The sequence below is a fragment of the Oryza glaberrima genome, chromosome 7 (genome assembly GCF_000147395.1).
Source record: "Oryza glaberrima chromosome 7, OglaRS2, whole genome shotgun sequence".
NCBI lineage: Eukaryota > Viridiplantae > Streptophyta > Magnoliopsida > Poales > Poaceae > Oryza > Oryza glaberrima.
Genome location: NC_068332.1, coordinates 13,410,976 through 13,554,388, shown reverse-complemented (window position 1 = coordinate 13,554,388; position 143,413 = coordinate 13,410,976). Strand labels below are relative to the sequence as shown.

Sequence of the window (143,413 nt, the reverse complement as noted above, 5' to 3'; positions counted from 1 at the left end):
CACACTCCCGGATCGAATCTTGTGCAACCCTGGTTGAAAATGAGACCGTTCTGCTACCTTGTGCTCCGGCCATGTTCCATAGTCCTGGCTTCGACACCAACACGTGCACACTGCCATATTTCGTGACCTCCGAGCTTCCGCACACTCCTACGGACCTCCCGCTCAACCTCCTTGACACCTCAACCAATTCCACCAATGGGAACGCCACTGCTAGAATAAATGCGTCATGATGTGCACTGTCAAAGATATGCCGCCTTAGTAGCAATCCATCGCGCACCACCTTGTCCGCACCTAGGATCCACCATGGCTTGCGCCACCATTGCTGCTCCACCTCGAGCCCGCCACCCACTCAAGGTCTTGTTAGGTTGCTTCACTTCTAGAGAACTGATCTTTGTCCGGATGACAAAAATCACATTTGTACTGGTTCAAATAGGAACCGGGACTAAAGAAGCCTCGGTTCAAAAGCACAACGACACTTTATGATCTTTAGTCCCAGTTGGTAACATGTTATTCGGGACTAAAGATCATTCTTAGCAACGGTTCAATTATTGCCAGCCGTGTGAAGCGGCCAATAATCTTTAGTCCCCATTGGTCAACACTTTAGTCCCAGTTGTTTATACTAATTGGGACTAAAGATTGAAAAAAAGCGCACGGAGAGGGAGAGAGCCACGTCGCACAGGGCGTACATCCTTTATCTTCTTTCTGACTAACTCTCTTTCTCTCCCTCGTCCTTATCTTCTTCTCTCCTCCCCCGCTGCTTCGCCCTCCTCCTCCCCCTCCCCTCTCCTCCCCCTCTCCGTCGGCAAAGACAACGGCGACGGCGGGCGAAGCAGCGGGCATCGGCGGCGGCATGCGGGGCATCGGCGGGGGGCGGGGGGCAGCTGGCAGGGGGTGTCGTCGGCAGGCAGCGGCGCACGAGGGGGGAAAGTAGTGGTGGTGGGGAGGTGGCAAGCAGTAGCGGTGGGGGAGCTCACCCGGGCTTGCCGTCTGCCGCCGGCGAGGAGGATGAGAAGCCTAGCGCCCGAGAAGAAGCAAAGAGAGAAGATAATAAAGAAAAGAATTTGTGTACGATTTTGTTGTATATTTTTTTAATATGTTCTTGTGAATTTGCGAATGATTTTATTGTTGAGTATTCATTCGATCTGTGACGGGGATTTGGGGATTTCAATTTGATGTGGGGCATGGCGCGCTGACTCAAAATCAATATGCGAGCAAAAAAAAGAAAAAAGGAAGTCCTTTAGTTCCGGTTGGTAAGGTGCTATCATCTTTAGTCCCGTTGGTAGTGTTACCAACCGGGACGCTTTAGGCATCCCAATTTGCAACCAGAGACTAAATAGGTTGCAAACCAGGATTAAAGATGAGTTCCCAGTATTGCTTGCATATGGTTAATATCATAATTTATTTCTAAAATAAGTTAAACTCACATGTTCTTATTTTTTTTTCAGATAATGAACTCACATGTTCTTATATATTCCACACCTCCAACCTCTCATCTTCTCCTCACATATCCAGGCTTGAGCTCTCCCTTATGAAGAGGGGACAGTAACCGTTTTTGCAAGGTCATGTTGTTGCAACAACACAATACATCGACAACCACAAAATAGCTGGCGGATTCGATTGGAACGAGCGGCGTCAGGAAAACATGCGTCAACCTGTCCGCCAATCTTAGCTAGGGACCGCGGTTGTTATGGAATTGGCGCAGCATGAGAGCACCCAATGGAAAAGCCTGCAAGGCAGCGAGGCCCAGCGATGGACGTAGAGGAGGAAATAGACAAAAAAAATATGATTTGTGGCTTTACTAAGATATCAAATTTTGCTCACACCCCATGTATTCATTTATATATCCACCTTCGTACGCAGCTCGTTCAATCCATTTTTGTGTATGTCCACTAACAATATACTCCCTCCAGATTAAAAATAAAGTATCATTTTGACAAGTGCACGGTCTGAAAAAATATTTGTCACTATTTTCTATTACAATATATATATATATATATATTAACTAATATATGTTTTTATTGATGCTTATTTGATGATTAATCTTTCAGAACTTATTTATAGCCAAAGTGTTTAAATTTGATATCAATACTTAGCTCATCTAATTGTCAACATCATCGTATATATCACTTGTGCATGCATGAGCTAGCTGCATCCTTTCATCACATATATAGATATATTATATATATCTCCTGGATTTAATCGGTGAGAGTAACAAAGACATTAATAGGTACATACACATGATCTCGATCACGTACTCAGGCGTCCAACGCGAGTAATTTAGTTAATCACAAGTGAACGTTTCTTTTTCCCAGTATACTGAGAGCTAGCTCGATTGACCGCAGCCGGCCGGCCAGTACTGAGCAACGGAGAACTCCATGACAAACTGCCGGTGTTTGTTGCCCACCAAAGCATGGGTTGTCTCTGGCGCAGCTTGACAAATTGATCGAACCATTGTACTTCACAGCTTGGACAAATTGCTAGCTCGGTTCGGATCATGCCATGACATCCATCTTAATTTGCATGCCATGATCCGAACGAATTCAGCAAGGGAACACACAGCAATGTTATGGTAAGATGTATATATCAAATGACAAAATTAAAGCAAGGGCAGTGTGATATCCATGGCTCTTTTGCTATTTCAGGTACTAGGATGACTCTCTTTCGGCTTTTGTAGGAAGAGGAAAATAATTGAAAATATTTTTTTCCCACCGGTTTTATGTAACATACACGTTTGGATTATACAGGTAAAATAAGCTGACGAAAGTTGTCTAAACCGTTAAGGCTGTGTTCGATAGTGAGGGTGGCACGCAAAACGAAGCAGCGTTTAGCGCATAATTAATTAAGTACTAGCTAAAATAAATTTGAAAAATGGATTAATATGGTTTTTTAAAATAGCTTTCAAATAGTTTTTTTTTTGCAAAAACCTAACCGTTTAACAATTTGAAAAGCGTGCGTACGAAAATCGAGAGAGGTGAGTTGGGAAAGTAAAGATAAGAACTCAGCCTAATATAGCTTCCCATTGCATGATATATATATTTTTAATGTGACGATGTGGTATGTTTTTTTCCCGTGGCAAGCCCTGATATATACTCTAATGCTCCCAAAAAAGCGGCAGCCCATCCATTGGCTCACAATTTTACCCCGAATCTCTTCTTCCATGCCAAATTAATAGTATTGAGTATTGAATGTAGTTACTGATCATATCTTCCCTACTTTTACTGTGTGCTCAGCCTTTGTGTATAAAGTGAGATATCTCGTCTGTATTAATATCACAGTTCAGAATTAAACATTCATTCACCTAGAAAAATCAGAGCAAATCAATCTACCAATTTCTCTGCATGCACACCACATGTGATTCATCGTATTTGTCGATCAACCATTATTTGTCAGAAACAATGTTCAAAATAGACGGCTAAGGCTTTTAGCGGCTGGTATCTAGGAGGCTAAGAAAGGCTATAGCGGGTTATAGACCAGCTAACCCCATTTAGCGGTTTTGTAATTGCCATACAGAAATCAATCAACAAATTATGCATATGAACATGGAATCAAGAAAAAATCACGGACTGAAACAAATCAAGGGCTTTCATGCCTTCATTACAGTCTAGACAACACAGATTGCTGGCTTGCTCTTCAATCTCCCCTTTGGGCCACTGGCGAAGGCCCAAGGCCTGCTCTGATTTTGGCCCAGGAGCTAAACTACAAAGTGAGTGGCGCTAAATGAAGTGCAGTTTAGCGGATTAGCCGGTTAATTGCCGCTATTAGCGGAAAAAATCATTTAGCGTAAAAGACTAACTATCTTAGCTCCAACCCTACCCAAACGCTAGCCGGCTATTTTGAACATTGGTCAGAAAAGATTTTTCTGCATGAGGCCCCTAATAGGTTGCAAGCATCCCATACACGCAACTGCAAAAACCGGTCACTGGGGCCCGGTTGTACTGATTTTGTTGCAGAAATACTGCTGTTATCGTCCTGTCCAAGTAAACTTGGTTTGGGTATTTATGGAACAAAAACACTGTTGGTAAGGAAAAACGACTCTGCTTGTCCCCTGCTGCCACCAGTGTCGTCAGAATGCAGAGGGTTTTGGGAAGGCCTGGTTAGTTCCCAACTTTTTCTTCAAGCTTCCAACTTTTCCATCACATCAAAATTTTTCTACACACATAAATTTTCAACGTTTCCGTCGCATCGTTCCAATTTCAACCAAACTTTTAATTTTAGCGTGAACTAAACATACGCGAAATCGAACAAATATGTGGTGATCTCGGAAGAGTTTTCTGTCCTTAATCATGAGGACTGGAGCAGTCACAATGGTGACCAATGCGCGCTATGAATTTCATGCGACATTTTGTTTCGAGGAAGTTATATAGCCAATTACTTCAGACATTACAGGTCAATAAACTGCAAATTACATAACGACAGTTTAATTAAAAACAAGAAAACTACTTAATGTACCGACCAATGATGAAAACTGTTAATTGGTGAGACTATGTATAATCCTTGTTTTCCAACGGCTTGCAGGTTGTATATAACCCTTATATATTCCTCAAACCAAGAAACAGAATCTCCGGAAACAACAACCTATCATTACCGATCGAAACTCGCTCACATCACCATTGATGAGAATCAGAACCCAAGATAGCAAAGAGTAACTAAGAAGTACAACGATCATTCGTCTTAAATCTTGTTACCACTCTAACCATCGACGCCAAAATCGGTACCAAGAATGTCATACCAATGAAAGATCTCCAACGTGACGCCTCCAACAAAGTAGCAACATACGGGTGCAATCGTATGTAGCTACAAGCAATCTTATCGATGGATAAAGGTGGAGGTTCGGTTTCCTCGGTCTTATTAGTTCGGTTTTTTTATTCTATTATAGTCGGTTTTCACAAAATAGAAACCAAAACATGTGCCCGAAAAAAAAGGAAACCAAAAATAAAAAGACCTAAGAAAAATGGTTCAGTTTTGTCGTGCTTCAGTTTTACCGAAGAAGTTGTTGTCCACCTATCCATCGCCCATTACCCAATGCTCTCACCCAGGCATTCGTCCCCTGAACCCAGACATGGGGCGCATGCATGCTTGCATGACACACAACCAACAAAAGCTAGGTTGAGCTTCTTACTTTACTTTCACAGCTCATCTCTCCAGTTTTTCACATGCATGCTTTTTAAACTGCTAAATGATATTTTTTTCTTTAAAAAATTTCTATACGAAAATTACTTTAAAAATCATTTAATTCTTTTTTTAAAAAAAAAGTAGTTAATACTTAGTCATGTGTTCAGGCATAAATCATTGTGTGTGCCGGAAAGGAGTGGTTACCAACCCCCTCCTTCCGAACACAACCCTAGTGGACCCAAAGACCAAGCGCGGGAATACAAAGCCATCGTGCAAGCATACCAACATCATACCAACGCATGAGAATTTCGGTCTCTTCGATGAGGTCGGTTCATAACAGACAAAAACTGATCTACACACCGAACACCGATCTACATCAAAATAAAAGCCGATGCACCAGCCAAAAACCATGAACACCGATAATTCAATTCGGTTCGATGCGGTCATTTTTGGTGTTGGGTGGCCGGTTTATTTATGCCCGGGTGGACATATGGATGGATGGACATGATAGTGTAGCATCTGGTCATGTGGTTCAGTAGCTTGAATTTGTGACAACCATCAGCTTATAAACACATTCGTCTGCACAAGTTGCGTATACATATCAACATATAGATCCGCATACTGTCACGCGACTCCTCTATGAGATGAGAGGCTCTCTCTCCACACGATATGATTCACTCCAAAATCGGGATCAGGGTTTAGCTAGCCATCAGCGACAAAGGACCACCGGATGCCAAGGCGGGGGTACACGTGTGAAATCATGCAACTCTCCGCTTCTCCGAAAAGAGTTGTGCCCTCGTCGGAAATGAATGGTATCAGGAAAGCATGTTGGATAATTACGCTCTAGGCCCCCGATTCCCACGGCCCCGGCCTAGTGTAGGCCACCCTGCTACAATGCTGCCGAAGTGGATGAGGTGCAGCAGTGCTTGCGAGTTGTACGGTAGTGACCTAGCAATCGCTGTGTGCAAAATCGTCAAATCATAGTGATTAGCGCTGCCCATTAATCAATGAATAAAAAGCAAGCCGTTTAGAGATCATCAATTGATAAACTATACAATCATACAAACTATATGATATGTTTATAGAAATAATGGATCATACACAATAATTGGTTAAATGTGTGGTTTAAAACTATTGGATCGTAATCTCTAGGGTCATGTGTCACGTGTCAAAAAACCAACTGGTTTTATACAACTTGGAGCACAATATATATGGTTTTTTAAAATTTATTCTTTCCTTTTTCTATTATCAGTCTATTCTCTTGATATCATGTCATCGAGAACTTGAGTATATATGGACCAGCCATAATAGAGAGAAAAAGAAACAAATAGATCATATTATTTAGATGTTTATATATTAAGGGCCTCTATTGTTACTTTGTCTCTCACCGCGGCGATAATGACTCTTCTATGTACCACAAACCTAGGTGTACCGAAAACCTAGATGCAGCTTGATCCATACATTTATTGAAATATGTACCTCAGCTTGATCCATGTCATACACCATATATATACCACCCCCATATATTACGTGTACTCGATCGGCACCTTCCACTTCCTACCCGATCATAACATATTAACCTGTGCTACTCTATTTCGTGGGCTCCTGATCAAGTTAAATAGTTCGCTGAGAAAAAAGTCCTCGAATTTTGATTCGTCAAATTAACCTCAATCTTTTCTTGTGTGTCCAGCTGAGTTTGACACTTTGTTAGATCGAGCTGCCCAACACGTTGGCATGCATGTCGCACATATACGCCCCTCAAACCTGAGAAATCCCTTGCAAGTTAAATTCGATCGGAATTGGTGGCATCGGGAAAACACAATTTCCATTTACGAAAATTCAGGCGCCCTCCCTCATCCCGTCTAGTAGTAAATACACACATCGCCACCCTATCTAGCCGTCGCCGGCCGTCGGCTGCCAGGCACCCTACTTCCCGTTTGTTCTTCGCTCCGGCCATCGATCACCACCAGTTGGCACTGAGTCAGATACAGCGAACAATGCATGGGAAACTTACACAGTAATTACAAAATCACAAGAAGTCTCACCTTTTTTAACTCTAAAGATACATCTACTTTTCAAGAATATATCAACAAAAATATCCTTCTGCCTCGCTTCTAAACTCCTTGGTTATCACACTTTCATACTTTGCGACCTCCTCCAAACTAATGTGATTGTCAGCCATTCAGTCATCTAGTATACTAAGCTAATACGGCTGTTATGTGTACATTACTTACTTGTAACATACATGGAAATCTTAATTGCTATATTTATGCACATGATCAGGAAACTTGAAGGTTATTTTCCTATAACCAAATATACCCATATATCGATTTATAACACAACTACATTCCCCATAATCAAAACATTAAACTCCATTGTCAATCTGAAATTCATTTTTCATATATAACATCATCAAGTTATAAGCTTACTGCTTACAGTACAAATCTAAAGACATATATAGTGTGGGATACACGGTACCCGGGTATCCAAGGAGAGGCCTCTGGGCCGTATAGCATAGGGTGGGCCAAGAGCACTAGGTCCATGCGGTATGCTTGTAAATAAAGAAAGAGAGATTCCCGGAATACGATATAAATCTCAGGGATCATGCATATTTTTATAGATAGAATAGGAAGATCTAGTTGCAATCAACTAGATATTTTTCTTGTAACCCTCCCCCATCATCCTATATAAGAGAGGGAGGGGTCCCGACTCCTACCTCATCTCGAGGGCCTAAACTAGGATAAACACCTGCGTCACCATCTCTTCTTGATCTTGCACCCCATAAAATATATTGCCGATCATAGAAATCGATATATAGCATCAAATTAAATCTAGCACATATCACACCATTAAAAACATTCCTCAATTTATCTAATCGATGGCACAAATCAAATCTTTAACATAGGAACAAAATTAATTGATTAGGAAAATAGATAATCTTGCTCATGAAGAGGCCTTCCTAAAGAATTCCCTAGCCATATGCTTCATTACCTGAATTAATCCAAAGCAGACGACTGTCGGCGATTCCACAACCAATGCAGGCAAGCTGCTGGCGAGGAGGGCAGAGAGGGCAGCGACGAGACCGGGGTAGTGCAGATAGGCAGCCAGCGGGGAGGGCAGCGAGGGGAGAGCAGAGAGGCGGCCGGCGGAGAACGCACCAAGGAGAGGCCGTCGGGCTCTGCTGCCACTTGCGACAGGGTTCGTCGGCGGCGGGAGTTTGATTTGCGCGGTGCAGGGGACTAGAGGGTAGCGGCGACGGCTTATCGACGGCGGAGCTATGGCGGCACAGTGCTCTTCACTTGCGATGGCGGCATTGACGAACATATGGGGAAGGGCAGCGAGACCTTGCAGCCCATGAACACACGAATTTACAAATTTACCCTTTCACCAAAATTAGAGGAAAGGTCGAAAATGCCAAAAAAATCAACGCTAAGATATAATCTTACTATACTACTACACGTAGCAGTGGAGGCACCATAAAATATACCAATAATTTACTTATTGTACTCGAGTTGGTATGTCATTCACCAGTGCATAGATAATAACCACATTAATACAACATGTGTGCATTGCCAGTTAGATACTTGCTCTGCTCCTTTCACGTTAGTTTCCTGCTTAATAATAACGTTTGACATTCTCAATGTTTAAGTTCGTAGAGGCTATAAGGTAGGAACCATATATATTTTTTATAATAGCATATCCTACAATGCTAATGATTTTTTCTTAACCTTAATTAAGGTGGAACCCACTGAGGAAAACATATTTTTACCTTTTAACATGTAGGATTCAAAGACCAACATGTACATTACAAACATACAACAGCATTTTATTTCTTATGGTGCAGTCTCAAGCTTAAGGTTGTACTCTCTCATTTTCTCCTCTCCCAATACATAAAGTCGTAATATAAATATTACTTTTTGCATGCACATTGTGGATACCCTTAGCCCCGTCGGTTACTAGCTAGCTTGCTTTACCAGATTACTCCAGTTTGTTCGAAAAGAAAAAAAAAGAGCCCCAAATTATATGTGATTTTATAAAAATAACCTGACCTTTTTATTGTGCCCCCGAATCAAAAATTGATGACAAATTTTGCTACAGGACATCGCGACTTTGTGGAATTAGCTCCAGGACACCGCACGAAGTGAGTTTTGGGGGAAGACACTCCCAAAACATGGCTATTTGCCAGAGGACACCGCGCCCATTTGTTTAGTGTATTTGTGCTGACTAGGCTTGAGCGGGCCCACATTTTGACGCGACCGGACCAAATTACCCCTGCACATCTAAAGTCTAATTTCCCTCCCTCGCGCTACTGTACATCTTCAACCTCCAGCTCTCGTGCCCATGTGCCACACCACCGCCTCCCCCTCTAAATTCGGCCGATCCCGTTGCTCGTTTCAGACATTGATTGAGGGGATTTCTTCCCCTTATCCTCCTCTTTCTTTCCCCTCAAGAATCGGAGCAAATCTCGTTGAATATTGCGTGGATTCGAAGCGGATTTCATCTCCTATTTTTCCGGCGAACTTAACCAATCCGTGCAAATCCCGTGGAATATAGCGTGGAGCGTGCTTCTGTTGCCGGTGCTGCTTACTGCCGCTGCCGCTGCTGCTCGCTGCTGCTACTGCCGCAGCTGTTGCTGTGCCGCTTGCTGCCGACTGCTGCTGCCGCTGCCGCCGCTGTTGTTGCCGCTGCTACTGCTTCTTGCTGCCGTTGCTGCATGCTGTCGGTGAGGGGAGGGGAGGGGAGAGGGAGAAAGAGAGAAGAGAGACAAGGAGCTGACATGCGTGGGTCCAAGCATATTTTTGACATTTCATGTGATTTCTCTCTCCTTTTCAATCGAAAATTATTATTTTAATAGACACGGTGTCCGCTGGCAAATAACTATGTTTTAAGAGTGTTTTTCTTCAAAAGAAACTTTGTGCGGTGTCCTGAAGCTAAAACCACAGAGTAACGATATCATGTAGCAAAATTTGCCAAAATTGATACACATAGCTCGACCGAACTTCCACACACACATGAGCGGCAGTGAAGAAATCAGCCCATTTCACACATACGCGCCCCCTCGCTTGAGAAATCACTGGGAGTGATCGATTCGAATGGGCGGCGTCAGGAAAACTGAGAGCACCACCACCGCTCGCAGATCGAGCCAGGAAGCATCTCCATGTATATACGCTGCAAGCAGGATTTCGGTCGCTGGCGTCGTCCCAGCCCCACTGGCTGCAAGGCTCGACAAGCCTCCAGGCTGCCAGTAGTTCAGTATATCTTGGTTTTACATGCTACTCGAAAATTTGACAACGGACATTTGATTTGTAGGGAAAATATATGAAGTTGTGAGGATTTCGATATTATATAGAAAAAAAATATAGAATGGACTTTGAAACAAATGTTGAATCTTATCTCTTTCTTCGAAATTCATATGAAATGGGCCATGCTATAAAAGATCGTGGGGCTCCGTCTTTCAGGTGAACTTTTGGACCAAATGAGAGAGTCGAATGGGATGAACTTAGGTTAACCATAGAGAGAACATGCACTTCTTAAGGCCCTGATAAGCTGATCTGGGGCCTGGAGAAGAATAAGATATTCACATCTTATCCTTATACAGAGATCTGACTTCTATAGGTATTAAGGATGCTAACATGAAGCTAGTATGTGCTGCTCCTGTCCAATGAAAATTAAACATTTTATCTGCTATCTGAAAGGGATAGAATTTAATCTGCTGAATAACTTAGGAAAAAAGGCTAGGAGAGCTCTGAATTTTGCGAGCTTTTGATCCATTGGAAACTTCTAATCACATCTGTTTTAATTGTCCTATGGTAGCTTTTGTGTGGTGTATCTGTAGAGATGCTTTGAGTAAGAACAACATTATTCCTCTTTGCTTTATGGATTTTTTTCAAGCTGATAGAGACTAGGGTTGGCATCAAGTGTATTAGAGTTAAAATTGGTTTGCTTGCTGCTGTCTGTTAGAATTTGTGGCTTATCAGAAATAACATGATATTTAGTAGGAAACTAGTTTAATTACACCCCCTTGTCCACACCATATTAAAATTATCTCTCATCTGTTGCAGTGGACTTGTCACGCCCAGAAATTCGCTAACCCGAATTTCAAGTAGAATGTGTATTAAATCTCTATCCAAGACCAGCTAGAGTACACAAACGATAATTTGATACAATTCCACGTCTTACAAAAATAACAAAATAAAACTCATACGCAGTGGAAAAACAAAAGAACTAGACTTAATCTTCACGACCAAACCGAAGCTTCCTCCATAAACCACAGGCAATCCTCGATGTCCGGAACAAGCTCAATCCTAAAAGAACTCACCATCTAAACCAATCTTTTGCTTCCACGGGGGAAGGGGGGGATAAAGCAAGACTGAGTACCAATCACCGTACTCAACAAGTCATATCAACGGAAAGGTATGATGCAAGGATATTCACAAAGGAATGGAACCATAGGATAGTTTGCAGTAAAAGCAGCGTTTATAAATCATAATTTGAAATAGTAGAAACAATATATAATTAAGCTGTATTAAACCATCACTGTCCAACGCTAAATTCACGTTGCAACAAGCCAAACCAAAACCACCTGAACTACACCAATTCTATAAGTCAAATCATTATAGTGGGACTAATCACGGTGAGCTGGATGACCGCCTAATAACCGCGGGCACGGCTATTCGAATAGTTTTAACTCTGATTAGAGGTGTACAACTTTACCCACAAGACACAATTCCACACATTTTACCATGCCCCGAAGTATCACCAATATACTGTAAAGGGGGAAATCATGATAAAACCCGTTATATAACTCTCCCTAACCGAACATACCCACCTCAGGTTTCACCCCCTCCTGTGCCAAGTCGGGCAGTCCCCTCTTGTGCCTAGATAAATCCGGCTATAGCAGAGACCAAAGCTAGGTCCGAACTGCACCATCGCCTCTACCTTTGCCATGGTATGTCAGTTTGGTTAAGTTACTTTAGATTCAGTCTAGAGCCCATCTAGCCTGTGGTGAGTACAAGTATATCTTCCAGGGATTCACAAGAACCGTCTATAGTTGTCATGGGCACAACTTCCAAATCATGCATGTACCCACAACCCACCATTAAATCATATTTTAGTTTAATTAAACCATAACCATGGTGGTACATCATAATATAATGAAGGACTAAATTATAATGAATCCTATTATGAGCTAATTGATCTAAGCATGGCTAAGCATTCCTAAACCAATCATCTAGTCAAATATAACCCAAGTTATCAATGGCATAAGATAATCAATAGGCTGAGTACAATAGGCATCCATCCCACATGACATTTTAAAACCATGCAATTTAATATAAAGCAAGGGATTTTTTAAAATAGGCTCGATATGATCAATGATGTATGTATAACTGCCTTGCTCTTGAGCTGACTGAACCTCGGTAACCACTTCAAAATAATCTGGATCATCAGAATTGACGGAATCTAAACGACAAACAAAACACACAATAAATACAAAACATAATACTACTGAAACAGCAAAAGAAACCAATTTTATTCAATACATTTTAACAGATTCACTACAATTTGAATTGATTAAAACGGAGCTCGGATTATTTAGTTATCAATTTTACAAGATGAGCTGCATTATTACTAATAACTGAAAAACCTTAGTCAATTATTACATATTATTGCCCATAGACAAATAGATCAATGGAAATAAACCTCCGGTAAGCGAGCCTCACGAGAAAGTGACGCAACGAGTCAACTCATCGTGCCATGGGACCATCCAAACAGTCTACCAAACCGGCGAACGGAACCGACAGCTCAGAACGACTCAAACCAAGAGAACGACTCGAACGACCGAACGAACTATGGCTTTGGCCAAACTACCGGCGAACGACGGTTAGCGGCTTGGCGTCACGACAAGGCAGCAGAGGTGGCGACGAACGGCTAGGACGGCTTGGCTCGGCATCGGCGCGGCATAGCAGGGTAGCGGCGCGGTGGCGGCAGTGGCTGGCGACGGTGCTAGGGCGGCAAAGCAAACGGCGCGGTGGCGGCATGACGACACCACTAGGGTTTGACGACTAACACTAGGAAAACTAACACCTAAATCAGGGGATCATGATTAGGAGCCTCACCAAACCAAGACGATCAGCGAGAAGGAGACGACGACGACGATCCGGCGGCAATACGCAGAGACGACGACGACGCTAGACAACGAGGGATTAGGTTAGATTAAACCCTAGGAACAACACATGCCGACCAACCATACCGGTGAGAGAGGAGGGCTGCACACCGGCGACACAACAATGATGACGGCGATGGCGGGAGGTGGTGCACCGGCGGGCGGCTCCGGCAACATGGGGTGGCGACCAGCGGTGACTATGGCGCGAATGCAGGGAGGTGGCAGTGGCTAGGGCTAGGGCTCCAACAAAATATGAAAAACAGGAAAAAAAAACAGGGGGTATGGTGGCTTATAAAGGGGTGGAAATAAAAGAGGGAGGTGGGGCCGATGGGGAGTCGGATTAGGAGGGAGAGGGGAGGCCGACTCGGATGGGGGAGGAGAGGGCACGCGGCCGGCTAGGTGAGGGAGAGGGAAAAAAAGGAATATGAATTTCTAAAAAGGAAAATAAATGCGGTGCCGTTTTAGGGAAAGAACAGAAACGAACCTGCGAACAAAAACAGACACGGTTCGCCATGCAAAACGAAACCACAGACAGAGAGGGGAGTGAATCGGGCACAATTCATGACCAAAGGCGGGAGAGAAAAAATAATTACTTCAAATCTTGACAAATTAAATTAACAACATTAACTCAGATGCTATGAATATTGCGCTTTAAGTCCTATTAGTGATTTTAGATCAAAGAGAATTCGAAAAAAAATTCTCCCTGACAATTCCAATTATTAAACACATTGTTAATTAAAGTTTTCTTCTAGTTAACCAAGGTAATTTCTATAGACGATTTATTGGTGAATTAGAACTACGAGAAAGGGGAATACTCCGGGTGTGATAGGACTCCTTTGCTTCGTCATGAAGAGGAGGAAATGATGAAGCTAGCGACAAGGCTGAAGGATGCCATTGCTTTGCTAAGTCCGCCAAGAGCCGGAGTGCGATGACTTTAGAGGTTTTTTTCCGAAGAACTTGCACCGGACAGTGCGAAGTTCATATTGATAGAGCAGGAAAAAATTACAAGATTACAACCGTGGAAGATCGTATCCAAGAAAAAGAAGAAAATAACCACCACCCACACACTGACAGCTCCAGAACATAGACATAGGAGAAGGCTAGCACCGAATCAGTCGCCGCTAAACGTGACCGGCCGCCACTAGGGCAACAAAGGTATAGAAGTGGGATCGCCTAAATCGTAACCCTAACTCCACTCAAGCCACATCTTCAGGATTGACGAAGAGAGGGTGCGAGAGAAGAATGGAACCGCTCCCCTCCCCCCTAAGCCCTCTGACATGGCCAACTTGTATAAGCTAGGGTGCCGCCACAAGAGGGCATGAGTCTAGAGCGAGCTTGGACTAGTTTGTCTGGGAGGTTTCGGCAAGGGGGCTGCCTAGACGATGTCTCCAAGGAGAGGAGCGACGGAAGCACCGCCTCCACTGTCCATCAAGGTCTCAAAGAGAACCAAGACTAGGTTTTCACCCTACAGCCTTGCTAGAGAAGATGGCACGACAAAGTCCTCAAGATGGGAAGTGATGCCCGAAATGCCATCGTTGCCAGCCCAGCCAAAACAGGGCTAGGTTTTCACCCGTCGCCTGCCTATCGATAGTTGATACACCCTTGCTTCATCGCCATCTAAATCAATCGTCGGCGCATGGGCACTGCTGCACCGGTGCCCCCTATCAGCCAGCCTCCGCGGCTGCCACATGACCACCCTCGTCGCGCGCTCCATGTCAGCCTCCAACACGCATCCTCGTGCCACACTGACCTCCCGCTGCCAACCACGCAAACTCACGCCGCATCGGCCTCCCGCTGCCCCCAGCCACATAAACTCGTGTCGCGCTGCCTACCATCGCCGTCGGCCTCACGCCACCTCCATGCTGCACTCGCCGGCCACGAGCCTCCACCCAGCGTTGTCGACACATCCACTACCAGCTACTGGAGCCGGCCTTCCACTGCCATCGGTGCCGTCCACGCGAAGCCGTCCATGGGCTCCCACTGCGCGTTGTCACCCCCACCACACACAGCCGCCCTCGCTGGCTGCTCCCCGGCCAGATCTGCGCGGGGGCACTGGGTCTGGCCACGGGGGAACCGGATCTAGTCGGGGCGGGGTCGGATCCACCGCCTCAAGCCGGAGAATCCCCCGCCCGATGTGCACCGCTCCGCCAGCCGCCACCTCCCACCCGACACGCTCCGCTCCGCCTCCTGTGCCGAGGAGGAGCTTCGCTGGCTCAGTTTCCCCGCCGCCGCGTTCCTAGCTGACCGCGTGGTTTCCGGTGGTGGGCTCTAGCGACGGCAAGGCAGTGAGAGGAGTGAGGAGGTGGTGGCGAGCGCGGCTAAGGTTTAGCCCCCAAGCCGCCCGCGTGAGAGTGACGCAGGTGTGAGCTGGGAACCTCAAAAATGCAATGCTCGGTTTTGACTTTAGAGTTCCATGTTCTTGATGTTTTCGCTTTTTGCTGCCTGGTGTTTTCAGAGTTATCAAGTACTTGCTGGACGTTTTACAATGTCAATTCCTTAGCCGGGATGTGGCCTGTTTCTCCGCAGCAAAACTCTTTTGGTGGCTATTCGCCTATTCCTCTTTTAAAAAATTTAAAGGGTTTGTTGGAACCATGCCACCCTAATTTTGTAAAATTTGAGATATGCCACCCGTATCTCAATGACATGTAGTATCTCAAAGTACTTCACAGATTTTGCAACAAAGTTAGCAAGAGCTTTAATCTCTTCGAAAATTTTCTTTCCTTTTTCATCAGATTTCTGTATTTTCAAATTACATTCTCAAACAATCATTCTGTATTTTTCATATGTTTTATAATCGATTGTTTTAAACTTGTGTTCAAATCAAAATTTGTTCCATTTCTATGTTTTTTTTCAATTATGTGTTTTAAAGGAGCCCTAATAGAGTGGATGCACTGCTACAGAAAAACAATTAGATGTTTGTTGGAAACCCCGCATAGAACACAGATGAGAGAAATCAACCGACACCTTCGAGGTCCCAGGAAAAAAAAGTGGCTTGATTCAAGCTAATACATCGAGTAGCTTTCAGTCACCCATGAGATTTCCATCCAAGAACAAAATCAAAGTCAAGAACAAAGCAAACATCTACGAAAAAGCATCCATGAACAAAATCAATGAGAAGCCGCTACCGCCGATGCCAGATCTGCCCACGAGAGCCACCACCTTCATTGGATCTGCCCATAGCAGAAGCCGTCACTGCCGGATCCACCCGCAGGAGCCCCATTCACTATCGCTGTCGCCGTGGTCGCAGCGGCGGAACCACCCACAGCGGGGGAGAGAGGAGACGAGGGGAGGAGAGGGAGGGCCTGGAGAGGAGGTGGAGGGGAGGATAGGTAGGTGAGACAGTGGGAGCAAGTGGATAAGAACTGCTGGCTCCCTCTCCCTTTGTGCTAAAAAGGGATGACTAGAAAATCCTAGCTCGGCTCGATTATTTTGGTGCTGGATTTTCTAGAAACCAACACCTATAAAATATTATAGTTATCGGTATCAATGGATATTGGTGTCTTATTTTCTTTAGAACCAACACCTGTAGTTATTATATTTTTTTCATCCCGCTGAGTTAGGAAAACTTTAATAGTCAAACTAGCGAATGATAACCTTTTAGTTTTTTAGCAGCACCACCGTTTTTTAGCGCAAAACAGTAAAGATTAACCAAATTTTAGGGTTGCTACAGCCATGAAAACGAAATATAAAATAACAGGAAAGTAAAGAATAATAAAATAGTAAATTGATAATTGTTTATTATTCTAAAACTGATATAATACCCTAATATTTATAGGTACAACTAAACACTAGGATAATATTCGCCCCCTACGCTGATCCCATACAAATATCTTAGCCGAATGCAGTTAAATCAGAATAGATCAGTTACCAATATTTATCTCTATCTTTCCCTCACATGCGCAGACCTGCTTTTCATCGAACGCAGCCATAATTAACCAGCGATGCCACCTGCCACAGTACTCACACGCACACGCGCAGATCCTCCAGTTCGCCAACACGCCGTCCACCTACCTTCACTTCTGCCCCAGGCCCCCAGGAGCCACACGCATGACTCATGTGCCATCGATCCATTCCATTATACTGCAATATACTCCAAAAACATCGTATCAAATATACACATGTATAGGACATTAAATATGAGAAAAATAAATCAATTACACAGTTTACATGTAAATTATGAGATAAATCTTTTAAGCCTAATTACGCCATGAAGCTACAGTAAACATTTGCTAATGACAAATTAATTAGGCTTAATAAATTCGTCTCACAGTTTACAGGTGGAATCAATAATTTATTTTATTATTAGTCTACATTTAATACTTTAAATGTGTGTCCATATACTTTAAAGTGTTTACATCTAAAGAACTAAACACACCCCTAAGTTTACTTGGAAAGACTCCATCCATCAACATGTAATCTGTCCATTAAATGCCATACACATGTCCGAATGCCAGATCAAGTACCATGACCACCCAATGATTTGTGATGCACCGTAGATCCATAAGCAAAATTACGTCACAATTAGTGTGTATGTGACAGAACCACACTGACAAGTGAAACGTGATTATGTTGACAGTATGAGGTGTATATATGTATGAATACGTTAGTCGCCGGTGGTAATGGGAGCGTAAGTTAATCGACAAAGGACCAGGCCCTGATGTCGGAAATTTTGTTTTTCTGGTTTAAGAAAGACATTGTACAACCTACAAAGTGGAAAGACAAGGTACCGACAAACCCGCTTTGCCGAAACATTGGTAATATAGTTTTTTTTTTTAGCAATCACATATAGATGTTTAGAGTTGATGTTATTTCTATCTTTGTTTTAAGTAATCTTATTTTTAATCAAGCGGTTATTTGTAATTTGTAGTGATTCGACTTGCATCCTTTGTAATTATTTGGTTGTAACTGTTTTGAAGCAAAGACAGGAATGAATTCCATTGCCTAAAAAAACTAAAAGCAAGAGTGCAATTTATAATTAGGACGGAGGAAGGATAACCTTGAGGGATCATTTAGTTGAATGAAATAAGATTGATGATATTGAACTTGGTAACTTGCTCAAATGCTCCCCAAGCAGCAACCCACCCGGCCACTAGCTCATATATTTCTTTCCGTACCATTGTCTTCAATACTCTTCACTATGTCTAATTAAAGCATATTGATTACTGAATGTTCTTACAGAGAGTGCAATGCAAGGAAGTAGCTGAACCACTTGGAAAGGTAATTGATTGATACTGTTTATAGTTTGTACTACATGCTTTATTTTTGGATCATCTCCTCAGTTGTTACATCTCCTCCGTTGGTATATATGTAAGCCAATTTGTCAATTCACTACACGTATCTCGTGCTCAATTTTATCTCTTGGGTTCTATTAATTTGTTGGTTGAATGAGAATCGCAAAGCCATGAGCCCCATGAACACTAGTAGATTTCCAGTAGAACCAACATACGCAGCGCAGATCGCAGGTGTTCTTGTCTAGATCATAGATTTCTAATAGAAGACCAACCTTCGCAGCGCAGATCGCATTCTGTGCCTTCAACTTGTAGATCGAGGACTTAGCCAAGGAGGCGCCTTGATGTGTAAGAGGTGGCTCCTGAACCAGTCGAGCTTGACATAGGCTAGAAGGGAGGAGAGTGTGGATCGATCGAGGTGATGCAATCAGGGAGAGCTCTTTTTCTTTTTCCTTTTTCCCTTCACTCTAGTAGCGCATTGCCCATTATTAAGTCCAACAGCGATATGACCACTCCAATAGTGATCATTGTTTCTGTGCTTGTGACACATAAACTCCTTATGGGCACTGGGGTGCCATATATATATAAACAAAACTAGTTAATACTCCGCGCTTTGCTGCAGGATATGTGGACAAATACATATTATACATTATAGAAATGGTAGATGTATATGTTTAAATAATATGAAAATGATGTGGAGATAATTATTTGACATTGATTGCATAGTGAGTTCTAAAAATAAATAAAATTGTAATGATACGTCATGCTTGTATGATATTTAAAATATTTTAGATAAAAATTGCTAGTGGGTGATGATGTGGCACAATTACATGTGATTTAAAATATATAAATAATAATTGCTAGTGGGTAATGGTGTGGCTTGTGGCACACTTACATGTTGAGCTTTAAGGGTTAGTGGGCATCATCTTTGTAGATAGGATTGGCACGTTAACCCCAATTTAATCACTTCTCTTTTGAGACTAGGAACGCCAAGCAATTTGATGAACTTCCTAGTTATAAGTTTTTATAAGTTTTTAGAGATCACACGGTGAAAGAGGATAAGAAATTTAGAAGACCAAATAATATGTATATCAATGTCTGGTGGACATGCATGTTGAATGAATGGGTCAGACTGGACCACCTGGTTTGAGTATGTACAGCAATGGACATGTGATTCATCGCATAATTTACCACAATTAATGTACAAACTTAATATATCCACTTTATTTGCATCTCAGTTCCTTCACGTATATGTCTGTGTGTATACACTGATAGGATACCTCTTCTTCTTGTCAACATGGTAATCAAGTCATGCTATCACATACACAAATCTCTTGGTTTAATCAATAAGAGCAACACAACCACGAGCTATACATGATCGCAAACAGCCGCCAACCTGATTGAGCGATCATTTATTTTCCAGTACCCTAAAACTGGTGAGATGACAGCGAACTCCATGCTAAATTGTCAATGCAGCAGTAGTCATAATGTTCTAAAAAAAACAGTAGTCGGAATAGGCGGCGTCGAGGAACCATGCGTTGTTTGGTTCGGATTGCAGCACATGACTGAACACGTGGCGTGTTCGGCGAGGAGACCATACGCGGCCTCTCTAACTAGCTCCCTTGTTACAATGCTTCTTGGCCTCCTTTTGAGCTGCATTGTCACTTGGTGCATGCCTCAGTTGATCCATAAGCAAAATGAGTTGACGAAAAGTATGCTGTATAAACTGTTTATGTTGTGCCTTTCTGTTGAAAAAAAATGAGTGCAGCACAACCTCGAAAACTGAAATAATTGATATATAAAATGTTAGAGAAACGTATTAAATGATTATATAGAGAGTATGTCGAAGCATAAATAGCAAAGTAAAATAAACGGATGAAATATAACCTTAAGGGAGCATTTAGTTGCGCAAAAACGAGACCAGTGGTAATTAACATTTCCTAATGAGATCCTACTAGGAAAACAATACCTACTCTATTGCAAGAGATCAATAAAATGAGAGAATCCAATTATGAGGATCCTATGTTCATAGCTCACATTTTCATGTAATTGTGTCAAATATAAAAATTAGTCACAGTAGCTCCATGATTACAGTAAGACCAAACAACATCGCTCCATCTCCCAACGTTGCCTAAGCGCAGCAACCTATCCTCTGTTAGCTCATCACTTTCCCTAATCCCTTCTTCATCCTCCTTTGCTCACCATGTAAAGACATATATAACAGATATTGAATGAATGTGCTTACCAAGGACAATTGAAGGTAGCAGCTGAACCACTCAAAAGGTAATTTGATTATGCGGGTAAACACTCGTACAACAAGATGTTCTTCATCTTAATTGTTACGTTGCCCCCCCCCCCCCCCCCCCCCCCAAAAAAAAAAAAACACCCCAAGTAAATATATGTGAACCCACATTCCAGCTTTAGCTCGCTTCCTGCGCTTTCTTGCTCACGTTTGTCTCTTGGATTCTATTGATTTGTAGGATGAGAATAACAAAGCTATGAACAATAGACACTCGTCTAAACCTAATCGGCTATTTTATTTATTCATAATGTCGAAACAAGAATTCGGCAATAATAAAAGGGGATAGCGCACGAGACCTAAAAGTGGATGGATGCGGAGGCAAAGATTTAGACAGGTTCAGGTCCTCTCAATGAGAGGTAATACCCTACTCCTGTTTGGAGATTTGAATCCACCGGGCGTATTATAGATCTGACGATCTAATTGTGAATCATGCCCTCTAGAGAGCCTCCTGCCCACCTTATATAGAATGGGGGCAGGATTACAAGATAGAAACCTTAATCAATACGGTATCGGTTTCCTAAATTTAATTTACAATATTATCAAACCAGGACTTTAGGCCGTTCCATAATATACAAGGAAACGTAATACCCAAGTCATGATCTGTTACATATTCCATAGATATAGGTTATCCCTTATAACCAGTCGGATAACCATGCCGTGTGGGTATGGGGTACCCATAATCTCCACAGTAGCCCCTGAGACCTTCACAGTCGAAAAGATAATCTTCTCTCGAACCAGATTACTCCAAAGCCGAGTGCTTCAATCATCTTTGCTATAGTCTCCCAAGTAGTTTTACCAAATCAGAAGACTGTGGAGGGCTGAAAAATAAAGTCAGGTGCATCGATTAGATGCATCTAATAGGTGTAGCCCCCGACTATGTGGTTAATTGAACAAACTAAGCATATAGTCAAGGAAAAAATAATCCAACCAACCGAGTGGTTTCAATAATTATAATCAACCAAGCGACTTGATATTAATATGTAGCATATGCGGTGTGAATCCCTGAATAACATGATCTGAGTGATATACCGACTACTTTGTAAAATATGATGAGTGTAACCTAAAGTTGGCTACATCATTGAAAATTCACATAGCAAAACAGCTATAAAGAAGCTTGTATGTTGTGAATAAAAAAATTTCCAAAGTATTGGGCATACGCTATGCGTACACTGCTTTAACAGATGTGCTTAAGTCCCTAAAAGACACATGGTTTCACCACACCCGGAAATATACGGCATATGTGGTGTGAAATCCGAGTAAATAAACTCATAAAGGATTTACCAACCGCCTGGAAAATGACCAAGATATATAATCAGCCTAAGCCATAATATTGGTCAATAAAAATGCACACTTACGTGGCGAAAAGCAATGATATTGTATCCAATCAATTGCTTGATAAACCCAAACAGCATCATGACTATATAAAAAAGTCAGGGGAGTAGCTATATAAAGCTTTACTGTTTGACACCTTTTAAGATGAATTGTACCAACTCCTAAAAAGTTGAGTAACTGCGGTATAAAAGGATTTTAAGGTATTAGGCACTTGATCACGCACACTTTGGCCTAAGCAAAAAGTGCCTAAGTCCCTAAAAGAACGTGATAGGCCACACCTGAAAATATGGGCTGCAGATATATTAGGTCTAGGCCAAAAAATATGCCTTCAACACCCTTTAAAGGATGATGCATGTAACATGCTCCCGAGTAATAAATCTTCCGGTGATATAGACCAAGTGCAGGTCATATGAATAGCTTCTGATTTAAGTGATTGTCCCTTATGGGATACTCCAAAATAGATATAATAATTGAATCCCAACTGGCGCAAGTATTCGGTTGATAACCCTTATAGGGAATAATAAATAGTCCAGTCTTTGAGCATAGAAAATAGACCCATGATTATGAATTCATGTTGCATGTATCCGGAGCAAGTCCAAATTGAAGGTATGATACTTGTGTTTAAGCTAGTAAGCCCCTGAGCATATAGCTTGTCCTTCTGTCGTAGTCACAATTGTCCATTGATGGTAGCTGACGCAGTCAGCATGGAGATGAAATGACCAATATGAAGATGATATCACCCATCAGAGGTGACGGAAGATGTCAGTGGTAGTAAAAACAGTGACACCAATCAAAGGTGATGAAGTCGCATAATCGTAGAGGCGAAGAAACCAGTCAGCAGCAGTCAGGTCAGCTAGTAGTGAAGATGAAGGCGCCCAACAACAATGACAGAGCAGTCGGTGGTGACGAAAGTAAGCCGACGGTGAAGATGTAGACGCGCATCAACGGTGATAGCGAAATCCACCAATCATGAAGATGAAGAAAATAGTCAGCGATGGCAAACGCATCCGACAGTAATGATGATCAGCGGCAACAGATGCTTCACTTGGAGGAGAGTTGATGCTATTGTCCAACTCGTTTAAACCGAGCTGATTGGTTGATAACTCCAAACTCCCAAACATGTTGAATTTGTCAAATTTTGAGCCTTGTATTTGTGTAGCCCCCGACTCTTTGATTAGTTGGGAAACAACTGAACATAGAGTCGAGAAATGTAGCTTCTTGTCGTCGAGTAGCCATTGTAATCAAAAGTGAAGATGCATGTTGAAGATGTCCGAGAAAAAATATTAAAGATTTGAACACCACTTGTTGTAGTAAAATAATATGGCATCATATTTGGTGACGCACGCCAAGATTTCGAAGCTCTTGTAGACGTCGTGGCTGGTGAAGTAGCAAAACTTGCGAAGTAGCAGCAATAGAGTTTGCCGGTGCCGAAGATAATAAAGATGAAGTCGCTCTACCATGATGACAAAGTTGCCTTGCCGTGATAAAGTGAACACGAGTCAGTGGCAACAAAAGCAAACCGGTAGTGAAGACGCGCAGTTGTGAAGATAAAAGCACCAGTCGGCGGCGGCATAACCAGTAGGCGACGGAAGACAATGATGTCCATCAGTAGTGGTAGCGGTATAAACCAAACGTAGAGGCGAGGGCACTAGTCAACAGTAGACGAGATGACCGGCGGTGAAGAAGATAAGGCCAATCAACACTGGCAGAATCATGCAGCCATGGAAGTGAATAAACTAGTCGGCAGCAGACGTAGACAGCTTGCGTTGAAGATGATGACGCCTATTAGCGGTGACGGCGACGTAGCCGGCCGTGAAGAAGATAGCATCAGTTGGCATCATAACAGGCCAGCCGTGCAGGCGGAAACAACAGTCGGCGGCGGACGAGGCGGCCGGTTGGTGAAAACGTAGACGCCCAACAACATCGGCATAATAGGCCAGCCGTGCAGGCGGAAACACTAGTCGGCGGCGGATGAGGCGGCCGGTCGGTGAAGACGTAGACGCCCAACAACGGCGACATAATAGGCCAGCCGTGCAGGCGGAAACACCAGTCAGCGGCGGATGAGGCGGCCGGTCGGTGAAGACATAGACGCCCAACAACGGCGGCATAATAGGCCAGCCGTGCAGGCGGGAACACCAGTCAGCGGCGACGGAGGCAGGCCGGTGGTGAAGTCGTCGACACCCAACAACAGCGGCATAATAGGCCAGCCGTGTAGGCGGAGACACCAGTCGGCAGTGACGAAGGCAAGCCGGTCGGTGAAGATGTGGATGCCCATGAACGGTGGTGTGACCAACCAACCGTATAGGCGAGGACACTAGTCGGCGGCGACGGAGGCAGGCCGGCAGTGAAGTCGTAGACGCCCAACAACAGCAGCACAATAGGCCAGCCGTGCAGACGGTGACACCAGTCGGCGGCGACGGAGGCAAGCCGGCGGTGAAGTCATAGACGCCCAACGACGGCGGCATAACAGGCCAGCCGTGCAGGCGGTGACACCAGTCGGCGGCGACGGAGGCGAGCCGGCGGTGAAGTCGTAGACGCCCAACGAAGGCGGCATAACAGGCCAACCGTGTAGGCGGAGACACCAGTCGACGGCGACGGAGGCAAGCCGGCGGTGAAGTTGTTGTTGCTATCAGCAATGGCGGTGGCGAGGACAAGCCGGCGGAGTGGACTCGTGGCCGATCGACCGGAAAGCTGAGACGCCTCGAGTCCATGACCAGCATCAATCGCCTCAATAGTGCCGCGTAATTTTATATGTGAACAACAACAAAAAATAGCAAGAGATTAATCTGAGATTAAAAATCAATATGAATAATAATGATAAACTAGGTGTCCGGTGTAGACAAGTAGTTTGCATGAGCATATATAAAGAATCGCTCAATTGAAAATATATTACATAAAGAGGAAAATAAAAACACTTAGCTTGTTCTCAGCGTTATCCTCCAAAAGTGTGCTAATGTTGACCATGGGCTTGTCACAGGTGGCCAGACCATCTGTTCAGAGAGTCTGAGTTGTTGCTTGCATGCCATATTAACCGTATCCGAGTAGGATTTTGGCAAACAAAATACAGTAGCCGCTGGTTGGAAAATCCTGATAATGATTTCTGATCCAATCTCTGATTCAAGGCGATAATTGAATTTTTGATGACGGACATACGAGTAACTCGTCATGATAAGGAGCATGCATGAGTAGATAATTCCTTCTGTTGACGCTAGCTCAGAACCAATCTCAGCAAGTTGCAGCGATCTTAAGTGGCGTGATGGTGCCGGAGATCGATTTCGTCGAACTCGTCAAGGTCGATCTTGGCCTTTTCTGTTGCACGCTGATGCTTTCGGCGTGCGGCGATTCATGAAGTTGATTCCATCGCACTTATCGGCAGAAAACTCGGCGTGACCCCTACCTGACGCGCCAACTGTCGAAACAAAAATTCGGCAATAATAAAAGGGGATAGCGCACGAGACCTAAAAGTGAATGGATGGGGAGACAAGGTTCAGGCCCTCTCAATGAGAGGTAATACCCTACTCCTGTTTGGGGATTTGAATCCGTCGGGTGTATTATAGATCTGACGATCTAATTGTGAATCATGCCCTCTAGAGGGCCTCCTGCCCACCTTATATAGGATGGGGGGGGCAGGATTACAAGATAAAAACCTTAACCAATACAGTATCGGTTTACTAAATCTACTTTACAATATTATCAAACCAGGACTTTAGGCCGTTCCGTAATATACAAGGAAACGTAATACCCAAGTCATGATCTGTTACATATTCCATACATATAAGTTATCCCTTATAAACAGTCAGATAACCATGCCGTGTGGGTATGGGGTACCTATAATCTCCACACATAACTTTCAATCTCACCTTGATTGATCGGACATGGACGGTGACGAGGTTAATCTTGTATGCATATGTGCAAATGACGGGTTCTGTTAGAATGGGTGGTGTCAGGAAAATGTGTTGGTCGCGCACTCACCCTCCTCCTACTTAGTTTTTGGAGAAAAGGCAAAATCTCAGCTTTTTATCAAAGCATAACAGTTCACAGGATGCTGAGGATTCCAGCTTAAGGATATATAAAAGCAACCTGTCTATAAGACAGAAACAGGACAATTTCTGGCACAGCATAACAAGCCAGTAATAGAAAGTATCAAGCATACAAGTCCAACAGGAGAAGCCAAGTAGACAAGAAGATTGTTCAGATCGACGCCATCAGCTGCTTGCACCTTCTGTCGCGCGGATACTGGCAAGCAGTAATCCTTGTACATTCTCCAAACTCTCCCTGGCCTTAGTTTCGCGTCGGCGCTAGATTTTTCCAAAGAAATTGCAAATGACAGAGCTTAATTTGTAAGGCAAAAACACAATATATATCTGTCATAAGTTTAATATTGAACACCCAATCATTTCTGATAAGCCAAACCGCCCACACTCCTGCAGCAAAATAAAACCACGGGATCTTATTTTTAAGTCAATCTGATTCTGAATTAGGTTTACCACTAGAAAATGAGCGTGCCAATGGCACGCTAGCTAGTTTATAGCATGTGTATTTTCTTAAGAAATAATACCCTCAAAATAATTATTTAAAGGTTTTCTTAATTTTATATTTGTAAAATTAAGTTAGAGTAGTAAAATTATCTTGATTAGTGGTCTTATCATGTTGATCGGACTAGCTATTTAATTTGGATAAATGACTAAACCTGACATATATTGGTGAAAAAACGTGTTTTATTAATATTCAATGCAATTGTCATAAACCTGCAAGTGATAGAGTTTGTATAATTAGTAGGAAATACACATCTAAAATAAATGTGTCTTCGGTTACCTATTTCTTTATGCTAGTTTCATTTAGAAATAAGGGACATTGACATGGCAAAGATACTGAATGTAATTCAGCTGGTTAATTTCCGTTGTTTCAATGGTAGGCAATCTACCAATCTTCATCAATCCAAAGATATGCTTGATGACCTAGTTTTCGGAGGGGCTCATGTACATTTACGGGAGTAAGTGTACGTACAGGTGTATATGAATGTCTATATTTATTCTGTGCTTTGCACACAAAATTTATAGCAAAATTATTATTGTTAGTTACCCATGTTCCAAAATAAATGGATTCCTAGCATCTAGAAAAAGTATAATGTGAGGAGAGAAAACAGAAATGTTCCGAACTAATAGGAAAGTAGTGTTGAAATTATCGGTTAATAGGGAACACACAGAATAAACTTATATGTCCATCTAATTTCACTTTTTATTCTTTCCATTATATAGAAATTTAGATAACTATTGTAGATTGTATTTATCTGAAGACTTTTGATTGTCCTAACGCAATCCTCGCTGGTACTCTATTTTTTATTTAATTTCACTATTTTTAAAAAATTTTAGAAACACATGATGCTTACGTGATGACTTTCCCTCATTCCAACTAACCTGTAGTGGATTTGTTGTAATCCTATTGTTTTCTTTTTTTCCTTTTATAATGGCTCTGAACGTGCTACCTTCAGTCCTTCACGCTACTTTTTTTTTCCCTTTCTTTTGAGCGAACGTGCTTATCGCTGTGTGAGGAGGCCATGCGCATATACATATTGCGGAAAGGCCGTGGGACGCCTGGGCTAGGCCCAAGGTCGCACGGCCTAGCTAGATGCAGGCCCACCCCACACGCGCACGTTTATGTTTTTCTCCGATCTCTCACGATGCGGATACTTCACCCATCACTTTAACATGTGGCAGTTTCTAAGAGAATTCAAACCAAATTTGTAGGGTGCCACGTGGCCCAATAGAAAACTAGATCATAGGCCTTGAATTCGGTCTTAGAGATTTCACTTCTAGAAGCAGGGATCCTATGCCAGCCAAATGCATCTCTAAAAACACACCACATAAATTGGGCAGGTGGCCAGGTGAGCATTTTAAAATCAGATGGTCCACATCTTCCTTAGACTCACACAACTTACAAAATGGGCTACCAAGCCATTTCATTTTCTTATGTTGTTTGCCACTTGAATTCTCCCCTTGAGCATTAGCTACATAAAGATTTTTATTTTAAAAGGGATTGAGGTCTACCAGAGTTCTTGAAGTTCAACATCTTTAACCCCACCAAAGACAATTTCTTTGTACAACTTCCAGATCATCAACAACAAACTGCATTCAGGAGCAGCAGCAGTAATTCCAAGCAGCAGCAGAACACCATGTACATCTCGGCAGCCATTCAATCCAAATATTTAAATAGGTAACTAAATTTACTTTACACACCTTTAAAAAAATAAGTGCATTCTTCATAGCCAAAAAAAAAAACTATTAAAGCTGCAACCAAATTGGTGTAGACCTAAAGAAATTTGAGTGCTACTTGATGGAAAATGAAATGAATTTATGCTTAAGCCGAAGGTCGACTTAAAATACTATTGTTCACACTTTTATAGTAGGCTTGCTCCTCGATGGACATCACACTAGTATCTAGCCTCATAATCCTATCTTATTCTATCATTCTCTTCAACTCAAACTTTTCTTTCTCCAAACCAATCCATTGTTGATCAAGTGCGAATGCAACTTTGTACCTCTCCGCTTTTTGCCGCTCTTTCTCCGCATCATCCTCTTCCTTCTTAGCCCATAAATAATCCAAAGCATCAATATGTGATTGATCTAAGCATTAACGTTGTTTTTCTTTCTCTTTCTTCCTCCCTGCAGGTCTTCCCGATGGCTGCATACCATCACCTGGAATATGATTCTCTCTTGAGGGACGTAGCTCTGAGGACTGGAAGGTGAAGATGTAGCAAGAGTAGATTGGGTATGGATCTTCTGTTTCTTATTTATATTTTTTGAGCTGCCTTCTGAATGCGCTATTCAATCCACTTCGACTGGTTCTTCAAAAAATTGTAGCAATACATGAACTGAAAAGACCTATCTTCATCGTCTTCCTTCTTATACAATATCTCAGCCTACAGAAGCTGCATATATAATTGCAAAAGAAAATTAGGCTAAAAAGTACCTAAATGATTAATATAAGAATAACATATACAATAGTTTAATTATCACCTTGTCCTTAGCATTGACACCACTCTGAGATCTATTCTCGATATAACTTAACAACCAACGAACTTATTGACACACTCTTGTATAGTGGATCAATGATGCATGAGTGAATTTTGATCAGGGCACTCGCACGATCTCCACTCCGCATAACCGAACCAGATAAGTCGCACGTAACCTATCCGAATTTCTCGCAGCAAAACAAAACTACAAAAGGAGGCTGCATCTGTGCAAGGGTGAGGAACCAATTTTGGCGGACTGCGCGCCGCCATGCCAGGCAAGCGAGCGAGCGAGCGTGTGTGTTCCCTCTCTTCTCTCCATCTCACATGTTTCAAGTGGCTAGGAGGGCATCCTCCCTTTTAAGGAGGTCCCCCTCTCCTAGAATAAGCAATGTGGTACTAAACTCCCAATGCATGCCATCCCATGAGGTGGGGCTTTTGTGATTTTCCAAAGAATTAATCTTCGAGTGGACTAAGGCCCATCTATTAATTCCAACAAACGGCGCAAAGGATAAAGCCGACCCTGGAAACCTTTTTGAGCTAGCGGGCACAGGCACGATGAACCACCGAGCGGGAACATTTTCGCCTCTCACGCGGGAAGGAGAGGAGAGGCGAGGAAGAGATGGGAACTCCAAAACTTGTGCAGGGCTATTGGTGATCTATGGATTTTTTTACTACACTCAAAATCAGTTTTTGAAACGAAATAGGAGAATTTTTGGTGATGCTCTTAGGTCTTTTACAATGCAAGGTACTACTAATAGGAACATAATATGCCATATAGGATGAGGTTTTTTAAAGATCCAAGCACCACAGTGCAGGCCATCCTATTCTCACGACGCTGTTTCCCCACCATTCCACGCCCTCCTTTTCTTCCCAGCTGCTTTTTCAGCTAGATTCCACACCCTCTCTCTCTTCCTAGCCGCTTTTTCAGTTTTTTTTAGAGGAAGCACTCTCGCCCATGAAAAGCACCGAGCATCGAAGCGAAGGTCCAAGGGCCCACACCTTCCCTCCTCCATGATATCATGCGGCTTAGGTGGAGCGGCGAATCCACACGACAACGTGGAGCAATGTGAACGTCCTTAGAACTTCAAATCTGTATAGAATCCCTTAAAAAGAGTCGTTTAGGGGTGGCTTAAATTCTTGAGAGAACTCTCACCCATCTATTACAACCCCATTCCACACTATAAAATGTTATACTTTATTTAGATTCGCTGATATCTATATAAATTTAGATACATACATGGACAGATGAATTAACAAATCAATTTTAAAACCTAAATCATCTTAAGTTAAACAGATGAAGTAGTTTGGAACCTTGCCATCCCGATCGGCCAACCGTGGTAACAATTCATTAGCGACGAGTCAACAGTCTGCTGCCTCCTCGCACCTCGCTCAAGTCGCAGACCAAAAAATAGGGTGCATTGCAGGACGTTTACACGGTTTACAACCGCGTAACTTGGTCACGTAGTACGTTCTTGGCTGCATCCATCCCTTCGTCACTAAGGCAATTAATTAACAGAATACTAATAAAAATTGTTTGTAAACTTGGCCTTCAATTTCCCACCCACTCGCGAGCTAATCGCATTGAAAATCCCCCCCGCCCCAAAATCTCCAATCCCCAACTCGCCCTCCCCTTGCCTTGGAAATCTTCTACTACTCCCCCCGCGGGTTCCTGAGCCCCGCGCGCGCGCGATCAGGAACCCTCGGGGTACTCGGATTCCGCCCGCACGGGGGTCGACGAATTCCGCAACCCGTTGTTTCTTCTTTTTTTTTTTCTTTTCCTCGATTGGTTTTTCTGCGCGATTCCGATTCCGGCGGAATTTTTTTTCTTTTTGGTCTCCCTGTTCCATCTGAACTGCGCAGCTGTTCGTAGAGAAATTGTTTTTGGGGGCTTTTCCACCCAATCCTGCAGCGATTCCCCGCAGAAACCTCTCACCATCTATCAAAAATCCCCTCTTGTTTTTTTCTTCTCTCATCGGGGGAAAAAAAAAGAAGATCCCCTTTTTGGGTGGGCGATCTTGAGCCTGCATGGGGCTGCAGCAATCCAAGGAGGAGCTGGTGTATCAGCAGGTCAACTACGGCAACGCCGATGGGATTCGGGCGCTCCGGGCGCAGGGCGCAGGTCTTGAGGCAAGGATGAGATTCTCTCTCCTTTTTTTCTTCTTATGTTTCATTATTACTCTACATAGATTGATTAGTGTTACTGTTTGTTGAGGGTTGGATGCTGTTTGGTTTGCAGTGGATCGACAAGGAAGGGAAGACGCCCCTGATGGTCGCGAGCATGCGGCCTGATCTGATCAATGTGGTTCAGGTGCTGATTGAATTGGGTGCAAATGTGAACGCCTACCGTCCTGGTATTAGCACTGCCCTGATTCAACTTATATCAGCACTGTTCTTCGTCCCCTGTGTTATAGATAAAAAGATGGTTTGTCCAAATTCTGCAGATTGGAGATCCTTAGTTCGTTGTTTTTAGTTTAATTTGTTGTATTAGCTGAAATCCAGTTATTGGGCTGCTTTGAAGTGAATTAATTTGTATACTGCCTGGGTGTTGTGTAGAAATTTGCAGTATGAAGTGGCACCTTAACGTCGATTAGTACTGAACCTTCTAATTCAAATAGAGAGCGAGGGTGTTTGTGGGCAAATAGAAAATGATTTTGCTTTAGCTTGCATTTGTTATAGTTCTGGCATTTAGACGGTGGTGCACGAAACCAAATGAGTAGAGCCGCAGTATCCCAGGATTGATACACAACGTGCCATCATGAAAGAAGAGTTCGATGTGTTTCTGTTTGCTTCCATGCCAATGCTTCCCATACCAACATGCAGGGAGAGCCATTGAATGTGATTTTTCTGAGTAATTCCCTCCATTGATTAATATTGAACATAGTTTCAGAAGGTTTGTTGGTAGAGGTTTGGATGTAAATTTAAGTAGGTTTTCCTATGATATTTCCTATTTGTGTTTTCTCCCTCGGTCTCAGCTCTCATGCACATACTAACTACTCATGCTATATATTCTAAAACAGTTAGCATCTTAATCATTCTTCATGGTCAAAATACTCTATAACTTATATCAACAAAGGGCTTGGCACCTCTGTACAAATTATTTTTTTTCCAAGTTAGACACCCAAATCCGATAGTATTCTTAAATGCATGTCAATTTCCATGTGTTATTTCTTGCCCCCATTTTTTTAGCAGAATTCAGATGAACAAATATCCCCTGATTTCGACACATGTCTTTATCTGAGTATAGGAATTTATTTTCTACTAGAATTCAGTTTAAACGAGATTTAGTGTCCTTTGTTGCACTTCCATAACTCTTTGGGTTCATCCCTGAATATGTGCTTACATGAAGAGGGAAAGCCAGTAGGCCACTATGAGATATTTTTATCACATCTAATAACTTCTTTTATTCTGCAGGGTCATATTGTGGGACTGCATTGCACCATGCTGCCAAGAAAGGTCTTGAGCAGACTGTCCATTTGCTTCTATCTCATGGAGGTACAATTGTGTATATTCAACATACTATTTTTCTGCCCTGTGATAGTTCTACAACAATGACATCTTTTGCTGTATTCTTGCAGCTAATCCGTTTATAACAAATGATGATTGCCACACGGCACTTGATTTGGCTAGAGAAAAGGGTCATGTGAATGTCGTACGAGCCATAGAGGTATGTTTTTTTCCTTTTAACATTTGACTTCGCATTAGTGTAGTCATGACTCATTTCTATTATTTGCTTTATGTTCATTAATTACTTTTAGGGACGTATTTCTCTTTTTTGTGGATGGATGAGGGAGAACTATGGTCCTGGATTTTTGGAAGCATTTGCTCCACAATTCCTGACTAGGAAAATGTAACACTTTCTTCGACCTTTGCATAATTTTCTATAGTCTACAGTATTACCTTACATATGTATCAAAGTGCTCATATATGTCAGGATTATTTCTCAGCATATTTTATGAGTTCTTAACCCATGCTTAAATGTCTTCTCAGTTGGGCGGTGATTTTACCCCGTGAAGCACGAAATCAAACTCGGCCACTCAAGCTTGAGCTGACGATATACCCTGAATTGCAGGTACCAAACTGAAAGTCTGTCAATGCTCATTTGCTTAGGTCTAATGTAGTAAATTATATGTGGCATATCAATGGACTCTTGTGTCTTGTTCTTACTAAGATGAGATTATTAGTAATGGATTAGTGACTTCTCCTGCGTTTGTAGTGCGTGCTTTACTTATTTATATTCTCTAAAAGGAAAAAGTCTGCACAGGAAATGGCAAGCTCCCTGTACTTCTGAATTTTTTCTTTGGCAACTATCCACTTAATTTATTTCCTCTTTATTTAATTTACATTATTTAACTTCCCACTTGCTCTCCCTGTACTTCTGAGTTTTTTTTTTCACAACTAACCACTTAAATCATTTCCTCTTTATTTAATTCTTTAACTTACCACCTGCTGTCGGTATGGCGGTAAATGTACTTGGTATCTCAAAGATCAAAGGTACAGGGTGACCAATATTACCAATTTGTGTAGCACAGCCACAGATGTATACCTTCCGTGTCATAATTATAAACATGTCATTTCTTCTTGCTGCAGTACAAACATAGATGCAAACTTAGATTAGTTAAGGACATCATACAATTGGTTTTGTTAAAAATCTTAAATTAGAGTTTTGTTTACTGCAGTAATATAAACAGTATTTCTGTTCTCTCTGTTCTTTTAAGTATTAAAATTGAATTATTTTAGCATTTTCTATAGCTATATGGTATTAGATTGATTGTTATATGTTAACATTTCTGTTTTATGATCAATCAGGCTTCTAAACCACAAGCTGTAATTAAACTTTGGAAATGTCAACTTGAGGAACCAAAGTTTAATCAGGCCAATCCTTCTGTGACAATTTTCGACAAGGGAACAAGTATGTCTATTTCAGTTTTCAGTCATGTTTGTGCATATTCTAAATGCTTGTTTGTTTTGGCACCTAAATTCTTTATCAGCTTTTAAACATTTTATAATTTTCATGCAACTTTGATTATGCCCTTCTCAGGTGTCAGATATAATTTGATAAAAAACATCTGTTTGTGTCCTAAAACATAAAAGTTGCATGTTGTCAACTTCCTTCTCACATTTCATGAGCTCTTCACATGTGGAAAATATTGGTATGTTTAGCACATTCCAGATTTCCAGCTAGGATGTTCAAGCTTAGGTAAATGTTATTCTGTCTGAAGATCCCATGGCTGTTTATACATGTTGGCCGATAGGGCCTATAGGAAACAAATAGTAATACCACATATATAGGTTCAAGTAAAAACTGATTTTCTGTACTGTTCAATTTTCAATAGAGTACTCAGTACTTAAAAAAAAAGAAGAGAATCATGAAAGGTGAAAATGGATAAATGAGAAGGAAAGTACACATTAAGAATTCTTTCGTCAGTATTTTCCCCTCTGCACCCTATGGACAAAGCATAAATACATCGAACGCCATATATTTTGTATGAATCTGCATAAGGGGTCCTTAATTGTGATGCAAGTAGTACCAGTAGTTGAAGTTTTTTTTTCGTTGTATTGTTTCCCTTGTCTTTTTGCCACGTGTGGCCTTATGCTGATGAAAAATAGGGTAATTTGTATTATCATGCACATTTACACAAATGGTCCCAGACTTACCGTACTAAATTCAATTCATTGTGTAAGATTTTCTTTATTCCTGGAATAGCGTATCCTTTTGCTCTTTCTGCAAAATGCATACATTGTTTCTTGAGTTACATTTGTGAACTGTGATCTGTACTTCATAGTTAGATTAAACATGGGAATATTTGCTAACTTGTGGTCTGATTAAGATGTATCTATCATCTTCTAATTTTCTATGAAATATTTTGCACAGGAACTCGATACAAGCTTCTACCGGTGTGTGAAGGTGACAGACAGCAGCTTCAATGGTTTTATAGTGCATGTTGTGGCATTCCACAGGTGACAAACCTTACTTTAGGGAATATTTTCCTTACCTGTTTGGCTCTAATAGTAGTATATTCTGAATGGTCATTTGAATAGCAAACCTTTCTCCTATTGCTGAATTTAGCAGAAATCTCTACGCCCCAGAGCATGATTTGGTTATATATCAAATATCATCAGTTAATGGTTGTATCAATTATTGGTTATAGTTAAGTTGATGTCTGATTCTTTTATCAATATGAACTTAACTTTGATTAGTCAATAGTAAATCATCATTTTGTACAGAGGAAAAAATGCTGCATTTTTCTGAACCTCTTTGTTTTAGGTTGCCAGCATGGTTCCTGCTCAACCAGCGAATGCCCCACTGCCAAATCCATCATCAGCATCATCATTACCTTCAGTGATATCCACACCCAGCAAGGAGGATGCTGAGTTAGCAATGGCCATCAATGCCTCCATCCAGTCAGCTATAGCCGAGGGAGTGCCCGATGTTCAGCCAATAACAACGACTACTGCGACCAATGATTGGGGAAACCCTCCAAGCAACTCCCTCAATGGATGGGGCCCACCAGATACTTCTGCGCCTTCAAAGACAAGTGGCCAAGTACCAGTTGTTACATCAAGCAGTAGCACATACAATGGGTGGGACGTGCCTGGAACAAGCTCTGGCCAAAGTTCGTCCAAACACAACAAAAGCCAGAACAGCACTTTCGTGGTTCCGCAGGAGGCGCTTCCATCTCTTCCAGTCCCAACTGCACCTCCACTTGCTGTGGGAACCTTCTACGATGGTCCTATTCAGTATCCGTCAATAGATTCCACGCCAGTCGACGTAACCATGCCTTCTGCTGACGGTGGTACAGCGGTAAGCTCTGCAAAACCTGCAGAGAACGAAGGTGATGCAAAACCTGCAGAAAGTGATGCTAATGCAAGCAACAGCGGTAACACTCCACCGGGAACCTGTGTTATTTGTTTGGATGCTCCTGTGGAAGGTGCCTGCATTCCGTGTGGTCACATGGCTGGTTGCATGTCCTGCTTGAAGGATATAGAATCAAAGAAATGGGGATGCCCCATTTGTCGAGCCAAGATTAACCAGATTATCCGCCTCTATGCAGTTTGAGCAATTCCAACAATCAAATAGTAGACATGGGAATGAACAATGGGTGTTTGTTCTTCGTTACAAGTTCTGATGGAAAAAGAAAAGCTCCATCTGTAAAGTATGTCATGCTGTCAGCTGTGATTTTGATGTTCCAATTGTACTGAAAAAATTATACATTCTGTGTTATGTGCATTACGTGAAGCTATGAACGGTAGTACGATACATTACTATAGGGAACTTGTGTACATATATATCTATGAGAACTATATAGTATACATAAGATTAATTGTTGGCTAAATGTCTGGCAGCTGGTTGTGTTTCAACTACACTTCACTTTGTTTTGGATTTTAATTTTGTCCTTCAGCAAACTTATTGGCTAATGTGCTGTGTTGTAGATATAAGCTACTTAAATAATAAATAATGCTCGTAATCGCCTGCTTAAAATTCTATCACCGCGTTGTAACAAGTACAACAAGTAGTTTAGAATTTAGAGGAAAACTACTAAAATTTTATGGTTCTCTTAACTATAACAAGTATAACAGGTTTACCAAAACTACTACCTCTGTCAAACATGATTATTAAGAAAGATGGTATAATTAAACAAGTGAAGGTTATGATTGGATAATAAGTGAAAATATGTGAGAAAATTGAATGATGGAGAGTTGTAATTAGTTAGAAGAGAATGCTGGTGAAGATATTGTTATATTTTAGGATAAATCCTAGAGGTTAAAAGTTGATATATTTTGAGGAGGGAGTATTACAAATCTTATGGATTTTCGACGAAATTTGATATTGAAACTTGTACGCAATTGCTTTTCTCTTGCAGTTGTGAAGATCACCATACAACTACTATCAACATGCACATTGCTAAAACAGGCGGGCATTTAGTTGACGATTTTTTGGGGCTAAAGTTCTGTGCGCAGCTGTTGGGTGGAAGCAATGGATTGTCAAAAGTTTGCATCTCTAAGGGCACAAATTGGAACCCATCTTGATTTTTTTAACAAATTGGCACGATATATTGTAAAACATCCGCTAGCACATTTCTGTAGCTTCTAGCATCGAGTAAAACTCCTATTTAATCTCTTCCGTTCCAACTTCTTATCAAAATCAACCAAATATCACATATCAACTATGTGCAAAACCAATATTTTTTAGTTTGTGGTATTGGTGCTCACCCACAGTTGCGAGTGCTATCAATTGTTCAGTAGCACTTTTATTAATCACCTATTTTTTTCATCTATCAGTCCCTTTTAGACTACTAGAATTTCTTGTGATTCGTGCAAGATATATAAACCTAATGCACCGTCTTTCTCTTAATTTAACACTTATGGATTCATGCACATATAAAGGGAGCATCACACGAGTCATGACAAAAAGGGAGCATCCCGGTGCCTGTTGCTCTCCACCCCTGCTACACCCTCAGTGTATCACCATCCTCTACCGCATTGGCATCAACCTCTCCTCTTCTCCAAGTCGCTGCTATCGCCTATCTTCATCAACTCCATAACTTTCCCTCGTCCCGCCTCTCCTCTATCATGCATGTCGGACGGCTCACATCGCTAAATTGGCCGGTGCTATCCCTGCTTCATAATCATATAACCTACCTTACCCTCGCCCCACCACTGACCCTACCTACCATTGTCCTTTGTACCTTCTAGGGGCGAGTCTAATATAGATTTAAGGGAATTCGTTATTCATATGTATACCTAATTTTTTTTGAGAAAAAAGGTATATACAATATGTAATACGTATGTGTATGAAAAATAATTAAGCCGTATTCAACCTAATAAACAAATTTAACCCATTTTCCCATGCCTTGTTCTCTCCTCTCTTCTCCCTTCTCTCTTCTAATAGCCCAATTCGCATAAGTCCAATGGCCTAATTCGGCAATTCCCACTTAACAAATATTAGGCTTTTGGCTATAACTTTTTTTTATTCCTTCACATTTGGAATACATAACCTCAAAATCACGAGCCTCCTGATACCTTCACCCTTATGGCTCCGATGCTGCCATTGCTGCCTCATCATCCACCTATCTCTACCAATCCTTTGTCACCCCAGTGCCCTTCCCTCTAAACTAACACCCCAGTGCTCTCCTCTCCACCCACCTACCAACAAGCCCAAAACCTAATCTAGCGAAGCTTGCAAGGGTCCGTATATATCTCTAACTATGAGGTTGAAGATGACTCTTGGCCATTATGTCTCATTAATCTCAGTCCTTTAGAAAAATAATTTCCTCCACTTACATTATGGATGCTCTAAAAGTTGTCCTTTCATCTATCAAAACATCTTTGTGGTGTCGAATAACCGTTTCTCTGTATAGAAACAATACATAAAATTCAAGCACACTTGATACACCTTTTTTTTAGAGAAAACGGAAATTCATTAATCAGAAGATAAATCCTCTCTTGCAAGATGTGGGATGAGTTTACAAGAGTTACCACACCAAAACTCTGAGCTTTCTTCACAACGAGCATAATTTGCAAGCTCATCACTTAACCTATTTTGAGAACGATGAACCTTTTCCAGTACAAATTCCTGATTTCCAGACATATGGAACTTAGCCTCCTTGACCAAGAAAGCAAGGCCTGATCAGTCTAACTCCTTGGAAAGCAGCATGTTGATCATCCCATTGCAATATGTTTCCACAACTATAGGAAGAATCGTCCTTTGCAGGTATGAGAAATTCCTTCAAGACAAGCTATAAGTTCCGTCTCCAAACCATCACTACAAAAATTGATGAATTGACATGTTGAAAAAATTGGGAAGCCATGGCAATCTCGAAGGACCATGCCGATTCCCACCCCATCTTGTTTTGCAAAAGAGCCATCGATATTCAGCTTCATCCAAGATCCAACCATGTTTCAGCTTTAGCCAACCGAGAACCATGGTGCTAGAAGGGGTCATCGTCGGATTCTTCTTTTTACTGCCTACTATTTGATAGTAACGCACAACATGCTTCCCTTTTCCTGATTGTGCATTTGGGCAGTGCTTGATAAGGAGTAGACTATCAACATAATTTGCTAGAAACCTTCTTGATGCCATAATATCATTATGGACATATCAAATGCGCCAAAGCAACATTAGGATCATAAATTGCTCAATCTCAGAGAAGATGCATCAAATAGAGTAATAACCAATCCAGACATGTATTATGTGGTCTTATTCTTGGCATGGCCAGCCATTCCTCTTGCACAGCCCTCCACAACGCATGTGCATGGTTAAATTGACAAAGAGCATGGGAAAGTGTCTTCAACAACTGTACCACATAAGGAACAAATCCCTTGCTGCACTAGACATCTCTTCCTCTTATTCTAGTTGGTTGTCAAGTTATCAGTGGCTGTTCTGCAAGCAAATATCCAAACTTTTTGTGGCACAAGATATTTCCAAATTACGTCCCATATTGTTCGCTGGCCATCGTCTGCTGAGGTTGAAGGAGATCCACCCTCAGAAACATCTCTCAGTCTTACTGCTACCTGTAAGCACTACAAACAATAAAGGATCTATTTTCTTCGAGTGCCATGCTAGGCAGTCCTCATCCCCTCTTTAAGAAATTCTGATTTTGAAAATTCTTGATGCATCCTATTTATCTTATTGCAGGAAAATTCTATTTATCTTATTGGAATCCTAAGTTCCATTCTCCCCCAATCAGTTATGAAACTCACTTTAGACGACAACGACCTTTTACTCTAATTAGGCTCCTCGAATAATCTCTCGGAATCTAGGGATCCCTCCAAATTCTAATTGACTTGCTATTACCAACTCACCAAATTAAACCCTTTTTCAGAAGCTCAAGCCACGTGTTCGATTCCTCTCCATCCCGGTGGCGCATTACCACCTAATGTTGTATCACTCAAACACACATTTAGGTAGTATTTATCTTTTAACACTTGTGCACACAAACTGTCGGGATGGGCTAGCAATCTCCACGCCTGTTGAGCTAGCAACGGTTGATTAAACAACCGCATATCTTTGGACCCCATGCTGCCACCATACTTTGATTGTATCATCAATTCCTATGACATCCAGTGAGTCTTCCTTTTAACCCAGTCAGAACCCTAACAATACCTTGTGCATAAAGTTCCAACACTCTCTTTACTGCATCCGCTTGATCTTGTTATCCCTTAAAAAAAAGAGTAACGTGTCATCCGCAAATAAAAGATGGGATATATCAGGTGCTCATCAGCAAACCCGCACAGAAGACACTCAGGAAGTTGCCACAAACCGCATGTCGATGGCTCAAAGCAAAGGTACTCAAGAGGGATCCATTAAATTTCACAGAATATTTCACCGTGGTTATACAAAACATACATAATCCCTCTTGGTACACTTTATATATGTGAGTCAGGAACAACACAACACATGTTCAAAAAAATGTCGATCAAATAGTATTACAGTAGGGAGAGAGAGAAAAAAAAGGGAAAAAAATTGAGAGGAAAGGATCAGTTTGCATTAGGGCGTGCACACACCCCGTTTCTTCTTCGAACGTTGCCATGCATGATCGAGCAAAATCTATATACCCATCCATCTAAATCCGAGCTCGCTCGAAGCAAATCCGGAGCGTGACGTGACAAGATTTAGTTTAGTTTCATCGATTTCGTCTCCCGAAAGAAGTTCGTGTTCGTGTCTTTTTTTTTTTTTATCAGTCGTGATCTTGAGCTTCTTCGGTCGCCGGCGGCTCCGGCGCCGCCGCGTCCTCCCCGCCGGCTCCGGCGCCGTCGGCCTTGGAGGCCGCAGCGGCGCCGGTGCCCTCCGAGCCGCCCTTGTTTTTCCGGCGGTTGGACTTCTTGGGCACGGCGGGGAGGTCCTGGCAGGTGGCGCCGGAGGCGTCGTCGCCGGCGCCGGCGCCGGCGGCCGCCGACTTGTCGGACTTGTCCTTCTTGCGGTTCTTGCCGCGGGAGCTCTTCTTGGCCTTGTCCTTCTTCTCCGGGGCGGCGCCGCCGTCGGCGGCCGTGCAGTCCATGGAGGAGGTGGCGGCGGAGCCCCTGGAGCGGTGCCGCCTCGACCGGCGGGAGTCGGGCGACGGCGGGGAGTCGCCGGCGGTGATGTCCATGCTGCCGCCGGCCTCGCTTCTGGTTTCACTGAAGGATGTGTCTCCTAGGCTTCCTCCGTCTACCACGATTTCTGTCACAAATGAAATGAAACATTCTTCTTCAGTCATGCATTTTGATTGTAACAACAGAAACTAAATCAAACGGATATCAATTTGAATCTGAATTCAACACAGCACTCTATATATCCAAATCTGAATCTGAATTTGTGTGGTATTTCATTATAAGAATCAAGAAGGATTGCAACAGAATGTTCATGGGAATGTTCAGTCATTGCAGCCAATAATAACATGATTAGTAGATAGAAAACCAAAGTTTGCACTACGTTCACTATAAGAAGTAGGGCGAAAAATTCATGGCAATTGATGAAATGTGAAAATTAACCTTGAGAAGCCCATGGATTAGCTGCAGCAGAGCCCCCTCTGTCGCTCCTAAATGAGGCTGAGTCCAGTGGCGCCGAATGGTAATCCTTCATCTGTCAATGACTCAATGCAGCGAAATGAATATTTTCATTTTTCAGATAATGGAAGATGAAAGTTACATCTCCTGTCTCTGCACATAATTGCACCAAGAGTTTTGAAAGCTACAAAAGTAGTGTAATATCTATATGCTATACTACCCATCCCCACATCAAAATTGGGATGAGATTATTGAAAATGTAGACATTAACATTTGATGATCGATTCAAACATTTTTGTTATGTTAACTTCCAAAAAGAAGCTGGCTTACCCAGCTAGGTGCTCCTGCAGTATTATTGTTGTTGGGGACACTAGGCCCATCCCATCCGATGTGCGCCACGTGTTTCACATCCGTGGGGAATCCAATCTGCATGTCTTGTGCCGCCTCCTTACCATCTGGCATATGGCATAATATCACAAAGTTAATTGGTAAGACAAATTAATAGTAGCTTCATTACTTATGATGACAAAATAGCATTTCCTCTTATAGAGATCAGCATATGAACCGAACCTACGTACCCATCATGTTAGAGATGTAGCGGAATGGTCTTAGGATTCCCTTCTTCATCTTTGTGCTCATGCCCTTTCACCTGAAATTCCTTTTTGTGTGTGCACGCGCCTTCTCTTCTCAAATTCGCAAAACCGCTACCAGAGAAATACATATAACAGATTGTGCAATGAAAAACATATGATAGAACAAAGGAAAGGAAACCATGCAGCCAATAACTCTCAAACCTCAACAAGACGTATATATAAAATATGTTGTAAGCAGATGATTTTGCAAAGGAAGAAGATCCAAATTAATTCAGATGATCATCACACAAGAATATATGCTTACTCTGCCAAGGGTGAACGTCAAAATTTGCTGTTAACAAGATTGAACCTCTCTATATGGTCAATTCTTGTTAACAATTAATTGGCTCTCACCCTTCCTCAACGGGCCAATGGCATTGTGCTTATTCCTCCCTCAATGTCTTCTTTCTCAGAGGTCAGTATTGTCCGTCCCTCCGCGTTGCCAAGCCAAGCTCAGCGGAGGGCGCCTTGTGGTGGATGGAATTATTGAGGGTAAAGAAGAAGACTTCTATCTTGTGCCTAACAATTTTTTGAAGGGTCAAGAACCCTTTGAGCTGTCTCCTATTATTCTACCATGCATGGGTGCAGGAATGGGTGACCAGTCCTTTCTCTGGCTATATAAAGATGATACACAGTTTATGGCAAATTTTGTTGGAGGCTGCAGGGGACGTTGCCTAAATATAGTTACTTAAGTGAAAACATGTTACTGCTTGAAATAACCTTTGGCTACTTACACCAGGAGTTCCCTAAGCATTTATCTTTTTTTTCTCTTACATTTTTGTCTGCTTGTTTTCCGGTGATTTTTTTTAGAATAACAATTAAAATTTGTATATGGACCGTTTTCCATCAGCAAACTTGTAGTAAAGAAGTATATGATTGCTTGGAATAATTCTTTGCAAAGCCTGCAGATTGGACCGTTATAATTAAGCAGTAGTTCCTCAAGGGAGTAACCGGCCATTTCTTTAGTTTATTACTACCTCCGTTTCAGATTATAAGACTTTCTAGCATTGCCCACATTTATAAGGCATATATATATGGCTAGATTCATTAACATATATATAAATATGGGTAATGCTAGAAAGTCTTATAATATGAAAAGGAGGAAGTAGTATACTAGAATATGACTCTTGCCTTTCAGCATGTTAGTATATGGTAGAAAGCTTTGATTGTTCCAATACAAAAGGAGAAGTATTCCCTCCAAAGTGTTTTAGTTTTGTCCTAACTAAAATTTCTCTAACTATGACCAAGTCTATAGAAAAATAAACCAACATCAAATTAAGTACATTAAAATTCACTATGAAATATTTGACTTAGGTACATTGTAGTTGTTAATTATTTTTGTACAAACTTGATCAATGTTCAAGAAGTTTAACTTAGGACAAAACTAAAACACATTATTATATAGAATGGGGCGGATATTTTATTTGTTTGAGCACTGAAAACTCTATAAGTAGTGTGATGATATTTTGCTTTCAAAATAAGATGGGCCTATATGCATTTGGTATATGTATAAAAAAATCTAGAAGTTTGTGGTGCAGTTAAAGTCCAAATTCAGAAACATCACTATTTGAAGTTTGTGGTAAAACTCAAGCATCTATTATGTCACAGAAAATTTAAGTTCTTACTATAACAATTTGAGCCAAATGAGATGATGTAACACTATCTTGAAATTTACTTTTTAGTTAGCTTTATACAATTCACAAAATAATACTCCCTCCATATTTTAGTATATGACATTGTTGACTTTTAGACGTACACTTGATCATTTGTCTTATTCCAAACTTTTGTGCAAATGTGAAAAAATAAGTCATGCTTAAATTACCTTTAATGATAAAACAAGTCATAACAAAATTAATGATAATTACGTAATTCTTTTAATAAGATGAATAAAAAAATCAATAGTGTTATATATTAAAAAAACAGAGGGAATAAAAGATCATTTCATTTAACACGTACTGTGCACAAGATTATTATGGCATATCATATAAAAATGAACCCAGTAAATTTCTCATCATAAGTGACTTCACATCCTTCCATTCTAATCATTTCTGACATATGATTACAAAAAAGACAAATATGCACGTTCAAAACCATATCAACATATGAAAGAAATAGGAGACTGGCCGGGTTGACTCACTAGTACAGATCCTCTCATCTGTGACAGCTCATTACATGTCTGGGCAACGTGGACCATCAGAACGAAGTCATCTCAATCGGGCCTAAATTTTTGCCGTTGTAGATGTACTCGTCGGGGTGTATATTCCTATAGCCCGTCACCAATGACACTCATCTGTGACGGGCTCGAAGTTAGGCCCGATTGAGATGACCTCCATTATCTCAATCGGGCCCAAATACTGAGCCCGTCACAGATGAGTGTCATCGGTGACGGGCTCCAAAGAAGGCCCGATTGAGATGGCCTGAATGCCCGTCACCGATGACTCTTATCGGTGTCGGGCTTCTATTTCTGCCCGTTAGAGATTAGTGTGTGCCCGTTAGAGATGACTTTTTTTTGGCCCGATTGAGATATACTTTGCACACTATATATACTCCAGCAGTCCGTTGTTTGTAGTTATTCCACTGTTCAGTATTTTGGTGAGAGGTTGTTAACAGTGAAATTTGGTAATCGGCAAAGACGTCATTAGCTTAGAATCATTATCGGCTGCAGCATCTCGGAATCAGCCGATGGGAGTTATCAAGTCGCCAATAGTCGGATTCCTTCTATATTCGGTTAAGGAAATCAATCTACTAAAGGAAGCTTATCCCTAAGTAACCGAGTTTAAAGAGGATGCGGCATGGCAGTTTATCTATTAATTAGGAATAGTTTGTTAGTTTCCTTTATCTTTAGGAAAGTGTGTTTAGTGTCCGATAAAGACTTTATATTTTCCTTTTATCTTTAGGTTAGTTTCTTTCTTGTACGACAAGGACTTGTATCAACCTATGGGTATAAATATGTACACCCGGGGTCTATCAATCTATCGATCAATAATACTCTTGGCGCATCGCCACCCTCTTCCCTAAGGTTTTTACTTATCTTCCGGCGGAACTTGGGCACCTGATGCAGAGCTGCATCAGCTTTTGATCTCCAGCGAAGGGGTAAGTCCTACATTCTGTCGGGCCCTGGTGAATCTGTCGGCTACGTTGGTGTTGTTCAAGCCTGCATCAATTCGATCTCTTGGATCGCTCTGGTTTGGTTGATATATTTGCCTACCTGATATCTCAATTCTATCTCTAATTGCATTGTGTTTAGAGACGCATCGGTTTAGTTGGGACTATCTCAGTTAGGTCTGATCTCCTGTCTTAGCCGATATATCTCTACAATCATAATGCTGTTCTAAATAGATTTGTTATATCCATCACATTAGACATATCTATCGGCTCATCGAGTATTAGATTATCATATACAATCTCGTGCTGCATCAGTTAGGTTCGATCTACTAAATTATTGTTGATAATATAAGTCTTGTTAAGCCGATAGGTTCATGCTAATGTTTTATCGGGGTGCTAGCCGATAAGTTATCTGGACGTTGCATCGGCTTGTAGGGATTGCATAAACATATAAGTTGGATTTAGCCGATGGCAACAAAGGTTTCACTGTTTAATCTAATCTTATGGATCTTATGACATCGGACCTCCAGCCGATGTGTGCTTTATCCTTCAGATCAATATTTGTTCTACTATTTCATATTGTTAGCCGATTGGTTTCTACTGGATTATATTGTTATATTATATTATCATCAGTCGATTGCCTTTATATCATTATCTACATTAGACATATAGCCGATTGCTTAAACCCTATCGCTATCGGCTGGTATCGGCATCGGCTATCGGCTGGAACTACTCCATCGGCTTGTCAGCCGATTAGCTGTTTTGATGTACTATTTGCATATCTTGTCAGTTGCAGGATCAAACTGACTGGCACGCCCGCATCTCATCATATTTGGACCTGCACAGGAGCTAAGCAGATCTCCCAAGCCGGTGTGTTCGATTTTTTCGTTAACAGAGGTTGAAGGGGGCGAATTTTTGTAATTTTTTTGCAAACAAAAACAGGAAAATCATAAAAGTAAGTAAAAGGGTACTAATCATTTCCTATTAATTTAGTAGTACTTATGTTATGAGATGTTAACTAATATTTTGTTCATTGTTCAGCAATGGATCGAAGTTGGATGTACACGACTGGCTTGAGGCGTCAGTACAAAGAGTATAGAGATGGCGTATTAAGTTTTATGAAAGCCGCAGTGGAGGATAGGATAAGTACATGTGTTGTCCATGTAGCGATTGTAGGAATGAGATTTTGTTGGACAATGAAAAGGAAGTACACGCTCATTTGATACGCCGGGGTTTCATGAAAAGATACACATGCTGGGTGAAGCATGGAGAGCAAGATCTGGGTACTGATGGTGTAGCTGCGGACGGAAGTGGTGCAGACAATCATGAAGAAGGAGATGAAGAAGAGCATGACATGTTTGTCCCATCTCCATTGGGCGGTGAAATGGTTGATGTGGACCCTCATATGCTGCAAGACATGTTACGTGACATTGATGACCCAACTATGAACGAGAGAGATTCAATGAAGTTCAGCAGGTTGGTCAGTGACTCGGAGACTCCTCTATACGCAGGATGCAAGCCAAAGCACACCAAATTATCTACAACATTAGACCTAATGAAGTTGAAGGCTAGTAGTGGATGGTCAGACAAGAGTTTTACAAAACTTTTGGGAATACTGAAGGACATGCTTCCTCAGGAGAACACATTGCCCGAGACGTCATATGAAGCAAAACAAGTTCTGTGTCCCCTAGGGTTAGAGGTCCGGAGAATTCACGCGTGTCCAAACGATTGCATATTGTACCACAAGCAATACGCGGACTTAGATGCTTGTCCTGTCTGCAAGGCTTCTCGATACAAGCGAAAGAAGAGCGCGGGGGAGGGAAAGAAGTCAAAGCGGGGTGGTCCGGCGAAGGTTGTGTGGTATCTACCAATCATTGATCGTTTCAAGAGAATTTTTGCCAACCCCAATGAAGCAAAGTTAGTACGTTGGCATGCCACAAAGAGAAGGAATGATGGTTTGCTAAGACACCCTGCGGATTCGATTCAATGGAGGAATATCGATCGAAAGCTCAAAGACTTTGCTGCCGACCCCAGAAACATGAGGATATGTTTGTATACGGATGGCATGAATCCTTTCGGAGACATGAGCAGTTCTCACAGCACTTGGCCAGTTCTTATTGCGAACTATAACCTCCCGCCATGGTTGTGCTTCAAAAGGAAATATATTATGTTGTGCTTGTTAATCCAAGGTCCGAGACAACCCGGCAATGACATCGATGTGTTCTTGGAGCTTGTTATCTATGACCTTGAGATTCTGTGGAAAGAGGGTGTGGAAACTTGGGATTCATATGGTCAGAAGAACTTTACACTACGAGTTCTATTGTTCTGCACCATTAATGATTATCCCGCGCCGGGTAATCTTTCTGGACAAACCGTGAAAGGAAAGAAGGCATGCTCTGACTGTATGGAACATACACGCGGTAGGTGGCTGAAGAAATCAAGAAAGATGGTTTACATGGGTCACAGGAGATGGCTCCCCATACGGCACGCCTTTAGAATAAAGAAGAAAATTTTCAATGGTAAGAAAGAACTTGGGTCTACCCCTGCAGATTTGTCCGGAAATCAACTTCGAAATCATTAGAGAGGAGATAGCACAATTCATACTAGATGATATCTTGTCACCGAAAGGGATGTTTAGAGTGAAGTCCTAGTTCGCTCGTCTCGGAATGGCAGAACATTTGCAATGCATATGCGACAAACATTTGATTTTTGTAAATATTCTTTGTAATACAATTATATTCTTCAGAATAAAGTCCTAGGTAGCTCGTCTCTGTATATACTTGCATTTCTAGTTACATATAAAATTGTTCCAATTTATAACTTAGTTTTGCAGGTTTTGATGCATGTCGGCGGTTTTGGAGAGAAAAAAGGATGTGAATGACATATACTTCCTCCTTTTCACAATGTAAGACTTTCTAGCATTGCCATATTCATTTAGATGTTAATGAATCTAGACACATGTCTAGATTCATTAACATCTATATATATGTGGCCAATGCTAGAAAGCCTTAGATTGTGAAACGGAGGGAGTATATGTGATGTGAATGCATGTGTTGTGATGGAAACACATGTGAATGAGATGTGAATTGGCTGTGAATGCATGTTTTGTGATGGAATGTAAATGCTGTGATGCTGGGAATATAAATGTTGTGAATTGGCTGTGAATGCTGTGATGCTGGGAATGGGTTTGCTGGGAATGGGACTATATATATGTGCTTATGTCAATTTTTGCAGCGGGCATGGCTAGCAAAGGCCTGAGGCTAGCCAAATTATAAAATTTTATTTTTTTTTGTTCCAAACTCATCCCTGACGGGCATATTAATAATGCCCGAAAGAGATAAGTCATCCGTAACGGGCTTTTAGAATAAGCTCGATAGAGCTAAGTCATCCGTGACGGGCTTTTAGAGTAAGCCCGATAGAAATAAGTCATCTGAACCGGGACTCGTTTGACTCAACACGTGGGGTCAAACCAATCGGTGACGGGCTCTATCTAAATGCCCGATTGAGATGACTAGTCATCCGTGACGGGCTTAGTGGTGTGCCCGATTGAGATTAGTCATCTGTGACGGGCTCCTAACTACGCTGGTTTGATTGGTCATACTCATCTGTGATGGGCTTTGTTTTCGGCCCGATTGAGATAACATCCATCCGTGACGGACTTTTGCCCGATTGAGATTTTTCCTCACATCAGTGACCTTTGCCCAGTGACGGGGGGCCTTACCCGATAGTGATGATGCTTTCAGCCCGTCACAAATAAGCGATCCCGTTCTAGTGACTGTGCATCAATATTAATAGACTGTTTTTTCTTCCAAGTACGCTAGTGCATTCTTCAGTTTTTTTTAATGAAATGGATGGCAAAAGATTCGCCGGATATATTAGAAGGAATAAAAGTGAGATACAGAACCCGGGAAGGCAAATAGAAAGACCAACTACAGTGGCGACCCTAGATGCTGGCCCTACGATTGGATATGCAGTCTTTGCACATGTGCCTTTGAAGATGCAAACCACCTACCTGGCTAAGGAGTGCCCTTTCACAAACATGGTTTGGAGCCCATGTTATCTGCTTGCTGGGTTTTAATTCAACTCCTCTTCAACAATCAATCCCAAACATTGCAGACTGGTGGGAAACTCTAAGCGCCCTAACATCGATCGCTACAAGGAAGAAAATTTTAGGAGCCTTGATAACTACATGGTGGAACATCTGGTTCGAGCGAAACCGAAGAATTTTTCAACAAGTCTCATAAAATGAGCTGCAAGTCGCTTTCCTTGTAAAGGAAAATAAAAGCCAGTTGGCTATATCAAGACTCTCCTAATGGTGAGGTCTTTGCTAAGTGCTTTCTTCAATAAAAGTCAGGTACAGCTTGTGGAAGTTCTGAAGTTTTAGTTTAAACATGGTAAGTTCTCTCTATAAAGGATTAAACTTTAGCGTTTCACTGATAAGGAAATAAAGCTTTTTTTTATAAAGGATTCAATTTATAGTTTTCTTGCCGTTTCACTATTCCAAGACGGTACAAAATAGTGTGTTAGCATCGAAATCTGTAACGTGATGCTGTGCCATCCAATGTAGGATGAACATAATTTAACCACAAAAATGTGGTATTTTTTTTCGTCAAAAAAAATATGGTAGTTTTTTCCGGTTGCAAAGATAAAGGTTTCATATATATTCCAACATGTATACAGAGTAATATTACTAGTGATTTGCATACCGGCTCAGTCAGACAATACTATGATTGGTGTAGTATTCAGTAACTGTACAACACAGGCAGGTTCTTGTACAGTTATTACATTGTTGTTACAAGACTAAAACCCATGCAAAGCTTCAGTTCATCTAATCATTCATAGTAGTATGATGCAGCAGATATATGTACAAAAACTCATTTGCTTCCAGAATATGATGCGCTCCTCTGAAGGCTGAAGCAGAGCACACATATAATGCAAGAGAGATTCTTCATATTCTGTTTTGCCAGCCATACCTGTTCAATGTTATTATATATTTATTTACCGTATATCTTTAAAAGTTTTAACTATCAGTAGCCCGATTGAAGCTATATGTTAGCACAATACATTGTGCTTAATTTCAGATTTTAACTGGGAAAGTAACTGCACAAAATGAAACAAAATATATAAACTTCATCACAACAGTTCCCTTTGTCATTAATTGCTTCAAAATATCAAGGCCAGCAACTACTTGTTGTACAAACACAGAAACAAATATAAGTAGTATATAGTACAATACACATAAATAGATAATGACTGCGATTCAATTATTTCTGTGCAAACTGATTAGTCTCATCAACAGAGTGTACTGCATCAAGATGCCTTGAGATCATCCATACCGACACTTGCCTGAAAGTAGACAAATCTACTATAAACTGCCACCTTTAGAATTCAAAAGTTGGTCACAAAAGACATTAGAAATCTGGGGCAGATGAGCTCACCAGAAACCTATGGTTTTCTGCCAGCAATGGGGAGAAAGTTGCACAAAACTTCTCGATGTCTGCGTTGATATCACCTGAGCCACTAATGATCTCCATGAATTTCTTCCTGTCTGGAGCAAGCTTTATGGCAACCTGAAACTCAGGGATTGTTAGATACTCCTATATAATAATATGCTTGCAAGACCATACTAGTTACAATCTGTGGCCATGGAAAGAAGACTAATCATGTTCAACTTGAAACTCTTGGGCATGACAAACTAATCATTACTACATGAATTGAGAAACAATTATGGTACTGATATATCAAAGGAAAGGTCCTTCAATATCTCTCTCAGTCAATCTAGTACTGCAGTGCTGGTAATTAAGAGGTCCAATCTAACAGCAACAGTTGCTTATTGCAGACAGTAATAGAGCAATCTGTCAATGTTACATTGGAGAAAGTGTGCTCCCTCTAGATGCTAGTAATTGTAGGTTAATTAGGGCCTAAACATTCTTTTGGTTGTTGCAGTTGCATCATTGATGATTACTGGACAGTGAAAGTGCATCACAAGATGTAACTTAATTTTGAAGGCAAAATATTTAGGTAAAGATTGCTACCGAAAAGCTTGAACTCGCCAGCCATCCGTGCCATTTCTTAAGAGTTTTACTGTACGCATCGCTGCAAGCTTGTGACATTTGCCAATCTGGGTGCTGTACCAAATTATGGAACAATGCAACCAGGAAATCCATGGTTCTGACAATTAATATATGCAAAAATTAACAGAATTTTATATAATCTGATAAATGCCGAGCTGTGCAAATAGTGTGAGATAGTTAGTTACCTTGTCAACCACAAAAGGCCATTGGTACAACTGCTAGAACTTTTTGCTGTCTTAGAGCTGATCTCAACTTTCACCATGCTGTGCAGCTGCTCATACTTTGAAGGATCGGATGCATATTTTGTCTCCAATCTCTGCATATAGCAACAGCCACACAACAGAGCACTGTCACAATTATGCTAGACATAATAGACCACTAAAAGCATGTTGCTTTAGCTCTCCATTGACCAAAATTTATCAAAGAGCAATACATCATTACATTGAGAAGAGCTATAGCTGCATGAATCTTCTAAGAAGACATAAAAGGAGGGTTTTTCTCTTACCGTAATATTACCACCAATATCATTCTTCACGATTGACATAGCCGATCCAAACTTATCTACATAATAAAAAAAAAAGATAGGTTAAACAAAATTTCGTTGATAAAGATTATCTGTCTTGGAATGCAAAACAAACTCCTCCTTAATTACCTAGCACAGGAAGAATGTGCTTGCAAACTTCAAGAAACGGCTTCGTTAGGATCACACCGCTCTCTGACTTGACATTCTTAATGCCTTGCAGCGATGGCGTGAACACGGTCCCCTCCATGTCTGCTTGAGTTTAGGATCAGCTCTCACCTTGCAAAACCAACAGAAAACCTCATTACTTTTTTTTTTCCCTTAGAGCCCAAGAGCATGCATTCTTTGTACCCCAAATCACCAAATTGCACAAGCTTTGGCCAACTGCAGGAAAGTACGGAGTTTTCTGCACAAAACCGAGTAAACAAGAACCTAAACCAACCTAAAATTTCTAACGTAGTGAACCCCCATTGGTTTCATATTTGTGATAATGTCTAATCAAAAGCACAATGCAAGATAAACTCAACGGACAAAATCAATGCTGGTTCGGATTAGGAGGGGGAAAAACCTGGGTGCATAGGTTGCAGGAGGATACTACCTGAGAAATGGAAGAAACGGTGAGCTGGGATGCTGGAACGGGGAGAGTCGTGGAGTCCGATAAAAGAGGGGGTCGGTGGTTTATTTATAGCAGAGGAACAGCAATATAGATCCATGAGATGCAGAATGCAGTTGTGGCCTGCTTGTTTCAGCTTCTATTCCGTTAATTTACTCCTGAAATCGGTTGGCATATATAATGATGAAGCCATATGGATTATTAGAAAAAGAAATTGTGAGTCAAATTTTATATATGTTTTTAACGATTTAAAAATCAATGTTAGAAAATAAGTTACAATGCAAAGAAAACCTTAAAATTATCTCTAAAATTAAGTTTAAATTTTGGTGTAGGGTAAATGATGGGAACAATCATAGCCAGTTTTGAATTTTAGCATTAATTAAAATGTTTTTTTAAGTTAGCGGTTTATTTATATAACATGCTTGATAAGTTACGTATAAAAGAGCGGCATCAGCCGGCCATTGTAGCATTTTAGAATAAAACTCGTATGTTTGTGTCATTTATGCATTCTAAAAAATATTTTTATTTTTTCTGAAAAATGCTTTCGTATTTATCATCTTGGAATAGTATATATATTAGTTCAAAACTTCAAATTCGTAGTGTTAGAATATGCCACATTTCGTATGGTTTGTTTATTTTGAGACCCATGGAGTACATTAGGAAGCATCACCAACTAATTTAGGGGTTTTTTTTTATTGAATTAACCAAATGCCACCGGTGAGGAATTGAAGAGGAAGACATTATTTTCTAATGGACTTGATTGTAATTTTCTTAGGGTGGTGCAAAATAAGTACAAGAACAAGGCCCTCTAGGACCTACTACCTTCTTCCATAAAGAAAATGTAATGACCAATGAAAACCTTCAAAAGCAACCTAATCATCACTTATTCATAGTTCCTTTCGTACTAATCACATCCATCCATTAGATCGACACATCATTTATTCCCTTTTCTTTCTTTGAAAAAAGGAGATCAATCTTATCATTAGCATTGTTCATCATTAACGCATATATTCTATGAGGTCTAGGTAATCATACACACTATCAACAAGCATATGCATGCCCCATATGGGGACATGGGAAGCACACAGCCTCGTTGCCTCCGAACGTGATAAGCACCATCTTTTCCATGGGAGAGCAGCCATTTTGCCGAAAACAAGCCAGCCGCCGCCGATCTGGACCGACATTCTTTCCAATACTCTGACATGAAAATATGATGAATAGTGAAAAGGTATATAGTCTAGTGGTTGCAGTAACCTAAGTAGCATCCTAAGATCCTGAGTTTAAATCTCCATAGGAGCGAATTTCAAATTGAATTATTTAAAAAGGCTGCATATATGGCCGGTTGGATGTAGAGGCTAGGTAAAAATACCCTTCTCAAAAAAAATAAAAATATGAAAATATGATGAATAGTAAAAATTGTGAAAATATACTTAAAAATAGAACTTAGAAATTAAAAATATATATACTTATTTACATGGTTATGAAATAATCTGATCGTTCTACTTGGCACCTAGGGAGTTACTAGCAAATCCTACCGGTCCTGCCTAGGCCTCTTGTTAGATCTGGCTCTAACTGTAAAACACACTCCAAAATATTATCTATGTTTGAATTCAGTCATATGGTAAGAATTTTTCATATCTGATGGATATGGATTATCCGATATTTGAGTAGACTGATCCGACAATGATCTATTTGGATAATCTTATAAATAATCCGGGCGTTGGGCGTTTGGCCAACTTGGAGTATCAAAACCTTATATCAAGTCATCCCCTTTAGTACGTCCTAAACTTTGCATTGTTCGGCTTGTATTGCTTTGTATTCCATTTCATATAACCAATCAACCAACACTCCACTATGTTTCAAAATTGTCTACAAAATGTAAATATAAAATTGTTTCCTATACACTACGGCTAACATGTCAAATACATCTTATAACCAAGAAATTTTAAGTGTTTGTTCTCTTGGATAGGTGTTGATCCTACCATGGAACCACTATATAGGAATTCTTGCTTATTCCATTCCCCTATTTGTAGTTGATGGTCATGGATTCCTGGTGCCTCTAACAATCAAGTTAAGGCTCTACCCAATCAGGATTTCAAAATGCGATTAAAGCCAGTTAAAATTCATTGTTTTTGACTGATTTGAGCAGGCTCAAATTGATAAATCAATTTTTAATTTAGTACTTTTTAAGACATTCAAATATAGATTGAAAACTACGAAGGAGTATGCATTTTTTTTCTATAAACAGTATGATCACTTTATACTTTGTGGCATTAAAACTTTTCTGAAAAGTTAAATGTTAATTATGGCACTTCAAATAACAAAATAATTTGAAGGGAAAAGCTAGTCTATTATGTTTTGTTGCAATCAAATAGTTTAGTATTACCTGAAATCATGAATAAGTGATGTTTCAACCGTGACACTTAAAAGTGGTATTCAGCTTCATAGCTAAAAATACACTCTTTAGGGACAGAGGAAATACGCGTGAAAAATTTAGCAAAGTTATAAATTGTATTTGAAGACAAATTAATATAGGCATACCTAAATAAGTTGAATCAAAATGTTTAAAGATATATTGATGGCCAAAGTTTGAACGTATTAGCTATGCATAGTGAAACATCACTAATTTATGACTAGAGCATTATATTGTTGATGTCATGAACATTATAACTTTATCCTGTAATATTATACTATTTATCGACCATGATGTGACATATGTCGTTGATAGCAGGGTGCAATGGATTTTAAACTTTCTAACATCGTTACAATGTTTTCAGTTGTGTTCATATTTTACATCATCGTCGATTGTGTTGAAAAACAAATAGCCTAATATTTTTCTACTTTTTAATTTATTTTTTCTAAAATACCTCATACATTTTTTATTTTCCATGAATCCAATTAGATTTCAGATCGAACAGATCAATATGTTTTCACTCAGATCGGTCAATATTATTTCTCACAATTTTCCTATGAAATCCGGTTGGTTTTCCACGCAACAAATTGTTTTGAACCGAAACCAGTTGTTTTTTAAAAAAAATCTCAATTAGCTCGAAACAAGCAGTTGGATTATTTCACACTTCTGCTTGCAGAAATTTCTGCAGTTAAAAGAAAAAAAATCACGGTGCTCGACAAGCACAAGCACCCTTTCCTTCCTCCGATGCAAAATTCGCATGACAACAGCAGGGAATAGTGCAGTAGATTACTTTGTTGTTTTATGGCCCCCAAAAATATATCTTGTGGAGATCGGAGAGCCAAGACTCCAAGCGAGAGATAACAAAAAAAAAAAAAAAAGAGAAAAGAGAGAGAGAGAGAGAGAGAAGAAAACATGGCTCCGCTGTCAGGCGCCGTGCACGCCACGAGCGCTAAGCTCGTGATATCCCAGAGAAGCACCACTCCACCACCTCACCTCCGTTTCCATCGATCTCATTGTCCGTTTCCTGAGTAACAGTAGTTTGTTCCCTGCAACTTCATGGATTACAGCGACGAATCAGAACAAAAATTAGTGGGGTTCAAATATTTTAACGTAGGACGCTGTTTTTTATCAATGTTTGATCATTTATTTTATTAAAAATAATATTCTCATAATGTTTTTAATTTTTTTTTACGACGACGAGGTGTCCAAAAGTATATATAAACTAAATAAATATTTAATTTTGTTGAATACGTTTTTTAAATATTCTAATATATTTTAAGACTAATACATTTTGTTTTAGTTTTACTATCTTCAAACTAATATTTAAAGTTACTGGTAATCAAAGTTTTAATTATTTAATTATAATTTGTCTAAAATATAATAAGAAATTATGAAATGGAAGGGATTACTAGTGCTATTTTCTGCCCAATTATTGTGAGCGTACGTACGTTGTGCTTGGATGGATGGATCAAGCAATGCAACGCTGTCCCCACGGCCCACGCGCACACATCTCATCTCGAATTCCAGGCTTGTCTTGTGAGAATCCTAGGCGGCACTCATCTACTAGTACTCCCAACTCGTACGGCCCTATAATACTGTATTGTAGAAAAGAATACAATTAAAAAATAACTTTAACAACTATTTTTTATAATATATAAAAATATCAACAAATATATATTTTATTGATGAAATACTTTTTAGAGTAAATTTTACAAAACTACATGTGCTCTAAGTAAATTATCACAAAACTACAAATTTAAAGTAATATATCACGAAAGTACATTTCACAATAAATTTATCCCAAAACTATAAATTTAAGGTGTAGTATTGCAAAACTAAAAAATTAGTAATAAAGTTTTCACAAAACTACAGATTTTATAGTTTGAATCATATTTAAGTTATAAACGGCTAAGTTTTGTAATTAAATTGATACTAAACATGTATATTTTGTGAAAATTCTGTTACTAAATTACTCCACCACCTTAAATTTGTAGTTCTCTAAGAAATTTAGTATTAAATCCATAGTTTTGTGGCATATTACTCTATACATATGATTGTCGTTTGTGATTGATTGACGCTAAATCTGTAGTTTTGTGATAATTCTGTTACTAAATCTATAGTTTTGCAATACTCCACCTTAAATCTAATGGTTCTCTAAGAAATTTAGTGTTAAATCTTTAGTTTTGTAGTAGATCGTTGTGATAATTTGATCAAAGTTTATGTAGTTTGTGAAATTTGCTCTACTTTTTAAAACTACTGTATAAATATTTTAAAAATTATTTATAGCTAAATATTTTAAAGTTTGATTTTAAAATGACGAATATTATCTGACAGGTCCACAGGAGGGACTGAGTACTACCGTGTTGGTTTCTCTCTTTTGCACTTGCCACCTTGGCTTACCGGACATTCTCACAAATAACCCATTTATATTTTACTCCTATGTAAAGTATTCTACGACCTCTACGGTATCTGCGCGTGTGTGTGTGTATATAGCGCATCAGATGGCACAGGTACTACTGATCGATACACGATTGGTTGCATATGACTATATACTACACTATGATCTAATTAAGCAGCTGAGATAGATGGATGGATCCATCAGATCAATTAAGTGCCAGCTAGGGTGGCTCTCTATGGATATGGAGCATATATCATGCGAGTCAACCTCATGCCATTGCCTACTGGGACTTGTAAATTCGCTGCTAGTCCACTTAACAACGTGCTGTACTGCTGTGGGTAGTACGTCCTAGTCGGTCGCACTCCTGCGGTTCTGTATTTCGGTCATATATCTACTAGTACAAAATTCATTATGACAGCATTCGAAAGTGCTTCTACGATTGTCTACTTTCTCATTAATTATCATGGGTATGCTTTTTCCAAACTTCTAAATGATATTTTATTAAGGAAAAAGTACGAATTACCCCCCTCTGAAATATCGCGGTCGTCTAAATTACCCCCTTGAACCACAAAACCGGACATTCTTCACCCCGAACTATGTAAACCGGACGAATTATCCCCCTCAACCCAATCCGCGGTGGTTTTGGTCTATGTGGCGTACGCATGGCAGTCTAGTCAGCATTTTATTTATTAAAAAAATATGGGACCCACCTGTCATACTCCTATCCAACTATTCCTCTTTCTCTTCTCTCATTCTCTCTCACTCACGCGCACGGAGGCAGGCGAGCGACAGGGAGCGGCGGCGGCGGTGGAGGCGAGCGGTGGGGGATGAGGCGGCGAGCGGCGGCGGGGTGCGGCGAAGGAGGCGAGCAGCGGAAGGGTGCGGCGAAGGAGAGGAGCGGCGGCGGGGTGCGGCGGAAGAGACGAGCGGCGGCGTCGCGGGCCACGCGGAGCCGCCTCGCCTCGAAGAGCGCCGCCACGACCATGGCGAGGCAGGGCGTCGCCATGCGGGCGCCGATGCGCTGGAGCATCATGATGCCGCCACCACCTCGCCTCCTCCACCCCCGCCGCTCGCCTCTCCACCCCCTCGCCTCCTCCACGGTCGCCGCCGCCTCGCCTCGCCTCGCCGCGCTCCTGCCTCCGTCGTCGCCGTCTAAAGGAGAAGAGAGAGAGTGAGAGATAGAAGAGAGAGAAACTGACAGGTGGGGCCCACCTATTTTTTAATAAATAAATTGCTGACTGGACTGCCACGTAGACCAAAACCACGGCGGATTGGATTGAGGGGGGTAATTCGTCCGGTTTACATAGTTTGAGGTGAAGAATGTCCGGTTTTGTGGTTTAGGGAGGTAATTCAGACGACCGCGATAGTTCGGAGGGTAATTCGTACTTTTTCCTTTTATTAAAGAAAACTCATACATGAAAGTTTCTTTTAAAAACTAAATAAATCATTTTTTTTCAAAAAAATATAATACTTAACTAATAATACACTAATTATTTATCGTGTTTTGTGTGTCATAGAGTAACTCAGCCAAACAACTAATGTCATGAGATGGTTTCTCCACAGAAATGACATACGTCAAGATGTCATGGTTTTCTTTTCAGAGAATTTTAGAACAGTTTTGCTTCGAAGGCCTGATGAAGTATTGGTGCTGGGCGCTACGGCTATGCTCTTTCGTCCCATATGAACAATAGTAGTAGGATGTTGTCTATTGTTATGTTGGTTTTTGGACGGAAAGAGTAAAGCCTAAAATAAAAGTATATAGTTTGTCACGGGACACATTTAATTTAGGAAGCATATTTATACAGCTTGCAGCCGTGTATATACATATACTGATATACAGCGGCAGCGGCAGCAGCAGCATCAGCATATATAGGATTTGCAAGAACGGCACGAAACCACGTGGGACAGCTCGAGCAAACAAACTGTGTGCCATGTTGGAAAGGAGCGAGCTTGTTGATACGTGGGAAGCTCACCCGATCCGATTTGTCGGTACGAAAAAACAATGGAGGCACGCACTCATGACTCATGCATCTTTAATTAGAAGAATCAAATTAAGGCACTCCTAGTCCATAATGTGATTGAATACACACGTACATTACCATTACCTAATTTTTGTTCTTTTAACGATCAAAACAAACAACACGAAGATTCACTAATAGTGTAGGGAAAAAAGTACAAGTAAATTTTAATTAAATCTAACTTAAAAATTTTATTCTTCTTGTGTTAAATGCCTCGACACATACGTGTAGTCACTAATTCTTCTAGCTAGGGGTGAAAATGGTTGGAATTAGTAGTATCTTCTAAAAACGATCGATGCTCGGTGATCAATAAGTAATTGAATATATTTATTAATTTAATTGGTTGGTGTTGTTATTAAATACTATGTTCAAAAATTAGAAAAATCAAATTTTATATTCTGCTAAAAATAGAATAGGTACAATTTATACGAAAACAACGATCGGTCAGTCCGGAATTTTCTTAACCATTTTTGTCGTTAGCCGTTTTGAAAGGTGATTACATCAATATAATTCTTGTGAAAATAAATTGTTCATACAAGACTCATTCAGCATCTCTTTGATCTTTGAGGATCATCCTTTACACTCCAAAATTAGAGGGGTCATGCTAATTAATAGGTTTAGTTTACATCAATTTTTTGCAAAAAGTATTGGATAAAAGATCAACTTAAACATCTATTGATTAATACATCAAGTATTTTTCATGGAGTTGGGGGACCATGCATGATCCGTCCTGACCTCCATGTAGCTTCGCCACCACGTTAACATCTCGCATGAATCATGTTTTTCTTCTTATTCGGTCGCACCAAGAAGGTAGACATTCCCTGTAGGACGAAAGAGAAGTGCCATCTTCATTAGGCTTTGCACGAATGCCATTTTCCTTTTTGATTTACTGTTCTGCTTTTGTCATCTAATTGGCGTTTGCATATGCCGTTGCAATTAGAACACTTTCTCCATATATAGATTCCGTAATTACCTTGTCTGTTTGCGTACACGTATAGTTTGCTTTCAGTTTTACTTTATCTGTAATAATTCACTAATTCTCCTGGTTTTGCTCAAAGAATTTAATACTAGTGAAATTCAACCGGTAAAAGATCAATCGCTGGTTTAAGATATTATACTTCCTTTTTTTTTTGTTTGATGAATACAAGGACTACGTACAGTTTTATAAGTTAGGACAAACAACGGTTATACCTAATCTCATCAACCATAAGTATTAAAAAAGTTTTCTCATTTTTAAGTCAAGCCATAATTTTGTAATTTGCAGCTATTCGTTCTGTAAATTCTATAATAACTAGCTATAAATTCTTTAAAATAAAGATTTGAATAAATTCCATTGTCTAAAACAAAGATTACCGACTGTTTTCACGGTTCCTCATTGTTTTTAATGTTCATGCAATTTTCTGAATTTTTTTGGTCGATCAATGGGAGGCATCAAGAGGTATATGCACCTTATAATAAGTATTCAGGAGATATACATTTTTCAGTAAAATGTATTATTCTTATTAAAAAAAGTAGTCATGATACTTCACTTTTCATTACCTACAAAATTGTAGTTCATTAAAAATATTTAGAATACCTCGATTTATTGCTAGATTGCCATGATCCTGCTGTTTGATCATCCGGCAAAAAAAGCATCAATATGAGCATCAAAGCGGAATCTGTTAATCGATTAGCAACCACCTCAAAGATATTTGCAGCCGAGAATGGAGATATCGCAACAATACTTAAATCAAAGAACACAAGCACCTACCAATGACAGCGCCATGCGTGGACAAGAGGAAGAAATAGTTTTGGAAAAGCTTTGTGCTTTCCTCTAATACAGAAAAAATTAAAGGAAAAGCTTCGTGTTTGTAGCTACTAGCTCAGCGTTTGTTTTTATTCTTCTTTCCCCATTTTTTCTCTTGATCAAATGATCTATGATCATAATCCCCTTTTTCCCCTTGGCTGTCACGCTCTAATGGTGGTTGAAATGGCGCCTTCCTGGCATGCATCAAGTGCAGAATTTCTTCAACGCAATGATCAAGCAAAGAGGGGGGATTTGCCCTTTAATTACCCATTAATTATTACTAATAAAGTTGGAGGACTAGAATCGAAAAATGATCATATTTTTATTGCCGTTCTTTTGCTCACCAATAAATGCTGTGCTACTTGCACCACCTTCTTCTTCTTCTCTCTCCCTCACACACTTCACACTCCTCTCGCTGTTCTTCTCTCCTCCTCCTGTGGCTGGCTGCTTGCTCTACTGCAATTATTTATTGCCACCTCCAATTCTTAGTACTGCGAGATTAATTACTCATTCCCCCCGCAGTGCCATGTTCTTGAGTTTCTTTCGGTTTTTTTAATCATTTTGCAACACTCTCTGTCCATCAGCCAGAGCTGCATTTGCTGGAGATTTATACTAGTAGGCGGCTTCAGCTTTACTCTCTCCCCTTTCTGCTGCTGCTGCTTCTCCCTTTCCCTCTCAACTTCTCAAGTGGCAGTGGTGGGAGGGTAGCATCTGACCCAAGCAAAGCGCCGGGTTCTTGGTTCTGCTCGCTTTTTTTTCGTGGTAAATCTGTGTGCAAGATCTGGGGTACAAAAGGAGGGGACAGCAGCACAAGGGAGGAGGAGGAGGAGGAGTTCTTGCGTTGGGATTCTCTCTTCGAAAAATGAGGCCCGACGCGAGGCTGGATGCGGCCGTGTTCCAGCTCACCCCGACCCGGACCAGGTGAGTGAGCGCGAGCGAGCGAGCTAGATCTGCCTGATTCGGTGAATTTTTTATCTGTTCTTTTCATCTTTTGGGGGTTTTGGTTTCTGATGCGGTTGGCAAGAACATAGTTTTGGATATGCTTTTTTCTTGGCGTGAGAAAGTTGGTTGCTTGTGATGAACTTGGCTTTGCATTTTGGTTGGACTTAACCAGCGTTTGAGGAGTAGTTTTTTTTGGTTGGTTGATTGCAATTTGTGTGCAGCAAATGTTTGTTCTTCGTCTGTTGGAGATGGGGGTTCTTTGTGAGCTTAATTTTAGTACAGATCTGGTAAATCTGGTGTGATGGCGTATGAAACTGAGCTGATTGATGCTCAAGATACTTACTTGATCATGGTCATGGAAGCTTCTTGCTGACTGATATTGAGCACTAATGCTTGTCCAGTACGTCACCATCCCAAGATGTCTGATGGAAGTTGTCATTTCTTACCTTTTGCAGGTTCGATTTGGTGGTGATAGTGAATGGCCGGAAGGAGAAGATAGCCTCTGGCCTGCTAAACCCGTTCCTGGCACACCTGAAGGTCGCCCAGGATCAGATTGCAAAGGGAGGATACTCAATTACGCTTGAGCCGAGCTCAGGAGTCGGCGCGCCATGGTTTACAAGAGGCACCGTGGAGAGGTTGGTGCCTTTGGTTATGACAATTATCTGTGGCATTGGCATTTCCAATCGGGTTATTCACACATGTTACTTCTTTGCAGATTCGTGCGCTTCGTGAGCACTCCGGAGGTGCTTGAGCGAGTGACGACGATAGAATCCGAGATCTTGCAGCTCGAGGACGCCATCTCTATTCAGAGCAACGATAATCTTGGGCTAAGATCTGTAAGTCGACGATTGTCGGTTATGAGTTGATTCTTGTTGTTTGCAGAAAGGTGACACATTCTTGTTTGCTATCTGGAAGGTAGAAGATCATGGAGGAAAATTGACTGAAAGCAACGAAGGTATAACATTATTGTTGTTATTTATCATGATGCATTGAATGGTGCTTGCTTGTGTCCTCTGGGGAACGCATACATCTGTAACAGCTTTCCATTGGGCCACACACACACACAAAAAAAAAAGAAAGAAGAGGAAGCTGCAGTCCGATCTGACTGTTTTAGAATTTAGAATGTAGTCATTATGGAGTTTGATGTGACATCAGAACCTATTATTGAGTTAGGTACATACAACTATGTTGTAGGTATGTATGAAGAGCCAATTAATATAATCTGATTTAGGGGGCAAGGCAATTGCTTCTATTATTTTGTAGCTACAATAAAACTGTTCTCTTACTTTATACCTTTTAAATTTTGACACAAGTTTTAAAGATGGAGTTCTTAAACAATTACCATGATTTATTGATTTAGGTCTCAATCTTGAACTAGCAGACAATTATAGGAAGTATTGTGTCCTACTGTTCTGAAAGAACCTGATGACAGATTGACAGGATGACCGATTGAGTTTTCATTTTCCAATTTCAGTTACCTTGTCTTAAAGTAGCTTTTGTATCTTATTATTTATTGTATAACATAACCTGATATTATCTATGCACTAACAGGTACGCGAGCGAATCACAGCCCTGATGCAGATAAGGCTATTGTTATATACCAGGTCTGATTATATATTTGTATGTGCATCCTTGTTCCTTTCCTGTATGTATCATGAACTAGCACTGACCCCACTGGCATTTTCAATTGATGACAGCCTGGATCACAGCCTACACCAGCAGTGCATGATGAGACTACAACACATGAAGAGAATTCAAAGTACTGGCACCACCAAGAATATTTTTGTTTTGTATTTTTTTTAAACTTTACATTTCTGGAAACAAAAATATATATATTTATATCCCTGAAATATAAATAAGATCGCATTCAGTTTCTTTTGATACTTACCTGTCCTACATGGGGAAGCTGTTAACAGATACATTCTCTTATGAACAACTTACAGAGTCCAACTGCTGAGAGTGCTTGAAACCCGAAAAAATGTCTTAAGGAAAGAGCAAGCTATGGCTTTTGCCCGTGCTGTGGCAGCTGGGTTTGACATTGACAATCTGGGTTACTTGATTGCGTTTGCAGAGCGCTTCGGTGCTTCACGTTTGATGTAAGTGGTCTTCGTTATTACTTGTTTTTTTTTATAAGCTGGATATCTTAATGCCTTGGCCCTTTTGTGCTTCAAACATATCCTTATTGATGCTGGTTTTCTGTTCAAAATGACATCTTTATTTTTGTCTATTCAATAGTGTGTTGTAAAGTCAGAACAATGTTGATGCTTTATATGTGAATGGCACACACAGTAGCACATAATCTAGAACATTACTCTTTTCCATATGCAGAATATTGTTGCTACTGTTCCCTTCATTTGTCTTGCTCGTAAACGTTAAACCTGCACTGGTAATTTGTGATAGATGTAGTAATCTTACCATTACTTATAGAAAATAGAGAAAGGGAGAGGCCCCAAAAAAGAGAGAGAAAGGGGAGAGCCGGAGAGGGAAACAGATGATGACAGACCAAGAGGGATATAGCCTGTTGTCTCTGTTGCTGTTGTTATTTGTTATCTGTGCTGCTAACATCGGTTTAACGATTTTCATCATCACTGGTATACTACTATAGTGTATTCATCATCAGCTTTCATGGACATGATCGGAGTACGGAGTAGCAGGGGCAAGGGGACTGGGTTGGTTGGGTTGGGACAGGGCGCTTTACCTTTTCCCATCTCTTCACCCTTTTCTTTTTTCTATTTTTTACTTCTCTCTCTGTCCTGCTCTCAGCCCATTCTTCCTATTGATAATGGTCAATCTGCGTTACTCAGTTCAGATAGTGCATAGATGCCTCACCTGGTGTTGGTGCCTTCGTACCTTATTTATTCAGTTATATAAATTTAGTTGTTTTAGCTAAGCTAGTATTTTTGTTATGAAGACATTTCCCATGCTAAACTTTTTCAGTGTTAAAAATTGAATAGGAGGGCATGTTCGCAGTTCATCGAACTGTGGAAGCGAAAGCATGAAACTGGACAATGGATTGAAGTTGAACCAGAAGCAATGTCTACACGCTCTGAATTTCCTCCTTTTAATCCATCGGGTATTGTTTTTGTTGGAGACAACATGAAGCAAAACACGGAAACTATGTCTGTTTCCAATGGAGAGGCAAATGGCGAGGATGCTTCTAAAGCTGGTACACATTCTTCTGCATAATCCAGAAAAGCCTCCTCACTTCAATTCTTTAGCAATATCTATAACACGGGATGTGAAAAAATAGCATTTTAGATGAATTATCAAATATCAAAATTCATATTTAAAAGCATTAAGGTAGAGAACTTATTCCATTTTTCGTTGCCAAAGAATAGAATTGTTCTTAATTTGACTGTCTGCAAATGCATTTAGAAAGCAGTAAATAAATTTATTTTTATCTGTTATTCTATTCAAACTTTATACCTTGCTGCACTGTACACTAGTACAGTATGTTTGATTTTAGCGTGTCTTTGCTTTTTCTCTTCGAGATTATTGGAGCTTACAAGATTGCTTTGTCTCTGCTTTACAGAGCATAAGTCTGGTCAACAGATGGGGTATCAGGCTGCATATCCTCCATGGGCAATGCATCCTCCACCTTACCATATGCAAGGAATGCCTTACTATCCTGGGCCGTACTACCCTCCATATCCTCCAGTGGATGACCCCAGGTATCACTACTCGGGAAGGAAATCATCGAGGAAGCACTCTTCAGACAGTAAAGAGTCAGAAGTACTTGACGAAGGAAGTGATGGTAGCAGTTCTGAAAGAGGGAGTTCTCATGGTCACAAGTCACATAAAAAGGGTAAGCAATCAGGGAAAAAGAAACCTAGTGTAGTTGTCATAAAAAATGTAAATGTAACATCCAAAAAGCATGGCTCGTCGGAAAGTGAGTCGCAGTCAAGTTCTGAAGATGGGTCTCAAGACAGTGATGACTCACACTCCAAAAAGAGACATGGGAAGCATAAGAGCTCAAGTTCAAAGAAAAAGGAGGGTGCAAAAACTAACTTTGACTCTGGAGACGACTATAATAACAAGGATGAATCATCTTATGGGCAAGATGCTGACCAAGGGAACTGGAATGCATTCCAGAGTTTCCTGTTGAGAGCAGAAGAAAAAACAAGATCTAATGATGCAGATATGTTTTCTGGTGAAAAAGCGCCTCCATCAAGGAAAAAGAACAATGTGAACACTGCTGATCCTATTCTTTTGGCTGGGGGAGATTCTGGCGATGTCTATGAACAGAGGGGAGCAGGCTTTGATCCAGTCAATGGGAGGAGTAGAGCTATTCGGCTGCAATCCAATGATGAACTGATGATGTCTGGGGAAGGGGGAAGATATATGGATGGTGAAATTAAGGAGATAGAAGCTGGTGGTGGAAGATACAGGAGAGGGACAGGTGAGGACTTCATGCTCTATGGTCAGGAAAGGTCAGTGGATAGGAGGAGTGCTTTGGATCCTCTTGCAGAGGCCCGGTACAGGAATCCTAATCAGGTGGACAAGAATGGATATGTCGCAGCTGATGAGTCCTTTATAATTCCTCTTAGATCAGGTTCACAAGATAGTGTTGGGCCGGAATACCGAGCCGCGATTGACATTGATGTTGAGCTTCCTACAAACACTAAGAAAACTTCAGATGGGAAGGCTGGAACTCAACTCTTCTATGAGCCGGATGAATTGATGCCAGAGCGTGGATCTGAAGATGCTTCATTAGGATATGATCCGGCAATGGATTACGAAAGCAACATGCTGGTCAGAGCTGTCAAGGTTGAAGACAGTAATGACGAGGATGTCTCACATAGTAATGATGGTGATGTAAAGAAACCAGAGAAGGAGAAGATAAGGAGTACAAAGGATGGTTCGGATAAAAGAAAGAAGGATGCAATACTCAGGAGGCTCTCTGCTCCAAAGACCCCACTCAATGATGCACAGAAACGTGCACAGAACATGCGAGCATATAAAGCTGATCTCCAGAAACTGAAGAAAGAGCAGGTATTGTTTCTATTTTCCCCTTTCTTGTCTCCAATCAGTTTGAAACTTAGTTCTTCTGCATGGTGTAAATTTAGGTACATTTGTTGACAATTTTTTTAATCCTTATCATCACTCCAAAAGCACCAAGTCTGAACACAATACTGAATAACGGCAACTTTCTGTTATTTTACCTATACAGTAATGCATCAACAGATTAAAATGAACATGTGTCATGTGTACAGAAATTGCCAATTGAACCCACTATAAAGAATTGATTATTTTTTTTAGTTCTCAAAGTCTTGTTTCGGCTCCGACTGGTAATATTTGTAGTTGTACCATCTGAGTATTTTAACATATATCTGAGCAACTTTCCCTTTCTTTCAGGAGGAAGAACAAATGAAGCGACTGGAGAGGCTTAAACTAGAGAGGCAAAAGAGAATAGCCGCAAGAAGTAATGGGAAGAGTGATCCTCCTAAAGCAAGCAGAGAGCATGCCAATGGACTAAGTAAATCAGTTCCATCACTAACTGGTCTGAAGAAAGAAAAGAGTGGATCGACCGAATCATTCAGCGAGCGACTGAAGAGGCTGGCTGAACCCAAGAGCATTGGTGGTGCTGACCATCTTTCAAATCCAAAGTCAGTTACCACAGACCACTCAAGGAGAAGAAGCATGGTCTGAGCTCATCTGATACCAGCAGCGAAAAATTCTGAGTATTTATCATGTAATTTCACAACCCAGAAAACTGGACGAAAATAACAGCCAGATCTCCAAAAGCTGCTTGTACAGGGAAAAAGTTTGGTGTTGATTATTAAGTGGTGGTGCAGAGAAATTTGAGTCTTGTTACAGTGGGTCTGGCATTTTACTTTTTCGGTTTCATATTATTGTATTCATTCTTTTCATTGAAAGGTGGCTTGTAATAGCTGTAAACCTGTTTTTGTTCATGACACATACTATATTGTGGATGTATTTAGAGGAGGGATTGGTCATTGTGTTTGAGTTGTGGATGGCGTAAATGTTTGATTCTTTGGATTGATCAACAACAGGGCCTGAACTCGCATGGTTTTGGAACAAACCTTGGCCTGCGTTCTCCTTTAGTCCTTTACTCCTTTTGACAGGTTGTTGATTCTGTCATATATTCTTTAAACATGTAGAGAGATAGAGAAACTATAAGTTTGGAATCAAAAGAACTAACCACCAAGGCATGAACCGACCAAATCAGCATTTTTGGCAAATGCAAATATGCGACCTACTTCTGTTCCGAGTTCTGAGTTAAAATAACGGGCCGGAGCAAAGCAACTGTTACATGAGATACCTGTTTTGAGTAGCTTCTTTGCAAAGATCGAAGAGAGGAAGATAATGGCCGTGAGTCTCTTCCATCAATGTTCCCTAGAAATGGTGAACTGGCGTGCTAAGATACGACGCTACAATTTTCACTTAATTTCACCTATACGTCGCGGCGCCTGGAGAGGGAGAGGATGGGGTGAGAGGGGGGAGGTGAAACCAGCGGTGGCGGCTAGGGATTGGGGGTGAGTTGGTTTAGTGGGTGTCATTTTGCGAAAAAACCCCTCGGCTTCCACGTTTTATAGAACGGTCCTAATTCACAATTTCTCTCTCCTTTGCACGAAATACTCGGATCTTAGAAGAGCCTATAGATAAAACATCGGCTCACAGAAACTGTTCGCGAGGGATTAATATCAAATTACACAAACCAGAGGGCTTTTTCGCAAAAATTTCACCGTGCACAAACAGTTCCTATCCGACGTGACATCGCCCAGCAGCCGCGTCACCCGCAGCCCTTTTATTTTTCCCGATGTGAGTATACTTTTATCTCTCCTATAGACGACTCTTCCAATTAGATAATAATAATAAATTATTTTCTAACCTAATTCTCTTGTACATTGTAATACTGAAACTCGTAAGTTTTCAAATTTACCGTACAATTATAATATAAGTGCAACTAATTTACACTTATACAAGTTGATTATTTTATTGGAAAACAATGTACTCCCTCTATCCCATAATATAAGGCGTACACACATTCCAAGATTCGACCAACAATTATTATAATATAAATTAAATTTTATTTGTTAAAATTAATATCATTAGATTGATATTTAAATTTACTTTAAGAAGGTTATAATTTTGTTGCAACAAACCTTATAGCATATGAGAAATTATAAGTCATAGATTAGTTTTGAAGACTGTGCCAAGTTTGACCAATGCCTTATATTATGGGATGGAGGGAGTAACATTGAAACTTGTAAGTTTTCAAATTTACCGTACAATTATTACAATATAAGTGCAGCTAATTTACAACATGGAAACAAGTTGATTATTTTATTGAAAAAGGTGACGTCATAAATATAGCTACTATTTATTTTATAGTCCAAAAAAAAACACAACTTATATTGCGAAAGAGCATGTAGCCTTTGGTTACAAGAGTCTCATTAGCACCTTAGTTCTTGGGTTCGACTCCTTATGGGAACGAATTTTCCAGGATTTATCAGCATTGTGCTTGTAGTGACTTCGTCAATCTCTAGGATTTGCCGGCTCAGTCTTCGAAGATACTCATAGGGGTAAGGTTTGCGTGCGTGCGTTCATAGGGGTGAGTGTGCGTACGTTGTATTGTGTAAATTTAAAAAAACAACTTAAATTTCTTCATTTTTCCCTATTATTTCTACGTTTCTAGCGTTTGGAGGAGGGGCTAAACTCGTAACTATTGCTCTTTTTCTACTACCACTAGTAAGTTGCGTTACAACGGGATATGTGAGAATATGAGGCCCTATTTGATTTTTTTAAATAATGGAATGAAACATCCTGGCTTTTACTTAAAAAGCTACAGCCAATTATTATAGAACTCACACAAAAGAAAACTCACACAGAAAGTTCGTGATCGATAGCATAAACAAAGCTAAGCAAACACAAACTAATAAACACCAACAAAAGAAAAAGATCCTCTAACTACTGAATTCTATTAGAGAACCTCCACCCGAAGTTAGCAAATAGATGCATAATCGTCATCTCAAGTTTATGACATTCATCATCTATTAGCTTGATATCTTCATCACGCCTTTGTAATTGAGCCCATCCCCGAAGCCAATACATTGCCCTCAAAAGCACCTGCAAATAGGATTTTGATGGTGTTTTATCAAAAACCATGTCATTTGTACTAAGCCAAAGAGCCCAACATACAGCGGAAGCTTCAACAAGAATATATTTTTTAATTTCTTTTACTAATACCCACAAGACAATATCCAAACATATGAGATATACTACGAGGAGGATAAAGTCCAAAAGAGAATTGTATAGCTCCCCGAAGAAATTTAGAAAAATGGAACTCAAAGAATAGATGGCATAATGATTCATTTTTCATACAAGCAACATCTCAAACTATCTTTAGTTAAAACGATCCTACCACATAAAAATATTAATATTAAAACATAAAAATATTAATCTTAAAAGACATTTTAAGTTTCCAAATAATCTTATTTCTCCCTATGAGATCCTATTTGGTTTAGCTCAAGATTATTATAATCTAAAGTCTCAGGAGTAATCTAAAATGGATTAATATGATTTTTTTAAAGTTACTTGTGTGAGTTTTCTTTTGCGTTAATCTAGAACCCGGATTAGGTAATCTCCTCCAAAGCTGCTCCTTTCATATTATTGGGTGAATGGGTGACTAAAAACCTATCACCTCCAGAGACTGAAAATTACCCACCTCTACTATCCATCTATCCATCTGAACAAAGGACATTATAGATTTTAATCTCCCAAACCCAAATAATCCATACCTCAAACAAATATCTCACAACTTATTCTACTTTTATTTATTATATATAATACAACTAATCTAGCTTAATAATTAGAATAATATTAAGTTAAAACATTGAAGTAACGAGAGTTTATTCCTTTATACTGTTTTTTATGGAAGTCTGGGGTGAGAGTTGGGCCTCTAAACATGCAAAACGAAGTGGTTAATTAGCACATGATTTAGCTATTTTTTTTAAAAAAATAGATTAATGTGATTTTTTAAAAGTATATACTCCCTCCATCCCAAGATATAACAACTTTCAGCCATCAGGATTTGTCCCAAAATATAAACTTCTCTATCAATATTCTCTTCCTAACCAATCACAACCATCCACCATTCACTTTTTCCGCCTACCTCCACTGCTCATACAATCACAACCCTCCACCATTCACTTCTACCTATTATCTCCGTCCCAAAATGCAACAACTTTCGGCTATGAATCTGGATATTAAGAAAGTACTCCCTCCGTCCTAAAATATAAGCATTTTTAGCTATGAATCTGGACAACTGTGTTCAACTCTAAAACTTTTTATATTCTAAACGGAGAGAGTAATTATTTTTTTAAAAAAAACGCATCGTTTAATAGTTTGTGAAGCATCACGCGCGGAAAAGGAAGGAGGTAGAGTTGGGGAACTGATCAAAGCCGAACGCAGCCGCATGCGTCTGCATTGGAGCAAGTACAGTAGTAGGCATTAAGCCAGCTATAACCTATAAACATATTTTAAAGAGATAAAGAAAAAGAGAGAAGAGCAACAGACAGATCTGTAGTCAACTGCAGCACGGACTTCAAGGCGTAATATGTGTATGATAGGTGGGACCAGGTATTAATAGTATAGTAAGCAACTATTGTATGAATTGGCTATTACCATATTAGTTATAGATGATTTGGAGTTAGTAGTGGGTTATACTATCAAACTTGCTCTTAGTAGTGGGTGGGGAATGAATTCCCTCCCCGGGTTACCCAGAGAGTCCCAGACCGTCGCTCTTCGATTCCCTTGCCACCGCCGCAGCGACGCCGTGGTCTACCCCACCTGCCTCGAGCCGAGCCATGGGCCTTCTCCCGCCCTCGAATCCGGCCGCCGGCGTCCTCTCGTCTACACATCGGTCCTCGTCGCCGCCACCCCCCCTGCGGGAGATGAGACGAGACGGACGGCGATTCCACTCTTGACTGCTGCCGAAGCTCCATTAGTGGCTGCCTACAGCAACGGGCCGGCACCAACCCTATCGCCGGTCTTGGGTAAGGCATTTGGTACGTATACTACTCCGGTACTGTTCTGTTTCAATCAATGCCACCAATATCTCAATGAGAATCTGGCCAAATTCAGTTAGGACCACAAATAGTCCTTTTATTAGTTTTTATTTTTACTTTTATTGCCAGTGTGTTGCAACGGGTGAAGGCTATTTAAATCTTATTATTGTTATATATATTTTAGTTAAGGTGAAATCTACTATGAGAACTCGTTTGGATATATACTTTTTTAGAAAATCATGAGCTGCAATTAGAAGTCCGATCGTCTTAAGTTAGCATGTGAGTTTTTTTAAAGAGATTTCTTATACGACTTCTTTTGTATTTCCAAAAGCGAATGAACTTAAAACAACTCAAATATAGATCTATATTTCCAAAACCAAATAAACTTAAAAACCGACTCATACACGGATGATGTACCAAAGTACCGGTAAAAACATCTTCAATTTTTATAATAGTAGATAGAGATTTTCATTTTTGGATAAACGGCATAAGGCCAGCTTTAAACAGGGGATGTAAAACTAGAGGCCAGTGTGCACCTCATTGTACACTAGACGTAGTGGGGGTGTAAACATGGGGTTATTAGCACATCATTCACAAGGATGGATAAAATTAATGAAGCATTTTCTCAAGAAAGTTATTTAGTGTGATACATACTCGATAACAGCCGGCCGAACCATACGGATTCAAATGAAGTATTTCACAGCGTTTAACTCATCAAACCTTATCAGTTGAGCTAGGGTTGATAAGTCGTGGAAAAATGAACCAACAATAATTTATGGGTAAAACTCTTACATCTCTATTCTTTAGTGGGTTAAAAGGCTGGGAAATAGGCTACAATGAAAAAAGAATCCCAAAATCAACTCCAAAAAAATTAAGTTTCAAAATTCAAATTTTGGATGCGGCTCTGGCTAGTAAGACAAGAAGCAATCAACAAAAGCCCTTGTTGAATTGATAACTAGTAGACATGTAACTGGTGGGCTGATCATATCCTCTACTTGATTGATGGGACTGCCATGTTGATAAGGTATTGGCAAACACAAAGAACCAGGATTGTAAGCAGAGTACCATAGTTAAGATGCCATCCAGGAGTACTACTATTCTGTGTTTCCTGCATCATAGGACCATCTGTAGGATCAATGGCCATGCTTGTACTCCTCATATATGATAATGGGAAAGTACTGTTATCCAAAGTCCTCCCGCAGACATATGGTATTCCTTCTATAAGAGGTCTGTCTGTGGACTCTTCATCAAAGCATCTAACAAGCAGATTCCATGTTCCAATCATTTCAAGTCTTTGCAGTCTGGAAGTATGGTGAGCCAACCATGCAGGAAGTTTTTCCAAGTGTCTACCTTCAATTTGAAGGTGTCTCAATGAAGTGGCACCGTTTACACTATTCAATTCTCGGCAGTTATTAACTTCAAGGATCTGGAGTTCCGGGAGGTTTGAGAGTTCTTTGAGATTCCCATTGTTGACTACAGTTAATTCCTTCAGCACAGGGAGGTTTTCAACCTTTTCTAGATGATCATACTCTTCTATATGCAAGACAGTTAATGCTGTAGAATGAACAATGACAGAAGGAAGGCAATTTAGACTGGGACAGCACTTGATCACAAACTTCTGAAGCACAGGCATGTCATTAGCCTGAAGTCCCGACCATGATTTGAAGTTTAACATCCTCTCAATTTGCATGTATTCCAGTGCTGGAAAAGCAATTTGTTGGTATCCCCTGAATTCAGTTCCAATTGTACGTAGTGCATTACATCCTGTAATTGTCAAAAATCTCAGCTGTGGAAGCTCACCTAATGCAGTTGGAAGTGTATCACAATTAATGCAGCTGTGAAGGCCAAGTTGCTGAAGATTTGTTAATACTGGCATCCACAATGGGTATTGGCGGCCATAATAGTTCTCTAGCTTTAGAGATTCTATGCATGTTGGTGGACGTAGCTCCTGGAATATCCCCTCTATACGAACAACTTCTTGAGGCACCTCCATTGGTTGCCCAACACTACTGCAGCATAGTTCCAGCTCTTTGAGCTGGCAGTTTGTTGACAATACATCTCTTGCATCTTCGCTCTTCAAGCACTTCTCTATCCTCAAGATATGTAAGCTTGTCAACTTACTGAGAGAATTCAACTCTTGCAAAGGCCATCCATCAGGTTCGCATGCTTTGGTGGTCACGAGAAATCCATACAAACAGTTTAATTCATTTAGTTGGTCAAAACTGAATTCTGCAGTATTCAGTTTTGTTCTTGAAATGTCAAGGCTTCTCAGTTTCTTCAGTTGGCCGATACCTTTTGGTAGTGTGCTGAGAGGACAACCCTTGAGGATCAAGTACCGCAGAGAATTCAGGTACTTGATGGTTTCTGGAAGCTCCTCAATTTTAGTTTCAGAAAGATTTAAGTACCTGAGGTGAACTAATCTTCCCAGAGTTGGAGGGAGAGACTCAACTGGGGTAGCATGTAGGTCGAGAACTCGTAGAAGTGTCAGCTTTCTCAGATGTTCTTCCAGGCCACCAGGTTTGTGTTCATTTTTGAAGAGTAGCAATGTTCTCAGTTTCGTTAACTTTGAAATCTCATTTGGTGCAGGCGTGGTCTCGCTTGTAAACCTGAAGTGGCGAGTCTCAAATGCATCATTCAAATGTTCGATATCACCTGTGTAGCTGTCGTCTTTTGAAAGACCTTGTGCAAAGGACTGTAGGATATGAGGCATCTTGGCTCGCTTTATCGTGTCAGTCCCCTCTATCATCTGTAGAAGGCCCTTCATGATCAGTTCCTCAAAATACTCTTCAGCCAGCTCCTCTGGTGTAGAATTTTTCGATGTTACCTCAATGAAACCCTCTGAGATCCACTGCTGAGTGATATAGTTCTTCTCAAAGACGAAACCTGCAGGAAACAACCCACAGTAAAGAAAGCATTGCTTCTGATAGGGCCCCAGATCCTTGTAGCTCATGTTGATAGCACCCTGTATGTTTGTTGAACAGGTCAAGAAGTCATTTTTATATACATTCTCCCACCCTGCCCTCCGGTCATGCTCTCTCAGAGCTTCTGCAATACTGCAAATAGTCAGTGGGAGGCCATCACATTTTTGCACAATTCTTCTTCCAGTATCTTGCATGTCCTTTGTCACATGAATATCTGAAACTAAGTTCTGCAGCAGGGACCAACCATCATCCTCGTCCAACTTATTCACTTGGTAGATGTGTCTTCCTGGTACACCTATTCGTTTCGCAAGATTCTTGTATCTAGTTGTAATTATCACTCTACTACCAGGATTGCCTTGTCTTACACGAGGTGATAGACTATCCCAACAATTAGGTGTCCAGAGATCATCGATCACCAATAGGAACTTCTGTCCGTCTATAATGCTACGAAGTTCCTCGTCACCTGCTGCTCTTGTAGAGCCTTTCCATATGGTTATATCGTTGGAGTGCCTGGAGGGGCATATCCATACTCTGGTAGGAAATGCGTCACATATATTTTGGTTATGATATATCTTTCCTGCAAAAGTAGACTTTCCAACCCCAATAGTACCAACTACTGCAAACAGAGATAATCTACTTCTATCTTCCCTCATTAACAGATCAATTAGATTCCTTGTGCTCTTCTCAATATCAGCTCCTACAGTGACTGGGAGAATTTCTGGAGCAGAATAAAGATATGACCTTGTGGTTCCTGCAGTTCGCTCATCTCCTGCATCTCTTAGCATTGGTTTTCTCCTTGATAACTCCTCTGAACTCATATTCAACTTTCTTATAGCTCTAGCAATCTTACAATCGACATCAATGACTTTGCAATTTAGTACAGTCGTAACTTGTCGTTCCTGATATTAATAAGTAATATTGTTAGAATAAAACAAAAAAAGATCTATATATGAGAGATAACATGTGTTATACGAGAGATGATAAAAACTAATCCAGTTCAAATATGAGCTCAATTTCAAGAATTTCACTGAGGCCCATCCATGCAATGTCCTTCCTACTACTATCATGTTACCGATCCCTGCTGTTTTTGCTCCAGAAATGTAATTGTAGTACAAGATTAGGTTAACTAATTGTGTGGGAGCTTAATGCAATTACATCCTTTGTTATTATGGAGTAATCTAACAAAAAAGAAGCTAATATGGTGCACCTACCAAGAACAGTTAACAGAGCAGAAAACATTGTCACTGGTTGGCTGTGGTAATCATTGCTTGTTACCTTGTTGTGTAACGGCTTTTCTTTTTTACATGATTATGGTGTTATTTGTATGATTGTTCTTCTCATATTGATTGAGAATGAATGAAATTTGATTGTTTGCTTGTTTTCACTCCTCTCTCTTTATTTTGTTCTAGGAGTGGACAATGCTATTGACTATGTCAAGCCCACAGAAATGCCACGACAACAGCAGTTCTATAGACCTGAAGTGACTATTATTGCATAAGCTGTATTTCAGTTCTCAAGGAACTGGGCCCTGCAAGAATGGCCACTAGTATATGGACAAGAAATAGCTGAGGAGCTCAACGATGGTAACCAATGATAGTGCCAAGGTTGTATCAGGTAAAACCGTTGGAGGATCTTGCTCCGTTCCTGATAGCATCTATTTTAATTAAGGGCATAATGATCGCAGTGGAGTTATTATACGGGCCAGGGTGACCTATCGTCTAAATGTTTCACTTTCAACACAAGCAGTAAGAGTACTGAATGTATAGGCTGATTCAAAAGTTTTTCTAGAGACACCAAGACTTTGGAGCCAAGTTTGCTTAAATTTCTTTGGAATGTGTCCTTTACCGTTGGGATTTATGGAAGCAAGAAAACATCGGTCTGACAGAAAATCAGAAATATAGCAAATTCACAGGCTGTGCAGTATTCCGGTGCTGGGTTTCTGTTTCAGTGGAATGTCTAGCAAACTATGAACAGTTTGATATATACTGCGTTGAGCCTGAGACACATAGCCATCCGCTCTTCCAAACTTGTACTGGACTATGATTAGTTGCTTTAGACTAGTGCAATCTGCAGAATTTGGAATATATGGGTTGAGAAGCAAATGGAGCAACCAAGGCAATTCTCTACAAGTAGAGCTGACACAGTGCATTACAATGAGCTTAATTACAGAGATAAGTTTTGTGGAAGATTATTATCAATACGCAGTACCAGTCTGAAGCGCGGCCATGCCGTCGCACCGCCGCCGCGCCTCTCCGCCTCGATCCGGCACCGGTCGATGATGTCGTCGGTGTCATACATGATGTCCTTCCACCGCTTGAGCCAGTTCTTGGTGTCGGCATCCTGGGCGGCTGCGGCCGCCGACTCGTACTCCTCCAGGACGGCCCTCATGTCCTCGATCCTCCTCCTGAGCTTCCGGACGTCGTGGTTCAGCCCGGCGTAGAGGCCGACCTCGTCGGCGACGAGGTTCCCCAGCAGCGTCGCGACGGTCGGTGCCAAGGCCGCGAGGATTGTAGCCATTGTTGCCTCACACCGGTCTGCAGATCTGGAGTAGGAGAGGCAATCAGCAAACAGGTGGAAGCATCAAACAGGTAGCTAAGGCTTCGGCTATCCTGTGTTCAGTGGAGTATTAATTAACGCCAATGGCCAATTGGCAGCGTGGTCCATCCAAGTCATCAACTATTTAGGGTGTGTTTAGTTAACGCCAAAATTGAAAGTTTGGTTGAAATTCGAACGATGTGACGGAAAAGTTGAAAGTTTGTGTCTATAGGAAAGTTTTGATGTAATGGAAAAGTTAAAAGTTTGAAGAAAAAGTTTAGAATTAAACTCGGTCTTAGATGCGCAATCTATATATTTTAAAACCAAGACTGGGATAGGGTTGACCAACAATTTATCTGTCATGTAAGTTCATAGTAATGAGTAAGGGCACTACTAATTGTTACTCCTTTCGTCTCATAATATAAGGGATTTTGACATTTTATTTGCACTGTTTGACCACTTGTCTTATTTAAAAAATTTGTGTAAATATAGAAAACGAAAAATTATGTTTAAAGTACTTTGGATAATAAAGTAAGTAAAAAATAATAATAATTCTAAATTTTTTTAATAAGACGAATGGTCAAACAATACAAACAAAATGTCAAAATCCCTTATATTAGGGGACGGAGGGAGTAGATCAATCCAAAGAAATACTCTTGCAGGAATAGTTTTGTCTTCTTACTAAGATGTTTGGTAATAGTTAAATTAAAAGCAGAAAAAAATGCCCTTTTTTTTCTTCATTCCAAATGGGTCCTAGCAGTATATTACTCGCTCCGTTCTCTAGATGACTATCTAAATTGATTGAGGCAGGACAGGGTGTGATATGTTCTATTGTGAGGATTAAAGAGATGTTTGGTTAAAGATGAAGGGAATATGCTAGTCCACAACAACTCTAAAAGCTTTGAAGAGGCTTACTTTAGGTCTTGTTTGAAAAATATGTTTAACAAATTCCATTCATGTTTGGAAAAATAGAAATGTACGTAGAATAATTTCCTTGTTCCAAATGCACCTTTCTTCTTGCTAAAAAACTCCTTTCTTCCATTGAATCCTTTTATTTATTACACTGACTTTTAATATTAGCCTAGAATTGGTGAGTTAAATAAATGGAAAATTAAAAAAAATGATTGACAAAATACAAATGGCCATAAAGCATCCTTATCCAGCCAATTTGCAGCATCCACAGGTGCGGTCCTCTTCTTCTTCATTGTCGTGGAGCCCAGCGACAGCCAACAGGCTCGAGTCTTGACTTGACCGCCCGACGAGCGGCAAAACAGGCAATAGATCCAGCAGCATTTCCCTTCTTTCCTTTTCTCTGTTCTCCTTTTCTTTCTCAGCCGATGTATTCAACGAAAGAATGATAGAAAAAGCGTTTAAATACTCATGTTAGAGCTAGCTAACATGTATAGTATAGAATAACAGATTAGCTAGCTCTAATATAAGTACAGTATATAGGGATTTTGTGGGTTTTATGGTGGTAATGTTGCGAGAAAGAGTAAATCGTAATTCTTCCGCCACTCCACCGCGGAAGGGGCTGGCTATAAAAGTGTTGCTACGTGGAATGCCGCATCGGCGGTCAAATAAGGTTTGGTTTGAATCGACTATGGTTCATTAAATCAAGACGGTGAATTTAGATGTGCAATTTTCAAGTTTACATACATATGTGATATCCGCTCTAAATTTAAGTACCATTCATATATTTTACTCCCAAAATAAAAAGTGAGTCACTACCTTAAAAAAAACAAACAAAAAATGGCTCCCATCCTCTCATGTACGATCCATCCCTCCACAAATAATATTTGTTCTTGAATACGTAGTTTGTAGTGAATGTGCTTCTATAGTTTTGTTATAATTTTGTCAAAGTACTTGTAGTTTTGTAAAAATAACTTTAATTTTTATTATGGGTAAAGATTAGTGCATGCTTTATGAAAAAGGTTGTTTTTGTAAATAACAAATATTTGTAGGTTATGAGGAGAGGAAGTATATGGAATTTCCAAATTTACGAGATATATATAATTAAAACAATAAATTTTAGAAAACCCCATGTTTTACAGTCAAACCACATGTATTATGATGTGTGATCTAAAATGTTTTATAAAACCCCATTCTTATGGATATTGAGCACAAATTTACTTCAAAATTCTAAAACATATAGTGTATATGAAAATTTTAATTACTATGCTCTGGAATAAGGTTGATAATTTATCTCTAAAAATAGTTCCAAATGCATTGAAATTAATCAAAATTTTAATACTGGTGAGGTTTTTTGAAACTTTAGAAGCATAATAGCTGAGGTTATATGCCACATGTTACAATATCTATTACCTCCATCGCGAAATATAAGAATTTTTAAAGTTGAATACGGGTATTAAGAAAATATGTACAGTTAAATAGGAAAAATAATGTTGTGAGTAGTTGAGTAGTGACGGTAGATAAAAAAAATATTTCCTATAACTTTAACAGTAATAAAACCTCTGATTAAAATATACTATTTTTTATTTCCTATATAACTTTAACAGTAAAACATCTGATTAAAATATGGTGAGAGGTCTTGGAATATCCCTGCTAGCTAACCTGTATAGACATCGATCATGTCACGTCGATGGCAAACTTGAGCCCCACTAGCTGCGTGGAGCTCCAGCCTGGTCAAACCATTCAATTCAAGCGCTCGCCGTCGCCGCCGCGACGGCCATGGCGACAGTGATGAGCGCGGTGGTGCCGGAGTTCCGCCGCGCCCTGGAGCGCGTCCTCGGCGACGAGGCGTGCCGCGCGATGGGCGTCGAGGGGGACGCCCGCAGGCTCAGGGAGGCGCTGGCGGACGCCGAGGGCAGGCTCCCCGGCGTGGAGAGGAAGGAGGTGGAGGACGCCGCCGCCAGGTTCTGGCTCGACGAGCTCCGGAGGGCCATGTACGCCGCGGAGGACTTCGTCGACGACTACTGGCGCCACCGGAGCGAGAGCAAACTGTCGCCGTCGCTGCAGCCCTCGGCCAGGAAATCGGTGAGCGCGGCTTCTTCTTCCTCTTCTTCCCCATCTGGAACAGTAGATGAACACACAAATAAAAAAAGCAGAAGTTATTACTAGTCTTTATTGCTGCATTTGTTTCTAATTTTGCTGAAATAGATCTGGTGGCATTGACAGTAACAAATACAGAGTAGTCGCAGTAACAAATCCAGGATAATTGAGAACGAATGGAGAAAATTGGTTGTAAGGGGCCATTTGGTTTGTTGCCACTTCCAACCCTGGCAAAATTCTGCGAGGCAACAAACCAAACATAAACATATACAGAGTCGGTTCACTTTATTGCCACTTTCCACCGTATCAAAATTTGGTAGTTCTGGAACTTTCCTCGCAAAAACACTACCAAATTTTGAAAATGCATTAAACTAAATACATCCCACAACCAAAATTTGGCAACATCAAAACTTACCGAATTTTGGCATTAGGTTGAAATTGGCAACAAAGTGAACAAACCCATAGTTTAGCCAATGCTGCCTTAGGCCCTGTTTGGTTCCATGGGCTAATTATTAGCCCCCACCATTTAGCCCTGAATTAGCCCTCAAAGATCCAAACATGTGGGCTAATTTGAGGGTAAATTTAATTAGCCCTCCTTAAAACATTAGCCCCTCCAAGGGATGCTAATGGGGCTAATTTTCTGTGGGGACCATAAAAAAGCAGCCTTATCTCCCTCTCTCTTCACCTTTTAGCCATGAATTAGCCCATGGATCCAAGCATGTCATCCTAGGCTAATGTTTAGCCTACCAATTCAAGACTAAACATTAGCTCTCAAAATTAGCCCTGAGCTAATCTTCCAAACATGGCCTTACTAAAATTTAATAGTTTCGGAAGTTTCTATGATTCTACTCTTAAAATTCCCAAACACATCAACAGGCACTAAATTGCATTAGGACTCAAAAATGTTTGGTGCATTGCCAAATTATAGTAGTTAGTTTTGGCAACAAATCAAACGAGCCCTAAATCCCATTAGGACTCATATGGACGCATTAGCAACGATTTTCTAGCATCGTCTATTATACTCCTTATAAAAAGGAGTAGTGGTGGTGGTGGTTCCACCACCAACTCCCAACCTTCTATTTTGGAGAGGAAAAAAGGATATGTGGGCTAGAGGGCCCACATGTCAACCAATACCACCAACTCTCTTCTTTTTGTGAGAAAGAAAAAAGGACTGTGTGGGGCCAAAGGATTCACATCTCAGTAACAAATGTATACAACAATTAAGAGATGGTAATGACACATTAATTATAATTTTCTTTAATTAATTAAAATCCTGTTGCAAGGCACGGGCAATATACTGTACATATGCCATACATTATTTATTATTAACATATTAACATAGTAGGAGCCTCTCCTGTTGTTTTACGAAAAAAAAAGGCACGGGCAATATGCTAGTAAAGAAAAGGTATTCTAGTCTTTTACATGAAGGAAGAATGAAAGTATAAATTGGGTGCTATGCATACTTGGGCCACTCCTTGAGAACCATGTAATTTATCTTTTGTCAAAGATGGCATGTCTAAGCACGGACAAAAGACCTTTCAACTACAGATTTGTGAACCAAAATCTACTATAGTTCAAAATCACTTCCCAGCCAAGCCAGTGAACTAACTCCATATGTTCATCATTCTGTATGCCTATCTTAACAAAGGGCCAGGCCGGACCCTCTAAAGCGTCTCTTCACTACAAATAGTCAGTCTTGATCAAAACTAGTCCGATATGAATGCGCAATCTCTTTGCGCTTTGTACTGTACCCTGGTATTTAAGCATGTGAAGCCTTTTACCAAAAATAGGGTAAAACATGTAGTATGCTGAAATACTATAAGTTCTTACTAGTTGGCTAGTAGAGGTTATACCCAAATTCTCTTTTATTTAGCTAAATCTTTTTTTTTTTAGAAATTATAACCTCTTAACTCACCTGACAATGTACCTGGAAGGAAACAATATTAGTTTCATTAACATATAATTTGGGGTACAATAATCTCTCTCTGGATGAAAGCACAGCCATATTACTGTGTTAGCTAGTGTTTGGTGCAAATCAATGCATTCATGCATGCTGATAAGTAATTCACATATTTACTTCCACTGGAATAACTGGACAGCCCTTATAGTGTCAGGTCGTGTGGTTACTGTTGCACTCTCATAACGTGACATAGATTCTAACATCTTAGTTATTCTCTGTTAAATTTTGAGCATTTCTTCCTTTCTACATGTTCTGTGGACTTATACATTCAATATTCATCTGTGTCCAGATATTACAGAAGTTAGGCATTCCACTTAACCGCAGGAGGCTTGAACACAAAGATTTAAAAGAGAGCCTAAAGAACCTGTGTGGGATGTTTAGTTTCATCTCCGAGAGTTCGGCACCACCGCCAACACCCAATAATGAACAAGCAACAGAAACTGAACAAGGAAGTCAACTCGACAGATCAAATTCCCATCTAGGTGCTGATATTCTCTATCATCATGTAGTTGAGGCAAATGATAAGTTCAATAGCATGCTGGACAATTTGACCAATGATGATGATGATGACAGTAATATAATTGTTCTTGCGATAGTTGGTGCTGGGGGGATAGGCAAGACTACTCAGGCAAGGAAATTGTTTGATAATCCAAGGACCAGAAGTGCTTTCGATATTACAATATGGTTAAGTTTATCCACAGATTTCACCGACACAGACTTACTGTCAGCCATCATCAGTGCGGGTGGAGGAAATCCCCGTGGCTTAGAAACAAGAGCAGATTTTGAAACAATGCTTTCTAGAATAATTAAAAAGAAGAAATGTTTGATTATGCTCGACAATGTTGTGAGTGGGCACATATACGAGGACTTTCTGGAGGGTCCCTTAAACTGTGCAGCTCATGGTAGTCGAATTTTGATTACTACTCGAGACAAAAATGTTGCTGCAAAAATGAAAGCAGTTCATATCTATGAAGTACAAGAGTTAAGCTGTGAAGATGGCTGGAAATTGCTTTACAACAGGGCTTCTTTGAAAGAGAATGAGATTATAGATCTAAAGGAGATAGGACAGAAGATTGCTGAAAGATGCAATGGTATTCCTTTGGCCATAAATACTATTGGGAGTGTCTTGCGTACTAAGAGAAAAACGGAATTTGAGTGGCTGTCAGTACATGCAAACTCAGCCTGGTCCTTTAAGGACCTTCCTGAGGGAACCCAAGGCGTTATGGGATCTATCTTCCTAAGCTATTGCAACTTATCATCTCATCTGAAGCAGTGCTTCCTATATTGTTCATTGTTTCCCGAAAATATTGTGATAAATCGTCACTTGGTTACTCAGCTATGGATCTCAGAAGGTCTTGTTGAACCAGGGATGGATAACAATATTGAAGAAGTAGCAAAGAAGTATTACGATGAACTGGTATTGAGAAACCTTCTACAGCTGGAGCCAGGATCAGATGACACTACACAATGTATTATGCATAACCGAGTGCGGTCCTTTGTGCAATTCTTGACCAAAGATGAGATTATTTCTGGTAATCTTGAGCTTATGAATGTTCCTGCAGTTGGAATACGCCGTCTATCTATCATGAACAAGGGACTGACTGCCATACCCAAAGATATCGAAAGACTAACAAAATTGAGGACACTGCTTCTCTTTAAAAATCCACTGAGTAGTCAAGGCCTGGATGACATCTTCAAAAAGCTGAAGTTCTTGCGAGTTTTGGACCTCGCGGAAACATCGATTGAAAAAGTTCCAAAATCAATCGGCAAATTACTACACCTCAGGCACCTAAACCTCTCCTTTACTAGAATTAAAGAGCTCCCCAAATCAATGGCATGCATTGGTAATCTCCGCTTCTTGGGTCTGCAAAGCTGCATTGGGCTACGTTCTCTTCCTGAATGTATACAAGAGCTGCAGCATATCAGAATTCTTGATCTTCGTGGCACTGTGTTGAATCAGGTCCCTCCAGGATTAAGTAATTTGATACATCTCAGTTTACTGCATGGTTTTGTTGTAAACAACGAAACTACATGTGAAAAAAACCGTGATGCATGGCCTCTCAAAGACCTAAATTCACTGGGGAAGTTGAACAGCCTTGAGATATTGAAGATAGAGAGAGCTAAAGATGGATCGGAGGCACAAAAAGCAGCATTAGGAAGTAAGAATTCCCTCAGAAACCTTGAACTCTGCTGCAGCAATGAAAGCCGACATGTTGAAGTAATTGATGACGTTGAGGCTACAAGAATACAGAGTATATTTGAAGATCTTAGTCCTCCTCAGTCATTGCATTCTCTAAAGATTGTAGCATATCTTGGTAATCAGTACCCTTCCTGGATTTCAGCCTTACAACTGCCAAATCTACAGCGACTTATCCTTGTGGACTGCATATTCTGTAGAAACATTTCCCAACTATACCAGATTCCTCAGTTGAGGTTCCTATCTATAGTTAACTCTTCTGCATTAAAACAGATTGCCCAAGTGAACGACTCTCAATTAGGGCAGATCGACGAAGCGAACGACTCTGCATTAGAGCAGATTGACCAAGTGAATGACTCTGATCCACCTGCATTTCCAAAGCTTGAAGATCTGCATATCAAAGATTTGCGTAACTTAGAATCATGGACAGGGTTCAAAACAGGAGATCTGCCTCGGCTTCGTAAGTTTAGTCTGGAGAACTGTCCCAACTTGAAATCTCTCCCAGATGGCCTTGAGCACTCAAAAGCTCTGACAAGCATGTGTGTCATACATGCTGATAGGATTAAAACTGTTGAGAACCTGCCGTTGCTCAAAGAATTGGTCCTACAGTCCAACAAGAGTCTTCATGCGATACATAAACTCCCCCTTCTTCAAGAGCTTACAATCATCAGCTGCCCCAATCTGCTTGACGTTTACAGTGCCACCTCATTATGTCACCTCAACCTGATAGACAGAGACAGAGAGCTTGTGGGACTTCCAAAATGGCTGGAACAACACGCTACAAGGCTTGACACACTCAACATAGTTGCGCAACCAGAACTCCTCAAGAAGTGCCTCCCTGAAGGCCAAGACTGGCCGGTTATCGCCAACATTGGTCATGTTTATGCGAGGTTGCAAGACAGATCGCCGTATTTTTGGTATGAGAAGAGGACTGGTAAGGTTCATTCGAGCCACCCTTCTGCCACATCTGTTGCCGCTGCGCATGGAGCTGGCGTTGTGCGCGTGCGTTCGATGCAGGTTCTGAAGGTGCAGCTGAGACAGCATCTGTTCCCATTGCTTCTTGCACTAGGCTTCGTCTTATCTGCGTATGGTACATCCTACCTGCTGCCGACGAAGGTCAGCCATGCCTTCCGGAGCTTGATGGCGTTGTTAGTGTTTTTAGTGTCCATTTACCGGCTGCTAATTTTTCGGGGGCTAGCCAATGGTAATTGAAGTTATGTCTTTTCATTTGAAATGATATGTTCGTTGCTGATTTTTTTTTGGGCACTGTGTACAATCCATCACATTCTGTACAATATGAGGTTAAGCACACAATACGCCTTCAGCATGGAAGCAACAAGCACGGAATAAACGCATGGCATTGGAGCAAGCATACATGTACACTAGTGATGTGCAAGTGGATACCCTCGTAAGTTTTATTTGTGCTTTGCCAATGTTTGTGAGTTAAGAAGCTGTAGTAGCATGAAGTCAAGTGCATGGTTCAAGGTACTCCCTACTATCTAAGGCTTGGTTTCTTTTTTTTTCTCCTAAACAAACCGCACAAGAGGTTCTATATTGATATAGCAGAAAAAAAAAAGAAAATAGCCCTAGTAGGCTATAATCAGGAAAAAGAAAGCTAGCCAAGCCAAACGCCTATGACACAAATACCAGCTATTGGAGCAAACAAAAGCATGGCACCCAACACACTCTTGTCCATACACATTTTAGGGTTAACGGGAGAGAGGGTAAGAGAGAAGAATAGATCCGTTCTCTCCCACTAGACCCGCCAACGTGGCTAACTTAGTAACTTGAGGTGCCTAGGACGCTGTTGCGAGAGGATAAAGTATGGACAAGAGTTTAGCTGGAAATGGACCTTCAAACAACGCCTTCAAGAAGGTTATGACGCTGATGGTGTTGTCATCGTCTGCCCTAGAAACCAGGACGTGGGTTTCACCAAAGGATTCCACCATGGAGGGGAGAGATGCCACGGCAGTGCCCCCCAGCGGGGTTACGGTGCTCGAGAGCGTCGTCACTGTCAACCCTGAAAGGACTAGTCTTTCGCTCGGAATTTGCTAACCCTCACATGTCAAAGCGTTACTGTCAAAACCAGCAGCCCTACCTTCCAAATACCTTCGACACACAACCACCGACAAACGCCCTACTGTCGGCCGGCAAACAAGCAGGAGGCCTACTGTCGGCCAGCAAACAAGCAGGAGGCCACCTTGGAGGGTGTAACATCCTAAAAATCCCTAATAATAAAAAATCACTAAAATTTCGAACTCTTAAAAAACTTTTGCATCATGCTAGTGTTATTCGTTTCTCCGTTGCAAAATGTATTGTTTAAATTAAATAATGTGAGAAGACAAATATATTGATATGACAAGACAAATACTAAAACCTTAAATATGGGGAAAATATAAACATATGTTGGAATTAGAAAAATTAATTATTAATATATGGTGCAATAAATCACAAGATTGGAAGTGTTGAAATATAGGTAAGTATCTAAAAGAAATAAGGAGATTAAAACATCTAAAACTTATTCACACAAAAAGTCTAGGAAAAGCCCTAATTGTGATTTTTCCCGGGTTGCTACTGTTGCCAGGTGTTCGATCTGTGCCTAACCCGACCGAACACCCGACGCCGCCCTCTCCAATCACTGCCGTGCCGCGCGCCTGCCTTTCCGACTCGTGCGCCGCACTGGTCGTGCCCGTGCGCCGCACCGCGTCACGCCACGCCGCGTGGGCCCGCCGCCGACCGAGCCGCCAAAAACCCGCGCCAAAGCTGCACCGCCATGAGTGCCCGCGTCATCCCGTCCCCTCGCGCGTCGCCTTCGGGATTGAGTGATAACGGCCGCCACGACGACCCCGCGTCACCCTAGGGCATAGCCCTACGCCTTCCCTATCGAGGCCGTTATCACTGTCCGTCGCCGTCGCTCTTGCCGCCGTCGCGTTGCCATCCTGTCACCCACAACTAAGACCGCTGGATATTAGGGTGCTCCTTCCCCAGCTAATGATCCCTCTCCTGGAACCCTATCATCTAGGCAATCATGTCGGCATAGTGCATTGAACCAAACCTAGGAGAGATCGAAACGTGGCGGAGTCATCGATTGACCTTATCCAGTAGGAATCGCCCTCCCTCTCGCTGTTATAAGCTCGCCCTTAGCTCGTCCTCATCCAAAATCAACCTCTCATCTACTTCTCTCTTCCCCAAAGCTCTTGCTCCATCTCAGAGGAAAGAAAACGCGCCGCCGCCGGGTGTCAAACACCTGGTGGGCGGGGGCTGCGCCGCCGCCGCAGGGCCTCTTGGCCGGTGTGGGTGGCGGGGTGTGGAGAGGAGGTGCCCGTGTTGCCGTTGCTGCTGTTGGAGGGAGCCGAAAGCCGCTACGTGAGGAAGGCCGAGCGTCGAACACCTGCGACCGTCGCCGACCGCCGTCTGCCCCTGTTTCGGCCGTACCGCGCCGCGCGCCGTCGAACTTCTCTGTTCCGCCACTCCGTGGTAAGCCCTCGCGCCTGTAGTACCGCCTGGACATCTAGAAGCCAGCGGCCCCCTCGATTTGGGGTGTGCGCCACCGTAGCCGTGCCGACTCCGGCTGCCACGGTGCCATGGCCGAGCTCATCGTGGAGGGACCTCGTTCCCATGCAACCTAGGCTAGGTTTTTGCTTCTATATACTCCATGTGGACCCTAGATGGTTGAATTGTCGTTGGTTGCGCTCATATTGGTCCCCATTGTGCCGCCGCCGATTTTGGGATCTTGGCGTCGTCGCGCGCCGGGCAATCGCCGCGCTTCGCTACCGCCGCCGGCGGGTATCCGGTGATGCGCCGCCGCTCGCCCCACCGTGCGCCGAGTCGTCCCGGCTCGGGCCGCTGCGCTGCACGGGCGCCGCTCCTCTGCTCCGTCGTGAGCGAGAGGTAGAAGACGACGGGGAAAAAGAAAAGAACGAGAGAGAGAGAAACCATGTGGGACCCACATAGTAGTTAGCGCGCAGTAATTCTCTCCCTAATGATGATTAGCCGAGTCTATGACGTGTGGGTCCGGTTGATTAGAAAATCTAATTAAAATCAATATTATGATTACTGTCAATGACAAGCGGGACCCACCGGTGATTAAAAGGAGCGGTTTACCCTTAATTAAAAGGGCCGGCCCCACCTGTCAATGACACAGCATGATTTCCATTAGAAAATAAAAACCGAGAAAAGAAATAGGAGGATGGCCCACGTGCCCGCCTATGTGGTTTATGGATTGCAGATCGGAATAAAAATAAATGAATTAGGAACAGTAACTCTTTACAATTTCTCGGATTAACTCAAATTTGAATCTTTAAACTAGCATAACTCACTCATTTTAACTCGGATCCGAATGAAACTTGAACCTAAATTCATCTAAAATGAAGATCTATCTGATGGTACCATTTTCTCAAATTAATTTGTACAGTTTGAATTTTGGTGAATTTATTTGAATTCTAATTGAATTCAAATCCGATCTTTCGCACGTAAATTTAGATTCCGAGGGAATTGTTGATTCGATTGAGGAGCAGGGACAGCAAGACTGCGATCAAGGCAAGTCATCACTAATCTTTGAGCATGTTGAACCTATTGTGAAAATTATGTTCATTCAAATAAAATTGCATGCTATATATGAATATGAATGTCCTACTTGTTATATATGCCATGCCTTGATATTGATTATCTGTATGACCATTGTAAACCATGCTATCGTGTGTACTTAGTCAATATTGGACCAATGCTTAGTCATGCTAAACTAGAATCATGCATTCTCATATTCATCAAGTGCTATATGCTTGGGCAACTATTTTGGGGAAGGTAGTTGAGATGCGGCGTGTGGAGACATAAGCGCCACATTGCCATGACATTGATGACATGAATTGTGAAAGGAGAAATAAAACTAAACAACTGTTTTCGACTGGGGCGGCTGGGGAACATGGGTGGTGTCCGGAAAAGGCTAGTGCCGTCCCTGGTCAGTTAAGGACCGAGCCATGAAGTTAAGCATGAAACGACCCTCGTACAACCATACTTCTCGTATGGGTATAGACCTAGCGGAGTAAATAGCCGAGCGGAGGCAGTATCTCTGCATAGTGGTATTCTTGATGTGTGTGGGGCAGGGGCCTACGGTGGGGCAGCCATTGGTAGGACCGCGAGGGGCGGGTGCCTACAGTGGTGTCGTCATCGGTAGGACTGCCATGTGTGAACCCAAACTTAACTATAATTTAATGCATGTGTGAGTCATCCCTTCCCGGGAGCGCCAGAACTCCTCTTACTGCTAGAAACTTATGACGCCTAGAGTGCATGAGGACTATAGTTCATGGAGCGCGTACTGCCAATATAAGGTTATTGAAAGACTTTGCTGTGGCAAGTCTCATTCGTTGGGACGTAGGCTGATGTGTTGGGCGAGTCGCGGAGTACGGGTAAAGTGTACATCCACTGCAGTGTGAATAAACCAAATCTATTCGAATAGTCGTGCTCGCAGTTAATGAGCACCGGGACATGTATTACACTTGGCTAGACTCTAAATTCTTAATTTGATTGGGATGGGATATGCATAATGATTTTGTACTGGCGGATCAACTTCTCGAGAGGCGAGAAGGAGTAAACCCCAGAAAACCATGACGGCCAGTAACAGGAAGCCATCTTTGGGAAGACAATGGATGGTGAACAGAACCGTTGCTGTGTAATAAACACTGGAATTAAAACTGGACTAGTCTGTGCTAGATATTAGGCTTGTGAAAATAATTGTGAAACTTGCTTTACGTAAATAAACCAATGGCCATACTTTGAATACCTCTATCATATGCATTGTTGTTGTGGTGGCTTGCTGGGTACGGTTGATACTCACTCTTGCTATTACAAAATTTTATCAGTGGATGGCAATGAAGTCGAGGAGGATCCCTATGCATATCTTCAGGAGGATACGGAGGATGACGGCGCTCTGTAGGTCTTAGTTACGGTCGTTGCCTGTGGCAATGGCATGGCCACTGCCTAAATTTCGCTGCCTTATCTATTTCTGCTTTTGCATGTATTTCAAACCATTCGGTCCTATGTTCTAGTCTATGCCTGCGGGCCTATGATGTAATAATTCGCGCTAGACAATCCTTGTATGCGCATTTGATATTTCAGCTAAGTAATCGTGAGTACCAGACTACTTGATCCAGGGAAATGGTACTAATGACACGAGTGATTCCTGTTATAAAAACGGATCTATAGAGAGTCGCCTCCAAGCTTGCTACCACAAACCCCACCTACGTCGCCACCTCTCCGCTGCCTTGGGAAGACCCAACCACACTAGCAAGCAAGCACGAGAGGATGGGGACGGATGTAGATGGACACGCAATCATTGTTGAAGATATTCGCTTCCACCAGCACCCTAGTTGGCAACGTCGTCCTTCCTTCAACGAGGGGAGAGGAGCAACCGCTACCATAGCCACCACGGCCGCTCCCTCCTATCGTCCCCACCATCACTGTCGCCTCGCCGGTAAACAAGCACGAGAGGAAGGAGATAGATGTCGACAAATACCCGGTCATCGTCAAAGCCGTTCCCTCCCAACCGCACTGCAGCCCGTAACGCTTGACGGCGGCAACATCGCCGTCCATGACCACCATTGCCATTGGTTGCTATAGATGGCCATATGGCCCGAGGCCCGGTAATTTTGGCTCGGCCCAGGCACGACATGGCCGATTCCGGTCGTGCCCATGCCGGTCCGGCCCAACAGTCGTGCCATACCTAGGATGCTACCTCGGCACGCTGGGCCGGCACAGCCCGGCCCAAAGTTTAGGGATGCCAAACAGACTTATTTTCAACCATATGTAAGGCACGCCACAAAGAATAGGGATGCAAAATAAACTTATTATATGCACAGTCCAAAGAGTAGGGACGTAAAATAGATTTATTTTAGCGCGTGCGCGCTCTCTCTCTCTCTCTCTCTATATATATATATATATATATATATATATATATATATATATATATATATATATATATATATATATATATATATATATATATATCAGTCTAAATTCAAAAAGGAGAGAGGGGAAATAGACTTATTTGATAGAAAACACGATAGGCTGCTCATGCCTACGGGCCAGCACGGTACGGCCTAACTACTGATGGGCCGTTGCTGGACGTGAGGTGCAGCCCGTGAGCTGGCACGGCACAGCCCAAAGTGTTGACCGTGCCGTGCCGACCCGATCGACTTGGGCCGTGCTATCGGTTGCCACTCCACCACGCGCTAGCTCCCGAGGATGGACGCCAGATCTGGGCTCGTTGGCGCCATATTCGGTGGTGCCGCCGTCTGCCGTTGCAGCCGTCGCTGTCGTTGCCATCTCGACCACCAAGCGCGTGGTCCAACCTCGACAACCGTGCCACGCTAACCTTCCACCGTCGCCGGTCGCACACCGTACCGCGCCTCTCTTCGCCACCGGCCGCGCCCCGCGCGGTCACCAACTCCTTTCTGTGATTTACATTGCCATAATTGTCCAAGTAAATCAGATTGGCATTCAAGCAAGCCGAGGCTCCTTTTTGTGATACAGTTTGCCCAGTTGCCTGCCATTGCCCGTGACCGTCATACAGTTACCGTATAAAGCATCGGTGCTACTACTGGTACTTTGCTTCTGTTTGATAGCGTCGATTGCATACATATGCATTGATTTTGTTATATATTTATCGATAATTTTTTTCTTAATTCATAAATTATTTTTCATTTGCAAATTTATAGTCTGGCTTATTCCAATGTAGCTGTTAGGGTTGACAGAAAAAGACCGAACTAAAAATACCGAGACTGAGACTGAGAAATTCGGTCATCAGTTCGGTCCTAGGTAGTGAAAGACCGAATTTTGTTTGGTCAATTCTATTAGTCTCCTCGATTAATCGAATAGACCGAATTAAAAAAAAATGTCTAAATACAACCTATCACATCCTTACTTTTTCTAGATATGCAACCTAACAAGAGTCTTTACTCATACGTTTATACGGAATTTTTTGTGTTAAAAATTTTCATTATTTCTTTGTATATATGAAAATATTGTTGAATTTAGGTTAGACCAAAACCGAAATCGAATTTGTTGGTCCCGACATTTTTCGTTAAAATTCGATCTTTATTTTTTAAAGATCGAAATGATCGAAAAACCGAACACCGACACACCCCTGTTAGCTTCGTCACATTCAAATATTTCCAAAGTTTTGTGCTCCAAAGACGAAGCAATCCATTTCCCAATCCTGCGGGAACTGGAAGCCGCCTCCCCAGCTTACTCCAAGAATATGTTGTGGCTTCCTTCCTTCCCATATGCGCAACAAAAATTAATCAGCCGTCCGCCGTTAGCGACACCCAGAACACGCCACGTCGCCGCCGGCGAGGTCAAAAAGCTCCCCTCTTTTTACATTGCCCAGCCGGTGAGCTCAACGAAATGATGGCCTTCGCTTTGTTGATTTGGTCGCTGCTGGGACACCTGCCCGGCTGATGTGGCGGCCCTGGTGCCTAGCCTCACTAATCCTGCAGTTAATTTGCTTGCAATTTATTATACGCTGCACTCACTTAGCTTAACTGCTAATAAAGCTTCGCAGGGATGAGAAGATGGAAGAGGAGGAGCAGCGAAAGCGACGGCGGGATTAGTAAATCGTCAAAGATTTCTTACTTCTTCCCCTCTTCTCTTCCTCGTCACGAGGGGAAAAAAAGATTCGAGCTTTCTCGTAGCTTCCCCCTCGAGCTGGCCGTCCATTCCCGTGGGTACAGCTCGAGGGTTCTTCCCGATTTCTTCCAGTAGGAGATTCCCTGTATCCGCTCCTTTCCCTAATTTGATTTTTATTGAAGAGAGAGAGTACCTTCTTCTTGCCTAATTTGATTCGAGTTCAGGTCGGTAGTTTGATTTGAATTTTTCTGGTTTTTTTTTCTGCTGGGTAAATTTGTGAGCGATTTTAAAGTTTTTTTTTTGGGCTGATACTTTGGTAATAGAAGTTTAGGTGCTGTCGTTTTAATCTGCTCGAATTCTTGGTTGCTTCCCGTTCAAAATTTGTCCTTGTGTCGTGTATTTGTGGGTTTCATTTCTGCGAGTTTCGTTATTTCAGGACCGTTCGGTTATCTCAGGACTTTATCCAACTGGGGCAGTTTGAGATTTTGTGAAAATTTGTTTTTTTTCCTTCTCTGCGATAATCTTGGGCTTTTGGCGACGGGAGAGCAATGGTGAGCAGCAACATGTTCTACCGGAGGAAGCGCTCATGGCGTGCCGGTGATCTCGTGAGCAGGAGCACCCTGCAATTGGTGAGAGCTTTACCCCTTCCTTTTTTTTTTCTCCCCTCAAATGCTCTCATTAGCAGTGGTGTTTTCTTTCCTTGTAATATGAAAATCGGCTATAAAGATTGTTTAGTTCATATTGCGAAAGTAACAAGATTGTGATATTATGTTGTTACTTGTTACTGCATTCTCCAACTTAGAGAGGTTTCGCTAACAAGTGTAAATTGTATAGTTAGTTTACCTGTTTTATTATCTGTGTCAAGTCTGTTACTACCTTGCTGATTATGATATAGGGTATCTGTCCCTTTTCATTTTCAATTTTCGATGGATGTGAAGTGCTTATTTGGCTGACGATTGTAGTACCTAAAGTTGCACCTATTCATCAGTTATATCTTTACTCTTTTACAATGGAAAATCAACTAGTTCTGGTAAAATGTATGCCAAGAATAACACAATATGACATGGATTTGTGAGATCATATTGTTTTGTTTGACTTCTTTCATAACTGACTTCATTTTGTGATTTCCTTTTGGAATACTGCAGCTGGACTTTGATGATGGCTCACCATCAGAATATGCTTGGAGAAGAAAACTAAGTAGTCATGCCAATAGACTGAAGGAGTTCAATGTTACCTTTAGAGAAGCAATTAAGATGGTACAGGAACTGCAATTGTCAGCATTCCCAGTTCATGGAAATTCTGGCTGTGATTGCTCTTCATTCTGCTGAAATCTTAAGATTATCTGGTTATGTATGTCAACATGATTGAGTTGTGTCTCCTCGTGACTATTAGATGAAACTTGGTCTGCGCCTTTGGTCATATATTCGGGAAGAAGCTTCTCATGGAAGGGTAATATGCTGATTATGTGTCATACCATCAACTGTACTGTATAAGTTAAATCCTGCGCCTTTACTTTGTGCTTCTTTTTTATGGCACTTCTAACTTGAAACTTAATAATTATCAGAAAGCACCAATTGACCCATTCACGAGGGAGAGCGACAAACCTTCAGCCTCGCAAGGTGTACCTCTTGGTGGGATGGGGTGTGTACTAAGTGATGATTGCTTTGCTGTCAATCCTTCGATTCTTTCTGTTGTCAAGATCATTTAATTTGCACCATTTGAGCAGGAGCGGTAGCATTTCAAGAGGGTTCAGAGGAGAATTTAAACATTGGCAGATAATCCCAGGTTCATGTGAAATGTCACCAGTCATAGCAAACCAATTTTCGGTAACTCGTGAGACAATTTCACTCCGCTGAACTTGTCATATTCTTAGCAACATACTTCTAGTTTGATGGCCATGCTTCAGTGTACTACTTAAAAAACTTAACGAATCTTAAAGCAATGTGTTCAATATGAAATGAGGGAAATCTGTATCAGTATACTTTATTGTTTGATTGAATTATTAGATATTTTTGTTATGATACACTATCAACATTTTACTTCTTTTACATTTTATGCACACATTTAATGTTAACTGTCAAGTAAATGGTGATTTTGTTCCATGAAAATCAATTAGGAACAACTGAACTAAAATACACACTTATATTATAATTAATAGAAAATTATTTTCAATTGAGGGCTTTGCTAATAGTTCTTTAGAACTTTGGATGTTACATTATGTGTTCCACTCATCAAATAATTATTTATCATATTCAGCAGCTCCCTTATGTTGTAAGCCACTTAACATATCACTGGAAGTATATTCAATCATTCAGTATTGACTATTCTGATATTCTCTTGACAGTGTATCAAGCATGATGTTGCTGTGAAATACAAAGATTAACTGAAGAAAGCATTAACAATTTTTTCATCATATCTTTAATTACTGCAGATCTTTATAACTCGAGGAGGAAACAAAAAATACTCCTCTGTTTTAGCTCCTGGTCAGCATGATAGTTTAAAGTACGACTCTCTCCCTGATCATCAATATAGTATATTTAGTATGAAACTTCATCTGGACGTTGACTAAATGGATCTACCTGAAATATTTTCATGTATGCTTTTATGTAAAATATATAGCAATCATAGTCCATATGAAGCAATTGGCCGGTTATTTTTATGTTTCTTGGTCCAGGAAATCTAATGATGATGGTATATCATCCTGGGATTGGAAACTAAGAGGTGATCGTTCTACATACCATGCGTTGTTTCCTCGAGCATGGACTGTCTATGATGGTACCTACTCATTCCTTGTTATAGAAATAACCCAAAGCTATAAGATGAACTTGATAATTACAAACATTGCTTTAGTTAGCTTTATGACTTTCAGTGCTATTAATTAAGTACTAATCGCCCATGGATAAGTGTACATAGCAGTGGAGCCTTTTTTAACAAGCTAACTGCTTTTCTGTATAATAATTAGGCTCATTGTCCATAATATTGCAAGCATGAGGATATTACTGACAACTTCTTCGGTTTGTTTAAAGGTGAACCTGATCCTGAATTGAAAGTATCTTGCCGTCAAATATCTCCTTTTATTCCCCATAACTATCAAGAGAGCAGTCTTCCTACCTCTGTTTTTGTTTACACTGTAAGTATTCATTACTTATAGGAATGTGTTTTCAAGAACAGGATACTGAGTATGTTAAACCTGAAAGGTGCTTGTTTAGTGTTTATTGCTAGCATGTTTGACACTTTATTCTGTTTAGCTGATTAAGTATTTAATATTTTGCTCGCACTAGTTTAGAGCACATGCATTGCAACTGGTCAGAATAAACAAAGCTACATACATGTATCGCAAGTTCTAAACCCAGAAAACTAAAATGGACTTGCATCGACATTTTCATTTGCTCAATAAACCATAGAGAATTAGCACAACCCACAATTATGGGTGATATAATTAAATTACAAAGATACACACAAATCGCGTGCAGAATACTGACCAACAAAATGCCACTATCACCAGTTCCTTCATTGACATTATTTTTTTTTATGGATATGAAATTGCAGATAGTGAACACTGGTAAAGAAAGGGCAAAAGTCAGCCTCGTAATGACCTGGGCGGTAATAACTACTTTTTTACTTTAATGTGCAAATTTAATTTGGGTTTTCTGTTAGTGTTGCATCTAATTGCATTCCATTCTTGAATCTACCCCAGAATTCTATTGGAGGGCTTTCCCATCATTCCGGCGGTCATGTAAATGAGCCATTTATGTCAGTACTTTGTAGAACTTAACTAAAGCATTAAAACTTAATCAATATCTTGTCTGCAATAAAGTGAAATTATTAATGTGCTGTTAACATGCAGAGGAGAAAATGGAGTTTCTGGCGTGCTTCTACATCACAAGCAAGTCATTGTCTGCTGATCACTCTTCTTGCTATGGTTGTTTGGCAAATCTCCTTTGGCACTGATAAGTGCCACAGAGATTAAGAGCTAGTAGTTTGTCATTGTTTGCAATACTATTCCTCTACTGGTTCACTCTGATACAATTTGGAACAATACCATAATGTCTGTGCTATGTTTGTACTGGGAAGCAAGAAATTATTTGTAGATATGCACCTATGTTTTTGTATGCGTTCTAATAATATGAGCAATATCATTTTTATTCCTGATTAGGTATTCCTACCATTGCAGGACTGCCAACAATAATCCTCCTGTAACTTTTGCTGTTGCAGCATGTGAGAACCAAAATGTAAATGTCACTGTGTTGCCTGCTTTTGGGCTTTCTGGAGAAAGTTCCGTTACAGCTAGGGAAATGTGGGGCACATTGAGCCAGGTGATTATCCCCTTGATATATTTTATTGCACATTCCTACTCTGAATATGGGAATTCTTTTGTTACACTAATGTATCTTATTGATGACTGACACTGTCATATCAATGAAACAATGACTGAGACTGTCTATCATACCATCTAAATGTTTAAAGGATGGTTGCTTCGACCGAGATAATTTCAGTGCCGGCCCTAGCATGCCTTCTTCACTGGGTGATACAGTTTGTGCAGCAGTTTGTGCATCCACCTGGGTTGAACCACATGGAAGATGTACAGTTGTATTTTCCCTGGCTTGGTCATCCCCTAAGGTCAAATTTAAGAAGGGAAATGCATACTACAGGTAACTTATGCAACATTAATTTCTTATGTATGGCGATAATCATGTTAATTCAAACAAAGATGTCTACGAATATAAGTAACAGTGTTTGATTTATTAATGAATGTATATAAAACATTGAACTCATATTGCACAACCCTCCATGTATACTATTGCATGTCATTAACTAATTTGTATATCTATATGCATTTTATCTTGAACATGCAGGAGATCTGTGTATCACCTACCAAGCCACACAGCAGTCTTCTTGAATTGCTCCCTGAATTTTATTAATTTTACAGAATATACCTTTCATTTGTTTATCTTCTTTTTTGGCCTTCTAAGCTGGTTGAAATTATGTGCATTTATATTTCTATAGCCAAAATATCTGTTTTTTTACAAGATCCACTAGTTAAATAAAATTCTATTTAATTCCCTGCTGGCAGGAGGTATACAAAATTTTATGGGACTTCTCCAAGGTCAGCTATAAACTTGGTGCAAGATGCTTTGATGAGTATGTTTTCCATAAACTTCTATTATACATTATATACACATCTTTGCAAATATTAAGATAGATTTAGCATTATGGTGATTATAATGATTCATCCAACTGCTACTTTCATCCCATTTGATATGTATTTCTTTATCCTGTTACGCCCTTATGAAAATATGTCTATTGATATGATTGCCAGAGTATAAGCACTGGGAAGAGGAGATTGATAAGTGGCAGAACCCAATTCTCCATGATGAGAGGTTTCCAGAGTGGTGTGTACTTGTATATGACTTACCAGTTGGCTGCTGCAAGGCAGTATTATCTTCTATAGAGCTTTGTGTTAATATCTTAGTTTTCATTAGTCTACACAAAAGATAATAATCCTTGTGCTTTATGGTTCTTAAATTCTTGCAGGTACAAGGTTACTCTCTTTAATGAGCTGTACTTCCTAGTTGCTGGAGGAACTGTTTGGATAGGTATGTATGTCTCGCTTAGGCTTCCTACTACTACTGTTTTCATTTTCCCTTCTCTTAGGCAGATTATTGTTGCAAGCCATATAGTAAACTCGAGGGATTTGAACATAAAAACCACTGGAATTGAATTACTATTCAGTTTTTCATTTTTTTGGAGACAAAAAGCAAGTTGTTTATGTCAGTGGTTTCTTACGGAAATGTCCTTACCTGCATCCCAACTGCAAGTGTCAACAGCAAACCATCCTAACATTTTGTATTTTTGTTTATCCCTGCTTTCAATTTTCAATTGTCCCATCTGGAGAGAGAATAGTATAAAGGATAAAAAGTTCAATTTTCAATGTGTGGATCTTATTTTTCTGTGGATCAATATTCATACAAAATTTGCAATGAAGTACAACTCAATTATTTCTATTTATTGGTCCATACAAATATAGTCCTATTGCAATGTGCAGCTGTTTTGGAACAAAGACATTGCATAGTTCCTCATGAACTAGCTCTTATTGTTTTATGTAGCAAGATAGTTGCTTCACCCAAGTTACTCTGGAACAAGAAGGAAAATCGTTCTAAAAGCTTGCTCAGTTGGGAAAAACGTTAATACAGTTCTTTGTCTAGCACATGATTTTCTTTTTACTTCTTTTTATCCCATCATATCTTCCCTTGGGATGGTGCTAGTACTTAGACTAGTTTTCTGTATGCGTACGTTATATAGCATCTTAATTACTTATTTAATGATGTTATTTTATTGGCATATGTTTCTTTTTACTCACAGATAGTGCATCTTTGATAGCTGATGCTGATGAAATGTTGAACTCAAGGCTATCTGAGGACAATGATTTGCCACTTCATCATAGCAGTCGTAACTCTGCAGTTCCACTCATTGATTTTACCCCACATATAATTGATGACAGGGAAAATGTAGGGAAGTTTTTATACCTGGAAGGAATAGAGTACTTCATGTGGTGCACTTATGATGTACACTTCTATGCCTCTTTTGCTCTTCTGGAACTGTTTCCTAAGATTGAGCTGAGCATTCAACGTGATTTTGCTACAGCTGTTCTGCGCGAAGATAAAAGTAGAGTCAGATTTCTTGCTGATGGTACTTGGGGCACTCGCAAAGTAATCGGTGCTGTTGCCCATGACCTTGGGGCCCATGATCCTTGGCATGAATTGAATGCGTACAACATACACGACACAAGTAGATGGAAAGATCTCAATCCCAAGTTCGTGCTACAGGTTTACAGAGATTTCGCGGCAACAGGTGACATGTCATTTGGCAAGGATGTCTGGCCTGCGGTTTGTACTGCTATGGAATACATGGAACAGTTTGACCATGATGATGATGGTATGATTGAGAATGATGGCTTTCCTGATCAAACATACGATGCTTGGACAGTTCGTGGAGTAAGTGCCTACTGTGGTTGCCTTTGGCTTGCTGCCCTTCAAGCTGCAGCAGCACTGTCCCGCACCCTTGGACACCATGATTACGCTGAGAGGTGCATGTTGAAGTTTGCAAAAGCTAAGCCCGTATTTGAAGCAAAGTTATGGAATGGTTCATATTTTAATTATGACAGTGGAACAAGTTACAATAGTCGCTCCATCCATGCAGATCAACTGGCTGGACAATGGTATACTGCATCGTCAGGTTTGCCACCTCTGTTTGATGAGGGTAGGATAAAATGCACCCTTCAGAAAATTTTTGACTATAATGTGATGAGGGTAAAAGGAGGACGTATGGGAGCTGTGAACGGTATGCATCCGAATGGGAAGGTAGATGAGACTTGTATGCAGTCGAGAGAAATCTGGACAGGAGTAACATACAGTTTAGCTGCTACTATGCTACTCCACGGAATGGACAATCAGGCTTTCGCTACTGCAGAAGGCATTTTTATCGCAGGATGGTCCGAAGAAGGCTATGGGTATGCCTCTTGTTTCACTATATTTATTCTACTTGTCTTAACATCTGTGACCAATAACATGCTTTTTTTTTCACTATTAAAGACAGTTATATTTTAGTGATTGTCGGATATAGTCATACAAATCACCGTACCTTGTCTTTTGAGAAGTGGGTTTGGAGACTATTCTTAGAGCTTATTCGGATTTCTCTTTGCAGCTGCCTAATTGCCTAAGAGCATCTTCAAGAGTCTTGCTATCCCACTCTCCAAGCCAAAATTTAGCAATTTTAGACTAAAATTGTACTCCAATAGACATGCTATCTGAATAGCCAAGCCATCTGGCTAGCCAAACTGCCTCCCTCGCTGGCCAAATTTGGCTAGCCAAAGCCGGCTAGCCATCTGTGGGACCCACGTCTCTTTCCCCTCTCTCCACGCGGCATGTACATCTGTGGCCTCCATCGCCGGAGCAGAGGCAGGGGAGTCCGATGGAGTGGCGAGGGCGCTGGCGCGGACGACGGCGTCATCTGTGGCCTCCATTGCTGGAGCAGAGGCAGGGGAGTTAGATGTGGAGTGGCAAGGACGCTGGCGCGGACAGCGACGTGGAGAGCGGCAGGCCATTGGACACCTCCACCACGCAGAGGAGTGCCACCACCACCGCTGTCCCGCCGTCGCCGCGCACGGCCACCGCCGCCTCGTCGTCGCCGCGCACGGCCACCGCTGCCCTGTCGTCGCCGCGGGCGTAGACCGCTGCCCCGCGCCCGAAGACCGCCGCCCTGCCGTCGCCACGCCTGAAGATCGCCGCCTCGCCGTCGCCGCGCGCGACCACCAGTGCCGCAAGCCAAAAAGGGGATTGGGGAAGAGGGGAGCAGGATGATGAGGAAGAAAGTGGTATAGAGGCTGACATGTGAGTCCCGCTGTCATAGACTCATAATAGAAAGGATGAATAGAGAGGCTGTTGGAGTAAACAACGAATTTTACTTACCAAATCGAATGGAGAGTTGCCTAAATATATATTTGGAGAGACTGTTGGAGATGCTCTAAGATGCCCAAGATCAAAGTCGTATCGAATATGCTAGTTCTTAACTTCCTACAAGAACTTGTGTCCTAAATCTAAAGATTTTTTTTCATGGAAATGATATACTGCTTTGTTTTTGATAAAATAGAATTCTCTGCTTCTGCTAACCGTACGTGAATTTCTGGAATAACCAGGTACTGGTTTCAAACCCCTGAAGCATGGACGATCGACGGCCACTACAGGTCACTAATATACATGCGGCCCCTTGCAATTTGGGCAATGCAGTATGCATTGTCTCCCCCAAGAACAATACTCGAGGCGCCGAGGGTTAACACCATGGACAGGACCTCCTACATCTCGCCCAGTACGCTCCAGTTTCTTCAGGACAGCGTCAGGAAGATGACGCCCAAGAACAGCTGCTTCGGGAGCAACCCGTCTAACTGCGAGTGCTGATGTGATGAGATGATTAGACGAATGGTGTTTTAACTGTGATCTCACTGGTGTTACTAGTGAATTCCCTCTCGCTTATTCCTCTGTACATACATGTTCATATGTTTCTGAACAGTGTCACTACTAGAGAAATGATCTTTCTGAAACGATCTTTCTGGGTCGACCCAAAACCACAATAGTCCTGGTTCAAAAAAGAACCGAGACTAAAAATGATCTTTAGTCCTGGTTAAAAACCCTACAGATATTTTATGATTTTTAATCCCGGTTGGTAAATCATTTTTAGTCCCGGTTCATTTCCTGTCAGTAGGATGTCAGGGGGCCGAGGATATTTAGTCCCGGTTGGTATGATCTTTAGTCCCAGTTAGTAATATCAACCGGGACTAAAATTTAATACGTAGTATATAATCCCTTTTTCTTATCCTCTCCTCCATAATCGCAACAACATCCTCACACGTACAGATCTTTTCCCCTTCCTCACATTTATCCTCTTCTTTTCACCTTCCTCAAACTTATCCTCTCCTCCCCCTCCTCCCCTTCCTCCTCCCCTCTCCTCCCCCTCATCCCTTCCCATCCGGCCGGCGCCGGCGGGGCCGCGACCGTGGCAGGCGGCGGCGGCCGGCGGGGCCGTGCCCAGTGGCGGCCATGGCGGGCGGCGGCTGCTGGCGGGGTCGTGCCCGACGGCAGCCATGGAGGGCGGCGGCTCAAGGTGCTGCGCGCGGCAGCGGCCGGCGGGGGCGCGCCCGGTGGCGGCGGGCAGGCGGGCAGACGGCCGGAGGTGCCGCGCGCGGCGGTGGCCGGCGGGGGCGCACGCGGTGGCGGCCGGCGGGGGCGCTCCTGCTGGCGGCCGTGCCCTCTCGTCGGCCGGCCGACGTCTTCCTTTTTTTTTTGATAATTTGTGATTGATTGAGATGTATAATTTTGTGATGGATCTGAGATGAATCTATGATGTATTTGATTTCGGTGTATTTTTTGGGATTTGTGATGTATTTGATTTGCTTGTATCTTTTTAGGATTTGTGATGTATTTGATTTGTGTGTATAAGGAACTTAAGATTTGAGATGTTACTTTGAATTGGAGATTTGGGGATATACATGGCACTAGATTCGGGAGAAAATATAGGGATTAACTCTAAGAAACAATAAAAAAAAGGACCATCTGCATTGCACTGCCGCTATCCTCTCTTTAGTCCCGGTTGGTAGGGATCTTTAGTCCCGGTTAGTAACAAGATCAATTTGAACCAACCGGGACTAAAGATCTATTTTTAGTCTCGGGTATTTGAACCGGGACTAAAGATAGCGATCTTTAGTCCCGGATTCGTACTCCCGATTGAAAAACCGGTACTATAGGGGGTTACCAATCTGGAGTAAAAAGGCTTTCTGCACCCGTGTGTATTTGTAAAGGAAAATGTGTAGCATTCAGACGGCCACGTCGACGAAGACCATCTAAATTTTAAACTTCCCGAGAATGCAATCAGCAGGCTTGTCTACCTCATGCGTGCACCCAGGCAAGAGCGAGGCCTCGGCAATAGACGTGATCGACTGCTTCGTGCGCAGCATGCAGCGGTTTGCTCAGCGAATATGACGCCACCGTGGTGTAGCTGGTCTTTCCCTGCTGAGGGTACACTGGCGAAGAAGAAACAACAGAGTTCTTGTGCTGCCATGCAGGCCCTAGCGAAGCTGAGGACGCACCAATGCCCATGGCAGCTACAATGCTTATGGGGATAAATTAAATATTATATAGTTTAAAACTAACAAATAGCTTAGAAAAAAAAATGTAAATGTGGTGATAAAGAAAATATATGGACAATTAAAAGCATGGCAGGGCATATGATTGATATTTCATTCTAATAAAGTTGTCAAGCACAACTTTCATTTTTTTAAGATAATAGAAACTTTATTGATCTCAGTCATATGAGGATACTCTCGGCCTCTGCACCACGACAGTGCACACAGCCAACAAACTCCAACACACTCAAAATAAGAGAGAAAGAAAAAAAAACAGCGTACAAGATTAAGGCCCTACAACCCGAAGATTAGGTCGCCACCCATATGCCAGGGTAAAAAACTCCTTTACCACTTACTCCAAATGTAGACGAGCCAAAGTGATAAAGTCCTACAAATTGGGTTTCTGGAGAATAACCCATGATCGAAGCCAATGTGCACTCAAGAAAATAACCTGCAAAGGAGAAGAAACAATTTTCCTATCAAAAACCACATCATTCCTTGAGAGCCAAATTGCCCAGCAAGTTGTTGCCGCCCCTAGTAAGACTAGAGGTCTAAACTCTCTGGTATGTCGTAAAACACATTGCCCAAACATATGTGACACATTCCTAGGCGAACAAATGTTTGAAGCAATCTGGATTAGAGACCAAACCGACCGTGCTAGCCGACATTCAAAAAATAAGTGTTTTATCGTTTCTTCTTTGTGGCAAAAACAACAGATCTTACTTCCTTTCTATTTCCGCTTAGCCAGGTTATCTTTTGTTAACACCACTTCTCGATGTAGATAAAAAAAAGATCTTTACTTTAAGAGGCATTTTTAACTTCCAAATAGTTTTGTTAATATTGGGAGCTCCCGTATGAGCCAAAGCAAGATAATGAGATTTAACCGAGAATCTTCCATCTGGTATTAGATTCCATTTAAACTCATCTTGCTTATGTGACAAAACTATATTAGCGATGTGTGGGAATAGATGATTCCACACCACTAATTTGGAGCTAATAATATCCCTGCACCAAGTGAAATTTAATGGGGTTGTTTGGAGAAAATATGATATTATCGCTTGTTTGTGTCTTACAATGTTATAAAGACAAGGATACTGTTCTCGTAAAGGTGCATTACCCAACCATTTATCTTTTCAAAACCAAACTTGAGAACCATCCTTAATAGAGAAAGAGCCAAACTTTAAAAAATCGGGTTTGACTCTCATAAAGCTAGCCCAAAAGTGTGAATCTCCAGGTTTCCACTGGACTTGTGATAGAGGTTGTAAACCGAGGTATTTATTATGCCACATTCCATCAGTTGATAGTAACTTAAAAAGCCACTTGCTCAGAAGGGCTATATTTTTAAGTTCCAATTCTTGTATCCCTAAACCCCTTGATCTTTTGGTTGGCACAAAATGTCCCATTTTGCTAGCCGATACTTTCTTTTATGTCTATCTCCTTGCCAATAAAACCTAAACATAAAGTAATCCAATTTCTTGATTACTCCTTTAGGTATAGCAAAGAAGGACATTATATACATCGGTAAACTTGTGAGAACCGAATTGATGAGCGTTAGTGTAAAGCACAACTTACATACATATCCGTGTAAATGCGCGGACTAACTTTCTAGTTTAACAAATAACAGACAGACAGACATATAGATAGATAGATAGATAGATAGATAGATAGATAGATAGATAGATAGATTGGTTGTTAGCTCCACGGCTATATCTCATGAAAAAAAATTGAAAATATACTTTTATTTTTCATATTTTGCATTTATATATATGTCCGAGATTAATTTGCAAAAATATACCCAATCCGTAGGATGGTTGCGCGGGAGCGTCGGTCCCGCAGGCCGGGGATGCGATACCGTGCCGGTCCCGCAGGACAGGCGAGCGGCACCGCGGTTGTTTGCGTCACGGTGCGGACCCGCCGAGCTAGAGCGCTCCCGCATATTGGATGCGTGGGACCGCCGCTCCCGCACACACATCGTTTCCTAAATTGTGAATACATGTCCCGCACGGAAAATAGAACAGTACATTAGCACGCGATTAATTAATTATTAGTTATTTTTTTCAAAAATGGATCAATATGATTTTTTTAGCAACTTTCGTATATAAACTTTTTACAAAAAATGCGTCGTTTAACAGTTTGAAAAGCGTGTGCACGAAAAACAAAGGAGATGAGTTGGAAAAATTGGGGGAATAAACGCACGGAACCGGAGCGCTCCCGCATGCCGGATACGCGGGACCGGCCCCTCTCCCGCATTCCGAATGCGCGGGACCGCCGCTCCCTCATGGATGTTGTTTCGTAAATTGTGAATACATGTCTCACACGGAAAACGGAGCAATAAATTAGTACGTGATTAATTAATTATTAGTTATTTTTTTCAAAAATGGATCAATATGATTTGCTTGAGCAACTTTCATATAGAAACTTTTTGCAAAAAATGCACCGTTTAGTAGTTTGAAAAACGTGCGTGCGAAAATCAAAGGAGATGATTTGGAAAAATTGGGAAATAAGACACGGAACCGGAGTGACCACGGGATCGGCTTGGGTACCGCGCGTTGGAACCGCGGGACCGCGCCTGTCCCACGTCGCCGTTCTGCGGTACCGCCGTGCGCCGCGGTAACGACTCGGTCCCGCCGTCCAGCTATGCGGGACTGGCTCGGTCGCACATCCCGGTTCCGCACGACCGGCTCGAGTCTGTGGTTCGCCCTCGCTCCCGCGTAACCAATCCGCGGGTTAGGTATATTTTTGCAAATTAATCTCAGACGTGTATATAAATGTAAAATATGAAAAAAAAGAGTATATTTTCAAATTTTTTTCTATATCTCATGGCCCAGACTTGGAAGCCGACCTAGCAAATGTTGAAAAAATATTGATCTCTGACTGAAAGACACTAGATTGTATCCAATATAGGCGTGATAACTAACCACGATGTGAAGTGCAATGTTACATTACCAATATATATACGTGCGGTAACTAACCACAATGTGCTGCTCGATGCCTCAAAAGGCTCAGTAAATATATGCAGCTCTATCGATTAGTATTACACGTACGTACGTCACTTAGAGCTGATATGTTGAACATTATCGAACAAAGCAGATTAAGCGACAAACAGAGGGAGACAAATCGCTACTAGTACTTTCCAAGGTCGCGTTATTGTGGTTGTGGTTGCCTCTTCACAGATGGCTTGTTTTTGTGCCGAAGCGCCACTTTTTTCCAATCCTGCATTTTTTCTGTAGAGTGGTGGAGGATGACCTCGTGGAGATTCCCAAGATGTAAGATGCCCTGCACACCAAACCAGCTCTGATACCGATCATCACACGTCTGCGATGAAAAAGATGTGGAAAGCAGCTCAAGGATGGTCAGAGTCTGCATGGATCCTTGTCGGAATATTATTTCTGGAAGCTTTGGCGCCTCGAAGCACAGTCGCTTAAGGCTTGGGAAACCATCTTTGTGGACAACAAAGGTGCCGTTTTTCCACCACCTGCAGCCGCTGAGATCTTCTTTTAACTTGAGATATTGCAAGTAATGTAAATCTTGCAGGGCAGATAAAGCTTCCACGCTCAAACCAGCTGAGATGAGTGTTAGCTCGTGAAGTCCAATCAGTTGTTTCAATGTAGCAGCAGCAGGCAACTTCTCCAGGTTCCCCCGAAGTTTGATAGAAGTGATAGCGCTGGGAGCCTTCAAATAACTTACAAACTCTCTAGACAAGTCAGTGGAATCAATTGACACAGAGAGGGGTTTGCTGCGGGGCTGCAACAGGGGCGAATTGCTAATGCTAGCCGATGCACGACAAGAGCCAGCAGAGCTTAATCTTGCCGTCTTGCTGCCGGACAAATCTGAAGTACTAGTTTGTTGATAGATCTTCACCTTCCTCAAGTTTGTGGCGTGAAGTATAATATTATCAAAGCTCTTGTCTTCTCCCTGTCTAATGCAGACCCCAGCCAGAGTCTGCAATTTACTACTACTTCTCTCTGACCATTCCACATGCGATGGTAGCTCAAACTGGCCAAACAGGTGAGCTAACAACGGTAACTTGATTACCTCAATGGGCAGAGTATTCACAGGCGTGTTTCGAATGTCCAGTGTTTGCAGCTTGGTTAGGTGTCCTATATCTGGGGGAAGGCTGACAACGTCAGTTTCTCTGAGACTGAGGTACTTGAGACAATGCAGCTTGCATATGACTTGGGTAAAAATATCATTGACCCCCTTGCAACCTCTCAGATCCAGAACTCGCAATAACTTGCAGACTTGGATACCGAGTGTATGGAGAAAATCGCTTTTGCAGACCGTGAGCGACCTCATATAACACAAATTGATATCTTCCGCAACCTTGTTGACTGCTTCTTCGCTGCCATCGTGAACAGAGAGTCGGCGGACCTTGAAATCGATGATGGGGCCTTCGCTCACTCGGTTATATACAGTTTCTCCGTTATCACCTTTCTGAACCAGAGCGACGAAGTTCTCTGAGATTGCCTTGCAGATGATGAACTCGAGAATTATACTGTAGACTTTGAACGTGGAGACCTCCGCATTGTTGATTACTAGTGGTTCGACGATACTCCGGTCAGTGAACTGATATAAACAACTGGTGGCAACTTGTTCATCGGTGTGGGTGCTATGCCCAGCAACTAATCCTTCAGCTATTAATCTTCTAATCAGAACCTTGCTTCTAATAGGGCGGCCTTTGGGGAATACACTGGCATAAAGCAAGATGTTACGGTGAGTGTAGTCAGGAAGTTGGCTGTAGCAATGCTGAAGGGCTCTATTGATTCTCTCAAACTCGGCTTCCCGGCCTTGTAGTATCTTGTCTCCAAGTTCGCGGGAAACCCTTCTGCAGAGCTCTATTGTGACTCCTCCTGTTACAGGATGCTCAACTTGTCCTTGATTACGCAAATAACTAGCTGCGCTGACCACCGCCAGCGGCAAACCTCCACATTTCAAAATGATGTCATCTGGGGCATTATTTAGAACAGGTGACAGGTTGTCTCTACCAACTATTTCCCAGAGTAAATCTTCTGACTCAGTTTTGCCCAAACATTGCATTGGATATACAAAACCCTTGTCCCGGCGCGCAACGGAGTGGATGCTTGTGGTCACAATTATTCTGCTACTGTTGCCATTTTCCGGGAACTCATCTATTTGCCACATTTCTGCCCTGCTCATGTCATCGATAATAACCAAGTACCTAGGTCGCAAAGCACATTGGAAACAGAATATTTAGGACCATGTTTTTTTTTTGGGTGAAATCAAGGAAAACATACATAAATATGAAACTCTAATGGTGAGTGAAAAATAACATGCATGCACGAAGTTTTGCAACATCTTACTGATTGGTGTGTGGCTCATTTTGAGCCTCCATTAATCCTTACGAGATGCACTAAAAATTAGAGAAATTATAAATATTATCATTAAAAAAAAGCAAAACATCTAATTCTCAGTTTGGCGAGTCATGATTGATAACGATAGCCACTGGATCTAATCTGTTCACAGATTATAAACCTTTGCCACTAGAAAAAAACTGACGTAGTCTAACAACTTTTGCAAATCATCCACTTTGCCATCACAAAAAAGGGCCTAAAGTACCATAATATCTGGTTCTCAATTATCCACTTTGCATTACGAAAAGATGAACCTAAAAGTACCCAATTTCTAAATATAAATTACCCACATTTGCAATTAAAAGATTCAGTTCAAACTTCCTCCAATATTTGCTTCCAAAATGGCATCATTCTATATTTTCTTTCACTTCAACATTAATTTAGGTCCTTATTCCAATTACATGTTGAGGATTAGAGATTAAACTAAAAGAAAAAAAGAAAACATTGTACCATGGATGGTCATATATTTATAGGAAATATTGTGAACATAAGGAAAAAAAACTTTGCGTAAAAATCTTATTAGACATATAGCATGGTTGAAACACAACAATCACTTCAGAACTTATCAATCACAAATCATAGTTATTTCACAAAAAAAAAATCTATTTATCAGGTAGTGTAAAAAATATTGGTATGGTGGTAAAAGACATTTGTGCAGGCGATCAGTAACCCATTTACAATGGTGTTTGAATTGAACCGCCTACAACTAAGGCTGTGTTTAGTTCACCCCCAACTACCCCAAACTTCCAACTTTCCATCACATCACATCACATCAAAAACTTTTCTACACACATAAACTTCCAACTTTTTTTCCAAACTTCTAACTTTCCCTAAACTTCTAACTTTTTTCAGGAACTAAACGCATCCTAAGGGCCTGTGAAATCGAGGACCGGATTCCCAACTGACCATGAAAGTCAATATTCATTGGCAAGGGAGATGGGAGCTATAAAGGTAAAGGTTGAAAAAGATTCTTTCGTGATGGCTAATATGGTGGGGCAGAAAGAAATAAACTGATCGATCCATGGCACCTTAGTCCAACATAATCTAGCTTGAGTGAGTTCCAAGCTGTGAAGTTAGGTTGGGTTCAATGTTCGGCGAACATGGTAGCACAACCTAGGTTTCGGTTCCCCTAGGTTTTATTTTACCTTGTCTTGATGACGATTGTGAGCACATTTTTTTGTGAATAAAGTGCTACCAAGGTTTACCCTAAAAAAATTAAAAATTAATTTTCTATTTTTTATTTTTGTAGGTGCGAAAAAATGAAAAAAATATTTTGTATTTTATTATACATGTATACACCGGTACACATCCTAAGTCACAAGTAATGTGGTATTAAGGAAGTGCGATATTCAGGATTTGAACCCAATACCTCTCACTCCATGCATAGCATCCTTATGGTCTCACCAAAAGGATGCAACTTCATGAATATCACGCATATTCTTTCGACTTCAGCTCTTTAAAACTTATAACATCTATTTAACACTCTAAATGACGTCAAATAAAATATCATCTATTACAAACTTGTAGATTGCGTTGAGCTCTACATCTCTAATATAGGGGGTGTTTTAGATCAGGGGTGTAAAGTTTTGGCGTGTCACATCAGGTATTATATAGGGTGTCGCATGGGGTATTTGGTCACTAATAAAAAACTAATTACAGAATACGTCAGTAAACCACAAGACAGATTTATTAAGCCTAATTAATCCGTCATTAGCAAATGTTTACTGTAGTACGACATTATCAAGTCATGGAGCAATTAGGCTTAAAAGATTCGTCTCGCAAATTAATCACAATCTATGTAATTAGTTATTTTTAAGCCTATATTTAATACTTTATACATGCGTTCAAACGTTCGATGTGACAGTGTGAAAAATTTTGTGGTGGGATCTAAACAGGGCCATAGAGCATGTTTTCAAAATAGATCTGAAAGCTTGTAATGAATATTCGGGTCCTAAACTTTCTTAGATGAAAAAACTTTCAACTATAAGGTTGTCGATCTCATTGAGAGCTACAAATTTTATATAAAGTTTGTCATCATCCAACTTAGAGAAAAAGAACTATGGTTTTTTTTAAAAAAATAATAGCAGTGCTCTCATTTCTCAAGGGAATTGATTTTCCAGGCTTTTCTTATGAGAATCGCATGTGAAAATCATTTTAAATAGGCCGTTCAAGAAGTCCATCTGCAAAATATATTTTTCCTAAAAATGGCTTACTTTAAAAAGTTGTAGATAATTCATTTTTAATTTGATTGAGATGATCTTAAGTTCTTTACTATCCTAGAAATATTTTCTTTAGAATGGTTGTGTCCAATTTTCTTAGAACATTTATTTTAATAAGATTGTTACTTATGTGAAGTAGTCTATATGTAACTTGATATTAGTGAATGACCTAAAGGTAATATTGAAAGAAAATATATACCATGTCATACTAAAAAGAACAATGTAAGGATTTTAGAGATCTTTGTTTTACCTCAATTAGATTTAAAATATTTTTTCGAAGTTTCCTAAAGAGCCCCATGTAAAAATAGACACCAGATCTTGTAATGAATATTTAGACACCTAAACAGTTTCAGATGTAAAAAATTTCAACTGCAAAGTTGTACTCCTTCCGTTTCATATTATAAGCCGTTTGATGTTCTTAGTCAAAATTCTTTAAGTTTGAGCAAATTTGTAGAAAAATATAGTAATTTTTCTAATAATAAATATATTATCAAAATATATTCAATATTAAATTTAATGAAACTAATTTTGTGTTATAAATATTGCTAATTTTCTCTGTAAACTAGGTCAAATCAAAAGAACTTTGTCTTAAAAAAAGTCAATTGACTTGTAATATAAAACGGAGGGAGTAAATCTCCATCTAAAGTTGTTTGAAAAAACATAAAAAAATCATTTTTATAATTATATCCTAGAGCTTGTAACGAATATTTGGGTCCCTAAATCTCAGATGAAAAATTTCCAACTACAAAAAATTGTTGATCTCGCTGAGTGCTACAATTTTCATACAAAGATTGTCATCATTCAACTCCACATAAAAGAGTTATATATGCATTTTTTTAATTTTAGTATTGCTCCTTTTTTTAAAGAAGGGTGTAGCGTCTGTACATAGTGGTAGCTCGAAAGCTCTACTTGCTCCAAGCTTTGAAGTGTTCTCTAAGGTAGTGGTAGCTCGAAAGCTCTACTTGCTCCAAGCTTTGAAGTGGACAAGTATAAATAGATTTTCTTTTTTAGAGAAGGGTAGTTTTTTACCCGGCCTTTACATCCAACCGGATATATACAATATGCAGCCTTTTTAAATTAGGAACTTAGCCCTTAAAATAATCAAATCTGAAATTCGCTCCTATGGAGATTTGAACTCAGGATCTTAGGGTGCTACTCAGGTCACTACAACCACTAGGCTACATGCCCTTTCACCCGCCGAAAGTTTAAGCTGATTAAATTGAGAGTCGAATTATTCCTACTGAGAGAAGTTTTCAAGATGAGTTTCAAGTATCCTTCTAAAAGGATTTTCAATGTAAAAAAAAAAATCGAGAGAGAGAGAGAGAGATTGAAATACCTTCTGTCCCGCAAAAACTCCCGAAGGCTGCTGGGTTGCTCGATACGGGAGGTGCTTCCGGAGTTGTGCTCAAGAACCTTCGTTAGAAGGTCGTCCCGATTCTTGCATTCGGATGCCGCAACCCAAGAAATGAAGTCGTATTCATGGAGTTGACGAAGAGTACAGGCCTGGTAGACTGCCCTTGCGAGGGCAGTCTTCCCCATGCCACGGCATCCCACGATGGAGATCACCTTCAACTCCTGTGGTTGCCCTTGGGCTTCTGGCCGCAACCAGCGGAGAAGCTCATCTCTTGATGATTCGTCGAAGTCGGGAGGATGAGCTGGTGCTGGCCGTGGCGCAGCACCACGCTCTCCCACTCCCAGCTGCTGGCTGGATCCGAGTCCGACTCCATTGACGGGTTTCCATTCCCGCACTTTCTGGATATCTTCCTTGAACTTGTTGAGACTTTCCACTATCTCTGGACGGGGGTCCAAACCAACCGCGGTGCGGAAGAAACCAGATGTCTCAGTTGGAACCCGGTTAAGATCGATGAAATCCTCGACATCCATAGCCAACTCCTTCAGCAGCACAATCTTGGCCTCATGTGCTGGCTCAGCTCGAGTCATGTCGTTAGACGACTTGATTTCTATGGCCGCCAACTTCATCTCCAGCGAGATTCTTTCCAGGCCTCTCTTGACTCGGCCATTCAACATCTTATTTTCTTGGATGACAGCAGCGATCTTCTGTTGCAGAGTCCACAAGAGCCTCAGATGTTGAGTCACCTCTCCACCTTCCATTTGGAAATGATAATCAGTTAACTGGAGTGATGAACAAAATGAATGGTTGCTGGGTCACTTATAGAGACTGTCTCGCAAAAAGTATCGCCCATGAAAATTCGCAACGAAGGGTCTATACAATGGTGATATTTAATTAGGTCGTTTCCGATAATCTACAAGCACAAGTTTGGCTTCAACATTAGAACTAGCAAGCTGATGTATACAACTGCGCATATAATACTCCCTCCATTTTTAAATAGATGACGCTATTGACTTTCAAACATATGTTTGACCATTCATCTTATTCAAAAATTTTATGTCAATGTATAAGATATAAATAATGCTCAAAATACTTTGATTGACAAAACAACTCATAAAAAAATAAATTATAATTACATAAATTTTTTAAATAAGACGAGTTATTAAATGTATGATAAAAAGTTAACGGCGCCATCTATAAAGAAAAAGGAGATAGTATTACTAATATCACATTAACTTAGGTTCCGGGCGCTGTGTACTTGTTCCCATTATTTCATATTGTAAGATGTTTTGCCTTTTCTTCCAAATCAAAATTTACTAAGTTTGACCAAATTTATAGAAAAAATTAACAGCATCCAAAACACTAAGTTAATTTTATTAAATCTAACATCAACTATATTTGTTTTGTGTTGAAAAACTCTGTGTTTTCTATAAACTTGTTCAAAATTAAAGAAATTTAACTAGAAGAAAAGTCAAAATGACTTGTAATATGAAACAGAGGGAGTATAATATTTTTTAATTTTGCAAACAATCTTGGATGGAGATCTGCTCTATATAAAAGTTGTAGACCTCGACGATATCTACAACTCTGTAACTGACATCATTTTCATTAGAGATCATGCATTACAAGTGATGAGATTTATTTTTAAAACGAAATATTGAACTTTTCAAATGACCTCGAATGAAAATATGCCTTATATGCAAGTCGTAGAACTCAACCAGATCTATATCATTATAATTGGCAATATGTTTATTTTAGATAGTTTACATACCGTGAATATCCATTATAAGGTGAGATGTAATTTGAAAAGTGAAATTTTGAATTCTTCAAACGACCTCAGATGGAGATATTCCATATATAAAAGTTATTGAATGCGATGAGATCTAAGACATTTTAGTTTATAACGTTTTCATTTGAAATCATTTAGAGTGTTAAATATATGTTACATGTTTCAGACATGACCAGTTAGAGAAAATAACGTTGAAAGAGCAATCAATATGTATTTTATTCTTTTGGTGAGTTGATGAGGGTGATCTTTATAGAAAGGAATGTATCGAGTTCGAAACTCAACAAATGCATGCATGTCTATAATGCTTGAAACATCGTGGATTTGTGTGTAGTCGTGTATCGCCCATGGATATGAAGGCGAGTAAGGTTGTAAAAATATTTTTAAGATTTTTTTTTTTGCATTTAAAAGACTTGTACACCCAGATGACTCATCTGTGATGATGATATTTTGTTATCACTGAGCACTTTATCTCTGATGAGGGTAGAAGAGATGAAGGTTTGAGCGTCAATAATGATCTGGTTCCCCTAAAAAAAAGAAAATGACGACTTGGTCCCCTCAAAATAAAATATGACGATCTGGTTGGTCTTAGTGGGAGACTGCGTGCTTCTCAAAAAAGTATGGTTTGAGTGCTTGACCATGAAAATTTGCAACGAAGGGTCTATACAATGGTGATATTTAGGTTGTCTCCGATAATCTACTTGTAAAAGGTTGGCCTAAATATTAGAACAAGCAGGGTGATGCACATATACAATATTATTAATATCACATTAACTTAGGTAACCGCGTTATGAATCTATATTAATGCTTCTCCTTGACTAAAACTCCATCTCTCGCTATAGCTTCTTGTTATGGGCGCGGCTGCCAGAAACAACAATTAACATCCACGCTTAGGCTTCTTAATTTCTTCCCTCTGAGCAGAGTAGCACCCACCCTGTTGTCATCCTCGTGGTGTTGAAGGCCTCGATCTATCGGGAGATGGATCTTGCTGTTCCAGATCCCATGCCCATGGTGAGCTCTACCACGGGAGCAATGATCTCCCTGAAGCACAAGCTGACGGCGCTGGAGGATCAACATCCCACGCTGGGGGGCCTGCGGGAGAATCTGAGGAGCCTAGTAAACGGTGGCGTGTTCACGCTTGCCACCAGGCGGAGGAGGGACGCCCTCATCGGCGAGTGGATGCTGCAAGTCCGTGGCCTGATCTACGACATGGAAGATTGGGTCGACGGCTGCCTCACCCGTCCTCCCTCCAAGCCGGTCGCCGACTTCTGGTGCTCTGATATTGCCAAACAAGTGGAAGAATTCAAGGCAGATATCAAAGACGCCCAAGATCGCTGCCGACGCTACCATCTTCTGAGCAGGGACCCCACTCCTGATGCTGATCCAGATGCAGATGCTGAACCCAGCAAAGACAACACCATCGACGGCGGCGCTAAGCTGCTCTATGGGGAGGCGCCATGCCTTGTCGCCATTGATGAACCCAAGCAGGTGATCGTCGACCACATCATGGACGACAAACAGAATCATCGTAAGGTGGTCTCCATCTTCGGGACCAGAGGCATCGGTAAGACAGCTCTTGCCACAGAGGTCTACCGAAAGCTGTTGCTGGACGGGAAGTTCGACTGCGGAGCTTTCGTCTATCTTGGCCGGAACCCATCTGCAAAGACGATTATAATGAGTGTACTCGATCAAGTTGAGCCAAACTGGAGCTACGTCGTGGATTCACAGGGGGAGAGCTCTAATTTTTGCGTCACGCGATCATGGGAGGAGCAGGAGGTCATAGCTAAACTCTGGGCTGTCTTACAAAGGAGGAGGTAAACCTCATATGCCCAAATACATAAGTACTATCACTTAACTATGTTAAATTTCTGTTATCAGACGATGCTATCACAAACTATATTCGTAGTACGCGGTAGTTTCCCAAGAAAAATATGTGCAATAACTACACAAACCGTCGGTGCAATTGCAAGGGCGGACATATAAAAACAAGATCTATTGCATCGATCGAAATAATCCATCTATTTATATACTTACACCGCTATCTTTAGGAAACAAATGACCTAAAATTTTGCGCTACAACTGATTGAACACAGATTGAAACCGTTTGCTGCAGAAAATGCATTTTATGGAATGGAATGGTTAAATAGCTCTTGACATAAAATTGGGGTCAAAATCTTGTAAATTTCTAACCTTAGGATATGTTTCTCAATTCGTGCTTTGGCGACCATTTTCTCCTCTAGCTGTGACAAAGCTCCGGTGTCCAACAGCAGCCAATATGTTGGGGTTTAGGGTCTCATGGGTGAAAGAGGGGAGAGATTGTTTGGCTTATAGGGAGATGGCTGTGGAAGGCGGTGGCCGGACGGTGGACATGGGCTGGAGAGCGGCAATGAGGGTACCTTGGTTACTTTAGCCTACGGAAGGGAGGGAAGGATCGGGGGGTTGCTTGGGCTTGGGGCCCTCACAGGTGCTGTTGACGACTTCCGAGGAGCCGTTGTGGTTGGGCGGCGGTGGTGGACAGAGTTCTGTTTGGGTGACTTGTGTCGTCTCGTGCGATGGCGACAGGGAAGGAGGAGAAGAGGGATGGCTTAGGGTTGGAAAGTAATGCACAAGTATTAAAGCAATTCTATGGTTCAAAATCGGAATTGCTTTCCCCCCAAAACATTCATATTTGTAAACCTTGGGCCGCCTTGAGATTTATGCATGAAGGGAAAAAATGCTAGGAAGAAATTTTCACACATATCACACGTAAGATCCCGGCGCTAGCCAACCAAATCAAACTTCAGGGCGAAGCTAGCCTATATGAGGGGGGGGGGGGGGTTGCCGAGGAAACTGGTCAAGAAAATTTTTTAGTTATGCCTCACCTGTTTTTACCATATGTACACCCTCATCAGTTTAAACTCAATGTAAAGTAGAGTAAATTAAATAAGTGCCACTCCATCTATTTCGTTCTAGCTCCGGCTTTGATAGTTGAATATAAGTTTTATATAAGTTATATCGTAGTTACAGTGTAGTTACAATACAATCACAGTGCAGCTACAATGTAACTAAATTTCAATTATATTATAGTTACAACTGAAAGTTTTAAAAAACTTATGGTAGTATTTTAATTAGATACTCCCTTCAAAATTTGCAAGATATAGAAATGTGTTGTTTTGTTGAATGTCAAATTAACAGTCCCTTTATTGAACTGTATCTCTCTTCTTGTGATTAAAAATATAATATGCATTGTGATATATCTCATGCTCCTACCCGATACTAATGTGAACATTCTGAAAATTTTCTGCTAGTTATTTTGTCGTGCTGGACGACGTGCGGAGCATATGGACTTGGAAGGTTATCAGTAGTGCTATGCCCAATAATGAAAAGCCGGCTATTGGTCGAATATTGATAACAACTTGCAGCAAGGATGTTGCGGAATCTTGCTGCATACATCCCGGCGATGTTGTTTATGAGATGGCGAGTCTTGGCAAGGATGACTCGGAAACACTATTTGATAGCAAAATATCTGTTCCAAAAAAAGATTTGCTGCCTAAGATTTATCAGAAAATGTTGCAGTTGCAAGAAAGGTGTGGTGGCATACCATTGGCCATAACTGTTACAGCCGGACTATTGTTCTGCAAATGTGCATGTTCGCCACGGAAGTCGCAAATGATTGACCAATATCATTCTACAGCACAACCTATGAGAGAGATATTAGAGATCAGTTATATTGATCTACCGTTGCCCGTGAAGTCTTGCTTTCTTTATTTGAGTGCTTTTCCTGAAAAAAATATCATCAAGAAAGATTGCTTGATATGGAGATGGATAGCAGAAGGATTTATTCCTGAAAGAGACAATGAAAACTTGTGGGAAACAGCAGAGAGGTACTTTGAAGAACTTATTGCTAGGAGACTAGTTCAGCCCGCGTTTGACGACCATGATGATCTGCCCATTGGTTGCACTGTTCATGGTGTTGTTCTTGATTTCATGGTATCTTTGTCAGCACAAGAAAACTTTATTACATACGGAGCAGAGTTGAAGTCTGGACTATTACCATGTGACAGAGCTCGACGATTTTGCCTTGTCTCCAGTGATGAAAACTCGAGCTGTATCGACGACGAGTTGAGCAGGTCACACCTATCTAGAGTGCGTTCCCTTGCATTTTCTGGGGATGCTACAAGGATGCCTGATGTAAGAGACTTCGTACTTGTGCGAGTGCTGGATCTTGAAGGTACCAAGGGGTTGGGAAAGAGACAACTTGAGAGCATTGGATGTTTGTCTCTACTAAGGTACCTGGGACTTCGCGGGACAGAAGTCACCAGCCTGCCTCAAGAACTTATGGCGCTTGAGCATTTGAGTTTCTTAGATTTACGGGGTACTACAGTGAAAAGAGTAGCAGAATGGACAAAACTGGTAACTCTGCTTGCCGATAATTTGGTAATACCGAGAGAAATAGAGGGAATGCCAAAGTTGGAGGAAGTATCAAAAGTCCTTCAGGGTCATGACGGCTCACTTCCTCATGAGGTAGCAAGGTTTGTTAATAAGTGGAGGCAACTGAGGGTGCTTGGGGTAAAATTTGGTCGTCTAAACCATCACCGTGAAACCGACCGACAGGGCGTGAAGCATTTCCTTGAGGAGGTGGTAAAATCAAACCTGCAGTCCATTCTTCTTGATAATTACCTTCACCATCTGATTGACATACTGGTCGATTCATGGGCCCATAAAAGGCGAAATAACCTGAGAAAATTTGAGCTGAGGATCGGCGGCTGCCTCCAACAAGTTCCAAAAAACATAGCCTCTCTCATAGCCCTCACGCACTTGCATATCAGAGTTTCTCAGGTAGAAGAAGAAGGTGTTCGTGCCCTCGGGAGCTTGCCTAACTTGGTGCTCCTAAAACTACATTCAGAAACCAGTTCAAGGTTGACCGTGAGTAGTAATGATGGGTTTCCGTGTCTCATTGTGTTTTGGTATGTGGGTGATTGGATGGGGCTGCGTTTCCAAGAAAGAGCCATGCCGCAGCTCCGGAGGCTTGTGCTGCATCCCAACGCTGAGAAACAAATTCCTGATTTCCATTTCAGTATCCAGCACCTCCACTCTCTCGTACAGGTCCGAGCAACCACCGACTGGAATGATACTTCGGTTGCTTCAAGGGTGGAGGCCTACATCAGAGGACAAGTCTATGAGAACCCCAACCGTCCGGCGTTTGAACTGAGCAGAAGAGAGCAGCGGTCCAGAGAGCACGGAGCAGAGCAGCCGGTGATTGCTATCCGCAGCATGGATGATTGGATGAGATGGATCGACCAAGACAAGCTGGTGGTGGTTCACTTCACCATGAAGGAGTGCGAAGCATCCCGCAAGATGGGTCCAGTTTTTGATGAGCTCGCTGCCAGGAAGTTGCCAAATGCCGTTTTCTTCACGGTTGATATTCATGAAGTAAGATCTATTGCGGGCCTATTCGACGTTTCGGTCTCCCCAACCTTCATGTTCCTCAAGGGAGGCGAAATTAAGGACACGGTTGTTGGCGCAAATAAGGAGAAGTTGACATTCGTGTTTGAAAGCGAGGTGGCCCTGATGTCATCATTGATGGACTAATATTCACCGTTTGACTTCAATATGGCTAGTGCGTGTTGGAAACCAATGGGATAATCCTTTGCGGTCAAAACTTAACAAAATTAATTAATGTATGTACAATATATTACAGAGATGATGAATGTATATATGTTTAAATTTTACGAAAATAATGTAGGAAGTATGTTGGGTATTAGAATGTAGTAAATGGTAGATGATCGATAAGGCAATGCTTGTATGAGATTTAATATGTAACAAGATAAATGTAGGCTAAATATCTATTATCTATCTACTACAATAATGACCGTACGTTGCAACAGGTAAAGATCATTTTTTAAATAACCGAACAAAATTATCCCCTCTAGTCATTTGATGTTTTGAATAAGATTTGGTTCAGATAATTTCTCAAATGAATATAAAAACAAAACAATTGAGTTAACATAGATTTGCCAAATACAGGAGCCTGCTAGATTCTATAAATTATTGTAATATAAAATTGATGGTTAGAATTTCAAAAGTTCAAACCTTGTCGTAAAAAAAATTTTATGATTATACATGCAATGCGAGAGATTGCCTATTTGGTTGACTTGTGTGAGACCCATCTAAAGGTCTCATCGGTTGGCCATAAGCTGATTACAAGTCAAAACGGTTATCCACGGCTAATAAATTGTAAAACTTTTAAATATACATCCTTAGTGACTTAGAAACCAATTAAAAAACCTACGTTAAGTTGAAAATATCTAAAATCAACTTTAGAATTTAAGATTTAAAATTTAAATTTTGATAACGGTCGATTCTATCATATAGTGTCTATAACATTAAATATATTACCACATAAACAAATTTTTGATGTGGCAAGAGAGTTGATGAGGAGAGAGGTAAAAAGACGAAGAAGCCATTTCTAATGCAAAAAATCATCTCTACAGAAGAACCAAGAAAACAAGAGGATAATAAGAGAAGATAGATGATTGGATGATAATTTAATTTGAAGACACTATCCTTGGGATATATAGTTTCTATACATAGCGTCTATATGACATGGTAAGTATAAAAACTATACATAGCATCTATATGACATGGCAAGTATAAAAACTACTTGATAATTTCTGAGTTGGGATATCCTTACTATTGTAGGTGCTTGTAGTACTAGATTAAATCAGTATCCGGTCCCCACAAATTTTGACAATTTAATCCTTTGCAAAAACAAATTTTACAAATAAACCGCGGCCAAAACTTATTTCAGAAATGACACTTGGCGCTGAACTTAGACACCTCAGCGCCATGTCAACTGGCGCTGAATGCCGTGCCACCGTGGATGGGAGGCTGAGTCGGCGTGCCAACGTACATTCAGCGCCGTGCTATTTGGCGCTGAGGTGTCTAAGTTCAGTGCTATACAATTTAACGCTGAACAAAAGTATCATTTTTGAAATAAGTTTTGGCCAAGGTTCATTTATAAAATTAGTTTTTGCAAAGGATCAAATTGTCAAAATTTGTGATCCGGTCCCTACCTCATCATATACTCCCTCCGTTTCACAATGTAAGACTTTATAGCATTGCCCACATACATATAAATATTAATGAATCTAAACACATACATATGTCTAGATTTATTAACATCTAAATGAATATGAGCAATGCTAGAAAGTCTTACATTATGAAAGAGAGGAAGTACCTAATTAAAGATGCTTAATCATTCCGTACTACTAAAGGAAATTTATGCTCTTACCACCAGTATTCCAAGAAAAGGTTGCAACTTTCAAAACCTTGTGGTAGCTTTGTCCCTAGAGGACATGGGATGGGACTCGGGACCTCGCAAGTAGTCGATGCACATGGCATACCTAACACGCACCAAACAAAATATGATTAATTAATCATTCCACCTATCCTACTCCCTCCGTCCCTAAATATAAGAGATTTTAAATAGATGTAACACTTTATGAAGTATATCCAGATTCGTAGTAATCATCCATCCAAAAACATATAAGAGGGAGTACCTAATTTGTTCATTGTGGCCGTCAAGATTCACGCTGATTTGTGCCAACTGATTGTAATCAGTGTGGGACTGAGGATGTACTACTTCAGTCCCATAAAATACCAATTTACTACTGAACGTTGACATATTTTAGGATTATAAATCTCATCCGTCTCATAAAATACCAACCTACTATGCTCAAGTTTATTGTCTTAGATGTGCCTAGTAGGTTGACATTTTATAGGATAGGTGGAGTACGAGAAGGAATCACATTCACTAAACAAGTTTTAATAGTAGAGCTAATTAATAGTCTCTCCGTACTACCCCCATCTTTCACTTTTTTCAATCTTGCAGCAAGACCCAAGCGAAGGAAAACTTTCAGTCCCACACAGAGTACATCCTCTTCATTCTTAATTGATCGTTATATCAGTGCCCTGTTTAGTTAAGATAAAAATTTTGCTCCGGTGTATTATATCGGATATACGGACACACATTTAAAGTATTAAACATTGTCTAATAACAAAACAAATTATATATTTTTCCTAGAAACTGCGAGATAAATTTATAAGCCTAATTAATCCATCATTAGCAAATGTTTATGGTAGCAACACATTGTCAAATCATGGCGTAATTAGGCTTAAAAGATTCGTCTCGCAATTTACATGTAATCTGTATAATTGGGTTTTTTTGTCTACATTTAATACTCCATGTATGTATCGAATATTCGATGTGACAGTGTGAAAAGTTTTGTTTTGAAAAGGGCCTAGGTTTATTACTATGCTGCAACGCAAAGGGAGAATTAAATCAATAAGCAACTGCCAAGCATTCCGGATTGCTGGCTGCAGTGCCGGTTCGGTTCTCATGATTGCACGCAAATGACCAACCAAAGTTGAGTAGAGATTTAGTTAATCTTGAGCTAATTACATGGCATGCGGTAAAAAAGGAGTGAGTGGTTTTACTAATATTGGGTAAATCTCTCACAATTAAAACCCCACATGGCCACATGCATGCACCCCACATAAAAGGGAATTCATAGGTTCGCAGTGTTTCGGGGCAATCAAATATGATTTTTTTTTTCGTTTTCACAATATAACGATCAATTGTAAATGAAGTATTATTCATTTAATGTTGTAGATTCAGTTTCTTCCATGTAAAATTAATAAAGTGAGAGAGTCATCCAATTTTTATATAACCAAGACTTTACATGCAAAATGAATGACCAGCAAACCGGAGCCTCCTTGCATGCATGCGGAAGCGCATTACACATAGCTAATGAGCTTGCAAATCGAAGAGTGCATCCCATCTGAGACTAATGTGCCCATCAATTTTGAATATTTCGTTTTGTTGAGGCGTCGATCAAATGTGAACGAAGTATAAGGGAAAAGTCTGAATTACACCCATGATCTATTGGGGTGATTACGAATTATCTCCCTAAACCCGAAAACCAGATAATCTTTCACCCTCAACTATTAATACAGGATGACCCCCCAGAAGCTTCTCAACTGGTTTTGGTCTGATATGGCAGTCCAGCCAGTAATTCTTTTATTATAAAACCGATGGGGGCCACCTAGTAGATCTCTCTCTCTCTCATCTCTATCTCTTTTCTATCTGGCACCTCTCTCTCTGATGTTAGATGCCAAGGAGGAGGCGCATTAGCGGCTACGTGCATCCCGCAGCAGAGGTCGAGGATGAGCCACACGCCGGCGGCCATGAGATGCCTCCGCCCTCGCTCCTATAGACAGTTGTCGTCCTCGGGCTCTGCTTCAAACGCCCTAACTGCCTCTGTCCCCGCCCCCGTCGGCCGTAGCCGGCTCCTCCTCCGACTCCTCAAGCTACCTCTGCCCCGTATCTGCCTGCCACTGTCCTTAGCTCCCTCTTCGCCACCATGATTGCCTCCGCCCCACCCCCATTAGCTGCTATCGTAGACTCTCCTCCCGGTGCCCCGAGCTGCATCCGCCCTCGCATCTTCCCGTTGCCGTCTTCGGCTTCCCCTCCGCCGCCTCGATTGCCTCGGCCCCCGCCATCATCAGCTCCCCATCCAGTGCCCTGTCACACCCAGAAATTCACGAAACAGAATTTCTAAGCTGAATGTGCAGTAAATCCCTGTGCAGGACCAGCCAGGGTACACAAACGATAATTGTTGACATACAGATCCACGTCTTATAAAAATATAAAGATTACAAATGCAGCGGAAAAAAATAAAAGCGAGCTAAACCGGGAAGCTTGACTTCAGCAGCGGGGTGACTCCACTCCACAGGCAAACCTTGACGGCAGCGACGAAACCAACTTCAACAAGACAGCTCCAACTAGAAAGATCTTCAGCTCTGGTGTGGGGAAAAGAGAGCAAGACCGAGTACTACCCACTGTACTCAGCAAGTCATACCGGAAGAGGAGGTATGATGCAGGATATAACCAAAGGAAGCTAGGGGTTCTTTTGCATAAAGCAGGCATTTCAAAGCAGTAGTTGAAACCAGTAAAACAGCTGTAGTAATTAATCAATATTAATCAATCACTGTCCAACACTACACCACGTTGCAACAGGCCCAACCAACCACCTGAACTACACCAGTTCATTAAGCTAAACTAGGGGTGAGACTAATCATGGTGAATCTGGTTGATCGCCTATAACCGCGGGCACGGCTATTCGAATAGTTTTACTCTGGCCAGAGGTGTACAACTTTACCCACAAGATACAATTCCACACATGTCGCCATGCCCCGAAGTATCACCATGATACTGCAAAGGGGGAAATTGTGACAAGACCCTCCACATAACCCTCCCCTAACCATCCACACCACGCTAAAGTTTCACCGCCACCCCTCAAAAGGCAGTGGGCGGTCCCCTCTTGCGCCGCGGTGAATCCGGCAGCTGGACAACCGGACACCCCGGCCGACCCAACTCCATCACGCCCACCCTCGCCACCGGTGCCTAGGAAAGGGTCGAGCTATACTTCAAATCAAGCAGTTACCCACTCCCGCTTGTGGTAAGCACGATAAGTCTCCCAGGGTTTCCCGTGAACCGGTCCTTAACTGCCATGGGTGCGACCAACAAAACCATGCACCCACAACCCACCATTCAGTGTATTTTAATTAACTAACACCATTGCGGTGGCACCAATCCAAAACTATGCTCATAGCCAAAGTCTATGTAATAATGTGATCCCCATTTGTGTACTAGTTGAGCTAAGCATGGCTAAGCATTTCCTAAACCAACATCTAATCATTTTGATACCCAAGTTATCAATGGCATATGGTAAACAATAAATGGTTGAGTAATAGGACACATCCCACATTACATTGTAAAAGAATGCAATATTTAATAGAAATGCGGGATATTTGTAAATTGGGTACAATATGATCAATTGTAATGCATGACTTGCCTTGCTCTCGCACTGATGAGACCACAGCAACGTCTCCGAGAAACCGCGGATCGACGAAACGGCCAAAAACTACGCGACAAACAAAGCACACAAGATAAGCATGCTATAAGACTACTGAAATAGGAAACAAAACCATTTTTAATGGATACTTTGCATTTTTCTTGATTTACTGAGACTTAAATGGACTTAAGCGGAGCTCGAATGAATTACTTATGAATTTTAAAAGATAAACTGTGTTTTTACTAATAAAGAAAAAGTCCTTAATTAATTATTGCGCAATAATACCCAGGGCTGACGTCATCCAAGGGGGGGGCTGCGCCGACAGGTGGGCCCAGCTTGTCAGCGCACAAGGGGAGGGAGAGGGGGCTCGGGCAAGTGGGTCCCACTGGCAGCGGCACAAGGTGGCCGGTCTACCGTGGACCAGGACCACGCGGGTGGTCCACCGCCGGTCCACGGGACCGACGGTCCGGATCGGCCCGAGGCCGATCGGACGGCGCGGGCGGCGGCTACGCATGGCAAGGCTCGGCACAAAGCCGACCGACCGGCCATGGCGAGCGGCGGCGGCGCGCGCGGCTGCCGACAGTGACGACCGGCGGAGGGAGGCGGTGGCGGACGGCGTGAAAGGCGGCGGCGGACGGCTGGAGCGGCGGCACGGCCAAAGGCGGTGGCGCACGCGAGAAGGGGAGAAAAGGGAGTGGGAGGGAGTCCTCACCAGAGGGGCGGCGACCGGAGCGGGAGAGGATGAGCAGCGGCAGTACTTCGGAAAACGGCGGACGGGAGCAGCGCGACCTGGGAAAAGGCGGTGAAGGGGTTAGGGAGAAAAGAGGAGCCGCGGCACGGCGAGGAGAAATGGCGGAAGATGGAAACAATGGCGAGCTCACCGGCGGCGCGAGGGAATCGGAGCTCCGGCGGTGATTCGCGGCAACAAAGCGGCGGCCGAGGTGCGGGCGGGCTCGGTGAGCGCGACGGCGGCGACTGCGCGGCGCGGCGGCGGCTCTAGCGGCGGAGGCACGCGACCGGAGGTGGCGGCAAACGGTGGCGCTAGTGGCGAGCGGCGCAGCGGCGGTAGGAGGCACGGGAGAGCGCGGCGAAAAGGGGAAAAGGGAGAGGGGGATGCGGGGAAACTTTATAGGGGCTCGAGAGGGGCGGACATGGCCGGGAAACCCCCCGATTTGGCCGGTGACGTGGGGAGAGAGAGAGAGAGAGTGGGGGGGATTCAAATCGAATCCCGCCCATTTGCGGGCGCGCGCGTGGGCGGGTATGGCGGGGAGGGTGACGACGTGGGGACGCGGAGTGGGGGCGCGGTGTGGAGCGGAGAAGGCGGCGGCGCGGACGGTTTCGGCGGCGGTTGCCGTCGTGGGGCGGGCGGCTGGAGGAAGGGGACGACCTGACAGGTGGGCCCCACCTGTCAGCGTCCCGGAGAGAGGGGAAAGGGGAACGGGCCGGCCCAAAGGAAGGAGGCCGAGCGCGGGAGGGAGTGGGCCGACAGCCCAATAGAGAAAAAAGAAGGAAAAGAAAAAGAAAACGAAGAAAGGATTTTTCCTGGGATTAAAAATATTGCGCTTGCTCATTTTTAATTGGTTAAAATTATTTCCAAGGCTCTGAAAATTCCACTAAAAATCCTGTTAATATATTGTGACATGTGGAACCAAAGAAAAATTCCACCACGCCGAATTTGATTATTAAATGCATTTATTAATTAGAGATTTAGCTCTAGGTTAATTTAAACAATTTCTTCGAGCAATTTATTTAGCCAATTTTTAAAGCAAGGAGAGGGGGAAACTTCAGGGCGTGACAAACCTACCCCCCTTAAACGGAATCTCGACCCCGAGATTCGGAAGAGCTGGCGAAGAGGTGCGGATGGGCGGCCTTCAACTCATCTTCTCTTTCCCAAGTGGCCTCTTCCTCTGAGTGGTGGGTCCACTGAACCTTGCAGAATCTGATTACTTTGTTTCTGGTCCTTCTGTCGCTGGTTTTGAGGATACGAGTCGGCTTCTCCACATACGTCAAGTCTTCTTGGATTTCGATTTGATCCGGACTTGCCTGTTCCTCAGGAACTCTCAAACATTTCTTCAATTGAGAGACGTGGAACACATTGTGGATGCCAAGCATGTTGGAGGGAAGCTCAAGCTGGTAAGCAACTTCACCTCTACGTTCCAAGATCTTGTATGGTTCCACAAAGCGTGGTGCCAACTTTCCTTTGGTTTGGAAGCGATGTACTCCCCTGAGCGGAGTGACACGGAGATACACATAATCCCCTGTTTTGAAAGCGAGCTCTCTTCGGCGGTTGTCTGCATAGCTTTTCTGCCGAGATTGCGCGATTCTCAATCTTTCCCTGATAGCTCTGACTTTCTCTTCTACCTTATTTAAAAGTTCTGTACCAAACAACTGGCGTTCCCCTATCTGATCCCAGAAGAGCGGAGTACGACACCTTCGTCCATACAGTGCTTCAAACGGTGCCATCTGCAGACTAGCTTGGTAACTATTGTTGTAAGAGAACTCAGCATACGGCAAGCTTTTGTTCCATGCTCCACCAAAGTCAAGCGCACAAGCTCTTAACATATCCTCTAGTATTTGATTGACTTGCTCAGTCTGGCCATCTGTTTGTGGATGGTAAGCAGTGCTGAAATTCAACCGGGTTCCCAATTCTTCTTGTAATTTCTGCCAGAACTTTGAGTTGAATTGGCTCCCTCGATCAGACACTATCTTCTTAGGTACACCATGCAAACACATGATTCTTGCCAAATAAAGCTCTACTAACTTCTTCCCTGAGTAGGTAGTATGCACCGGAATGAAGTGAGCCACTTTAGTGAGTCGATCAACGACTACCCAAATAGAATCATGCCCCGATGACGTCCTGGGCAAACCCGTAATGAAATCCATTCCGATTTCTTCCCACTTCCATTATGGAATCTGAAGTGGCTGTAGCAAACCTGCTGGCCTCTGGTGTTCTGCCTTTACTCGCTGGCAAACGTCACAGAGTGCGACGAATTCAGCTATTTCCCTTCTCATGCTGACCCACCAGAATTTTTCTTTGAGGTCTTGGTACATCTTGGTACTGCCAGGATGAATAGAATACTGAGTTTGATGAGCTTCTGTCAGTATCAAGTCTTTTAATTCCTTGTTTTCGGGTACACACAATCTTTCTCCCATCCAGATTGTTCCTTGTTCATCCTCAACAAAACCTCGAGCTTTTCCAACTCTCATGTCTTTTTGAGTTCCGCTATCTCAGGATCACTTGCTTGAGCTATGCGAACCTGCTCCACCAGGGTAGGTTGTGCCTCTAGGGCAGCCACGAATCCGTGCTCAACTATACCAAGGTTCAGATGTTCCAAATCACGTTGAACCTCACAGCATAGTTCCTCTACCCATGCGACGTTGCAGTAACTCTTCCTACTTAAGACGTCTGCAACCACATTAGCCTTGCCGGGATGATAGTGTATTCCCATATCATAATCTTTAATTAGCTCCAACCATCTTCGCTGTCGGAGATTCAGATTAGGTTGGGTGAAGATGTACTTTAGACTTCTGTGATCTGTGTATACCTCGCAACGGTTACCGATGAGATAGTGCCGCCAAATCTTTAAAGCATGAACAACTGCGGCCAATTCCAAATCATGCGTCGGGTAGTTGCCTTCATGAGGACGCAACTGTCGTGAAGCATAAGAAACCACTTTGCCATCCTGCATCAACACACATCCTAGCCCCTGGCGAGATGCATCACAATACACCTGAAACTCTTTCGTCTGATCTGGCAAAATTAATTTGGGTGTAACATCCCGGCCTACGACGTAATAGGATTAATAGAATACTCATATCAACAAGTTGCAACTTCTTTTCTGGAAGCCAATCTCCAAAGAACTCCAGGGTTAAGCGTGCTTGGCCTGGAGCAATTTGGGATGGGTGACGTGCACACGAGTGAGGACAAAGTGTGCAGAAAAGACATGTGTTGGTCTGTGAGGGTAGTCTAAGCGGGCCCGGCCTGGGAGAGGCGGGACGTTACAAAGTGGTATCAGAGCCGACTCTCGCGGTTTCACGGGCGACGTTCCTGGCCTGGGGTTGATCGACGGGGGCGTCGATCTCTCTTAAGGGGGTGCGGCCTGGGAGAGGCGGGACGTTACAAAGTGGTATCAGAGCCGACTCTCGCGGTTTCACGGGCGACGTTCCTGGCCTAGGGTTGATCGACGGGGGCATCGATCTCTCTTAAGGGGGTGAGATTGTAACATCCCGGCCTACGACTTAATAGGATTAATAGAATACTTATATCAACAAGTTGCAACTTCTTTTCCGGAAGCCAATCTCCAAAGAACTCTAGGGTTAAGCGTGTTTGGCCTAGAGCAATTTGGGATGGGTGACCGACCGGGAAATTCTTCCCGGGTGCACACGAGCGAGGACAAAGTGTGCAGAAAAGACATGTGTTGGTCTGTGAGGGTAGTCTATGACCTATGAACCTTTGCCCCCGCATCTACCCAATCGCCGTCCTCGGCACCCCCTCCGCTGCCCCGACAGCCTCCGCCCCCACCGCCGTCGTCGACTCACCCTCTTGCACTCCCCTATCTGTGATAGAGAGAGATGGAAGTGAGGGGAGGGAGAAGAGAGAGACGATTGGGGAAAGAAAGAGAGATAGAGAGGGTGAGAGACTGACAGGGTGGGAGCCGTAGATTTAAAAAAAGAATTGTTAACTGGACTGCCACGTAGGACCAAAACTACTCTGGTTTGAGTCTGTGGGGGTAATTCGTCCGGTATTGATAGTTGAGGGTGAAAGGTATCTAGCTGTAATTCGAACTTTATATAAGGAATCTTTTCTTTTAAATTTATCCTAATATATAAGTGATATTTTTATCCGGAGACAATATTTTATTCCGTATCTACCCACTTTTATACTAGTTTATTCATGAAAACATCTTTGTACTAGTTTAAACCCCACCTATCATTTTATGTATGTGTTTATTCTTTGAAGGCAAAGTTTGCTACAGTACACTATGCGTTCTTTCAAAGGAGATTGGGGAGATTGTGACTCGTTTTCCACGCGCACGCTTCCTAAACTACTAAACGGTGTGTTTTTTGTAAAAAATTTCTATAGGAAAGTTACTTTAAAAAATCATATTAGTCCATTTTTGAAATTTAAAATAGTTAATACTCAATTAATCATACGCTAGTGGCTCACCTCGTGTTGCATATCTCCCCAATCTTCTCAATCCCCTCTCCCTCAAACATAAAATGTGTAATTAGCTGTGAGACACCGTAAAGACGTGAATTTGCCCAAGGATACTCCAAAAAGCTCTTTGGGTGCAAAGAGCTTGTGCGCTTGAGTTTGGTGGAGCATGGGACAAAAGTTTGCCGTATGCTGAGTTCTCCTACAACAATAGTTACCAGGCTAGTTTGCAGATGGCACCATTTGAAGCACTGTATGGACGGAGGTGTCGTACTCCACTCTTCTGGGATCAGACAGGGGAACGCCAGTTGTTTGGTACAGAAGTTTTAAATGAGGCAGAAGAGAAAGTCAGAGCTGTCAGGGAAAGATTGAGAATCGCGTAATCTCGACAGAAAAGCTATGCAGACAACCGCCGAAGGGAGCTCGTTTTCCAAGCAGGGATTATGTGTATCTCCGTGTCACCCCGCTCAGGGGAGTACACCGCTTCCAAACCAAAGGAAAGTTGGCACCACGCTTTGTGGGACCATATCGGATTTTGGAACGCAGGGGTGAAGTTGCTTACCAGCTTGAGCTTCCCTCCAACATGCTTAGCATCCATAATGTGTTCCACGTCTCCCAGTTGAAGAAATGTTTGAGAGTTCCTGAGGAACAGGCAAGTCCGGATCAAATCGAAATCCAAGAAGACTTGACGTATGTGGAGAAGCGACTCGTATCCTCAAAACCAGTGAGAGAAAGACCAGAAACAAAGTAATCAGATTCTGCAAGGTTCAGTGGAGCCACCACTCAGAGGAAGAGGCCACTTGGGAAAGGGAAGATGAGTTGAAGGCCGCCCATCCGCACCTCTTCGCCAGCTCTTCCGAATCTCAAGGTCCAGATTCCGTTTAAGGGGGGTAGGTTTATCACGCCCTGAAGTTTCCCCCTCTCCTTGCTTTAAAAATTGGCTAAATAAATTGCTCGAAGAAATTGTTTAAATTAACCTAGAGCTAAATCCCTAATTAATAAATGCATTTAATAATCAAATTCGGCGTGGTGGAATTTTTCTTGGGTTCCACATGTCACAATATATTAACAGGATTTTTAGTGGAATTTTCAAAGCCTTGGAAATAATTTTAACCAATTAAAAATGAGCAAGCGCAATATTTTTAATCCCAGGAAAATCCTTTTTCTGTTTTTCTTTTCTTTTCCCTCCTTTTTCTTTGTTGGGCCGTCGGCCCATCCCTCTCCCGCGGCCCCTCCTACTCGTGGGCCAGCCTAAGCCGCCCCTCCCTCGTCTCTCGGGACGCCGACGGGTAGGCCCCACCTGTCGGTCGTCTCCCACCTCTGGCCGTTGGAGCCGGAGCTCCAACCGCTGCCACCGAAACCGCTGCGCCGCCGCCTCCTCCGCTCCTCCCGCGCCCACGCCGCGCCGCTCCTGCGTCCTTCCCACGTCGCCGCCCTCTCCCCCGTATCTCCCGGCCCGCGTGCGCGCTCGCAAGGGGCAGGATTCGAATTTGAATCCCCCCATTCTCTCTCTCTCCATCCCCACGTCGCCGGCCAAATCGGCCACCTTCCCGGCCACGTCCGCCCCCTCTCGCACCTTTAAATCACTGCCCCGAGTTTCCTCTCTCGTTTCCCCCATTTGCCACCCTCCCCCGTGCCCCTATCGCCGCCACGCCTAGCCGCTGCCGCTGCCTATCTCCGGCCGCGCACCGCCACCGCTAGAGCCGCCGCCGCGCCGCGCAGTCGCCACCGTCGCGCTCACCGAGCCCGCCCGCACCTCGGCCGCCGCTTTGTTGCCGCGAATCTCCGCCGGAGCTCCGATTCCCTCGCGCCGCCGGTGAGCTCGCCATTGTTTCCATCTCCGGCCATTTCTCCTCGCCGTGCCACGGCTCCTCTTTTCTCCCTAACCCCTTCACCGCCTTTTCCCAGGTCGCGCCGCTCCCGTCCGCCGTTTTCCGAAGCGCTGCCGCTGCTCATCCCCTCCCGTTCCAGTCGCCGCCCCTCCGGTGAGGACTCCCTCCCCGTCCCTTTTCTCCCCTTCTCGCGTGCGCCGCCGCCTTTGGCCGTGCCGCCGCTCCGGCCGTCCGCCGCCGCCTTTCGCGCCGTCCGCCGCAGCCTCCCTCCGCCGGTCGTCGCCGTCGGCAGCCGCGCGCGCCGCCGCCGCTCGCCATGGCCGGTCGGTCGGCTTTGTGCCGAGCCGAGCCATGCGTAGCCGCCGCCCGCGCCGTCCGATCGGCCTCGGGCCGATCCGGACCGTCGGTCCCGTGGACCGGCGGTGGACCACCCGCGTGGTCCCGGTCCACGGTAGACCGGCCACCTTGTGCCGCTGCCAGTGGGGCCCACTTGCCCGAGCCCCCTCTCCCTCCCCTTGTGCGCTGACAAGCGGGGCCCACCTGTCGGCGCAGCCCCCCTTGATGAGGTCAGCCCTGGGATTTATTGCGCAATAAATTGATTAAGGATTTTTTCTTTATTAGTAAAAACACAGTTTATCTTCTAAAAGTCATAAGTAATTCATCCGAGCTCCGTTTAAGTCCATTCAAGTCTCAGTAAATTCATAAAAATGCAAAGAATCCAACTTGTCACGCCCAGAAATTCACGAACCAGAATTTCTAAGCTGAATGTGCATTAAATCCCTGTCCAGGACTAGCCAGGGTATACAAACGACAATTGTTGACATACAGATCCACGTCTTACAAAAATATAAAGATTACAAATGCAGTGGAAAAGATAAAAGCGAGCTAAACCGGGAAGCTTGACTTCAGCAGCGGGGCGACTCCACTCCATAGGCAATCCTTGACGGCAGTGACGAAACCAACTTCGACAAGACAGCTCCCACTAGGAAGATCTTCAGCTCTGGTGTGGGGGAAAAGAGAGCAAGACTGAGTACTACCCACTGTACTCAGCAAGTCATACCGGAAGAGGAGGTATGATGCAGGATATAACCAAAGGAGGCTAAAGGTTCTTTTGCACAAAGCAGACATTTAAAAATAGTAGTTGAAAGCAGTAAAACAGTTGTAGTAATTAATCAATATTAACCAAACACTATCCAACGCTACACCACGTAGCAACAGGCCCAACCAACCACCTGAACTACATCAGTTCATTAAGCTAAACTAGGGGTGAGACTAATCACGGTGAATCTGGTTGATCGCCCATAACCGCGGGCACGGCTATTCGAATAGTTTTACTCTGGCCAGAGGTGTACAACTTTACCCACAAGACACGATTCCACACATGTCGCCATGCCCCGAAGTATCACCATGATACTTTAAAGGGGGAAATCGTGACAAGACCCTCCACATAACCCTCCCCTAACCATCCACACCACGCTAAGGTTTCACCCCCACCCCTCAAAAGGCAGTGAGCGGTCCCCTCTTGCGCCGCGGTGTATCCGGCAGCTGGACAACCGGACACCCCGGGCGACCCAACTCCATCACGCCTACCCTCGCCACCGGTGCCTAGGAAAGGGTCGAGCTATACTTCATATCAAGCAGTTACCCACTCCCGCTTGTGGTAAGCACGGTAAGTCTCCCAGGGTTTCCCATGAACCGGTCCTTAACTGCCATGGGTGCAACCAGCTAAACCATGCACCCACAGCCCACCATTCAGTGTATTTTAATTAACTAACACCACTGCGGTTGCACCAATCCAAAACTATGCTCATAGCCAAAGTCTATGTAATAATGTGATCCCCATTTGTGTACTAGTTGAGCTAAGCATGGCTAAGCATTTCCTAAACCAACATCTAATCATTTTGATACCCAAGTTATCAATGGCATATGGTAAACAATAAATGGCTGAGTAATAGGACCCATCCCACATTACATTGTAAAAGAATGCAACATTAATAGAAATGCGGGATATTTGTAAATTGGGTACAATATGATCAATTGTAATGCATGACTTGCCTTGCTCTCGCACTGATAAGACCACAGCAACGTCTTCGAGAAACCGCGGATCGACGAAACGGCTGAAAACTACGCGACAAACAAACCACACAAGCAAAACATGCTATAAGACTACTGAAACAGGAAACAAAACCATTGTTAAGGGATTCTTTGCATTTTTCTTGATTTACTGAGACTTGAATGGACTTAAACGGAGCTCGGATGAATTACTTATGAATTTTAGAAGATAAACTGTGTTTTTACTAATAAAGAAAAAGTCCTTAATCAATTTATTGCGCAATAATACCCAGGGCTGACGTCATCTAAGGAGGGGGCGGCGCCGGCAAGCGGGGCCCGCATGTCAGCGGCTCAAGGCGGCCGGTCCATGGGACCAAGGGTCCGGATCGGCCCGAGCCGATCGGACGGCGCGGGGAGCAGCCGCCGGGCTCGGCCTTGGCTTTAAGCCGGCCGGCAAGCATGGTGAACGGCGGCGGCATGCGGTCGCCGGCGACGGCAACCGGCGGCGTGGGAGGCGGCGGCGGGCGGCACGAAAAGTAGTGGCGGCGGCCGAAGGCGACGGCACACGCGCGAAGGACGACGGCGCACACGGGAGAGAGGGAAAAAGGGGAGCAGAGGGGAGCCTCACCAGCGAGCACGGCGACTAGAGCGGAGGATGAAAGGCGGCGGTGACCCGCGACGAGGAGGGGCGGACGCGCGGCGGCGACACCTATAGGAAAGGAGGAAAGGGATTAGGGGTGGAGAGGACGACCGCGACGACCAAAGTGGCCGGCCGGAGATGGATGAAAAAGGAGAGCACACCGGCGAGCGAGGGAAACGGGGCTTCGGGGGTGATTGGCGGCAACCAAGCGGCGGCCGAGGAGCGGACGGCACCCGCGAGCGCGACGACGGCGGCTTCACGGCGCGCAGCGGCTCTAGCGGCGGTGGCGCGTGGCCGGAGACGGCGGTAGGCGGCGGCGCAAGGGGCAAGCGGCGCGGCGACGATAGGAAGCACGGGAGGGCGCGGCGAGTGCGAAAAACAAGAGAGGGGGATGCGGGGAAACTTTATAGGGGCTCGAGAGGGGCGGACATGGCCGGGAAACCCCCCGATTTGGCCGGCAACATGGGGGGAGAGAGAGAGAGAGAGACTGGGGGGGATTCAAATCGAATCCTGCCCATTTGCGGGCGCGCGCGCGGGCGGGAATGGCAGGGAGGGCGACGACGTGGGGACGCGGAGTGGGGGAGCGGCGCGGAGCGGAGAAGGCGGCGGCGCGGACGGTTTCGGCGGCGGTTGCCGTCATGGGGCGGGCGGCTGGAGGAAGGGGACGCCCTGACAGGTGGGCCCCACCTGTCAGCGTCCCGGAGAGAGAGGAAAGGGGAACGGGCCGGCCCAAAGGAAGGAGGCCGAGCGCAGGAGGGAGTGGGCCGACGGCCCAATAGAGAAAAAAGAAGGAAAAGAAAAAGAAAAAGAAGAAAGGATTTTTCCTGGGATTAAAAATATTGCGCTTGCTCATTTTTAATTGGTTAAAATTATTTCCAAGGCTCTGAAAATTCCACTAAAAATCCTGTTAATATATTGTGACATGTGGAACCCAAGAAAAATTCCACCACGCCGAATTTGATTATTAAATGCATTTATTAATTAGAGATTTAGCTCTAGGTTAATTTAAATAATTTCTTCGAGCAATTTATTTAGCCAATTTTTAAAGCAAGGAGAGGGGGAAACTTCAGGGCGTGACAAACCTACCCCCCTTAAACGGAATCTCGACCCCGAGATTCGGAAGAGCTGGCGAAGAGGTGCGGATGGGCGGCCTTCAACTCATCTTCTCTTTCCCAAGTGGCCTCTTCCTCTGAGTGGTGGCTCCACTGAACCTTGCAGAATCTGATTACTTTGTTTCTGGTCCTTCTCTCGCTGGTTTTGATGATACGAGTCGGCTTCTCCACATACGTCAAGTCTTCTTGGATTTCGATTTGATCCGGACTTGCCTGTTCCTCAGGAACTCTCAAACATTTCTTCAACTGAGAGACGTGGAACACGTTGTGGATGCCAAGCATGTTGAAATTCAACCGGGTTCCCAATTCTTCTTGTAATTTCTGCCAGAACTTTGAGGTGAATTGGCTCCCTCGATCAGACACTATCTTCTTACGTACACCATGCAAACACATGATTCTTGCCAAATAAAGCTCTGCTAACTTCTTCCCTGAGTAGGTAGTATGCACCGGAATGAAGTGAGCCACTTTAGTGAGTCGATCAACGACTACCCAAATAGAAACATGCCCTGATGACGTCCTGGGCAAACCCGTAATGAAATCCATTCCGATTTCTTCCCACTTCCATTCTGGAATCTGAAGTGGCTGTAGCAAACCTGCTAGCCTCTAGTGTTCTGCCTTTACTCGCTGGCAAACGTCACAGAGTGCGACGAATTCAGCTATTTCCTTTCTCATGCTGACCCACCAGAATTTTTCTTTGAGGTCTTGGTACATCTTGGTACTGCCAGGATGAATAGAATACTGAGTTTGATGAGCTTCTGTCTGTATCAAGTCTTTTAATTCCTTGTTTTCGGGTACACACAATCTTTCTCCCATCCAGATTGTGCCTTGTTCATCCTCAACAAAACCTCGGGCTTTTCCAACTCTCATGTTCTTTTTGAGTTCCGCTATCTCAGGATCACTTGCTTGAGCTATGCGAACCTGCTCCACCAGGGTAGGTTGTGCCTCTAGGGCAGCCACGAATCCGTGCTCAACTATTCCAAGGTTCAGATGTTCCACATCACGTTGAACCTCACAGCATAGTTCCTCTACTCATGCGACGTTGCAGTAACTCTTCCTACTTAAGGCGTCTGCAACCACATTAGCCTTGCCGGGATGATAGTGTATTCCCATATCATAATCTTTGATCAGCTCCAACCATCTTCGCTGTCGGAGATTCAAATCAGGTTGAGTGAATATGTACTTTAGACTTTTGTGATCTGTATATACCTCACAACGGTTACCGATGAGATAGTGCCGCCCGATCTTTAAAGCATGAACAACTGCGGCCAATTCCAGATCGTGGGTCGGGTAGTTGCCTTCATGAGGACGCAACTGCCATGAAGCATAAGAAACCACTTTGCCATCCTGCATCAACACACATCCTAGCCCCTGGCGAGATGCATCACAATAGACCTAGAAATCTTTCGTCTGATCAGGCAGGATTAAGACTGGTGCAGACACCAACCGTCGTTTGAGTTCTTCAAAACTCCTATTGCATTCAGCAGACCAGATAAACTTTTCTTCCTTCTTCAATAGCTGTGTCATTGGCTTAGCAATTTTAGAGAAGTTCTCAATGAACCGGCGGTAATAGCCCGCAAGTCTTAAGAAACTCCGAATCTGAGTGACTGTCCTTGGTGGGGTCCATTTGGTAACTGACTCCACATTTGCTGTATCCACAGCTACTCCTTGAGCATTCACGATGTGACCGAGAAACTGAACTTCCTTAAGCCAGAAGTCATACTTGCTGAACTTGGCATATAGCTGGTGCTCTTTTAACTTTTCAAGTACCAGCCGAAGATGCTGCTCATGTTCTTCCTCGGACTTAGAGTAGATAAGTATGTCATCGATGAAAACGACGACAAACTTGTCCAGAAATTCCATAAACACCTTGTTCATCAAATTCATGAAGAAGGCAGGTGCATTAGTTAGTCCGAAAGACATAACTGTGCATTCGAACAACCCGTACCGAGTGATGAATGTTGTCTTTGGAATATCCTCTTTGCGGATCCTCAACTGGTGATAGCCTGATCGCAGGTCTATCTTAGGGAACACAGTAGCTCCTTTCAGCTGATCAAACAGATCATCAATTCTTGGCAATGGATACTTGTTCTTAATAGTGACCTCATTGAGTGCGCGGTAGTCGACGCACATCCTTTTGGTTTTATCTTTCTTTTCCACAAAGATAACTGGAGCACCCCAAGGCGACGTGCTCGGGCGGATGTATCCCTTCTGTAGCTGTTCATCAACTTGCTTCTTGACTTCCGCCAACTCGTTGGCTCCCATTCTGTAAGGCCTCTTGTGGATTGGTGCAGTTCCAGGTACCAAGTCAATCCGGAACTCGATATCCCTTTTTGGTGGCATTGTTGTCAGATCATCTGGAAAAACCTCTGGATACTCTTTGACTATGGGAATATCCTCCAACTTCTTAGTGGTTTTCTCCACTACTACCTCTTGTTCTTCACCCGCAGCCTGGTTTAAACTGATCCCTGGCTTCTGCGGCACTGGAGACTGGAAAGTTACCACTTCTCCTTTCACATTGGTCAACTTGATGGTGCGGCTAGAGCAATCGATCACTCCTCTGTGCCTTGTCAGCCAATCCATTCCCAGAATAACATCTAGATCCTTGGATTCGAGAAGAATGAGGTTGGCTGGAAAAATCAACCAGATCAGACGAAAGATCTGATGTAACATCCCGGCCAGATCAGACGTAACATCCCGGGCTACGACTTAATAGGATTAATAGAATACTCATATCAATAAGTTGCAACTTCTTTTCGGAAGCCAATCTCCAAAGAACTCCAGGGTTAAGCGTGCTTGGCCTGGAGCAATTTGTGAGGACAAAGTGTGTAGAAAAGACGTGTTGGTCTGTGAGGGTAGTCTGTGACCTATGAAAGCTATCAGATGTAAGCAGGCCCGGCCTGGGAGAGGCGGGACGTTACAAAGTGGTATCAGAGCTGACTCTCGCGGTTTTGGCCTGGGAGAGGCGGGACGTTACAAAGTGGTATCAAAGCTGACTCTCGCGGTCTCACGGGCGCGTGTGTCGTAGTTGCGCAGGCATGGTGCGCATGGCTGGTGTAGACCGGGAGTGGTTATACAGCATGGCACATGCGCTGGCACTGGACTGCCATGCGCTGGCACTGGACACATGGACGTGGCCAAGAGAGGACGTTCCTGGCCTGGGGTTGATCGACGGGGGCGTCGATCTCTCTTAAGGGGGTGAGGGTGTAACATCCCGGCCTATGACTTAATAGGATTAATAGAATACTCATATCAACAAGTTTCAACTTCTTTTCGGGAAGCCAATCTCCAAAGAACTCCAGGGTTAAGCGTGCTTGGCCTGGAGCAATTTGGGATGGGTGACCGAACGGGAAATTCTTCCCGGGTGCACACGAGTGAGGACAAAGTCTGCAGAAAAGACATGTGTTGGTCTGTGAGCGTAGTCTATGACCTATGAAAGCTATCAGATGTAAGCGGGCCCGGCCTGGGAGAGGCGGGACGTTACAAAGCCCCAAGCTGCCTTTGCCCCCGCATCTGCCCACTCGCCGTCCTTGGCACCCCCACCGCCGTCGTCGACTCACCCTCTTGCACTCCCCTATCTGTGATAGAGAGAGATGGAAGTGAGGGGAGGGAGAAGAGAGAGACGATTGGGGAAAGAAAGAGAGATAGAACCTATCTGTGATAGAGAGAGATGGAAGTGAGGGGAGGGAGAAGAGAGAGACGATTGGGGAAAGAAAGAGAGATAGAGAGGATGAGAGACTGACAGGGTGGGAGCCACAGATTTAAAAAAAGAATTGTTAACTGGACTGCCACGTAGGACCAAAAATACTCTGGTTTGAGTCTGTGGGGGTAATTCGTCCGGTATTGATAGTTGAGGGTGAAAGGTATCTGGCTTTCGGGTTAAGGGGGTAATCTGTACTCATCCAATTGTTCAGAGCTGTAATTCGAACTTTATATAAGGAATCTTTTCTTTTAAATTTATCCTAATATATAAGTGATATTTTTATCCGGAGACAATATTTTATTCCGTATCTACCCACTTTTATACTAGTTTATTCATGAAAACATCCACTTTTGTACTAGTTTAAACCCCAGCTATCATTTTATGTATGTGTTTATTCTTTGAAGGCAAAGTTTGCTATAGTACACTATGCGTTCTTTCAAAGGAGATTGGGAGAGATTGGGGAGATTGTGACTCGTTTTCCGCACGCACGCTTCCTAAACTACTAAACGGTGTGTTTTTTGCAAAAAAAATTTCTATAGGAAAGTTACTTTAAAAAATCATATTAGTCCATTTTTGAAATTTAAAATAGTTAATACTCAATTAATCATACGCTAATGGCTCACCTCGTGTTGCATATCTCCCCAATCTTCTCAATCCCCTCTCCCTCAAACATAAAATGTGTAATTAGCTGTGAGACACCGTAAAGACGTGAATTTGCCCAAGGATACTCCAAAAAGTGTGGTATTTGCCATAGGACACTGGACGCATAAAAATATAATATCCACCCAATTGATGATAGAGAAACCACAAAAAATGATAGTTTTGCCCTTCTTCTCCCTTATCTTGGTCTTCTTTCGATGGTCACTCGCAGCGAGCTCCACCAACTTGCCTGTGGCAGATAGCTGTTCAGCATAGTCAACGACGCGGTCGCGCTGGCGACGACGAGGATAGGAGGTACACCCGGACGCAGTTGGTGATGTGGCGGTGTGTTAAGAACGGAATTTTACATCAGATTCAGAAAAAAAAAAGGAAGAAGATCGAAGCTAATTTGGTGTCGAATCGAGTTGGACTTGGAGTCAGACTGCGCATCGGCTAAAAACAGAATATCAGTTGATCAAGGTTGATGAAGTTGATGGCCGATACGACCGATATGGTGTAACTTGGGCTCAGCATAGGCCTAGATTGGAATAATCGTCATTGCCAATTAGAGATAGAGCTCGATTAAGGCAATTGCATCTATTAATTAGGATATTTGAATCGGTCTGTTAGAGATTTGATAAGAGACTGCCATATATGGTCTTGTTTGTATCTTATCTTTAGAAATGTTTGAGTCGTGTCCATAATGGACTAGTTTGTACTTGGGGTATAAATATGAATCCCCTAGCATTATAATACAGGAGATAATCCAATACAAGTTCGGCGCATCAATACCCTTTTTGTTCTTCTTTTCGGTGAGTTCTCTCAACAAGAGGTAACTCGTCTCGATGGATTGTGCTATTGAGGCTATTATGTCGTTGTAGAAGTTTTAGTCCTTTTATCATGACCATCTGTTATATATTATATGTCTTAGTTAATCTAACCTTAATATCTCAAATTAACTTTATCGACTAGTTCTTACTTTATGGTTCTTGCCGGTATCAGCTAAATCGCCTTACTGGATTAGATTAGCTAAGGCATCTACCATCTTGAAAAGTGCTTAATTTCTTGATTGTTTAGACTTTATGCTTCTTTCCATACTTTGCGATGCATCATCCCTAGTCGTGCTTAGAGTCATAAAAGCTAACCTGGAATTAATCATAATTAGATATAGTATCGGAGTTTCAACCGATCTTACCTAATATGTATGTTTCTTTATATGTTTCATGTATATTCGCCATCCATATAGATAGATCACCTCATAGGAATATATCACGTGTAAGTCATATCGGCTGGCTATTAAGTTGGTAACTGGTCTTTACTTGATATATTACTATAGATTGATTTGCCTATATAGATTTATACCAGAGTATTAGCTGGTATGTTATTTTTATTTATCTTTTCGCTCTAAATATTGTTCCATCGGCTATTTTTATAATACTATCTTGAACTTCTTTATTAAATCTAATAAGACAGTATTATAGCCTATGAGGCATGTTTAGGGTTTTATATTCCTTAATCCACTCAGTTTATAGCTGATTTGGTCTAACTACATCGGCTGAGACCACCAACGATATGCTATCGACATGTCGGCCAATCAGCTATCGGCTGACTAACTCTGCTTTTGTCTTTCTTGCTGATTCAGGATCAAATCAGCTGGCACGCTCCCGACAAACTCGAGGCTAGCCTTCGACCTACACTGGAGTTAAGCAGATTTCCCAGGTCAACGTGTTTTTCATCAACACGTTTTTGGCAGGCCCAGTGTGACAGAGTTTTCATCATTCACCACGTTGCTCACGAATCTCGATGATAATAATGTCATCCCTGCCAAAGTTGAAGATCTTTTCGAAGAGCAAAGGACAGAGATGGAACAAAAAGTACGACAGTTGAAAGATGCATATCTTAATTCTTTTTCTATAACTCGGCAAGGAACAATGGTTCAAAAGTTCAAGTTCAAGATGTTGGAACAAGAAGAAGTATCATCTGGTGCCAAAGATGAAGAACAGAAGGAAGATAATGACGCCAAGGATGACAAAACCAAATTGATGACTTTGCAAGATAGTTTTGACTCAGCCTTGCATCTCCTGAATAATACTTTCCCTGTATACAAAGATCTCAAGACTAGTCCAGGGAGTGGTCATCCTGAAGTAAATCCTATATCGGCGCTAAATCCATCGCATCCAGTTATCTTAACAAGACAACCGCTGATATTAGGGATTCAAACTTCTACTGCAATGACACTAGAGCAGTTGGCTCAAATGCTGATGGTTAAACAACCATTTGGAGATATATAGCAATCGGTTACCTAGCCGATTGGGAGACAACAATCCTTAATCCCTCAGCAGATGTAATCACAACAACCACCGATCGGTTCCTAGCCGATTGGCCCACAATACGCAAGCATGGACCTCCAGAATTTTCCATATCAACAAGGTTCAATCAACAATCAATTCCAACCTCTATCACCAGTGCAGTATCGGCAAGATACGTCTCCTTTTATTCAAGCTCCAGGACAACCAATGTACAACCAATAAGAGCAGCAATATCAAGGATGAATTCAGCAACAGCCTTGG

General features: G+C 42.1%; 9 protein-coding genes across 14 annotated transcripts; 5 read left to right on the top strand and 4 right to left on the bottom strand.

Annotated features, from left to right (window-relative positions):
• The first annotated feature begins 30,693 nt into the window (after window positions 1–30,693).
• Window positions 30,694–36,484, top strand: LOC127779710 (probable E3 ubiquitin-protein ligase XBOS34). Its single transcript, XM_052306593.1, has 9 exons — window positions 30,694–31,277; window positions 31,387–31,501; window positions 32,562–32,642; window positions 32,726–32,814; window positions 32,906–32,997; window positions 33,138–33,219; window positions 33,957–34,059; window positions 35,023–35,108; window positions 35,416–36,484. Exons 1-9 carry the CDS (start codon window positions 31,176–31,178, stop codon window positions 36,205–36,207), a joined length of 1,542 nt encoding a protein of 513 aa, XP_052162553.1. The 5' UTR covers window positions 30,694–31,175; the 3' UTR covers window positions 36,208–36,484.
• A 4,010-nt stretch (window positions 36,485–40,494) lies between these two features.
• On the bottom strand, window positions 40,495–42,851 carry LOC127778990 (CRIB domain-containing protein RIC7-like). Its single transcript, XM_052305640.1, has 5 exons — window positions 42,534–42,851; window positions 42,215–42,340; window positions 41,967–42,091; window positions 41,622–41,712; window positions 40,495–41,310 (listed from the first exon to the last, which is right to left on the bottom strand). Exons 2-5 carry the CDS (start codon window positions 42,273–42,275, stop codon window positions 40,829–40,831), a joined length of 759 nt encoding a protein of 252 aa, XP_052161600.1. The 5' UTR covers window positions 42,276–42,340; window positions 42,534–42,851; the 3' UTR covers window positions 40,495–40,828.
• Window positions 42,852–50,513: 7,662 nt separating this feature from the next.
• LOC127780374 (glycolipid transfer protein 1-like) lies at window positions 50,514–52,647 on the bottom strand. Of its 2 annotated transcripts, none has more exons than XM_052307275.1 (7): window positions 52,566–52,647; window positions 52,100–52,246; window positions 51,953–52,008; window positions 51,633–51,763; window positions 51,409–51,544; window positions 50,812–50,943; window positions 50,514–50,719 (listed from the first exon to the last, which is right to left on the bottom strand). In XM_052307275.1, the coding sequence occupies exons 2-7, from the start codon at window positions 52,215–52,217 to the stop codon at window positions 50,684–50,686; spliced, it is 609 nt and encodes a 202-aa protein (XP_052163235.1). In that variant the 5' UTR covers window positions 52,218–52,246; window positions 52,566–52,647; the 3' UTR covers window positions 50,514–50,683. The 2 variants fall into 2 exon arrangements, with proteins under 2 accessions (XP_052163235.1, XP_052163236.1); XM_052307276.1 differs by having other exon boundaries at window positions 52,536–52,608.
• An 8,917-nt stretch (window positions 52,648–61,564) lies between these two features.
• Window positions 61,565–68,094, top strand: LOC127779307 (COP1-interacting protein 7-like). The gene is made up of 10 exons (XM_052306034.1): window positions 61,565–62,116; window positions 62,593–62,772; window positions 62,853–62,973; window positions 63,053–63,092; window positions 63,689–63,741; window positions 63,835–63,896; window positions 64,081–64,233; window positions 65,092–65,303; window positions 65,670–67,129; window positions 67,493–68,094. The coding sequence occupies exons 1-10, from the start codon at window positions 62,058–62,060 to the stop codon at window positions 67,784–67,786; spliced, it is 2,634 nt and encodes an 877-aa protein (XP_052161994.1). The 5' UTR covers window positions 61,565–62,057; the 3' UTR covers window positions 67,787–68,094.
• A 4,817-nt stretch (window positions 68,095–72,911) lies between these two features.
• On the bottom strand, window positions 72,912–77,671 carry LOC127778506 (putative disease resistance RPP13-like protein 1). The gene is made up of 2 exons (XM_052305126.1): window positions 77,298–77,671; window positions 72,912–75,988 (listed from the first exon to the last, which is right to left on the bottom strand). Exons 1-2 carry the CDS (start codon window positions 77,604–77,606, stop codon window positions 73,160–73,162), a joined length of 3,138 nt encoding a protein of 1,045 aa, XP_052161086.1. The 5' UTR covers window positions 77,607–77,671; the 3' UTR covers window positions 72,912–73,159.
• A 2,580-nt stretch (window positions 77,672–80,251) lies between these two features.
• LOC127778639 (putative disease resistance protein RGA3) lies at window positions 80,252–86,254 on the top strand. The gene is made up of 2 exons (XM_052305258.1): window positions 80,252–80,618; window positions 82,883–86,254. Exons 1-2 carry the CDS (start codon window positions 80,313–80,315, stop codon window positions 86,000–86,002), a joined length of 3,426 nt encoding a protein of 1,141 aa, XP_052161218.1. The 5' UTR covers window positions 80,252–80,312; the 3' UTR covers window positions 86,003–86,254.
• Window positions 86,255–93,141: 6,887 nt separating this feature from the next.
• LOC127779204 (uncharacterized) lies at window positions 93,142–102,533 on the top strand. Of its 5 annotated transcripts, XM_052305937.1 has the most exons (20): window positions 93,144–93,257; window positions 93,340–93,636; window positions 93,849–94,041; window positions 94,558–94,668; window positions 94,805–94,861; window positions 94,977–95,053; window positions 95,139–95,238; window positions 95,844–95,914; window positions 96,087–96,187; window positions 96,439–96,542; window positions 96,962–97,015; window positions 97,110–97,165; window positions 97,260–97,298; window positions 97,587–97,728; window positions 97,880–98,064; window positions 98,487–98,554; window positions 98,733–98,805; window positions 98,948–99,009; window positions 99,776–100,922; window positions 102,108–102,533. In XM_052305937.1, the coding sequence occupies exons 3-20, from the start codon at window positions 93,961–93,963 to the stop codon at window positions 102,364–102,366; spliced, it is 2,787 nt and encodes a 928-aa protein (XP_052161897.1). In that variant the 5' UTR covers window positions 93,144–93,257; window positions 93,340–93,636; window positions 93,849–93,960; the 3' UTR covers window positions 102,367–102,533. The 5 variants fall into 5 exon arrangements, with proteins under 5 accessions (XP_052161898.1, XP_052161897.1, XP_052161895.1 ...); XM_052305938.1 differs by having other exon boundaries at window positions 93,142–93,257; window positions 93,340–94,041; window positions 99,794–100,922; XM_052305935.1 differs by having other exon boundaries at window positions 93,340–94,041.
• A 4,671-nt stretch (window positions 102,534–107,204) lies between these two features.
• LOC127780202 (disease resistance protein RGA4-like) lies at window positions 107,205–113,790 on the bottom strand. Its single transcript, XM_052307142.1, has 2 exons — window positions 113,015–113,790; window positions 107,205–109,266 (listed from the first exon to the last, which is right to left on the bottom strand). Exons 1-2 carry the CDS (start codon window positions 113,788–113,790, stop codon window positions 107,232–107,234), a joined length of 2,811 nt encoding a protein of 936 aa, XP_052163102.1. The 3' UTR covers window positions 107,205–107,231.
• Window positions 113,791–115,665: 1,875 nt separating this feature from the next.
• On the top strand, window positions 115,666–120,643 carry LOC127778658 (disease resistance protein RGA5-like). The gene is made up of 2 exons (XM_052305278.1): window positions 115,666–116,629; window positions 118,103–120,643. The coding sequence occupies exons 1-2, from the start codon at window positions 115,794–115,796 to the stop codon at window positions 120,384–120,386; spliced, it is 3,120 nt and encodes a 1,039-aa protein (XP_052161238.1). The 5' UTR covers window positions 115,666–115,793; the 3' UTR covers window positions 120,387–120,643.
• Window positions 120,644–143,413: the final 22,770 nt, after the last annotated feature.

What these genes read in the sequence shown, in the direction of transcription:
- LOC127779710 (XM_052306593.1), top strand. Translation starts at nt 31,176, where the DNA reads ATGGGGCTGCAGCAATCCAAGGAGGAGCTGGTGTATCAGCAGGTCAAC. An exon ending in CGCAGGGCGCAGGTCTTGAG is followed by an intron (nt 31,278 to 31,386) that starts GCAAGGATGAGA and finishes TTTGGTTTGCAG; the next exon opens with TGGATCGACAAGGAAGGGAA. An exon ending in TGTGAACGCCTACCGTCCTG is followed by an intron (nt 31,502 to 32,561) that starts GTATTAGCACTG and finishes TTTATTCTGCAG; the next exon opens with GGTCATATTGTGGGACTGCA.
- LOC127778990 (XM_052305640.1), bottom strand. Translation starts at nt 42,275, where the DNA reads ATGAGCACAAAGATGAAGAAGGGAATCCTAAGACCATTCCGCTACATC. An exon ending in CTGCAGGAGCACCTAGCTGG is followed by an intron (nt 41,713 to 41,966) that starts GTAAGCCAGCTT and finishes AGTCATTGACAG; the next exon opens with ATGAAGGATTACCATTCGGC. An exon ending in TAATCCATGGGCTTCTCAAG is followed by an intron (nt 41,311 to 41,621) that starts GTTAATTTTCAC and finishes CATTTGTGACAG; the next exon opens with AAATCGTGGTAGACGGAGGA.
- LOC127780374 (XM_052307275.1), bottom strand. Translation starts at nt 52,217, where the DNA reads ATGGAGGGGACCGTGTTCACGCCATCGCTGCAAGGCATTAAGAATGTC. An exon ending in ATATTGGTGGTAATATTACG is followed by an intron (nt 51,764 to 51,952) that starts GTAAGAGAAAAA and finishes TGCTATATGCAG; the next exon opens with AGATTGGAGACAAAATATGC. An exon ending in CAGAAAACCATAGGTTTCTG is followed by an intron (nt 50,720 to 50,811) that starts GTGAGCTCATCT and finishes GTCTACTTTCAG; the next exon opens with GCAAGTGTCGGTATGGATGA.
- LOC127779307 (XM_052306034.1), top strand. Translation starts at nt 62,058, where the DNA reads ATGAGGCCCGACGCGAGGCTGGATGCGGCCGTGTTCCAGCTCACCCCG. An exon ending in ACACATGAAGAGAATTCAAA is followed by an intron (nt 63,897 to 64,080) that starts GTACTGGCACCA and finishes AACAACTTACAG; the next exon opens with AGTCCAACTGCTGAGAGTGC. An exon ending in TTCGGTGCTTCACGTTTGAT is followed by an intron (nt 64,234 to 65,091) that starts GTAAGTGGTCTT and finishes AAAATTGAATAG; the next exon opens with GAGGGCATGTTCGCAGTTCA.
- LOC127778506 (XM_052305126.1), bottom strand. Translation starts at nt 77,606, where the DNA reads ATGGCTACAATCCTCGCGGCCTTGGCACCGACCGTCGCGACGCTGCTG. An exon ending in CATGGCCGCGCTTCAGACTG is followed by an intron (nt 75,989 to 77,297) that starts GTACTGCGTATT and finishes TATTAATATCAG; the next exon opens with GAACGACAAGTTACGACTGT.
- LOC127778639 (XM_052305258.1), top strand. Translation starts at nt 80,313, where the DNA reads ATGGCGACAGTGATGAGCGCGGTGGTGCCGGAGTTCCGCCGCGCCCTG. An exon ending in AGCCCTCGGCCAGGAAATCG is followed by an intron (nt 80,619 to 82,882) that starts GTGAGCGCGGCT and finishes ATCTGTGTCCAG; the next exon opens with ATATTACAGAAGTTAGGCAT.
- LOC127779204 (XM_052305937.1), top strand. Translation starts at nt 93,961, where the DNA reads ATGGTGAGCAGCAACATGTTCTACCGGAGGAAGCGCTCATGGCGTGCC. An exon ending in AAGAAGCTTCTCATGGAAGG is followed by an intron (nt 94,862 to 94,976) that starts GTAATATGCTGA and finishes AATAATTATCAG; the next exon opens with AAAGCACCAATTGACCCATT. An exon ending in TGGAGGAACTGTTTGGATAG is followed by an intron (nt 99,010 to 99,775) that starts GTATGTATGTCT and finishes TTTTACTCACAG; the next exon opens with ATAGTGCATCTTTGATAGCT.
- LOC127780202 (XM_052307142.1), bottom strand. Translation starts at nt 113,790, where the DNA reads ATGGAAGGTGGAGAGGTGACTCAACATCTGAGGCTCTTGTGGACTCTG. An exon ending in GAGTTTTTGCGGGACAGAAG is followed by an intron (nt 109,267 to 113,014) that starts GTATTTCAATCT and finishes TTTGCGACCTAG; the next exon opens with GTACTTGGTTATTATCGATG.
- LOC127778658 (XM_052305278.1), top strand. Translation starts at nt 115,794, where the DNA reads ATGGATCTTGCTGTTCCAGATCCCATGCCCATGGTGAGCTCTACCACG. An exon ending in GCTGTCTTACAAAGGAGGAG is followed by an intron (nt 116,630 to 118,102) that starts GTAAACCTCATA and finishes ATTTTCTGCTAG; the next exon opens with TTATTTTGTCGTGCTGGACG.